Below are 123205 nucleotides of genomic sequence, written 5' to 3'. Positions count from 1 at the left end.
GTATATCTAGAGAGTATAATAAATAATTCCATGTATTGTCCAAAATATAGCTGGCTTAGAAAGCATACTACCGTCATAAGTCAGCGAGTGACTAACGTTCTAAGTTTTAAATTTTGTATGCCTCCGCCATCCGCGCAACTTGCATAATTATGGGTACTCTACCAAGTGTTTGAACCAAATTATTGAGACAAATTTTCTCGGGGCAAGTGAATAAATCAGTATTAAAATGATGCAAGTTATTCTTGGTCTTATGAACGGCAAAAGGAGTGAGGGTCGTCCAGTAGCACGTTGTGTGGACGATATTACTAAATGCGCGGGGCTTGCCTGGATGGCATTGAAACGGGATCTGGGAGCATGGCACTAACAAAAAATACCTATACTTGGCCGTGTGTATTATGTTGCACAAATATTTATTATTATGTGCTACAGACAATAAACAAGCATCGAAAGTGAGGCTTCGGCTCCGCATATAGTTATTAAAATCGACATTAATACGAACTCGAAAAAAGTGCAACTTTTGAGAACGCAGTATACAATTATATTCTGCACAAAATAATGTATATCAGTCTATTGTTTGATCTACATTTATTATACAAAAAGCTAAGATCTTTTTATTACGGAAGCAATAAAAATAATGATTTGCTCATAATGATATCTTTACAAACTATTTTTACAGCCTCCAACAGTTTCAAACATCTGTCACTGATAGCAATGATAAGATAATAGGAAGTTTGTTTCGAACAAACTCAAATACAGATAAATTATATTGTAGTAGTACTAGTTAACGGCGGAATGAACTGAGAAAATTATGATTGGATTTTTATCTCTTGTTAATTTTCCACTTGGGAGTCTTTTTTGATACAATTTATTTTATTACCTTTTAGTTAAGTGGCCATTTTGATAAAAAATTGCAAGTTTTGTTTTTAAATTACACTTTGGGTAAATTACATTGCGAGGTTACGGTTTACAATCATAGATACACTTCACGATAGAAGTCCCACAAAATATTAGTTGGGTTATCGGTGACATGTCTAGCGACAGCGGGCGATTTCGCTAGACATATTTGGCGACATCGGTGACGCGATTCTCTACAGTTAATTCTAACGACTATCGAGAATTTGTCATTTCAAATGTACTGCAAAAATAATTCCTACGCTGCCCGATAGAGACGTTGATTCGATTTTCGTACAAAATTTCTCAATAGCTAGCCAATTGTCGGTAGTCACCAGTAGCTCGATTCTCACAGTTTCTGTGAGAATCGAGCTACTGGTGACTTAATATTGCGATTATGTAGCGAGCATGTTTGTACGAAGCCTGCCACGTTAAATGTTGAACGTCGCACCACTTCATCGGACATCGAGTATAAAAGGAATTGTTAATACGACTGGCATAAATCCAAAATTAGATGAAACTTTTGAAAAAAAAACACCAAAAATTCTCTCTTAATTGTCTTTGAAACTGTTTACAGCCAAGAACATAGAACAAGAACATTACCCCCGTGACTGTTCTCTCCTAAAATCGTCAGAACAACACGCGCACTCCCAACTTGATACGTGACAGCTGCCTAAGTAGACGTAGCGCTAAGTTGCAACTCTCCATGTTTACGGACCATTAAAAAGTTTCCTCACTTACTAACTTCTGAAGTCTTCTACTTAGATGTATAGAAGTTGATAGATATAATTCTTCAAGGCCAATGTTAGACAACCATATATTTTAATAACGTGGAAAAAATATCCAGAATAATAACTACGATTTGTTTTGTGTCCAATCAAACACCATGATACTACTTGGAAGAAGAACTGAGACAGAAGTTCTGTTCACCATCTTTTTCATGTAGCATTTGACCTTGAATTCATGTCGCAGGAACTTGCAATTACACGAATAGTGTGCACAAAATACGATTAGACGGAAAACTACTATTAGTGGACCACAAAAATACCTATCAGTTTTGTGTGCCTGTTGTATGGTAGAACACAGCTGGATAAAATGTCTCATGTATCAACAACTTGTTAAAATACCTGTGTTTCACAAATAAATAATATGATTTGATTTGATTTATTTTTGGTATCTAACCCAGACGGTGAGGTGACGAAAAACTGACCACCCTATTTAAAGTACCACGCCACGCACATCTAAATACAAAAATATATTATCATATTATGATAAAACAGTAGCAAAAACAAACATTGAAACTCACAATCTATACATATACTAGGATGCGTAGTCACGTGCTAAGACGAGAGGAATACTGCGTCAGATAATAATAATATTTGGTTACATGAACAACGCTGGTGGTCCGACTGTTCAAAACGTGATTCCTGGTGATGGGTAAAGCTTCGAAGACAGTTTGAATGAAAATGCATGTCATGTTACGTTTTATTTATAATTTGTAAGGCTACATTGAATCTATGAATGTTTGTTAGTCCAGGCGCCAGTTTCGTTAATCGGTCGTTAAACGATTTGTGGGTTAAGCAACCGTTAGCGCAATCATTCTATGGACGGGTGACCACTTAGTGATTTTTGAGCTTGGCGTCCCTGTGCTTTGGAGGGCACGTAAAAATTCAGTCCCGGCTATTATCTACTAAGATAAAATAATAAAATATAATTTAGATTTAGAAAAAGTTACCTAAAAAGTTTTAACTATGTATATTTTAGCTCACAAGTAGTAAGAAAACTTGTCGTAATTTGCTATATAAATCTGCAACTAAGTCTTAAATTCTGCCAATTTTCAAAACGAAGAATGCAAATGTCTGTAAAACATTTAACTCTAGAATTTACTCCAGACGTGCACTAAAGCAATAATTTCAACCAAAATAAATTTATCCAGTGAACGACCGAGAGCAGTTACTCATACAAAATCAATATTAAAATTTACATTTTAATATTAAAAGCAAACAAATCTTTCTAAGAAATAAATCATTTTGAGCACGTACAAATCCACTAAAAGCTATTACTATTTATCTATCGGTTGGCTGACAGATAAGTTTAACCGATGCAACCAGTGCCAGTCAAGTTTGCAGACACGAAACTAATTAATCATTGCTTGTACAATAGTTGTTTCAACCTTTTGCGCTCGTAATCGGTTTTGTAACCTTTTGGGGAACTTTGGAAATGACTTCGAGGGTGGAGATATGAGACTGGTTTGGTTAAGTTACTTTATAGTTTTAATATTATGTCCGGGAAAAAGTCTTTTTGTATTATAGTGTGTATGAAATTGTAATAAAATCTTTTTTTACACAAAAAAGCTCGATATTTGGGTACCTCACGAGCTCACTGAAAGAGACCTAATAAACCGTGTACTCATTTGTGATTCTTGAAGCCAAAGGGATTTTATTACATACAATTATGCGAAAATACTTTTTCCCCGACCTAATATTAATCTATACAAATATTATAAAGCTGAAGAGTTTGTTTGTTTGAACGCGCTAATCTCAGAAACTACTGGTGCGAATTGAAAAAATATTTTAATGTTTATTGAAGAAGGCTATAGGTTATATAACATTACGCTACGACCATTAGGAGCGGAGCAGCAAGGGAAAATGTTTAAAAAACGGGGAAATTATGACCCATTCTCTCTTATGTGACGCAAGCGAAGTTGCGCGGGTCAGCTAGTTAATAATAAAATCCAAGACGTAAAGACAATATAGTTATACATAATTAAAGAATGTATAGACATAGGCTACGGACGTAGTTTATTAAATAAGTTGCGTGTAACGTACTTCTGCGAAGAGATAAGCAATCATTTTCATTAGCATTGAACTTATATAATATTTACTTCAAGATAATGTTTTGATTGTTGAAAACAGCCGGAAATACGTGTGGCTGTTATTGCTATGAATCAGATCATGATCTGCGTATATTTTTTATGCAAATTGAATTTTCATTCATAGGACATTTAGTGACATCGTCCATAAATTTATTTAGGTATATAAAATTGTACTTTCGGGTTTGTTATCTTCTATTACTATTTACTACAACTGCTTTATACATATTTTGATTATTTAATAATAATTTTCCAAGTGATAGAAGTAAATGAAAACACTTGCAAATTTTTGTTTCCTTTGACAGTCATTAAAATGCATCCACATAACTTTTACTTCATCTACGATGGCATTATCTATACTAATATTATAAAGCTGAAGAGTTTGTTTGTTTGTTTGTTTGTTTGTTTGTTTGTTTGTTTGAACGCGCTAATCTCAGGAACTACGGGTCCGATTCGAAAACTTCTTTCAGTGTTAGATAGCCCATTTATCGAGGAAGGTTATAGGCTATATATCATCACGCTACGACCAATAGGAGCAGAGCAGCAGTAAGAAATGTTACAAAAACGGGGAAAATTTTGACCCATTCTCTCTTATGTTCATTCGCAAGCGAAGTTGCGCGGGTCGGCTAGTACACAATAGAAAAACGAAAACCAAGATTAAACTTGCTACTTAACTAATTTTCTATACTAAAAAAATGGTTTCTGGATGCTGCTACTCAGGCTTGTTACCCATATTCGGTTCCGCAATATTTATCGAACATCAAAACTAACTTGACTCACTTGTTCGGGTTGCGCCGATGGGATTCATCTACTACTGCAACCGACTAGGCCAATTAATGCAAAACTGAATATGTGTGTAGTAAGCCTGACCTATTGCAATAACAACGAACCTTAAAAGCTCTTCATAATAGATCAGCAAATCCATCAACTGGACATCCGAACGTAAGTGGAACGTTAGGAAGTCGACATCGGTACACCGAACAGGAATATACAACAGATACAGGAATAGAGAACACATAGTTTCCGGAGTGATTGTAAACAAGCTTTGGACATAAAGTATGTAGGTGTTTTCTATCGCAGAGCGTAAGTTTTTAAAAAAAGTTTGTGTTTTATCGAATGAGCAAATTTTATTTAATGTAACCTTTTCAAATTGATATATTATCCTAAATCAGCTAGACATTTTGAATGTACAAATAATGTAATGTAATGTACATTGTACAAATCTTTGACGATGTAAGTCACATTTGATAGGGTTTGAGCCATTAACCGAGCATAATACCAAACTAATGAGAAATAGTCTGATATATATTAGAAAAGATCAACAGTACTTTGCCTGACACCGAAATCGAATCCAAGAGCTCATGATCAGCAGTCAGGTACAATATCGACTGAGCCACAGTGACAGTCCATATATAATTGTAAAGAATGCTGGCGCTTGTGCTTCATGACCTCATAAGCTTTTCACTTTCAACCTCAAACATATATTATTGTCGTTTTAAGTTTTAGAAATTGCAAGATAAAAATAGGGCCAATTAGTGAGTACTTGGCCCTTTTAAAAAATCATTGTTTTTACGTACCTTCATACATTTATCTTCCAAATAACTGATAGCGTATCAGTTATATTGAACTTAATAGATAATTGTTTGTGGGAGATAAAAAAGATGTGTATGCAAATAAAAAACTTTACTTTTAGATAATTAATAATCGTTCAAATGAAATACTGTTTAATGTTCGTGTTTTCTTATAAATATTGCATCAGAAGAAGGCATCCTAAGTGGCGATTCTGCAGCCAACAAACATGGTTTACTACTAGCCTTATTGACCTAAAAATAATTTAAAAAACAGTCAGTACAACAAAAAATATTTTACTAAATATTACAATAGATTTTCAAGTAAAGTTAGCTTTATAAATGTATACAGTGTTGAGAAAATTCTAATTTAAAATGACCGCGATAAAGGAATTGAAACATGGTGATGAAAAAGTAAAAGGTAAGTGAAATCTGACTCATTTGATAGTTTTTCTTAGGATTATTGTTATGTACATTAAAATGGTTTATGGCTTTAATACTATTTGATTATTTAACAACCTTGTTAATTTTAAAACTGCTTTGTCACGTACCTACGAATCTGACGAGGCAATTTTTGGGTTCAGTGTTGAATTTTTACAAATAAAAATATTGCTTATGCCACTTTATTTGTTCGTAAAGATTTTCCGGGAAAGGTCTTTATAAATTCTTTTGTGTTAATCTGGATTATAAACTACCTGTGTAATTTAATAGAATTTGTTTGGTCGTGCTTGAAACCATCTAAATGTACATTTGTAATATATTATTATTGTATAATTATTGATTGCATATTATTGTCTTAACGCCATTAATGGTGGTGTGTTGCCTCGAGTTTGAATCTGCAACCACTTACGTGGGAGGTGCCAACTTAAACCACTCGGCTATTACGTTTGATATTTTAGCCTATTTACTCACTACTACCATTATAATGTCACCTAAGAATAGTAGTCCAATCATTATTACTTATCCATTATTTATAAGTAATTTTATTTGCAAAACTACTATAATTCTTTACATTACTCCCGTAGATGCAGGCTGGGGGTACAGACATCAACAATGCGTCATACTTTTCTGGGTATTAACCGTGGCCTACAGCATGAGATCCTGTATGGGAGTGTCTCTAGTAGCTATGACTGATGATAATATTGACCAGGGAAACTCTACTGAGGGATTCAAAGTCAACGGAGTTTTAAATGCTTTGATGTTGGTGCCGCCGGTAAGTATTAATGAAAATTTTATGATAGCAACACTAAAACGGATGTATTGAAACTTAAAAAAATATAACTCAGATAACAACAAGCTTAGGTTAGATTCAATTTTTGTTTAGGTCACTTTGCTAAGATTCTAAAGATAATCTACTAATATTTGGTCCAGATCTATGTGACAAGAAATACATTATGCAGATTTTCAACGACATCATCTAAACGTGTATCTCTCTCGTGGTGATTATCCAAAGAATTGACGCTACAGCGCAACATATTATATTTACCCAAGTAACTTCTAAATATCACCTCACAGAATGCAGGTGACAGTGGTAAGAAGGTTACTCTTCTTAATAAATCAGATTCTACGTTCCAAATTAGGTAGAATTTGGCTTAGATGTAAATTAGACGAAAGGTGATCTTCATTAACTAAACATTTTAAAACAAAGCTTACTCCAATTTGTCAACAATTACTTTTTCAGTATCCAAAATTCAACTGGGACAAGAAGATTCAAGACACAATGATAGCGTCGTTCTTCTGGGGCTACATGTTGCTGCAGATCCCGGCTGGACAGTTGGCTCACAGGTTCGGAGCCAGATACCTCCTCACTGGAGCCATGACCATCAACTGTTTGATGTCAATTCTGTTGCCTATGGCTACTTATTATGTGAGTTTTTGATTGTAAATACACATGCCACGTGTTTATTGTATTGTCTTAACTAGACTAAACTACTATTAACTATAGTGAGTGACAATGAAGGTCTGATGAGTTGTTTAAATGTGAATAAAGTAGAAGTAAGTAGGTGTATTAAAACAAGTGTTTTTATTTTGTCCTAGTCTACTCCCAGGACACAAAATGCGATATTTTCATGAACTATCAAAGAAAAAAAATAACGCGCTTTTTAAGTTAATGACTTTTGTGCGCCTGCGTCTGCTACAACACGAAAAGTACCTATATTTTTCCGAAAAACGCACTTTAAAAACAACTCTTAAATGGTGTCTTCTACGAGATAGATGAACGAAGTTTCTTTTCTAATAATTTCAGGGTGGTTGGTACTGCACTGTGGTATGCAGAGTCGCACAAGGGCTCACTCAAGCGTGTATTGTACCTGGACTACATACTTCACTTGGGAAATGGGCACCACTTCATGAGAGAGGACGGTTAGCTGCTATGGTTTATGGAGGTAAGGTTTTTTATTTATTTTAGTTTAATAACAATAAATCACAACTTTAACAAAATCAAGGAACTTTAACGAAAAGTGTCTGTTGAAAGCAAATAATGTGTTGCATTTTCAACCTTACTCTTATGTAGTAACTTTTAGATATCACATTAGACCTGCCTAAATATCTTGAAACGTTAATTACGTAATTATAGTGTGTTTTATGCATCTTCTTGTTATTAAATACTGCTAAAATAAAGCCTATTTCCAATCGATTCCATCAAAGGTTTTTGTTTTCTATTTAATTTCATTCCACTATTATTCAATTTCAGGTCAAGCGTTAGGAACAGTATTTGGACTACCAATGACAGGCTTCATATCAGCGTCCCCAATGGGCTGGCCTGGTATCTTCAGGTTCTACGGCATCATGTCGGGAATGGCAGCAGTACTGATCTGGTTCCTGGTATATGATACACCAGCTCAACATCCCAAGATTTCTGCAGCAGAAAGGGAATACATTGAAGATGATTTAGGAGCAAGTGAAGGGAAAAAGGTAAGATTTTGATTTTTATTAAATGGTTTAGCCATTGCTGTTACAATGCTGGGAAGCAGGCTACGGTGAGTGTAATTCTTAAAGAATTTGGTTCAGTAGCTCGCTTTAAAATGCTTAAGTTACAATTTATGCTTTCTTTTTCATGATTTGACAAAAAATATCTGCCGCACTATTATTCGATAGCGGCTTCCCGTTGTAGAACCAATTAATAGAGTCAGGGAAAGCTGTTTTACATCTGATTAAAGTTTGTATTTTCATGGGTAAAATTCAGCGCGATGATATTTTTTTACTTAATCTATACTAATATAATAAAGCTGAAGAGTTTGTTTGTTTGTTTGTTTGTTTGTTTGCACGCGCTAATCTCAGGAACTACTGGTCCGATTTGAAAAATTCTTACAGTGTTAGATAGTCCATTTATCGAGGAAGGCTATAGGCTATATAACATCACGCTACAGTCATTAGGAGCGGAGTAGCAACGAAAAATGTTACAAAAACGGGGAAAATTTTAACCCATTCTCTTAGGTGACGCAAACGAAGTTGCGCGGGTCAGCTATACTTAATAGTTAGGCTTCCGCAACTGTGAAAGTTCACAGCACTGCTTTTGTCTTCGTTAAATAAACGCACAGGAATACTGTGTGCGCTAACACCTCATACATACTTCAGAGGCGTTTGAAAGGCTTGAGTTAATGGCTTTCCTCTATTCAGTTAAGTCATCAACGCAGGAGCTAGATTGCATGTGTAAAATTGAGTGCGAAACATTTCACGGCAAATGTATTTTTGCTGTTTCTTTTGACTTAAATATTTTGGGAATATATGCTGATTCAGGCATGTCAGTTTTCTTTTTATTTTAAGAGATCTTGCGTTGATTTTTTACGTTTTTCATGGGTCCAATCCAGTAAAACGGATCCAGCACTTTGTAAGTCTTTAGACTTCTTCGTTGCGGTAGTCTTGCTATAATAGTTTGGAAGTAAATTCCCATTTTTATTGTCAGGATGAAGATGGATCATTTTAAAGTATGGTGTAAACAGTTAGAACAGGAATGGTTTCTTTAAATAAATATATTTATATCCTTTTTCTGCTTGTGTTTCCAGAAAATGCCAGTACCTTGGAAGAAAATCCTTCGTCACAAGGGAGTGTACGCCATCATTGTGGCTCACATCGGTCAAGCGTGGGGTCACACCGCTCTGTATTCCGAAGTACCCGCCTTCATGGACAAGATCATGGGGGTCAATATTAAAGCGGTAAGAGAACATTACTTTAATTTACTAGTAAGTATAAATATCGTGAAGCTTTGAAAAATACGCATTCAATGAATAAAAGACCAAAGTAAGTTTTTTATTGGAAAAGCTAATGAATTGCCTTCTGTGGTATCTTGTGGGATTAACATACACTTTATTAATTGAAATTTGAATTGGAAGTGGTAAATTTTTGAGTGTTTGTGAAACGAAAATTGTACAATTTTGTAGGAATCATTGTGTTTTATTCAGCTAGTTAATTTAAAACTCTTTTTTTTTATTCGTATAGAATGGACTACTTACTGCTTTACCGTTCTTGGTGATGTGGTTCACCAATTTCTTCTTCAGTTGGTTCACCGACTGGTTGATCGTCAAAAACATAATGAGTGTTACTAACACGAGAAAACTGGCTAATTCTTTAGGTATGTATAGCTTTATATAATTTCTTACCACGTGTATTTAGAACATCGAGGTGAATATTATTATCTTCAAACGCACCTTTTACCCTTAACTACTGGATTCATGTCTTTACATGTAATGAATCTTTTTTTTGTTCCATCTCATCATAGAAAAACGTTTTCAACTGTAATTGCATAGCAAACTGAAAGTCGTGTGACAGTTTTTTTATTCATTTCTCAATACTTTTTCCAGGTATGGTGCCTGCTGGAATCGGACTAATAGCGTTAGCATTTGCACCTAGAAATATTTACGTTGTAGAAACTATCCTGATTCTGATATGCGCGTTCAAAATATCAGCTCACAGTGGATTCCAGGTAAAAATATTTCTTGAAATTGAAAACATACAACACATACACAACACAAACTAAAACATACACATTGCATGAAACCATATAACGGTCCTGTATGGCAAGATGTATGGATGTGAATAAAGCAAGGGAAGTTTGTAAGGATCGTAATTACCGATTGGCTTACTAAGATCTCTGCCTACCCCTTTAAAAAAAGTTTTGATATTATGTATTATATGATTGTATGTATGAAAACATGCATAATAACATAACGCCTGTTATACTTGAAGATGCAGACAGAAATGAGATACACTCACATTACGCCATTTGCAAATGTTTCAATGCTACATAATCACAACTCTTTTGGGCCCAATAAAACAAATAATCTCGTAAAATATTATTGTAATTTTTTTTTAATGAGAGGTATCTGAATTTATGATTACAGGTGAATCACATAGACATATCTCCGAACTACGCGGGCACCATGATGAGCATCAGTAACTTCGTGTCCAATATTGTAGCGTCATTCTCACCCATCATCATTGGATTCATATTGACTGATGTTGTAGGTATTTTGTTTACTCTTAAGACCTTTTGGTTTCAATTCAGACAAACACTTTTATGTATGTGTACGCTAGTTCGTAATAATGCCAATATACATATTATTATTATTACCTGTCTCGTAGCCCGGTCTAAATGGCGCTATAAACTAGTGTGAGTCCAAATAGGTTTCCTGGTTCGGTATGAACACTCAATTCTGCACCTATTATGAATCGTCACGATAGAAAACATTTTTATTGAAACTACGGCAATGTACCTATTAGTCCAAAAATATTTCTATCCTCCAATCCAGGTTAAATCTGTATACGCCAAAATCTTCATACTTATACCTCTATAATCAATGCTTGCGATACGGAAATTGTATTGGAAAATAATATCTAAGTTTTCTTATTTTTCTTGCAGAGTGACAAGAGTCTCTGGGGCCAAGCATTCTTCCTCACAGCTGCTTTATACCTAGTCGCAAATCTAGTCTACGTGATATTCGGGACCAGTGAGAAAGCAGACTGGAACGACCCAGAAGAAGAAGAAGATATAGAAGAAAACGTACCCATGATGGACAAACCAGAGAAGAATGATAAAACAAATCAGTAGATAGAGATAGATAATTTAGAACAATTGTGATATTTTTAAGTATATAGGTTTATAAATAAAGTTGTAATTGTTGTGATCTTATAATTTTGTATTTATTTTATTACTACAGAGGCAATTTTCTACTTATATCGTCTGTCAAAAACCGGCTAGCTACAAACAAAAAATTGTATGAAAAACGATTCAATGCCTCTAGTGGGTGCTTTAAGAACTATTTTCTCAAGTAATGTTGAACGTTAAATACTCATTTATCGTAAAAATCGACTGCAGAAAATCGCTCTAGAAGTTAATCTGTTTCGTGCTTGGATAAGATCTTTTTGTACGAAATATACTCTTTATGTGTAATTTTATAAAATGTTACTTAGTTGTAGTGGATTTTAAAGGAATTGGATGTGAAGAACGTTCGGGTAGATCAAATTACGAAAGACTTTATATCCAATATTTTTCAAGTGAGATATTGAATATAGAATTTCCATTTGAAGAAGTAAGATAAATATGAATATAGTGTATTTTATATAAAACGTGTCATAATTAGTAATATTATCCTTCAATGTTATGCATTTCTAAATAAGTATATTAATGGGCATATTAATTATTAAAATGTAATACTACACACTACAACGGCCACTATTTTATAAGAGGAAACAATGAATATTAAATAGCCAAGTGACTATAGTTGCAATATTTGATGAAGATGTATTTTGTATTTATCGATTACCTATATTAAGATCTATCAATAAAGACGGGCCCAGACAAGTGTAACGTCTAATATAATCTATACTAGACTGGAGTATATTATAAAACTATCTATACTAGACTATATTAGAAAATTGTAGAGTTTGTTTGTTTGATTGACCGCGCTAATCTCAGAATTAAAAAACTCTTTTACTGTTGGATAGCCTACTTATTTAGGAAAGAGTATCAGTAAAAAATGTTACAAAAACGGGGAAAATTATGACCCATTCTCTTTTATGTGACGCAAGCAAAGTTGCGCAGGTCAGCTAGTGTGTGGATGGCTTGCGAACGTTTCATGTAACGCTCGCTGTGCTGTCTACACGCCGAACCTTGCGTTACATTACACGATACACTTGTCTAGACCTGGTTTAATGTTTTATCATTTTGAGCTGACCTGTATGTCAAACGATATCATTGTATTTAAAGAACAAGGGTTATTATTACATTATCACTAAGATGATAGATTGTACAAGGATTAACTTTAGTTAAGCGTTTGATCAAGTATCCTGGCGAAGTGAAGTTCTGTGTAGTTTCGAAATATAGTTTTTTGTTCTGAGCTGAAGTTTTTAAGTGTGTGGTTTGAAAGAAATATTATATTGTTATTGAAGTGATATACGAGATATTTTTTCTACTTGTTGTATGAGATAGAAAGATTATAAAAAGCTCGGGTGAGACACTTTACAAATAGATAAAATTAAATGTGATAATGTGTCAACTGTTTGAGAAAAAACGGATTTAAATTACATTTTGTAAGGTGACTGATTAATAATATGCACAGACTACATAATTGAATATTTTTGAAACCCGTAGGAAAAATAGAAACATAGTGCTGTTCTTACACGCGTAGTAAATTGATAAGAAATAATTGAATCAGTACAATTTTCAAGGAATTTACCTCAATACGATGGCAACTTGCAATATTTGACGAAACATGTCATACCAAAAGATACTACAAATCTTTTAAATAATAGCTAGCTTGAAACATAATATTTGCTTCCTGAAGCAATAAATCATCAAAATTGTACATGATAATATGTAAGTTATCAATGTAAAACAAATAGAATATAATACAAGTAGTAGTACAATTGGCTACATTGAACTAAATGTGATGTTTGTAGGAGATAGAAATAATGTACTTGCAAATAATCGTAATACTGTACAGTTAGATAATTTTCCTTTGACTTCAATGAACAACGCTTATTTCATTGTCAGTTCACAAGTTTCTGTAAATATTGCACCACATTACAATGGACTATTAAAATAAAAATCTGAAAAAAGGAAACAGACCCTGTGCAAAAAAATATCAAATAACAAAATAAAAAATATTAAACTAAGTTATTTATTAGCGAAAAATATAATTATAGAATTTTCTTCAAAATATATTACTTGTTATGTAATTTTTTAAAAATAATCAACTAAGTGCTATAAGTGAAATAAATTAAAACCACGATGAAGGATAAAAAAGAAATTACCGACAATGCACACGGACACCAATTCAAAGGTAAGTTTAAAAATAGTTATGACATCACATCTACATTTTGAATTAAATAAATTGTTTGTTGTATTCACAAATAAGTATAATGAGTTTTATATGGGTGAAGACAAACAAATACCACAAATAAGTGGCACAAGGTTATGTTTTGGTATGAGACTTCAGAAAAGAAGACTTAACCACACCCTCGTTTGGTAGGAGATTCTTGTCTAGCAGTGGAATTAAATCAGTGATAAAAAACGAGACTCCAGCTTGCGGTGTCAGTGGTAATACCAAAAGCAACTACGCCACGGCTTAATTAATAAAATATTTAGTCCATAAGCTCCCTTGTTACTGTCTGTGTAGCGCGGGAGCGAATCCGACTGCTGATCATGAGATCTCGGGCTCGATTTTTAGATGAGTTGGGATTGTTAGGTGAGAATTTATATTAGAATATTTCTTAATTGTAGGCCGGAATTTGGTAAAGTGCCCGGTAAATGACATAGGCCTGCCGCCTATTACATTAGACTGATAGTGTTAATGGTAAAATATGGATGCATTACACTTTTGTCCTACACATTCGGGTATAACAAACGTGATATTATGTATGTATATAAGTGTCTTAATCTAAATTTTATCCACAGAGGCTGGATGGGGCTACAGACATCAACAATGCATCATATTATTCTGGGTGCTAACCATCGCGTACAGCATGAGGTCATGCATGGGAGTCTCCCTCGTCGCCATGACGGATTACAATGGCAAAGAAGAAAACACCACTGGCCTTGAGTTGAATAACACTGCTGATTTCAAGCCTGAAGGAGTTTTGAATGCTTTGATGTTGATTCCACCCGTAAGTATCAAACAGAAATCTAATATTTATTAAATACCTGGAGCACTGATATTCAAATTATAGGCATGCCTTACAAAACTTACGGGTTTTGGTTTTTTAAACCGGGTTGATAAAAGTAATGTAAACCACAAGCTCCGGCACAGTTGACTTATATAAAATTGCCACTATGGTTAAATTATTCGTCATGAGGTAAATATTTAAGGCAGGCACGGATAAGTTCTCAAAAAGTGAACTATACTAAATGTTTAGTAATGTTTGTCCTGTAATAATTTCTCCACCTCCGACAAAATATTTTGCAAACATGAACAGCATCATATTTAACCGTCATATTCACTCTGATGATTGTAATTTTATTTTTAGTACCCAACATTCAACTGGAACAAGAAAGTGCAGGATACAGTAATAGCGTCGTTTTTCTGGGGCTACATGTTGCTGCAGATTCCGGCTGGACAGTTGGCTCACAGGTTCGGAGCCAGGTACCTCCTCACTGGAGCCATGACTATCAACTGTGTTGTATCCATTCTACTACCAATGGCTACTTATTACGTAAGTCTATATTTTACAGCTTTATGCCTAACTATTTAACCGTCATGGAGTCTTCTAACTTGAATAGAATTAATGAACATTATTATCTTTGTGGACTGCTTATCTATTCATGGTCGAAATTGTTGTACCGTGAACAATAACGAGTTATAAGTTAAACTTGAAACCATTCAAATAAAGAAAGAGACGACAAAATAGCACATATTCCACGCAATTCGAAAATAAAAAGCATTTGAAAGCCACGAAAGAAAAAAAGGTGACGATTAAAACTACCTTACCTTATTATTGGTTTCAGGGTGGTTGGTACTGTACAGTGGTATGCAGAGTAGCGCAAGGCCTTAGTCAAGCGTGTATTGTACCTGGACTACACACTTCTCTTGGCAAATGGGCACCACTTCATGAAAGAGGACGACTGGCAGCTTTTGTATATGGAGGTTTGTACCATTTTTATTGTGAATGTATTTGTTTGACTTATGAGCAAATTGGTGAACCAGTTATTATCTAATCAAATTACAGTAAATATTCAAGAACTTGGAAGACCTGATTTAAAGTAATATATTGTGTGTAACTTATCGATACAAATACATTTTCTTGAAAGGTGTTCATGGACGTTATTCGTTATTTATAACATTAAAAAGACATTAACACAATTTTTTGCTGCAGGTCAAGCGTTAGGAACAGTATTTGGACTACCCATGACAGGCTTCATATCAGCGTCACCAATGGGTTGGCCTGGTATCTTCAGGTTCTACGGCATCATGTCCGGGATGATGGCTTTCCTCATTTGGTTCTTGGTATCTGATACTCCAGCAAAGCATCCCAAGATATCTGCTGCTGAGAAGGATTATATTGAAGATGATTTGGGAGCTAGTGAGGGGAAGAAGGTAGGATGAAATCCATATTGAAATCTGTCGTATTGTTATACCTGAACGGCTAACAAATTATACTAAGCAAAAATTAATCATTGGCACTTCTGTGCTCAAAAAAAATTAAAACCAGTTTTAGAAAGCTTAGCACCAATTTCAGTAATCTTATTTCAAATTCTTCACATAGTACATCTTTCATGTAATGTGTTATAATAATAGTAATTACTGAATAGCAAAAGTAATAACGATTATAATAACAAATCTATCTTTCTTTATAGAAAATGCCAGTGCCTTGGATGAAAATACTAAAACACAAGGGAGTGTACGCCATCATCGTAGCCCACATTGGACAGACATGGGGTCAACTGACTTTGTACTCAGAAGTGCCTGCTTTCATGGACAAAATCATGGGAGTCAATATTAAAGCCGTAAGTTATCAACAACTACTCATCTTCGTACTGCAATTTACTAAAATAGAAAATGCGACTTTAGTATTTTTAGTTCAATCCTTTTTAAAGTTAACGCATCAGGGACAAAATCATCACACTAAAAATTTCGACTTAAATAAGGCCTTTTTCATTCACATTGAATTCTTCTAGAAATAAATTGAAAAATATATGTGTGACAAACTAATTTCTATATTTTTTTTTATTTAGAATGGCCTACTCACTGCACTACCGTTCTTGGTGATGTGGTTCTCCAACTTCTTCTTCAGCTGGTTCACTGACTGGTTGATCGTCAAAAACATTATGAATGTCACCAATACTAGAAAATTTGCCAATTCTTTGGGTAAGTCTAGATATTGAAACTTAAATTCAAAATCAAATCATTTATCCATTTAGGTCAAATGATGACACTTATAATAGTCCTTGCAATTACTGAATCTACCACTAACTCGGAAAAGGGGTAGAGCCTTATGAGAAGAGCTAGTAAGAAACTCACTTTCTTAACTCACTCAATTAACTCTACAGTTAAACAATGTTAAATGAAATAAATATTAATGTGGCATTGTTTTTGATTGTTGCTCCGTTTTCTAGGTACAATACCAGCAGCAATCGGCTTGATAGCATTAGCATATGCGCCTCAAGATATCTACGTTGTAGAAACAATACTGGTACTGACTTGTGCATTCAAAATCTCTGCACATTGTGGATTTCAGGTAAGAGTTGTTTTGTGACAGAGTTTAATAAACGTAAAGTTTTGATAACGCTATAGTTGGGTATTTTATATAAGTTAAAATCTTTTTTATTTATTTGTTTTTAATTTATATGTATTTAATTGTTGTGCTACTTGTAAATATATGAATACTTTAATACTTCCAAGGCCAAAAATGACCTAAAACATTAATACGATAGAAGAAGATGTCAAATATTTCAGCAATACAATATTTTCTGTATATAGTCAGTCATCACCAGCTCAAAAATTATTTTAAATATCACTTAAATACTTTGTGTTCTAAAAAGCCAATAGATGTATTTAAATACCAAATAATAAATTTAATTACATTTTGAATAATTGCTCTCAAATCGAACCTTTAGCGAACTGCACTTGCTTCTTCATTACTAAAGTCAATAAGCTATTAGTAAATACTGTTAATAAAAAGATCTCTAAACAAACAAGCAAGATTATCCAGTCCTTTCCATCGAAAGAGGGGAGGCGTGATTGATGACTATCTCTAACGAAGTGACGATGGCACGGAAATTACACTCAATTTGTCAAGAGATTAACATTGTCGCCAGATAACAGAACAGATTTATGCAGTAGCGTTTTATTACTACTAAATAAATAACTGCTTGTTTCGTAGTTATAGATAAATTTGAGATAAGGAATGAAAAGCTATGAAGTGAATGAAAAATTCAGTCTTTAGATGCAAAACTGGCTTTGCTTACTGATTTGAAGAAATGTTTGAGTATGTTATACAAAGAACAAATAAATGATAAAAGACTTTGAATTGTTGTAATAGGCATGTACTTAATTGTGCTGGTACTGCAGATATAAAATAATATATACTAGTATTAAATGCGTTGAAAATTTAAGAATACGATGAGTTTTTGATGTCCCTATTTTTTGGCTGACTTACTTACTGACTCGAGGATTATGACAGGCGAGACGTTTCATCATATTATCATGTGTAAAAATAACGATAATTTCTATTATATATTTTTTTTATTGCAGGTAAACCACATAGACATATCACCGAACTACGCGGGAACAATGATGAGTTTAAGTAACTTCATATCAAATATAGGATCGTCAATATCGCCTATTATCATCGGATTTATTTTGACAGATGTTGTAAGTATCCCACATTTTCATCCTTTAATTAGTTGGGATTTTTGATATTCTTTACATTAGAATTAAATTTTCGCCCAAATTGTATCTGGTCCACGTGTAAGCCTGTCTGGAGTTCAATACTCGCGGCGAAATAAAAATAAATTTTTTATTTAGCCTTTCCTCTTCTTAATCACCCTAACACATAATGGTGCGCTATATTCTGACATAAGGCTAGGTGTTTTTTGGGGCCCAATAAATTATGAAATACATATTTTTAGTGCAGCTCCGTTTCTACCGATATAACTGAGATCCAATGCTAGTATTCACGTTTACAGTATCAGAAATTAGAGCTAGTTATGGCCATAAAAAACTTAACAGAAAGATGGTCTCAGTTCCTTATTTTTTATAAATAGTTTTGGGATATTCTACTTAACTTAACTAATTTTCAGGGTGACAAATATCTTTGGAGACAAGTATTCTTCTTAGCTGCCGGGTTCTACCTGGTCACGAACCTCGTGTACGTGATATTCGGTACCAGTGAGAAAGCAGACTGGAACGACCTGCCAGAAGAAGAGAAAGAAGATGTAGAAGAAAATGTACCAATGATGGAGAAGGCTAAGCAGTAGGAAAACTTATAACTCTTGCGTAGCATAAATAATATCTAAAGGTGGTCCTATGCTAGCGGTACCAACCAGGAGCCAAGGAAAGAATAAAAACGCATTATTTCGAGATAATTTGTAAGTCAGTTCACACTATACAGAGGCGCCCATAGCCAGTTGCGCTCACCGGTTGGTAAACGATCTGTGGGTTAAGCCGTTGGCGCGGTCATTCCGTCATAGATGGGTGCCCGCGTAGTGGTATTTGAGCTGGGCGTCTCCGTGCTTCGGAGGGCACGTAAAAAGTCGGTCCCGGCTGTTGTCTACTAAGACAACAGTCGTTAAGCCATACCAAATGCCTCTAGGGCGGCTTGGACAGCTTTGACACTAGGGTGACCATTAACCATACTACAAACAAACAACTATAAAGATTTGTGCTTGCTGCGGCAGATCTGGACAGCTAGGCACTTCTAGTGTAGACCCATCTTAATATTTTATTATATTTAGTAGGTTTGGATTTTGTTTCGAACCCAAAGAAAGACGGACACTTTGAAGGGACTATAAATAATATTTGATGAATTTGGCTGTTCCACCATTCGCTACCAAAATGCGTGATCACACTAATTCTTGTATAAGTACTACAAGATTAATGTAGTCTAATGTAGTTTTTTATGTCTAGTCTTAGTATTATGTAGATAATTTTATTTATTGTGGAATACGTTATTGTAACCTAGCAATGTTTTAGTTAGTAAAATTTAATGAAAATATTTAATAAATTGTATTTTTATTTTGCACCGCACAGTATAATTTTTTATTTGTGTTGTACAATAACAGCCTTCGAACTCCTTGAAAATACGTCCTATAGTACATTTTGTCGCCTGCATTTATTTATACAATCGCATACTCACTCTTACGAAATCTTAAAATTACATAACATTTGGAATGTTTCATTAGCTAAGATAACAGGGGTCATTTTTTTATTCGATCAATAGCTTACAAATAAACTTACTGAATAAATAAATATTTGTCTTAGAATCAGATGCAGTCCGTAAATGCAAGTTAAAATAACGAGACATTTGGAGTGAGTGTGCAAACAGTGAAAAACATAAAGTGTTCAATGTAAATAGGAACGTGAGTGTTTGCGAGACATGATTAACGAGGCTCTCGCCTTCACGAATAAATCACGCTCTGTGATTTTGTACTGGGTTTAAGCGGGAGAACACATTAGAATTGAACGATTCTCGAACATAAACTGGCTAGCCTAAATCCAAAAATCCGATCAGCACCTCTAGCAGACGCCGCAGAAACTATTTTTGAAGTACTTTCTAAGTGTGAAAATATTTACTCGAAAAGAAATGAGAATCGCTACGCTGTAGCTTTATCTCCTTATTTTCACAGCCTTAAATGGCTATCACTTGACAGCCATTTATGCTATAGCTACTAAGGTATCGAAAAGTATTGACATCAGAAAAGAAATTGGTCAGCTTTTAGAGAAGAATTTTATATTGAATTAGTTCTTGACTATGCATGCGACATCTCTATATTAAAATTAGTTTTCATAAATCATTAGTTATCATAAAGCCACACCTTTTATACGATGGTCAGAGACCAAAGTACGCCATTTGGTACGATCCTGACAACTACTAACACAAGACCGCTAATTATGGGTAAAGAATCTAAGACAAAAATATATATTATTTTTCTATTTAATAGTAACATGATCTTTTTCAGGAAGGTCTTTTTTTTTATTACTTACGAGTAAAAAACTCAGGAAGTGAATATCAGTAATATTACTTTTAATGCTCTAATGTGTATTCACCATACTTCAGAATTGCTGCAACACAGTTTCAGCTGCATTCAATTTGTTTTAGCGGCAAAAATGCAGTCAAGTGACGTGTAATCTGTTTTCAGTGCTCATATAAGCACTAGTGATTTGAATTTATGTACCTAGTTAGCCTTCCTTTGGGGGATATTCTCTTTGTACTGAATGAATTAGGGATAAAGTAGTGAGGAAATACATTATGTAGTTTATTCGATCACTTTTATGTAGGTACATTGTACAATCTACATGTATAGAAAGGACAGTATTACTTATTATTTACGCAAGAATATTTACAATTTGTAGAAGGTATTTTAACTCAACCAGACTATATTAATCTGTACAAAATATAAATAAAAGAGAAGGGTAGCGAAGTACTCGTACTCCTACGAATCGTCATCTTCCTGGAACTTTGCCAGAACGCTAGCAGCATTGCCACGTTGTATGGCAATGCTGATTCTTTGTGCATTTTGGTCACGACGTTGAGAAGTGTCAACCAGGCGATAATAAGTATAAAATTCATCCATAAATATTAGTTTAGGCATTAGTTATTATACATGCTCAGTGAGAAAGATCAACACATTAAAAACCATTAGCAGCTCGTATTACTAAACTAATATAAAAAAAGTCTACAAAACTCGATCTAAAAGCCTCGGCAATGACCTTAAGCTATTAACAAACACAATCGAAAAATTTTAAATTAGAAAACTTTTGTCCATCAAAAACATTTCGGTCTTGATATTTTTAATAGGCAAAACAAATGTTTTTACCCGGAAAACGGCGAGGTCAGTGAAAAGTACGAAAGGAACGATTAATTTCCTTCGACGGAAGAATTTCATTACGGGCTCCAAAGGTTCTATGTTTCAAAGGCCCAGTGAAATTTCGAAAAGATTTCCAAAAAAAGTTTCTTTTTAACATTGTTGTCATTCTTTCTTCGTGTCAATTTACATGAACCCTGGAGATTTAGAGGCTTAACCCGAGGGTGAGTCTCGAGTCCTTCCAAACCCTGCCACAGTCATAATTTACGTACTTTAATTGGAGGGAGCCACACAAAGAATTGATTGTTCTTTAAATCGAAAAACTTTTTTGCAGAGTTAAAGTTTTCGCAGATTTATCTTGGCCTCAACATGGCTGAGTCAATGTTTGTTCATTGCCATTTTCTTGATGAAAACGTTCGATCTTTTTCGTTTGTCTTATCGAAGCAAACAGAGTGGGAGCATCTGTGTCCGCCAGCTCTCGTAATACGCGAATATTTGTCTGATTAAGGATCGCATCGAGAAAGTGGGGCGCAGCGGAGCTCCCCGAGTGGATTAGCAATCGGAAACCGATTTCGATTTTAACATCCATTCATATGCTGGATTAATTTGGCTTTAACTGCTTTGGTCTATTTTGTTGCACCAGATTGTGATGTAGCATTTGTTTCTCGTGAGTCGTAAAGTCTAACATTTACGACCAAGTAAAACAATATATATTTAAGCAAATGAGTATCCTCTTTCATTAGAAAAGTCTTATCATTAAAAATACAGAAAGTAAAATGAAACATAGTTTCTCATTATTTTATCTCAAGCTATAAAAACAGTAGTTATCTTTATTGCTTCGCAAATAAAATAAGATGAAATAAAAAGTATCAAGTTTGTTTTAAATCCTATTTGATGAACGTTTTTCTTTCATTCTTTAATTTAATCTGCTGTCAAGTACCCTTCAGGGCTAAGAGAGGCTAATCTTAAGGAAATTAAAATTTATACAATAGAAAACAGACATTCGAGTTTGTTTTTAAATAAAATATTTGTACAGATGACCGGATAGCTGGCTTCAATGATGTAATAAACGAATCTTTTCTTTAAGAATATTTTGTACCTAATTGTAACTGGTATAAGGCATTTCGGATACCTGTTCACGTATCCATTTTATTTTGTTATAATAATACAAGTGTTACTCTGTATACAATTACATCAACATGTCTGTTTTGTTCTTGCTAGATAAGGACGCAGTATGGCAGAAATCTAAGCTTATATGCAATCTTTTTCATAATTTCTTGCTCATTTAATTATTTTTGATTATGAATCACATCATCATGGCTTTATTGACTGGAATTTCAGATATTTTCTAAAACATAAAATACATACATAAAATTACACCGTCCCATAGGGGTAGGCAGAAAATACTAAAATATTTCGTCAATATTTTGATCAAATAAAAATGCAACACAAATGACTCTAAATTCTTCCTAACACCTATTTGTTAAGATAATATTCCTCGTAACGACTTCCCTTTACTTTGATAGTTGAAACCATTCGAAGGGATTTTCATACCACACCCTGCAAGGAAATATCAACCTTATGTACTTTTCATAAGTTTGATAGTCAGCTGTGAGATATAAGGGGAAATAAATCAGTCATTCAAATTGGGTTTTGTACCTGGCAGTTTGAGAGTACATGGGAGTCAATAGCTTGAGGCTTCGACGCCGCTTGCAAATTTCAGCTGTTCTAAGTGCTAGGAATAATGCATTTTGTGGGAAATATTTAATAGTTCAAGCTTCGAAGTCCAGACTGGCTGTAGTTACTGCTGAAGAGCTTGCAATCCTTAGATAAGAAAATGTTTTGTTTTGTCCAGTGCAAAATTTTGAAATAAGGTAATTTGACATAAAATCTCGAAAGATCTCTCCCTACTATATCTTATACTATCCTAAGATAAACGTTACTCACCGTTTATCTTCAAAACATGATATTTATGCGTAAGTATGGCTCTAGTTCTGCATTAACGAATGTTTTTGCTATAAAAAATGTTAAGGCTCTTGAATTTAAATTCAAATTTTATTTCTTTCATGTGCATTATTTCAAATCAATGGATGTAATATCTTAGGTTATTAATTCTGACAAGAAACAAAAAAAAAAGCGAATCGTTCATAAAGTAAACAGCTAGTAATTTGATCACCCATCTACAATTGAATCTCATCAAGTGACACTTCTCCCCAGAAGTATTCAGAACACATAACTTCGAAGCCTCTCAATAACAAAAGTATCAAGAGCATGTTTCCTTCACAATGTAATTTAAACACCGTATTTAATTTCTAAGTTGGAAACTTTTGACACTCGTATTTTCCTTATCCGTTTCCTTGTACTTTATGTCTTTAAGAACTCCCAACTCAGAGTTTACTTTACAAACAAATTGGATTCATTTGAATCCGTGCTCTTAAATTCTAGTGAGTTATATGAACATTTGCATAAGTGTTATTAAATGTGGGAAATTGAAACCTTTGGGGAATGAAAATGAAATTATGATGTAAGTTTAGAATGTAAATTTGCTTGTGTTTATCCGTGCCGGCGGCAGTGGGCCTACTTCTAAGTATATTATAAAATGGAATTTCAGTAACCTTATAATTTTATTTTATATTTCTAATAAAAGAGCCTAGGAGTCAGTATCAAAATTCAGTCAATAGAAAAAGTAGATATATTATTGCAGTGTGTTTTTCAGCACATAGTTACATAGATTTGATTCTTGTCCAATGCTTTATATAACTCTTCAAAACACTCTGAGGGATTTACACGGGAGGGTTACTAGGGCGGCCTCTAGTTTATAATAAAAAAGACATCAAAGACTTGGCAAAACGCAATATGCGCTTCTTTTCTCATAATTTTAGAGTAGGACAGTATGTTCATTCACTCGAAAAGATTCCCAAGGCATTATCACAAAAACTAAGGAAAGAGTTATCATATACAAACAATAAAGCCATTTTTAAAAACCAAAAAACAATTTCCTATAATAAAGCAAGTCACAGATAATGATTATAAAACAAAAAAGTACAAAAAACATCTGCATCTTTTACAATGACTGAGGAAAAACTCTTAGCAAAGAGTAGTCGGTTCAGTGAACAGAAATAGCGTCGGGTTCATTGATCCGTGATAATGTGATGAACAAGAATTCATCTCAATCTGATATGTAATTAGATTGTAATAATTCAATTATGTTTGGTATGTAAACTATGTAGATTTTAGATACCGATGAGATTGGTTTATATAATCCAGTTACTTAGTTTAGTTGCTAGGTCACTGTAGGTTTTGAGGTTACAAAAATAAGTCAGTGCTTCTTCCTGTCATGATTTTTTAGTTTGAGTCTATATTATTGATGATGCATGAACCACTTACTATTACGGTATAATGTTTCAATTAGCAGTAAAAAAAATCATTATTACTGACAGTATCAACCGCCTGCAAAACAGATCTTTTACAAAAAAGATACAAACCTGAACTACGAAGACAATGAAAATAATAAAGTAAGGCCTATCACAATTTTAAAATATGCACCTTTATCAGAATTTTAGCAATCACACAAGTTACAACTCTTTTACAAAATTTACTACAGAAACGCTTGTTGTACGGACACACCTATGCACTTAGTACTCCAGCATATTCACTTACTTCACCTAATAATATCTTATAAGAAGAAAATACAACCCAATTCCTGCCCAAAATAATCAAGTATCTGTAGCGAATCAATAAATCCATTAACATCGCACAGCCACTAACTGGCTGTTAATGTAATTCTGAACTATAAATTTAGTCCCAAATCAGTTTCGCTCCCTTGTTATCTAGTAACAAGGCAGGCGGCGTCCGGTGTCATTTATAATATAAACGTTGCTCAACGGGGTGTAAAGTGTTACGTAGAGTTTAGCGATTAAATTGGTCTGGGTAATTAGTAGTGATTAGAAGAATATTAATGAATTTTGTTTTAAATAATTATTAATTTGTCATAACTTGTATGCTTTTTGAAAGGTGCGTTTTAGATATTGCGAATTAAATTAAAATTAAACAAATGTTTAAACGGATACATGTTTAATCATATGTAAAAACGAGCAAACTTTTTAACAAGACGACATAGAAGCAGCAATGGAAAATCCTGTAACAAAAAGTCAAGGACACAAAATTCAACAGAAAATTTATCGGTTGATTTCACACCATTTCATTACATTACTTATGAGGTTCAAAGTTATGGCACCAAATTCCATATCAGCTAGCGTGGCAACCACCTTCACACACAAAACAGAAGCATAAAACGTTTTCAAACAATTAATTTGTAACGATTATAGACAAATAGTCACTTTTCAGTTTCTAAAACAGCTCAAGTCTATGTGTCTTTAATATGAGATACTAAAAGCCACCCGCGACTTCGTCCGCGTGGAAACACTTCCTGTGTAATTCCCGGTCCCTCGGGAACTGCGGCATAAAAAGCAGCCTATGTGTTATTCTGGGTCTTCAGCTACCTACATATAAAATTTCATCGTAATCGATTGAATAGTATTTGCGTAAAAGAGTAACAAACATACATACATACTCAAAAACTTTCGCATTTATAATATTAGTAGGATGCCCTTTTCAAAAGAGCCTATTCAACTGTATCACCTACATGGCTTCTCAAAACAAAACATCAGGCCATAACTACAAGCAAACACAATAATCTGAAGCGTTCATATGCCAACAGTGGAATGTCCCTGTTATTTGCAAGGCCACCATGCAAGCCCGCACTTTGTCCCGTGGGAATTTGCATAAGTATTCTAATAATATTATAATGGACATTTCAGGATTGTAGTTGTGTGTTTTAGGGAGAAAACGATGTCGGTTACATATTCATTGTTTTTTATATGTATTTGAGGAGAAGTAACATTAAGTTACGTTTATTATTATAGTTTAAGAGTATAACACCCTTAATAGGCTTTTTAATTAATCAAACATAGACGCTTAGAATTAGGTACATACAATTTAGGGCTACCGTCATGCACCTCTGTGAAACTACGCACCAAAAGAAAGGATGTAAGGGGGTTGGATTTCCTGCCAATATCAACCTGAGACAAGCAGTAGCTAAAAAAAGTAAGAAAAACTGAGCTGTGTCCTTAGCATATTTCGCAAGAACTACGCTAAAGAATTTTAAAGGTAATGCTTGCAACTCTATAAAAACGAGAGAACAAAATCTACGAAATCCCAAAAAAAAATTCTAGAAAGAAAAATATCCAATACTCTCAGGAATAATAAAATCAGAGATTCCAGGAACCGAAAAACTTAGAACAAAAAAACGTTAATTAGAATCAAAAAATTAACGTCGTTTTTCAAGACGTTTAACGACATCCCACAAAAAAACTTAGTTCCCGAGTCATTAAAACTCTTTGAAACTTTTTTGAATAATAATTAGCAACTCCGTTAACTAGGTTTAGAACTTATCCTGGCCCTTTTTTATTAGTTGCTTGAAAGCTATGAAATGTATTAAAACGAAATGATGATTAGTTTTGATATTTCTTTTTTGTCTATTTTATTAGAATTTTAATAAACCATTGCATTATTTTGGGGCTATTAGAGAGCTCTACTATTCCACTGCTGGGAAAACGCCACTTATTTTCTTCTCATAAATTCCCGATCTTGTGCAATCCAAATATTCTACCACGCATTGCAATATAGGAATGTATATTTCGATATATTATATTTCACTTCATATCCTTCTGACTATGTGGTAGCAAGCTACTCACATCCTCAATGATTTATACCTAATAGAAATATTGTTAAAATCATTTGGCGATTAAAAAGAGTGGCCAGGAGTTTCTTGCCAGCTCTTCTCATTGGCCCTACTCTTCGAACTGGTAGTTAATTCACTCTCTGTATCATTGACTATCATAAGTGTCAGCACTTGACCTAAATTAATAAATGATTTGATTTTGATTTTTGACTAAAACTTTTGGTGGAAATACGACATTTACGGCAAATAGTTCAGACTATTCCTTTAGCCAACTCGATTAAATTCTGAGGGAAGATATTTATGGAAAATAGTGATCTTCTTTTTCATATTACTTAATTTCAATACAGAATATTCTGTTAGCCAATCACGCTTTAATAAACCCAGTTCAGCCTTCTGTCTGCCTGAATTAATTCTAACTAGTTCAGACAGCCGCTGATATTATTTCGTGCCTTATTTTTCTCCATTCTGTTATTATTTTCTCGCGAAGAATGGATCTATTGAATTATTTATATTGATATCTTATTATCCTTTGTGTCTTGAACGCATGATCAAATAGTGAGGAATATTTTGTGTGCTTTATTATTGTCTAGGAATTGTGAAGATATTTTGAAGTTGATTTTTTATTTGTGGGACATGTGCAATCAGATTATTAAATCGTCTTCGTTAATGGCCCACTTACTATTTTTTTTGTGTGTTAGATAATATTTCCCTCATAAACTACGAAATGAATTTGGATTAAATTTAGTGTACAGATAGTTCATAACCAGGATTTATATACTTTTTACTCCGCCAAATCTTATCAAGCATACGAAATCACGGGCAGAGACAAGTAACAAATAATAATATTTCTAAGATATCATATACATCATTATTATATATCTCCAGATACCATGCGTAACAAACATGCAATTACTCTTGTCTTCGTGTGTGCCCTTGCGCCTTCTGCAATACTTTATGTTTGTGCTGTTCCACTCCTGACTTACTACATGTCTGAAGATAAATTCGGAGTTTTATCAGTGGGGACAACAACTTCAATCTTTGACAATCTAGATATTAAACGTTTGACAGCTGACACTATCAAAAAAGTATTTGTATTTGCCAAAATATTGATAACCGTGGATTTTTACGTAATATGACAATAAAACAAAACAGTAGGTAATAGAACTTTAACAAAATGAGTGTCTCTGATGTTTGTGAGGTTAAAAAACCGAGTAAGTTATAAAAGTATAATAAATTACAGTCCGAGCCTTATTTCCTTCCTTCTACAGGTTAAAAAGGTGCCTAAAAAATGTACCCGGAAAATTATCAAGTAATATCTGAATTCCGTATCAAAACAATCCTAACATAAATGTTTGCATTTTTATGCATCTTCTTTGTTCATGTCTTTATTCTTTGTTTGGTGAAATCGGCACAATATGTTTCCTTTCTCAAATACAAGCTGTCCAGGGATGGGGCTGATGTTTTACTCCCGGCCATCTGGCTGACGTCAACCATCCTTGGGAAAATAATCTTTACGCATAACAATATATTATTTCGTATAAGTTTCGTAACTACAAAGTTTAATTAGTTCGTGGGCCCCAGGGTGCCAGTTTTGGTCCTCAAATGTTTAATTGTAAATTTTTCAACTCCTTTACAATTTCTTATTGTACATTATTTTGTGTCCTGGAGTTATCATTATTTTATTGATCATAATGTGTATAATTACAGATGGATTCGGTATCCGGCACTTGCAGACCCTTATGTGGTTCTTTGCCATGGTGCTTGGCTACGGGATGAGAGTCAACATGAGCATGGCTATAGTCGTCATGACAGATAGTGCTCTTGAAAATGTTAGTAAGACCTTGTGTTAATTACAAACATTTTAGTTTAAAACATTTTGCAAATTTAATCAAATCTGGCTAAGCCCGGCTCAGCCTAAAGCTGGAGCTTGCAGAAATTGAAAACATTTGACTTGTAATAGAACCCAGAATTTTCATTTATGGATTTTACAAATAGTAAACCCCTCAACTTACATCTAAAAGTTAGCAATTAACAAAATTCTAACCTGTTTTAACATAGGGCTAAACAGATTTTGAAGATTATTTAATAGGTCTAAATGTCAAGCAGACTAAATTATCTATGTATCATATGAACAGGAAAATCGTAAAAACCCTCAATGATTTCATGAAAGCTTGTAAAGAATATTATTACTTCCAGTGAACTACATTACTTAAAGGTATCTTTTATATCCTTCCAGTCTTTCAACTGGAGCATGCAGATTCAGAGCGTGATCCTCTCCTCATTCTTCTGGGGCTACATCGTGCTGCAAGTCCCGGCTGGAGAGATGGCAGCCAGATATGGCGGTAGAATCCTCATCTTGATAGCAATTAGTATCAACGCGCTGGTTTCGTTGGCGATACCGTATTGTGCTTATTTTGTAAGTATATGTGTATATTTTTTATAAAACAACTCTCGGGAGATATGAATGTTATGCAAAATAATCAATACATTTAGTAGCTGTAGCATAATTTTCTTCAGTTGATACTAACGAATAGCAAACGACTATTGACATTTCAAATATCTTAATAAAAATAGTTCTTGCTACAGACGTAAAGGGCGCTGATCAGTTTTTTTACACAAAATTTGTCGACAGCAGCTAGCCGCTTGTAGATAGTACCGAAACTGGCGCCTCTCATTTATCAAACCTATAATTAAATTTTGGTTATTGTTTTGGTTGTTGAAGACAGGAATTCTACAGCTATCATTTACCACAGAAAATATTAATTTATGAGAACTAACAGTAGCATATAACTGTGTCATCACTGTCTTTTATTCCCATCTGGTATTACATTTTAGCACGTCCGAGCAGTTTCAAAGGATCGATAAACCTTTCTATACGTAATGCTCTTTCTATTAAGCTCACAGCACACATATCAAGTGAGAGTGTAGACTATCGATAACCGGCCTGCTATGAAATTTTTTTGGAAAAACTGATGAGCACCCTAGCGGACTGTGCAATAACATTTTTTTTTATATTAATTTTAAACGTCAAAAGCTGGTCACAGTATTTACCTGTAGAAACAGCGCATGTGTTTACCAATTAGAGGTGAAGTCGACACGTAGGTGTTTTTATTTTGTTAACATGCCAACGGAAAATTAAGACTAGTTGAAAATAGTACAATTATATAAATAGATATGTATACTACAACTTTAAACTCTAGCGTATAACTTAGGTCGTGTGCACTTTTATATTCCAGGGTGGGTGGCAGTTAGTTTGTGCTTGCCGCGTCGTGCAAGGCTTATCGCAAGGATTTCTAATGCCTTCGATATACAACAACGTTGGAAAATGGGCGCCAGTCGAGGAGAAAAGCAGGATAGGAGCTGTAATAAATTCAGGTGGATTTATTTTTAGATAGAACTGGTTATGTTTTATTATACTTTTGAATGCGCTACTGTTTACAGAATTGATTCCAATATTTTCTGAGATAAATGATAAGATGGGCCCTCAACATACCAAATTATGGTTTGACAAAGTAGGGATTGGGGAATATAAGATTTTTTCAAATTAAGTGTACACATATTAGTTTTTCACCGAAAAAAAATGACCGTTGTAACTATTCATATTCTTCTTTTAAATTTTGATGCTAACGCCATATATGGAATTAACAGTGGATTAGAAAACGATAACCCTGATCCATAAAAGCCTTACAATAATTAATTAAACTAGCCTTCAGATTCTGATAAATCATTTTAATTCCAGGCTCTCAACTAGGAAACGCAATACAGATGTTAGTATCAGGCTTCATAGCAGCTGCTTGGGGCTGGCCAGCCATCTTCTACGTGAACGGAGTAGCTGGCATAGTATGGGTGGTGGTCTACGCCATCGTGGGAGCTGATACTCCTCAGAAGTCCAAGCTCATCAGTGATGAAGAGCGTCTGTATATTCAGAGCTCTTTGGGACAGATTGGAAAGCCTAAGGTAAAATATGGTAATGCGTATGACAAATTACACTTGTAGTCAGGTGAATTTTCGTAAGTAAAAAAGCCACCTTAGTTTGGACATTCAATGTATGGTTTTTATATACAAGCATCTCAATTTTGTGTTTTGAAAGGCATTAAACGTCGGTTCTGGTTGTTAATAAATGTTGTTTGTTGTTGTCAATAAATTAAGATAGCAATTAGAGATGTCAAAGATTTAAAAGGCTGTCTTGAGCAACCATCACACTAGGTAGAAAATAAAATACAAAAAGGAGTAAGGTATTTTCTGGTTGATGAAATAAAAGAATCAAATTACAGTGGATGTAATAATATGGTGATAAGTCTAATCATTATAATAGTCCGGTTAATGTTATGTTTTCTGAAACAGAGGCAAAATAAAGGTTTACTCTAAATGTTGTTCTCACACCCACATTAATGTGAAAATTAGTTCACTATCACCCACACACGATATTCAAATATGTTTATTAACATTTAGGAATTATTTGTATCAAAATTGTTTGTATAAATATGTAGGTATTAGGACTAGCTTTGCACTAGGTATGTAAATAGAATACAATTATTTTGACGCGTTAATTATGTAAACAAAGTTATGGAAAACTAACAATCTCGATTGACTGATATTCGAGTTTTGTCGAAGTAAAGTAGTTTCAATTAAACTAGCTACTGTAGCTTTATAAAACAGGTGAATACGATTTTAAAAGAAAATCTACACAGATTATGAATTATACACACATCAACACTGTCTAGGGATATTTTGTATTTACTCAATTATCTCAAAATTTATTAAAGATAACATGCAACATGTATATATTTTTATAAAGCCCATTTATCTGACTATACTTCAGAATAAAAAAAACTCTAAATATTTTGCGTAAGCAATTTTATACTTAAATAAAGAAAAAACTAAAAATGATGGTTAAACTAACAATGAATGTTTTTCTCCAGAAAATGTGAAAAATAAGGAAAAGTTATTGTTTTTAGCAGTTTTGTGAAAAATCTGTAGTTTATAAACCCATCTATGACATTTAGAGCAGTCCATAGAGTTTTTCATAATTTGGATAGAGTTATCCAAGTCTTACTGCGGTATATTGTCCCAGGTCCGGCTAAGATGCAAAAAAGTGGCTCTTCCGTTGCAATGTTCGCAGGAAAATTCCTCAAAGCCCTTCTTTGGGGCATACTCCACGCGTGCTCTATGGGGTTTAGGTCAGGTGATTAAGCGAGCCAGCTTAAGACCGATTTGTCGTGTTCCTGCAACCATCTCGTCACCGCTCTTGCTGTGTGCGGACGGGCGTTATCGTGAATGAGGGTGAATTCTTGGCCCAATTGAAGTTTATGGGGGTAGATTATCGGCATTAGCACAACATTACGGTATTTTTCAGCCGTAATGGTGTTTCTGATCCAAACGCGGTCTGTTCTTCCACTGAGAATAATTTCCGCCCAAACCATCATTGTCCCGCCGTGCTATGAATGGACTTCCTGAGGATATTGCAGACGGCTATCACGTCAAGAGATTCGCCAAACACGTACTCTACGTGAATCGAAATGAAAACCAAACCGGGACTCATCGGTAAACAGTAATACAGACTACGGGTTATCACCCCAGAGCAAAAGTACAGGGAACCCACTCTAGTCTTCGTCCGCGATTTCCTCAGCAGAGTGCTGGAGTACGAAGCGGTCTGCGAGCGTGAAAGTTATCTTCATGCAGCCTTTTCCTCACAGTTTGGTCACTCACAAGCAACTGGTGCTCTGACTGCAGCCTCCGAACCAACTGCATGGCCGTAACATTTGGTTCTCTTCTCTCGACAACTTGCAAAAATCGGTCTTGTCGATAAGTGGTTATTCGCTTTCCCCCTGGATATCTTTTAACCACTTCACTAGTAGCACGGTAGGGTGACCATAACCTAGATATCACGTTTTGTCTTGTTCCAATCTCGTCAGCAATACTCCGTAGAGCAACCCCAGCGTAGAGCATGCCCACTGCCCTTAGCATTGCTTCTCTCGTTATATAGCGCCGCTGCGTGATGCACACAATAGGTTTAACTCGAAATTAATCGATAACTTGTTATAAAACTTATATCTGGCACAAAAAAATATCCCGATACTACAGTAGTTAAACAAAACTTTCGGACTTGGCAACCATTATGCCGCGTAAAAATTTTATTTTTAATTATTTTTTATAAATTCAAATTTAGAATCATCCAAAAAGGTTTAAAAAATAGTCTTTTATCAAAAGATTTTTAAACTGGCCAGTATTTTTTTAGTTTAAGAACTTTATACAAAATATCCCTAGACGGTGTTGATGTGTGTATTTCCAAAATAACTTACAGCACAATTAGGAAATAATAAAATTACGTTTTATTTCACAGAAACTGAAAACCCCATGGAAAGCAATCTGGTCATCCATCCCGTTCTTATCTCTCATCGTGCTGCACTGCTCTCAGAACTGGGGCTACTGGACTCTCATGACTGAGATGCCTTCGTATATGAAGAAAGTGCTCAACGTTGATATAAAAGCAGTAAGTAAAAAATACTGCAGGAATAACTAAGAAGTGGTAACCAAGGAGTATAAGCATTAAATTTGTGTCCATCGATATTGTCATATTTTAATATAAAAAAATTGTTGTATAAGTCTCCAGGTTTTTGACTATCTCTATAATAAATTCGATGGATATGGAGTTTTACCGTGAATGCGTGACAACCACTTCGACAGGGTACCACATTTACTCGTAATTGATGTTAGAAAAGATTTATTGAAACAAATTTTGCTTAGGCAAGGTTAAACATCTTTTCTTTTAATTTCCAAAAATGAAACGTTATTTAGAGTTTAGAGAAAGTAGCTTATTTTTTAACTATCAAGAATTACTGGTTCATTTGCAAGCGTATAAATGTTTTTGGTTTTCTTTCAGAACGGCGTGATGTCATCTCTACCTTATTTAATGGTTTACATCCTCAGCTTTCCATTCGGCTTTCTTGCTGATTACTTGCCTAATAAAAAATGGCTTACTGTCACCGCTACCAGAAAACTATCTAATTCTATAGGTAAGTAAATAAAGGATTCAGCGAGATGTTTTCCTTCATCGTTAAAGCAAGCGATAATAATTCTAATACACACATAACTTCGAAATGTCATTGGTGTGTTGCCTTGTGTTCGAACCGTCGACGCGCGAGAGGTGCCAACTTATACCACTCGGCTTTCACTGCTATAACTAAATTATAAAAAAAAACTACAAAATAGACTATAAATGAACATCGCAAAGTATATGAATTCTGAGTAAAACCTACGTAACTAGCAGTACAGTGTAGTAGATTGTACGTTTAATACAGTTTCGTACAAAGAATTTAATTAACAGGAAGCTTAAATAAACCTTGAAACTCATTGTATGGGACTTACACGCGTAATTTATGTCCCAAAATTAGGTATTCTGGAGTAATTGGTTCAGTCTGGCTCTCAATTGATAACGAATCCAGTTTACTTTGAACTCTACGTCTAGGTAAAATATATGAATACGAATGTCAGATAATGCTGGTATAATTCTTGAGGATTTTAGTTTATTGTTACAATTCTAAATTATTTGCCGATCGGAGAGAGTACAGATGGATTTCTCAGACGCCGGCTTTTTTTTTCGTTCATTAGTGGTATATAAAACAATTATTGTAATTATTCTCTGGCAACTGCCAAATATAATGAAAAAATAAAAACGTTATTTTATGTATGAAAGTAGATATGTGTTGTTAAAATTTGTTAGTGAATGATATGAGTATATGTATTAAAAGCAACTAACTTTGGCTCGTCAAAAAATCCAATCTTGATTGACATACTTACTTAACTTGGCAATTGAAAAACAAATCTCATATCGAAATAGAACACGTACGTATAATAGGGGGACATTATTTTTACTAAATACTTACTTGGTGAAAATTCGAGTACCCATTTCACCGCAGTCTAAACTTTAAAATAAAACTATGTATAAACTACTGTAAAGTAGTAAGAAAACAGAAATTACAACTAGAATGTAGGATTTATCTACTTCATACATCCAAGTTGAAAAGTGTACATTTCATTGTGAACTAGTGCTGGTCGTAAATAATAGTCGATATTGTCGATATGATGTATTGCAGAAAATGATTGCACAACTGTTGGTGCGCCTTCATAAATCACTGAAGCGATTTCAATGAAAAACTGAAACTGAAAAATTCAGGAACATACATAGTTTCTGCTTATGATCTTTCTTTATTTAACGGTTAAAAATAAACTTAAATTAGTAATCTTTATGTTATTTTATTGCCATTCTATTCAATTTGGCCTCGATTACAACGTATTATCCGTAAATAGTTCAGATAGGAAGAAAATAACGAAAGGAATAATTTAATCCTATTTGTTACATAAGATTATATTATAAACTGTCTGTGTTTAAAATCTGAAGAAATTCAAGTGTGTTTAGTAACAAAAATCCATTAAAACACTCAAACGTGCAAACATGTAAATTAATAAATCTAAATTTATAGAAATAATATACGATTTTCCCAAAATCTGATACTTCATAAATCTAGCGGGGTGACGATTAACAATTGTTCGAAGGTCACAGGATAAAACAGTATTAATAATTACTTTGGTATTCATATCTTTATGGAAAGTACTAATTGCAAGAGACTCGACAAAAACTTATAAGGAAGATTAATCGTGATTCCACTTTGATGTTTCATCTTTATAAAAACCCGAAGATGACCGGTAATTCTGTCTGGGTAACTCCCCGCACGGTGTAAACACAGTACAATATAGTCTTTAAATAACTTGTAAGTAAACACATTTTTTTAACGTACTATGAGGAATGCCTCAAAATTTTTGAGGTATTTCTCACAGTACACATTACTGTAGTATAGGGAAATAAAAGTTTTTATTGCATTTTAGCAACTTATTGTGGAATAATATGCAAAATAGTTACAATTAAATACACATGATTGGTTTTTCGAATTCCAATACTCACATTTAGCCACCAAGAAACGCGCCAAGAAAACACCCAACTCTGATTTAAATACCCAACGGTCATTCTCAAGACCTATTGGTAGCAAAACCTAAAACCTTTCACTTCAAGAAACTGTTGTCTTAAAACCAAAAAGTGTAATAGTCACACATTTTGTTCAGGTTACTACGGTCCAGCCATCGCTCTGATTGGATTGTCGTATGTTCCTGCTGGCAACGTGACCATGGCTGTAGTTCTGCTTACTGTTGTAGTAGGACTTAATGTTGGACATCTTACTGGACTTATGGTGTGTTGTATGATTAGTTAGTTTAATCAGATGTAAAGATTTTTGTAGAAATAGGACTAGAAAAAATATAAAAAGAATCTGCAAAAAAGAAGAGGGTTGAATAAACTGTTTAAACCTTGAATACTATTGATTTGTAGTAGTTTTTTTTATTAGGCCTCTATGTGTCTCACTGCTAAGCAAAGGCTTCAGTTCTTTTCTTCTAAACTTGTCTATCCTGTGCCATACTCTGCCACGATGAACCTGCAAATGCTGTAGTTGTTTGAAAGATTTTTATGGCTGTCATTTTACAACGTTTCAAGTGTAAATAAGTCAAAATAAGGGTATTTCTGATCAGAAACTCAAATCTCTTCATTAGTCAAAGTTATTAACTTGTTTATGTAGGTCTGATGTGATATTAATAAATACTACTTTACTGTGTCTAGATGGTGCATCTGGACATGTCTCCAAACTTCGCTGGTACACTGCTAGGCATCACAAATATGGCTGCTAATATCATCTCAATTATCGCGCCCTTAGTTGCTGGAGTTATACTACAAGATGAGGTACGATTCTTAAATCTTCTACGTTTCATCAATAAAAAAAGAATTTGCCTTTAACCGTCTCGTTCTACGATTGCGCGTTATTTCTTATGATAAATACCATTCCCATTTGTAACATTAAGAGTTCTTTATTATTTAATTACTTACTCAACAATATTAAAATACATAAAATATATTGTAACTAATTTAATCTATATTATTAGATCCCACTGTTGGGCAAAGGTCTCTTCGGTATCGAGGGAAGAGTCAAGCTTTGAGTACATGACAAGATGTAAAAAAGTTGAATGATAAAAACAATTCTTTGTACCTACCTATGATTTCAGACGGACCTCAAAGAATGGCGCAACGTGTTCTACATAGCATCAGCGATCTGGTTCGCCGGCAACACATTCTACTTGTTCCTCGGTACTAGTGAGAAACAACCTTGGAACGAACCACCTGAAGACTGTACTACCACAGGTGTGTTTTACATTTTTATATTACATTCCATTTGTTTTGCAACTGTATAGGTACATATATTGTATAAATATTTCAAGACTTGTTATTGTTAATAAATCATCATCATCCATAGGTATGCTTCGCAGGACATAAGCCTCTTCCCATTTACGTCAGCCATCCCTACTCTGTACTACACTTGTTTATGGCCTATAATTTTCGACCGTCAAATAAAAATTAAATTGACATGATTCTGAACTTATGAGCCTCCATTTTTTAAAACCTTTACTGGCCTATTGCTGGGCCTGGTTTTCTCCCGAACGAGGTGATAAGAGCTAGGTATAGAGTCCATTACGCTGACCAAATTCATTATGTAATGTAAAAAGTCGTTTTTATTATACTTATAAAATTAAGTCTACATATTCACCAGACAAGACAAGCATATTAATAATATAATTTACATATTTATTTATTAAATCAGTTGTATTGTTGTATTGTTTCAGACGAAACACCTGAAAAACACGCCGGCAAAGTTGTTTAATAAAGATGAACGATATAATAAAATATTTATAAATTATTTTGGATCGTTTTATTTTTGAATTAACTTAATTTTTCAGCTTTAATCGATTTCTGTGCTTCATCAAAACTCTATCAGTAGCTTTGGCTGAAAGAGAAAGAATAAGAGTAACGATATTAAGATTCTTCATTTATACGGTAGCATTAGAATAAAATTATCACTTATAATAATTGTAGCAAATAGTCTATCACAGAATAATAGTTATTGCATACATATACTTAATTCCTTTTTAAGTTAAGTGACAATTGTATTAATATTTCTCTAGAATCAATATCCATACGCAAGCAATTAAACGTCAGCATTTAAGCAAAAAAAAATCCAGCATAAAACCCGAAATCTTCTATAACAGAAAAAAAACAAATAGAAAATCTATCAAAATCTAATTTAATCTGACAATAGAAAAAATATTTAGACCAAACGAACTCTACAACAATAAAGTAGCATTGAACTCGTAAACTAACAATACTAGTATTTTAATTAACCAACGAATGCAGAAGTAAATTGCACTATTGAAACAAGCTGCAATGGCCATTATTATTACATAATGCCGTCCCTGGCATTGATAACAGAGGCAAGAGCCTTTGCTTGCGAATAAAAAAAAAACAATTCGTAGTCTATTGACAGGTAGCGCGCGCGCAAGACGCGCGTCTATAGCGCACCGATCGAAATTCGAATATAAAATTTTCGAATTATTTAGACTTTATTTTGTCTTTTAATTTTTTTGTTGTTTATTAGTTTTTGGAATTGTTATTTGTGCCTGTGTTATTAATATTCCAAGATGAATACCGAAGAAGGAGTTAAAGATGCAGCATCACTTAAACCAAGTAAGTTTTTCAAACTGAATAATGAAAAATAAAAACATTTTAAACTATTTTTTACTTTTGCTTTCATTTGATTTTATTTTTCTTATATATTTCAAAGACTAGGTCTTTTAGTATTTTGTTTGGCTTGAAAATTCCCCTCGCCACATTTAGCAAACGAAAGAAGAGTCCAGTCAGTAGTAATATAATTATAATACATTTTGATTCATACGTTAATATAATAAAAAGAAGTTAAAATTATGAACAATACTAAAGGACTCAATCACGCTAAACTTGGCAAATATCTAACCGATTTTACAAAATTTTACTAAACTGATTTTCATCTACTTTTTGCCGATACATTAAACATTTACCTAGAAATATTTTAGTATATATTTTGCTAAGATTAACCTGTTGTAATTCATTCAAACTAATTTAATTCATCGTACACAAACACATGTTATAGAATCTGTTTCAATCTGTTATGAGGCTATAAACCGCGTTATTAGCTATTGTTTCCTTTATAACTGTTGTACCAACATGCGTACAATGCGTAATAGTACAATGGATTAGTGATCTCATCGTTTGTGTACGGAGTTCGATTTTACATGAAAAATTTTCTGTGATGGTACTTTTATAATTAGTCAAATATTTTTATAAAAATACAGCCGAATTGAGAACCTTCTCCTTTTTTTGAAGTCGGTTAAATGTAGTTTTTTTTTTATTTTTGCCTAAAAGGGATTTTTTTTTATTAAGTTTCATAACAATAATAATTTCCCGTGGCTTTCTAGGGAACAAGTGGGTCCTTATCCGGGTAATAGAGGTAATTTCTGCAAAATCATTTAAATGGAATTCATACTTTTGCATTTTTAATATATAAGTAGTCGGCCCCGGCTTAACCCGAGTAAAGTGGTCTATCCATTGGCGCATACCGCATAAAAATACGTCTAGCAGATTTTCAGTTTACCGGGGACAGACAGATATACTTACAAACTAGTGTAGTGTGTGTTATATAAAAGTTATTATTATGCGATTAGCAACGTGTTTAGAACTAAGTTCCTGTATAGAAGGTCGTTAGTTAAGTACTACCGCTTATTATTTTCCGACCAACTGCCTCTTCGATTTCAGCAACATTTTTTTTAAAGAAAACTCCTATGAGACCCTAATAATTGCTCTCGTGTCGCGGGGACTTTTACAAATATACAAACAACGGACACAAATTGCAACCAGACCCGAAACAATTATTTGTGCGATCCACAAATAATTGATCCATAGTCGAATAGATTTAGTAATAATCATTCGTCCCACAAGACTATGAGAGTGAGGGAATGGAGGGTGTACCTGCGTATTGTGCACACACTTGGCCGCTATAAATAAAGCACTGCGGCTGGTTTTAATGAAACTGACCGCCGTGCCGTGGTCGAATATTGGCAAATTTTAGGAATACATTATGTTCCTTATACTTCGGTTTAAACAAACTTGGTATTACGTCAATAAGTTCACCCATAATGAAAGAGGACCGAATTCAAATTAGTTTATTTTTATACATTTATAAATATATAAATGACGTCATATTTTTTTTTGCAAAAAAAAAGTATAAAGCTAAGGTACCTTGAATGTCATCTCAATTAAATTAACTTGACTAAATCAATACCAATGAATAAATAAATGTATGTAAACACAAGACGTTAAACCCAAAACGAAAAAGACATTCACCTCTAAGCCGAAATAAACCGGTTTATGCAAAAACACCGCATGCCATCATAAATCCAAACTAAAAATGATCTAAAGCCGAAGAATCTGTTTGATTGTTTGAGCTCGCTAATCTCAGAAACTGGTATATCGAATTGAAAAATTACCTTTGTGTTAAATAGTCTATTAATTGAGGTAGGTTATAAGCTATATAACATCACGCTATGACTAAAACGAATGCAGTAGCAATAAATATACAGTGACATAAACTAAAGACCAAGATGGAGTCGCCGGCATTCGCGGTTATAATTCATACAACAATTTGTCATTCAATGTCATACAGTTTGGATGATCGCTAATTATCTCATACTTAATGAGGAAACGTCTTGTTCGTTTCTTTCGTTGAAGCAGGTTAACTGGGTAATTTGCCGGAATTTGCATCAGATCGGTCTTTTTGTAGGTGATTCTTTTAATCATCTTTACTATGATTGGATAATAAATGAATACGTATATAAATAACGGTCTCTAAGTGCCTTACTCGATTCCTTCGCTAGACAAATTCTACAATAAAAGCCGCCAGCGACTTCGTCCGAGTGAACTTTTAATTTCTGCTCGACTCCTATGATTAATAGCGTGATATTATATGGATTATTTACATAAACATATTTTTCAATCCGAACTAGTAGTTCCTGAGATTAGTGAGTTGAAATAAACAAACCTATATATTTTACTTCAATATCATTCAGTCTATTAGAAAATCCTTAATGTAAAGTGTTATTTTTGTATCAAATACCAAATTGAAGTGTCTATTTAAGTTAAAGGATACACACAGATGTCTGAAAATCTTTCCTTGTCTGCTACTATGGCATTTGACCTTAAGATTTTTAAAACATCTTTGGTTTTATGTAATGATTCGTGCCAAAACTATGCGTTAGAACATGTCATCAAAAAAAAACTTAATTAGTTTTAAGTTTTACCGTACATTGCTGAACTAAGATTATAATTAAGATTCAGGTTTTTAGCAAAACAAAAACAGCATAGTTGTTGAATGGAATTTAGGAAAAACCGATTACTATGTGTAGTTTATATTGTCTTGCATTCAAACTGACGTAGGTACGTGTAGGTTAACGTTTCAAGCATTTTTATGGAATTTCTAAGAAACCTACCTATTCTATGACTCAAGAATAAAAAGGATCGCCCTCTGAAATATTGTTTAATATAATTTTCTAAATTAATATCAATGCTATTATGTCACTATCATTTATAAACTTTCGCGTTGCATGTTCTTTTCATAGTAGTATAATGAAGATGCGACGGGAAAGTATATGCATATGCATAATAACGTTCAGGTTTAAATATAAGCAACACCAAAATAATGCTAAGCTTAAATCATTTTTGAATTGCATAAATTTGTCGACACATTATTGAAGTTGTTGCATCTTTAAGAGTTAAGCAATAAAACCAAACTTAGCAATACCAAAATAAACCGAGTGACATTATAACGAATCTTATAGCTAAATAAAAATAAGAGTGTCTGCTTAAAATGGAACGAAGAACAAAAATAAGGTTAGTTACCTGCGTTCTTATGACCTCTATTCTTTATTGAATTTTGTCTGAATTATGTTATGGATGCTAAATCGAAACTGCACTATGTGTCCGAAAATGAAATAAAAAATATTAAATACTTGTCAAGTTCAAAGATATCATACAATGAAAGTAAAAATCAATCAATGTATCTGCAATCCGCATTGATCGATTTAGACTTTGAAAATCCAATTCATATTAAAAACATGAAAGTGAAAATATAGCAATATTCATGTTTCTAAAAATTGGTAGAGTAATTACATTTTGGATGAAAATGCGAGGAGGCAAAGGCGCAAACAATACCAGTATCAAATAAATGCATATCAATAGTTCAAAATATTTCAAGTAGGTATATAATATTTCATAAACTGTAGCTATGCAGCAGAAAACGTTGTGTGGGTAGATAAAAGAGAGCAGATTAAGATAAGAAAAAGATAATCTAGTGACTTCTCTTTATCAATTTATTTAGTAGTCAATTTACCAACTTAAAATTATTCAACCACTTAATGATTTAACATAAACAATGTAAATGGAAACTCCGGGACATGCCTCCCTAGAAAAACATTCACAGATCATGCCTTTGATATCTTGCAAGAAGTTCAGGCGCGTGGTACTCGTAAGCGGCGGTCCTGTATGACATGATGCATGGATGTGAAAGATCCAAAACAATTTCATAAAAATCGTACCAAGTGGTGTTCTTTGGTCTCTGCCTACTCCTATAAAAATAAGACGTAATTTTTTGTCAAAATCATTATAAAAACATTTATTCATTTCAGTCAAACGCAAACATTTCAATTATTGTCGAGAACACAGTATAATAAATATACCGGCTGTTCGGCCAATGAGAAAAGCTGGCAAGAAATGTTCGTATTTTCTAATTTGAGATTTATGTGTGACTAATTTGTAAAATTATATTATCCTTTAAATTAAAAACTTCTTTCATTATTTGCAAGGAAAGCCAAATATAAGTTCCGTATGTTAACAACCACCACATCATATCAAACAGTAGTTTGTACTCTACATTGGTCATTAACCTACCGAAAAAAGCGGACGAAAATATAATCAAACACAAACAAAATCACTTCAAACCACAATAAATGAGTGACTATGTAACACAATGTAACATATCAATAAGTACTAATGAAAGCAAACGATCGTGCTTGAGTTCTCACGAGCGGAAAGATAAGCAGCTATAACGTTAGCACTAAGCACATTGTTAATCATTTACTGCTATTTTATCAGCTTTTGCTATAGCAGGGTTCAGTTAGAGCGAAGGTTTTAAAGGGAATTAATTACTTCTGGAAGTAGTTTCATTTGTGGATGTAGCACGTATTTTTAGTTGTCTAACCTTTAAATTTAAGCAAAATTTGTCCACGGTCTAAAGGCCTTACCCCTCTCTCGTTTGGAAGGAGAACCTTGCTCAGCAGTGGGACACTGAAGGGTTAAAAAATAGCCTAGAAGATAAGTCATGAAATCGTTACGAAGCAAAATATATATGACTAGGATGACATGTGTAATTATTGCATATAAAATAGTAATTCTTATTGCAATTTTGAGAAAAAATGTTGAGTTGAAAATTGCACGAGTTACTTGATAAACTAAGGAAGAATAATTGTAAAATTTATGAGTTGGTATGTAACATACCGTGTCGCAAAATCTGTTTAAGGATATATATGTTGATTATTATCACAATGAAACTAACCTTAGTTTTTTAACTACTAAGGTACCGAAAGGAAAAGGCTGTTGTTTGTTCAAATTGCCTTCTGACCAGACTAAGCAAACAGAACAATTTCTAACTAATCAAATAAAAAATCAGGAAGTCTATACATTTGATTTCAATATGAAAGGAATGGCATTTAATAATTTACTTATAATTAAACCTGCGCGTGAGTGGACTAACTAGAAATGATTTAAATAAGAGCAAGGACACCTGAGAACTTGCGACTTTGCTAAAATGAACACTGTATCAATACTATGCGGGCTCTAAGCTTAAATAATTAAATAGGTATCTTTAAACATGCTAATGTAACTAAACTAAAAACAATGTTAGATATATTAATTATTTTATATTACCTAATAATAATGGAAAAGAAAATTAATTAGAGAACTTAATTTATTATTAATCAGTATCTATAGTATATTTATATAAATCAGTAGTAAATTGATAATGAAGAGAAAAATCGTGCTTAAAACTTGTCTGAGATTTCTTTACAATCTGCACATGGCCAGCATGGCCGACTTAAAGTCTAACTTCTGTCTCATTTAGGAAAAAGATCCTTGCTCATTAGTGACAATAGGTAATATTAATTTTATTGCAGATATATAAATCACTTTATTTCTATGAAAATAATATTTTACGTGGCTCGATTTCTTACTACTATCGACTTCTGTACTATCGAAATTCTGTATGAAAATAATTATATTCAGCGCTTCTAGTAGATGCCGTTGGAATTCATTTTTAAGTACATTTTTTTGCCTTTAAAGGTACAAAAATTACGTAATAGTAAGTTACTTAATATACTAATTTAGTACACTTTCAAACATTAAACCCTTGATACTCGATAATACAAAATAATACAAAATTGCGCTACTTGTATTAAACATCGTTAATTTTAATACCTTATTTTTTAAACCTGTTCTTAAACAAAGACTTTATCTATCTGAAGCAATCAGTAAGTCTTTTCTGACAATGTGCTAACCGTAGTAATTAAACGCGAAGTAGTTGATTTACTGCATTTTTATCAGCGATTGTGTTAACGTTAGTGTCAGTAAAATGGTTTCATTGTCACCATTAATTATTGCTATTACTTTCTTAATACACGTGTCTTTGGCGTAGTCTGTTCCAATGTACCCAAACTGCACTTATTTTTTCTGAGGGGATATTTTTAAAAATAATGCAGGAAACACTCAAGTTGAGTTTTATAAATACGATTATATAAAAACGCAACAAACTCTTTGAATATTCGTACATTTCGAATGCCTTTAAGACCATTAACTTTTCTACCTATTGCAAAACATAGGATAAGGTTTCTTGTCCTAATTCATTTAGAGCATGTTCTGCTAAAACAGACTTCACATTGTCTTTTACCAACCGGTGGTCACAAATTATTGCGAGGAAAAATGTATCCAATAAATAGTAAATAAATTAAGGCGCTAAACTAACATTCTTTATGATGGACGGTGCTGTAAAAATTTTGCATTCTAATCCCACAAAAATCTAGTAGCACATTAAACTTAGCTTTTAGGAAAATAATATCTAAAGGAATGGTTTTGATTAAGACTGATCAGAAGCAGATTTTAAAGTATCTATACAATTATTTTATCAAGACGTTTACATTATTTCGCCTTGCTAATATTAGACTAAAACATAAAAACAAAACTTCAATGACAAAAACAGTACGTTTTGACCGTGAGAGTTCATTGCGTTTTATAATTAAAATAAAATGAGCAGAATCTTTGAATTTATTAAATTCCTCTTATTGTATGTAAATTACCGTTATTATAATATTATAACAAGTTTCTTATAAAAATAACATTAATCATCGGGGAAGCTATTATGTACCTCCAATATGCGACTGCGGTGCGAGAGGTATCTGGTTCGAATCCTGGGTCGGGCCAAAAAAGTCTTTTCTGAGATTTTCTGTTAAGAATTTCTTAGAGATTGCCCGGAGTTAGGAAGTTGAGGTCGAAGACCTCCGTGTCTCGGAGAGCTCGTAAAGCCGTCGGTCCTGCGCCTGACCTCTCACTGGTCGTGTCGGTTATCCGTCCCACCAAACTATGAGAGTGATGGAATAGAGAGTGTACCTGTGTATTGTGCACACACTTGGACACTATAAACAAAGTCCTGCACAGATGGCCAGTTTCAATGAAACTGACCGCCGTAGCCGTATATCGGCTAGGAGGACATTATTATGTACCTCAGTTGACAACTATTTGAAAGCCACTATGCGGTACATTGTTTTCTCTCTTATATTGTAGTGATTAACTCGTTACGTCAAAGCACCAATGTACTGAATAGTGACCATCACTTTTATACGTACACTGGTTGTCATCTAAGATACGCATGTTTGTCTCGGGTTCAAAATGCCGGGAAGGTTACCTACTATTACTATTTTGTTTATAAATATTATATAATAATATTAACACAACGGACTATGACTTAGTAACAGGCTTGTCTGCATTACATGGGGCCAATAATAGGAATCGTACAACGATAAAGTATTTTATAATTTTTTGGTTATACCTTTGACAGCATAGAGGGAGTGATATTTAAAGATTCACAAAGATAATGAGCCATTTTCAGTCTTTTTTAGGCTCGCAGATTAGACAGGGAGTTTCTTACCTATGGATATTTTCCGTAACAGTTTGGAACAAGCAATGTGCAAATGCTTGTCTACTTAACATTTATATAGTTAGTTTCCCTTATAAATAATATATCTATTCGTGCATGTATGCAATATCTTAGCATTCACTCTCGAGACTGGTCCAAACAGGTTTCTCGTTTTCCCTCCGTTTAGGAGGAAAATATTTACATTACCGTTTCTTTAGGTGTTGTTCTTGATTTATAAATATAATATTAATTTATAATGAGGGTCATCTTTTATCTTTGTTAAGGACCATCAGGTTCGATTGGAAATTGTAAAAATATCAATGTTATACTGCTACAACATATCATGCCCTTTTCCCAAAGGGCTAGGCAGAGAACAAAGAACACCACTTAGTACAATTCTTACAAACTTCCTTTGCCTCATTCACATTCATACATCTTGTCATACAAGACTTGGGCAAAAAGGCATGATATTATGTATGTATGTTAAAACATTAAAAAAAGAATCAAAACTCATTCTAAATAATATAAAATCGTTTTAATAATGGCAAGTAGACTATTCAAAGAATACAAAATATATTTAAACGCGGATTGAAAAACTGGTCAGAATCTTGTCTGGTTTGAACCGCAACGAAATACTCAATCGGCTATAAGGATAATTTTAACTTATAAATGCAAAGGAATCTTGAAGACATTTCGTATAGCCTTGATATGTGGGTCATTTGCCAACACTCGAGATTGGAGGCACTTGTATTTACTTGTCCAATAAATGATAAAAAAATTATTAAGATTGGCTTTATACCTTATGGATAAGTGTCAGATACCCAATCTTTTGGTTAAAACAATGTAATAATTACATACAAACATAATATCACGCCTTTTATATGCGAAGGTACAGGCAGAGATGATTGAAATACACACGCTATTTACAATGTTAGTCCCATGTAATAGGGAGCGAGCCTATTTCCATATACCGGGCACGTTACCGAACACTTAACTCACTTAAGTTAAGAAAGATGAATACCATTTTATCGGAATTAGAAATAGAAGCCGGGTCTTCGTAGTTAGCAGTCGAAAACAACACCACCTGCGCTACAGAGACAGTCAATACATATGTATGACCTGTCAAAATCATTGATATTTCAATTAAAAATAACACACAGTAGGTATGTACCTAAATTGCTTCATTTTTTTTATACGTCACTAGTTCCCCAGATAATCTTTTACCATACACCACAAGTTTCTACAGTAAGAAGTAAAACCATCATTGTGTACAATTATGTTCACATTATCACGACATCTGCGCTAATGGGACTTGATTGTAACGATTCTATCATTATGCAATTTATGTCGCAACTAGAATGTCAACTATGACGTTTTTCTAAATGTCTAGATAAAACAAGTAAGTCAATGAATTTTCAGGTTCAAAATTATACAATACCATACAAATGTTTATCGTTGCCTAGTTACCTAGCTTCCAATAAAAATAAAACTATATTTTTATTTAATCTTTACGCGGACGAAATCGCGGCAGAAACTAATCACAAATCACTCAAAAAAATTGTGCAAAAAACTTAAGAATGTTTAAACAGCATTTAGCATAAGTACCAGTCATCATTGACATTTTAAAGTAATCAAATGCAGTGAGTGAAGGGAGATATTGCTGCACTTATTACTTACAGGTTTGAAATTATACTATGTTATTACTTAGCCAGTTGCACTCACCGGTCAGGTGCAGGTGCAACGATCTGCAGGCTAAGTATACCTTCGCGCGGTCATTCCGTAGATGGGTGGTCACGCATAGTGGTATTTGAACCGGGCGTCTCCGTGCTTCGGAGGGCATGTAAAAAGTCGGTTGTAACCAGTTCAGATAACAGTCGTTAAGCCATGTCAAAGGCCTTCGGGTGGCTTGAACAACTTTGACACTAGGTTGACCACTACGATAAGAAAAAGACCTATTGGACTTCTCCAAATAAAATGGATAATAATATTAAACGTAAACACAACCTTTTCAAATAAGGTCATAACTTACAAATAACGAAATCAAAACTTGAAACAATAAAATTAACTTATCAAAGTTTTCCAAAGTACAAATTAATTTGGACTCTTTAATTGAGTTTTCATTTAAAAGGGGTTCATTTGACATTAACGGTGACAACTCGGAAGAAACGCGATGTTGCGTGATATTGCTCAGGCGATAACAAAAGGAAAGGTGTGAAGATATTATAAATAAAATTGATGAATTGTTCAATTGGACAATAGTAAGAATGGATAATGAGGAATTGTGTTATTAAGTTGATTATATAATAACACGACTGCAGCTTTCTTCGAAGGTTCCTGATCAGGAGGTCTCGATTCCCGGATCGAGCTAAATACTATCAACCTGTACTAATATTATAAAGCTGAAGAGTTTGCTTGTTTGTTTGTTTGAACGCGCTAATCTCAGGAACTACTGGTACGATTTGAAAATAATCTGAAAATTATTTCAATGTTAGATAGCCCATTTATCGAAGAAGGCTATAGGCTATATATCATCACGCTACGACCAATAGGAGCAAAGTACCAGTAAAAAATGTTACAAAAACGGGGGAAATTATGACACATTCCCTCTTATGTGACGCAAGCGAATGCCTGATCAGCAAGCGTGTACACTAATACGCTCAGTGTGTGATTAATTTTTAAGATTACTCTTATTAGCAACGATAGCAAATAATAATAAAATAAATTTAACCCATATCTCTCCCACTTCTGAGCAAGAGTCTCCTCCCGTAATAAGGGAGGAGTAAGGTCTTTAGTCCTATACCAAACCACATGTTTTTTCTTAAAGACAACTCCTATAGCAAGAACTGTTCTGCTGTCACAGAGAATTTTACAAATATACAAACAAGAGACATAAAGTACAACCAGACCCACAACAACTTTTTAATTTTGTGGGTTGCAATATTAATTCCGTGTCTGAATCCTATCCACGACCTCTCGACGCACTAGTAGTGGCTTGGTGACCAACCACTGCGCCACAAAGGCCGAATGTGTTCAATATAACCAATAAACATTACATAACAAAATAATTGTAATACAAATCAAATACTTATTAATAACTTCAAACGCTATATAATACACTTGACCGATATAACAATAAATGCACCGGCACTCAGTTTCACTCAGTATGCTCAATGCCACTACAGTTTCAGGGCCATCACTATTGGTTCAGTAGTTTTGTAACAATACATCTGTTCTTACAAACGACACTTAAGTTTAAATAACGCTAAGATACAGTACTGTTACTTCGAGTAATTACTTAAATTGTAAAATATGTAACGTATTTTAGTGATACCGTGAAAATATTTTATGTCGATATTATTTACTAACTTGTGCCTGTGACTTCGTCCGTGTTTATAAAATTCCCGCATTGAAAAGTATACTCAGTGTTAATTAAGACTATAAACTATCAGTGTGCTAAATTTAAGCTAACTGTGTCAAGTAGTTTTTGCGTGAAAGACTAACAAACGTACAATCGTTCCTTACCAGTAAAGAACATTAACGATAGTCAGTGTAATACACGAACGCATTATCGTAAAAGTGTTACAAATTAATACACGAACTCGCCATCGTATTATCTACTAAATGTCTGGGTTTAAACTTTCGTTATTTTTAATTCGTGTTGCAGTTGATTAGTAATCGTGTGATGGATACGTCGTATATTTTGATGTTTTTGTTAAGAATAAAGAGTTTAGTGAAACGGGTTGGACGGACTATTGTAAAATGGCATTCGCCGGAGGTTTCTAAAACGTGTAAAAGGAAACGACATGTGGACTATGAGGTGCTAAGTGAGTGTTTTATGTGATTATAGATATTATGATATTTGTGTAATAAATAACTTAACTGCGCGTTTGGCGCAGTGGTTTAAGCGGTCACCTCGCTGCAACAACCGGAGCGCCGTGTGTGGTGGGTTCGAATCCCACCCGGGACAAATCTTTGTGTGATGAGCACGAGTATTTGTTCTGAGCCTGGATGTTAATGTATCAATATAAGTATGTATTTGGAAGTATATAAGTATGTTTATCAGTTATTTGGTTACCATAGTACAAGCTGTGCTTAGTTTGGAATCAAATGACCGTCTGTGAGTTGTCCAATCATATTTATATTTATTTATTTATTTATATAGGTATGTGGACGAAGCTCACAGGGACGGCCCAAACTACATGGTTGGTTGGTTTTAAAAGTGTAGGGCTGTAATGAATGAGAGGTATGGAGTGGCATATCGAGGGAGACAGAGAAATGAGCTGTACCCATAGATAAATATATCGCAAAAATCTTTCGCCTTCTTGACGTTCTGTACTAGTTGAAGTTAAAGTGAACATGTAGGTATTAGTTATATTCGATTTCTTGACTTTTTATTATGTTGCTCTCATGATAACTCTCAGTATGTAACCTAGTTTAATTGCCAAACGCACTTTGTAAAATCATATGACTGGATATGATTTCCCTTGTATAAGATATAGAGCAATAATTATGATTACAATGACAAGTATTAGGTCATAACATAGAAAAGGCCTAATTAAGAGCGCATAATGTGCTTTCTATGCAGCTTACATCGCCTTACTAGCGGTACATTATGAATAGCAGACGGCAACGAAAAGGAAAGTGTTACAAACTGGATATTTTATACATTGAAACCTGTTTAACTGTACGTTTGCGCTATCGTAGAAGTAAACAAGGATCAGCTGCGTTAGATAAGATGAACCTAAAACGCTGTTTGGGGATATTTTCGCTTGTTTACCATTTTTGAATGAGTAGTGGTTCGCTTATTAAGCGGAATAATGACAGATTGTTATCAATTTATCAGTTGGATAAGTCATCCGAGATTTATCCATAACCTGAAAGTAAAGTAAACCCTAGTAATGTGATTGCCCAAAATTTAAACCACATTAAAAAGAAAGTAATTATTTTTTGATTTTATTGATTTATGTCTCACAACTTACATCTACCGTTACAGGTACTACCCCATGCGGTAGATATGCCATAATATAATTAATCCCTAGTAGTTCCACTGCTAGCCAAGAAACTATTAAAAATTAAATGAGTTTAAGATTAGTTGACAGTTTGAAATCGAGTCCATACTACTGGCCAACTTACTGGTTCAGGATTTTGCATTCCTAAGATAAATAATATTACTATGTAAAGATCAGCCTGCGACCACGGCGAGTGCAACCTGCGCCGAAACCTTAGGCATTTTAAGGTAAAATGCGTGTTCGCGTTAATTCCCGTATTCTATTATACATTAAACATGCAACGCGAGAGTTTAAAAGTTAAGATTGTAAAAGTATTTTCATTTAGAATACCAACGTTCAGGTTAAAATTAATAACGCAAAAAATTAGTAACGCAAAATTATTTCATGGTACGGTTTTTACGCTTCAAATAGACGTAAACAATAAGCCTAATGAAGTAAAAATATTTTAAATACCAATTCTTACATAAGAACAGATATTGTTACTAATGTATGTATGTAGGATAACAATATAAAATTGTATTATAATAATGAAAGCCAACTTCCAAAGAAAAAAACTGTTCTCGTATCTTCATTAAAAATTGTAGGTCCCAAAGACTTATTTATCTATGTATATTAAAATTTTATTTTCTCATATAAGTATACAACTGCAGATTGCAGCTACTACACCCACAACTCTATTAACTTCAGCCTTTGAGCGGCTATAGTTAGAAGCAATTCCATGTCATCGGCCGAATACCTAGTTTGAGGACTCCTCGTTATCCTTACAGGCACAATGCCTTCAGGCGCCTTCCCACTATGTCGTGACTGTCGCTCGCAGTTGTCTGTGAATTTATACTTTAAGTCTTAGTCTCCAAGCACTATAATTCACTACTTCTTTTTCAGAGAAACTCCTGGGGATCCGCCACTTCCAAGTGGTGATGCTGTTCTTCGCGATGGTGTTAGCCTTCAGTATGAGAGTCAACATGAGCATGGCCATCGTTGCCATGACAGATAAGGACAGTGAAAACGTAAGTTTTATATAAACTTCATTACTTTTAGATTTATGTTTAATTTTTTTAATAAAATTTTATTGTATTCAAATTAGATCAGCAAACAATTATATCTAAATTCTGGGAACGTTCCCGGTAGATAGTGATGCGTAGGAGTACTACGGCACGTAACGCACTCTCCTTTTCTTTTTAAATTTATATTAGGTGATATATAGTTACGTTCAAATGTAAATATTATAGTTTTAACTCTGTTTTGGTGGGAACAGTGCCGTATAACGCAAAATATCGCTTTTTTGTTGCCATTTATAATTAGCCTCTTTGTTTTAATTTTAGTTACTAAGAAAGTGTTTACAGTTCTATTTCCCACAATATAAATTAAACACACGACAATTCTAGTCGAAACAAAACAGGAAATATTACAAGTTTGTATGTTTTAAGTCCCCTGCGATACCTAAAAGTTATCGCAAAAATCATCTCCACAAAGCACAAAATGTTGTCTCGATTGATATCTTTTATACCTAAATATTTGTACAATGCGTTGTATTTACGTCCACACTTCATAATATTATGCAATTTCACTGATATTGTGAGATATAATGACAGACGCTGTCACTTATGATAGTAATCCTAATCTCTTGTTCTTCATTCCATCACGTTTCAAGGTTTCAAAATATTATTATTATTAAGATATTATTATTAAAACGAAAATGAAAAGTCAATGTACTGATGTTGATATAGTGATGATGAGTCTTAATATACATAAAATCACGCCTTGTTCCCTAAAGGGTAGGCAGGTTTTTAACGTCGTTTCTAAATATACCATAATAGTCTGTCGGTTTGCCTAATACGTTGTCTCGAATAGACTGCTAAACATATTTTGAAGAAAGTTAGCATGGTGATAGGTATAATTCCCTATCGGAAATAAGGAACTGTGAATAATTTTGCAAAATACTTTAAGTTTGCTCGTCTACAAATTTATAGTAATTTTCTTGAATGTAAAATCAATTGCAAAATATTGATCAACTACTATTTAATTATATATAATTAATTGAGATCCATCAAGCTAATTAAATATTGCAAGATCGTGTTAATCTCCGAGTACTACTAAATAAATAGTCACGCAAGGCAAACTGATAAAAACAAACTGACTGACTAAACATAATAAAAAAAGATTATTCCCCAATACAAATAGATCACAAACCCATTGAAATTGAATTCAAGTAAAGATTCCAAGTTACTACAGAATCTCGGGTGCAAAAAATACCAGTATAATCCTTCAATCCTCTAAGCTTCAGAAAGTAATGCATCTTTATATTATGTAGAGGTAAGATAGTGTCATTGTCACGATTAGAAGGAACTTATAACCACACTAAACTGTCAAAAGCTGAAGAAACTGAATATAGTTTGAAGTAGTTGGCTTAAAGGTGAATTATCCTCTCGTAATATATGTACTTGAACTGATCTAAGGATAATAGAACAGTTTTAAAAATACCTGTAGGTACATAATAATATATTTAGTTTCTATCGTTTTTATTGGACTCTAGGCCTAACCTCTCCCTCAATACGGGAGGAGACCCTTGCCCAGCAGTGGGAAATTAATGAGTTAAATTTATTTTATCACCGTTTTAATGTTATGCAAACAAAAAGTATGTAGAATCAATTATGTATGATTTTAGTAAAACGCACCTTTTTTATTTAAAGTTGATTTTATAAATTTTAAAAGAAATAACTCTATTGAGGCGATATTAGATTAATTACTTTACTTTTTGTCGTTTATGTTTTTTGCATATTTTTGTAGCTATCATTTGTTTATTTTAGTATAATTTTAGATTTGATATTGAGCGGGTCACATTTTATTATATCTATAAATGGTATATTTTATTTGGAAATTAGTTGATATTAGTATTTAAGTTCTTAACAGGTACCTGCGTTTTTTTATTAAGTTTATTTTGCAGTCCACTTTTATGAGATAAATAATAATTCGTCGATAATTTTTTTGTATCAATTTCAAAACTATTATTAATTTTATTTTCTACGAACTAACTAAAATAACTTAAAAAACGGCTAACTAATTATGACTAAGCAAATACTACCACTTCATTTAGAATTAAGCTGTGACAGTCATGACGATTGCGCGAAAGAACAACCTGTTTAATTCAAGGTCATTGATCTTATAAACAATAGTACTAAGATGATTATTACAATGAGTTCGCTTTTAGTTAAAAAACTGTAATTAACTAATGTTATTGTTTACTTCTGACTCGTCTTAATGTAGTTTTAACGATAGTTTTAACAATAGAAAATAAATCTTTATTAAAAAACATCGTTATGAGTATAAAGTATTTCAGTCGACAACTAGTGTACGTCAAATTAATGGTCACTATTCAATACATTGCTGCTTTGATGTAACGTGTCAATTGCTACAATGTCAGGGAGAAAACAATGTACAGCATAGTGGTCAAATAGTTGTCAGCTGATAATTAATTCTGTCTCGACATTTTAACGATATTCTTTATTTATACTTAGACAACGTTGTATAAAGATAGACTTAATAGCATGGCTTTTTCTGTACGCCTACCTTAGGATGATGCAAACAATATCATATTGGTTAAAGTGGTCCCTACGTCAGACGAAATCCCTAAGAACCAGAAAATTAAGCATGTTTAAATAATAAAAAATCATTCATTGTAAATAGATAGCAGTTTCTAGTATTACATTCAGTGATCTATCTAATCTTAATCCGGGTGAGTCAATTGATTCAGCCTCCTACACCGTTTTATCTGTCACTTGCCTATAATCCTATTACAAATAAACAATACCTACTTAATATATACAGTTAACAGAAAATACCTTGCATACTTATGTTTTTAATTTAGCACATAATTATATAATTTGCAGCACTCATAAACATAATATTCAGTTTGGTTGGGATCAGTTCCGTCCTATTTTTTTCTGTTTGTCTACTTCCTTTGACTAGAAAGTGTAAACTGTCGTTATTACAAGGAGCCGATACCTATTGATAGCAGACTCTTATAAGCAAATTGTTTCACTCCTACGTAAACGCTCAGAGTGTTCGTAAAATAGCTGGTATTAACGGATTTTAGGTTAACAAAAAAGGAAAACTATTTGAAAACTTATAATTTTTTATTATTATTAATGATTTCATTTGTTTTAAATAGTTTGTATACTGTACTCCACATCAAACTTGTGTGAAGTACTAGATTACAACAGAACATATCAAACGCCACTCGACTTAGTAATCAGATAGTGTACGTAAATGCAACGTCTTCAAACTTTCACGGAATTTAAACAAACCTTCAACACTTTCTTAGTCAATACAGGTTTCTAATTACTTGGGAAATGCAGTTTCCCTACAAAAGACATGTTGTATGTTAGTAAATATAACTTTAAATGACCATTACTTTCTAGGTATTCCAACATTTAACTTTTACACAAGGTTAAAGCTCAGATATATTTATTGCATAACTGTACATAGTATGTTACAATTAGTGTTGAATCAACAGTTTATCCATAGCGGATGTGCAATTTTTGACAACTTAAAGCAAATGTTAAGTCAAGTTTCGATTCCACCAGATTCGAAGTAGCTATAGTACGACAACTTAGTAGAGAGTAGAGCCTTGTGTCGTCCAAGACTCGCAGGTAGCGTAGGTAATGTAGGTATGTACATTTTAGAATTTTGACCATCAGTGACCCATGGGCTTATGTTTTGTTGATGGCCCGTTTGGTATAGCCAATTTCGTTCAGTAATTTACAGAAAAAAATACTGTAAGCTAGATAAATCATGCACGGCAATGCTCTTTCCAAGATGTCGGACTAGAGGCAGTGCGCAAAAAAATCTACAAATAGAATAAACAGCGCTCTGTCCTTGCGCAATTCCATTCCAGCGATTTTTCCTCAGATTGTGACAGTCTAAGTTATTATAAACAAACGGTTAGTAAAACTAAACAAGTGATCAAAACAAACACAACATGTCGTAACTTAGAGTTATTCATTCATGTTAATTGGTGTACGTGACAATTGATTCGTTTGAGACGTATCGAGACACTCGGACAGGCATTTTTAGAACAATAGATTTTTATAGAATTTCTAAAGATTTCTTCAATCTGTTATGTTGAAAGTAATTCAAGCGTAAGAAATCTAAAAGCACAGTAGTTAGCCGTATTAAATGCCTTCAAGGTACAATGTAAAGCCTTGAACAATTTAGGCGCATGGGTGCCTCTGTGAGTAGTAAACATATATTATTACTAGCTGAACCGGCAAACGTTGTTTTGCCATAAGAATTAAATAAAAAAACATTGTTCAGCGGACAAAATTGTGAATCTAAACCATTCTCAGATCCTCTTGAACACTTACAAAAAAATTCATCAAAATCGGTCCAATCGTTTAAGAGAAGTTCAGTGACATACACACTTACAGAAGAATCATATATATAAAGATGATTGCTGATCAAGAGGACTCAGGATTAGATCTCAACCGTACCAAGTGCGTATCAGGTTTTCGTAACCTATGTCCAATGTGTATTATACTACTATGTCGTGTATTGCCGTGGCGTGGCGCAGTGGTTTATGTCACCACGCTAATATAATTGCGTCCGGACGTCGTGGGTTCGATTCCCACACGGAGCAATTATTTGTGCGATCTACAAATAATTATTTCGGGTCTGGTCGTGCTTGGTGTCCGTTGTTTGTATGTTATTAAAAGTCCCCGCAACACGAGAGCAATACTTAACGCGGGAGTAGTATTTTAAAAAAATCTGAAATTGTGAGAATACTTGTATGACGTTTCGGCACAGGTTACACTGGCCGCAGGTTGCCTGTCTTAAGGTAAACATGGAACGGGAAAGTTTCAAACTTGTGTTGAATGCGGGCGAAGCCGATGCCAGAAGCTTGTAAAAAATAATAGAGGCCTTTCCATGCCTATGAAATTTGATAATATCTGAATATTTGCTATGATTGGCTTGTGTCAAAGAAAATGTGTGATAGCCAATTCTTGCTATTCATGATCACAAGTATGGAAAATCTTGAGTGGTCATCTAGAAACCCTTCATCATCACGACACTATCTGATCCAGTGTTTATCTTCGAAGTCCAGTAAACATCGCGTCAATCTTGAAATCTGATCAATATCGAATCAATTGTTATCAATCTGGTTTTCCGTTGGCCACTATGATTGTATACCTAACGGAAGTGATCTGTCGAAATATTTTGATGAAATGATTCTATTGACGTGGATTGATAGAAATCATTGACGTAATGATTATTTGGAACCGATTGTCCATTGTCCTTTATTTCAAAGAAGAAACAATAGCAATTTCTTAGCAAGAGATGCTCCTACCTAAACTGAACCAATAGGCTCAATATTATAATTAATTGTATAATTATCTTAGCCCTTATAGTCATTGCATTCTACTTGATCGAAGACTTTTTCACTTATTTGTAAAGCGTCGGTGATGTATATGAATGTCATGAAGAGATGTTGCGGGTATCAAAGATAGCCGGCCTTGTGCGTTGAGTCCGTAATGTTGTAAAAGAAAAAAATATACGACGACATCTTACTAATATTTTCATTGATGAAACATCTTACAAATTTTTTGAATACGAAAGTTTGTGAGAATGTATGTATGTTTAAATGTTTGTTACTCTTTCACGCAAATACTACCGAACCGATTACAATGAAATTGGGTAAATTGATAACTAAAGACCCAGAATAACACATAGACTAATTTTTATCCCGGAGTTCTTGAAGGATCAGGATTTACACGGAAGGCTTTCCACGTGGACGAAGTCGCGAGCGGCCTCTAGAATGGCATAAATCTGGAGAGCCATGTCAGAACAGACCCAAATTATTCAAACAAAGTAACGAAACCAACTAAAATCTTATTTTCTTCCTCAGACCTTCGACTGGAGCATGCAGACTCAGAGTGTGATCTTGTCCTCATTCTTCTGGGGTTACGTGGTGCTGCAGATCCCGGCTGGAGAGATAGCTGCCAAGTTCGGAGGCAGTCTGCTCATCACTGTGGTAGTCGCTGGCAATGCTGCTATATCGTTGCTAATTCCTTTAGCAGCTTATTATGTAAGTAGAATTTTATGACCCAGATTTTAATGATATTTGAAGTTAGTTTTCGATTATCATTTATTTATGAAATTCTAAGTTCGCTGAGCAAATTGCGACTAAAACTTTCTATAGCAGGATTCACGATTATCCTTAATTCGATTTATAATTATATAATCAGCAGAGCAAATGAAACTGCTGATCCAGTTTTCGAATAATTGCTGATAATTTAATACGGATGCCAAACTTGGTACATAATTTTCAATATCCAGCGTTTGATACACGTTCGTTACCAAAACTCATGATAACTCTACTGGAATCATTCTTAATATCACAAAATGAGTTGAACTAAACAAAGAAAAATATATCCATAAAAACCCAAACCCATATTTTGAATATCAAAGTCCTCCATTCCTAGAATATCGTTCCTTTGCAAATAACAGCCTTTTCACAAACAATAGTCCCTAACATTATTATATTAGGTCATGACCCTCTTTGAACAAAAAGATTAGGACGTTAGGAGATTTTCTAGTGATCCCAAATTGGGCCGTTATTTCAACAATGTGTGCTATGTTTGATAAGATGGGATAACATGTTTAAGTTGTACGATACGATATTTATTAGCACTGTTTCTATTTTATAAGGGTTCGCCTTTTTGTTTGTACTAGATAGAATAGTGGAAAAAACTGCTAGGGTTTCCTTGAACAAAGTAACAAATTGCGTTGAGATATTATTAAATTGAATTTGAAGAAGATATTCCCTGATCACGCAATGTTATTGTTTTTTTCTAATGTACGTCAACATATTTCTTGATAGTAGTTTAGCAGCTCTGCCTACACTAACTGCACTATGTATGAATGTATTTTTTAATATGTCTGCTAGTTATCGCTCACCGGTCGGTAAACGATCTGTGGGTTAAGCAAAACTTGGCGCGGTCACTCCATAGATGGGTGACCGCATAGTGGTATTAGAACTCGAAGTTAAAAGTCGGTCCCGGTTGTTATCTACTTCGATAACAGTTGTTAAGCCAAGTCAAAGGCCTTCGGGCGCCTTGAACAACTTTGACACTAGGTTGAACACTAACCATACGATAAGAAGAAGACCACAGTAAGCTCTTTTGAGAAACCTATCATGAGTGATAATTAAATATCATTTAATATAAAAACGCGATTTTTTTATTGCGTGACCTAAGATTCTTTCTAAAGCTTCTATTTTTTTCCAGGGTGGCTGGCAGAGTCTCTGTGCCTGTCGTGTGTTCCAAGGTTTAACTCAAGGTTTCCTGTTTCCGACTATGCATAACCTCATAGGAAAATGGGTGCCTTTGGAAGAAAAGAGCCGACTCGGAACCCTCATATACGCTGGTACGTTTACATTACGGAAATTAAATGTCCTTTGTTTCTGTACGAGGATTTTGTCGATTTGGAAACGGAATTTCGTTGTGTGATATTTTCCTTAAAGATGCTGTTTTGTTCTTGACTTGGTAAGATTTCTAGTTTTAAATCATGCTTTTAAATATGTTTTGGTTGGAGTTTTCCTGCTATTGTATTGGAAAGTAAGAGTGAACTACTCGTTTTCATTGTCAACAGCGCACACTTCAGTCGGTAAACGACCTGGTTAGGTAGCTTTGGTGAGGATACTACACAGATAGGTGCTTAGCTGGATTTACACTGCTCATGTAGGTCCTACAAAAGCTCAACACAACATTATATAATTATTATATATTGTGAGCTACAAAAAAAATCTGATATAGACATATATGTATGTTTATATTTTGTGCAAGTATAAAATTGTCATAGTACATGGCAACACGATTTGAATCGACTTGTATTTTTCCTTCTTAAAAACCTTTATCGATTGAAACACGCACATCAAGTCCTTGAACGACCTCTCACCACACGTGAGACCTACTTATATCAGCGTTTTTGAAGATAATCTCATACTACGAGAGATTTATGATAAAATCTGGACACAATAAGATATGTTGTCTTAGTAAGAAGTATTTAGTGATATCTGATTTATTTGTTTGTTTAGAATGTGACAGTCTATTGACAGGATATACATATCAATCCGTACCTCGATTCAGAGGCGATGATCAGATTTACATACAAAATTTCTCGATGACAGGTCGATTGTCGGTAGTTGATAGTAGTAGAGAATTGAGATACTGTAAGTGTGTTACAAAGTTCAACTACGGTTTCATTTATAAATCTGAACTAGTGGCCCGGCCTGGCTTCGCCCGGCTTCCACCTAACAAATTATGCACTCTTCGAGTACTTTTCATTGCATTAGTGAAATCTATTTCGTAGGTTTCGAGTTTACATAAACAGAGAGAGTGGCGAGATGACTTTGTTTTGTTTGTTGTTTTAAAAATGTATATATTTTTATTTCATTAAATAGCTAACAACACTATTAACCCTGACTTTGTATTGGAAGCGGGTTTACATTAGTGCCGCAATAAGTCACGTCAAAGGCCTTCGGGCGGCTTGAACAACTTTGACACTAGGTTGACCACTAACCATACGATAAGAAGAAGAAGAAGTGCCGCAAAAGGTCGATCGAATTTTAGCTCGTATCCTATTGTATACTAAAAATATTATCAAAGTAACATAAAGGCTAATAAGGTGGATATCAACTATATGCACCTCAAACCTGTGTTGGAATTTACTGTTAAACCATTTGTCAGTAAGAATTATACCGCCTTAACGTAAAGCAATATTTCTTTTTAATAGTAAAAACAAACTCACGTCATTGTAAAGAACATAAATCAAAAATAAATTAAAAATGTGTGACTTAAACCGTTAGTTTCTGATGTAATGAAGATAACGACACTATTGTGTTCAAATTACCACGTTGTAAATAAAACAACGTGCAATTAGCCACTAAATTAAATAATACTATAGCCGCGAAGGCTAGAATAAATACATACAATATACGCTAGACTTCGCTGGCTAGTTGCGCTCACCGGTCGATAAAATATCAGTGGGTTAAGCAAGCTTAGCGCGGATATTTCAAAGATGGGTGGCCTCATAGTAGTATTGGAACTGAATGTCTGATTTTATGAGATTAATACGTTAACCTTTGCGTAAATAATGGTATCGAGATTATAAGTAGTGAGTAGTGTTAAGTTTAAAATAGCTAAAGGAAGCTATTTCTAACATACCAATATGTTACCAATACCTATTATCAATAACAAATATAATTTTTGTTTGATTTTCAAAGTAAAATAAAAGTGTGAAGAACTACCTACAAAACAAACTATCATAATAAAAAGTTAACAGGCATTTTAGAAAACAAAAAAGTAAGCCGACCCGAAATCGATCTTGAACCCCCATAATCTCGCATTGCAACACAAATGTCAAAGATGAAAGAAATAAGGAAACATTAACCACAATGTATCTCACGTCAAGTCAATCATAGTTTGTCATCAATACAAAACAATAACGCTATCGATAAGCGCTGATTACATCGCGACATGATCTTATCAGCGCGTTACAATCATCGTGATAACACTAAAACGAGGAGATAAAATCTTCTGTGTTGACGCATTATAGATTAACTATAAACTATTTTTCATTTCGTATGCTTGGTCAAATTTATTGAGGGCATGCAAAGTCCCCAACCCGCACTTGGCCAGCGTGGTGGACTCAAGGCCTAACCTCTCCCTCATTATGAGAAGAGACCCTTGCCCAGCAGTGGGACATTAATGGGCTAAATTTATTTGTGCTTGGTCAGCCTAATGTTAAACTTGGTCAAGCCGTAGAATTACTAAAGTCAAAGTCTTTTAGGCTAATTAACCTACGGGCTACAGCTTTGATTAGAGCTTACTTTCATCGTTTTTCAATAAACTTGTTGACTCAAAATATGTGGGCCGTTTGTGGACTGACTGATACATTTTAGAGACATTTGATGAAATAGGACAGACAATAGAAGACAGGATAAATAAACAACATACACTACATATTATTCTCCTCTTAAACTGTTACAATTGTAGAGTACGTACATGCTGATATTGCCATGAATTTTGTTATCCTATCGTGTGTCATAGTCTATCGTATGTTAGATGTCTAGTCTATCGTATGCTTTCGATTTGGAATGGGCCCAAAGTATGTAGAAGTAAGTGTGCGAGTATATTAACTATCGCATTCACTTCTGCATACAATGACGGCCATCTGAAACTAAGAAGCTTAAGGGTTACCTATCTTATATCGTATTTTATTATAGGATCCCAGCTTGGAACAGCTCTCCAGCTCTTAGCATCAGGGTTCATAGCCAGCTACTGGGGTTGGCCGGCCATTTTCTACGTGAACGGAGCACTGGGCGCTATCTGGACTTGTGTGTACGTCGTCTTCGGAGCCGACTCCCCGGAGAAGTCCAGGATGATCAGCGCTGAGGAGAAGCTATATATACAGACCTCGCTTGGACAAGTTGGTGAACAGAAGGTAGGGCTTCGAATCTTGATGTCTGTTTTTTTTTTTGTAGAGTATGTCGTTGTCGAAAACTATTTAAGCGATTTCCAAAATGCAGCTCTCGAATTATTTTTTACGAAAATAAATGCTTGACATTTTTCTTCTTTCAAGTTAAAAAATGGTTTAAAACATTGTTATAATTTATTTTAAGTATTATATTTGAGAACTAGTTTCTTATTTTGTAATATTTTTTTTTAGCAAAAGAGTTCTAACTATTTCATTAAGCTATTCAAAACATCGCAGTTGCAAAAAGCAATGTAATTTACTTTTAGATAGGTAGCATTTATTTATTGACCCAAAACCCGTATTTTACATCTTCTAATCAAAGTACACATGGTTTTAAAATTTCAGCCAACATAACCAGACTTAACAAATATACCTCTACCGTATAACTTTCTCAAAGTCAGCCCGTTTGCAGTCTAAGAACACTTTACACTCTATTGAACTATTATAGGGAACATAAATTAGTCTCGAAGGCTACCTTGTTTCAAAGATAACAAGGGTCTTGGACTTCATCGTTCCAGTAACGGCCTATAATCGGACCACTTAATAGAGAGCCAATGCATCCAAAATGTATCTAGATTCTTCATTAGCCTAACCTTTCTTCAAACTATGTTGGACCCGGCAGTCTCACCGGACGCAGCTAAATACCAGTATTATACATGGAGCGACTGCCTATCGAGCCTCCACAATGTAGTTAGCTGAATGTAGATATTATAATTATTAATTATGTGTATTTCTGATGTTCTAAATTCAGAATTTACTATGCATCCACCTGTCGCGAATCTTGCATGACAGGCTTTATACTAAATTGTCGGCTTACAGTAACGGGCCGTAGAATAATTTTAGAAGGTGTCTGTTCTGTTAATAAACTAGGGTGCAGGAGTGAGCTTAGTACCTTTTACAGTATTGTAGAATTTGAAGCCTTGAAAACATAATTGCGTTTTGCCCTATCCATACTTTTATGCGCCAATGTTATCGATGATTAATTTAATGCGATAGAAACAGAAAAAAGTAAATACACTTTTATTATCACAATAAATACGGATCTAGGCGTTGAAAAGTTAGCCGTAAACCTTTCAATACGGAAATTTCCTTGTTGTTGCAATATTTTATTTATTATTATTTTTTAATAATGAATTTCAAGATCGTCAGTTGTCTAACAAACCGTAAAATTATTAACTACTGATGTAAAACATCATTAATGTTTGTCACGTTGAATGGTATTTCTGCATCGAAGATACTCATTAAAGATTTTTACTATTGAATCAACAATTACTACTAACAAAGATAGCATGATACTAAGCTGTTGCTTTAAGTTGAGGTACATTTAAGTATTTTGTCGTACAGTATCACCAATATGAATCGATTACCTCGCGAAGTTTTTTTTAACACAATCAGCTCTAAGAATTGCTCTTGTGCCACGGGGACTTTTACAAACATACAAACAACAGACACAAAGTACTAACAGACCCGAAACAACCATTTGTGGATCGCAAAAAAAAATTGTTCCGTGGGATCGAACCCACGATCCCGACTTAACGATCGCGGCGTGGCGAGCTAAACCAATGCGCCAAGGCATATTTAACACTAGCTGACCCGTGCGGCTCCGCTCGCGTGAATGATTTTTCTTTACTAATACAAAGCTTAATTATTCCTTAACAACAAAATATGCTTTTTTTCACGAATAATATTCTCAAAATTATTTATATCTTATATACCTAACTCGCGCTAAAGCATATCCGCCATTAAAACTGTTGCCATGACAACGGAATTTTGTTAATTCACTGTCATTATAATATTGATTATTCGCGACTTCGGTGGCGAAACCTGAATTTTCCCGGGAAATGCGTCATTTTCCCGGGGTAAAAAGTAGCCTATGTCCTTTCTCGGGTATCAAACTATCTCCATACCAAATTTCATGCAAATTGGTTCGGTAGTTTGGGCGTGATTGAGTAGCAGACAGACAGACAGACAGACAGACAGACAGACAGACAGACAGAGTTACTTTCGCATTTATAATATTAGTATAACATAATAATGAGGTCATCATTATTATGTTAAATATGCCTCGGCTCATGGCTTAAGGGCATGTTATAATTATAAATAATTTAATTTCAGAAACTGCAAACCCCATGGAAGGCAATCTTCACCTCACTGCCGTTCTTCGCGCTGGTGATAGCTCACTGTGGACAGAACTGGGGCTTCTGGACACTCATGACTGAGATGCCTTCCTACATGAAGCAGATTCTTGGAGTTGATATTAAGGCTGTAAGTTTATAATACATATTATTATATCCGTTACCTTTTTCCAATCTCTGTCACCTTTTTCAGCAAACCTTCATTTTCAAACAAACCGTTTCTTATCAATGTTAAATTTCATCTTATTAACACAAGTACAAGAATTAAATACGGGAGACACTTTTGATTACTTGACTTAAGAAACTTAACCGAACTTAAATTAAGAATTCACTAAACAAACACCCATAAATTAAAAAAAGATGCTCTACTAAACGTTCTCGAAAAAAGTGTGACCAGAAATTTAAATTTTAGAAAATACCTACAGAAGGTAGGTATTTTCTTAGATTTATTATATTTCTTAGATTCTGAATCATGTTTATTTTCTTCCAGAACGGTGCAATGTCAGCTCTGCCTTATTTGTCAATGTACTTGCTCGGGTTCCCGTTCGGATTCATTTCTGACTATGTTCTCAAGAAGAAGTGGCTGAGTACAAGCGCCTGCAGAAAAATATCCAATTCTATTGGTAAGAGAAAATATGTTATGATACTGATGTGATAGGCGCTATCTTAGATTTCGTTTCAAACGTAATCAGTTCGATTATTTTCTTTAAAGTACTTGTTGTGTTACTCGTTAAGCCGAGCTTTCAATTCATTAAACAGGATACATAATAAATATTTAAGAAAATTATTTTTAAAAATTGGTGTCTAAGAAGATACTTACGGAATATTTCAAATCGTTTCTCTCTCTTATACAGAGTACCGATTAGGTCTACTCTACATAAATTGAATCAAATCAATAAGACTAACGCTAAAAAGCTATTTATTTATTTCTGTCTTTCTTCAACACTCAACTCTTCTTTTAATATCTTTTATATCTTGTGTCTAGGTATGTGGGGTCCAGCAGTAGCGCTGGTGGGTCTGTCGTACGTGCCTGCTGGCCAAGTGGGACTGGCTGTCGGCTTGTTGACTATTGTCGTGGGACTCAACGCTGGACATTATACTGGGTTCTTGGTAAGATTTATTTAATTTGAAACATTCATAGTAAAATATTTGCTGGTTAAATAAATAGAGATCAACTGATAGATATGTTTGTTTTCGAACAATTGAATAGTACATTCATTAGATCTAATTATTAAGGTCAATAGTATAGAATAAGAAAAATTAAATTTATGTTGTGAATGAATTCTTTGAACTTAAAATACTGAACAATCAAAGCCAACTGGGTCAGTGACAAGTTTCAAACAAAATAATTAGAAAGAAAATTATGGTGATCAATATTTATGTTAAAATATATTTTCTCAACAGATCGTGCACATCGACATGGCACCGAACTACGCGGGTACAATGATGGGCATCACCAACATGTTTGCAAACATCATCTCTATCATCTCTCCTTTAGTTGCTGGACTTATTCTTCAGGATGAGGTAAATATGTGCTGCATTACAAACTAGCTGACCCGCGCAACTTCGCTTGCGTCACATAAGATAGAATACGTCATAAATCTCCCCGTTTTTGTTACTTTTTTTACTGTTACTATGCTCCTATTGGTCGTAGCGTGATGATACATTTATAGCCTATAGCCTTCCTCGATAAATGGGCTATCTAACACTGAAAGAATTTTTAAAATCGGAACAGTAGTTCCTGAGATTAGCGCGTTCAAACAAACAAACAAACAAACTCTTCAGCTTTAAAATATTAGTATAATATTATTATAGATAAATAAAAAATTACTTTTATACTGCACCAAGAACTGATCACAATAATATGAAATAACAATTCACATCCAAATCAATTTTGCCGTTTATACAGAGAGTTCTGTGTCCGACTGCTGACCGTAAGGTCTGATCTCTGGTCGGATTATATGCTATTGGTATGTGTCAAATTTCTAATAGATTGTTTTCAACAGTGTTTTGAAGTTTGGTAACATACCCGGTATAGTACACAAGACTCGCCTCTAGTACAAGACACTAACATTGTTAATGGCAAAACGCGGGTGTATTTCATACAAATGTGATATTATGTATTTATGAATGATTTATGCTCGGTTTCTGAGTACATTTAGCGGTAGTTTATCTATTCAATAGGGTTTTTTAAATAAGTTTAAACTCTATTGAATAGATAAACTACCGCTAAACGTACCTCAGAAACCGGGGGTTAAAGTATTAAAGTTGGTTATTCACATAAATAAATCATGGGAATAGAACTTACTACCATCGTTTCATCTGACTACTATTTCTAATCATCATTATATTTTCCAGGCCGACCCTAACCAGTGGCGTCACGTGTTCTACCTATCATCAGCCATCTACATCGCGGCCAACTTGTTCTTTGTGATCTTCGGCTCCTGCGAGACACAGACCTGGAACAAACCCAACGAAGTCGAAGATAATAATGGTAATTTATTTTTCATTGAATCTTTTAAGCGTTTTGCGTCGTTGAGGCAACAGTTTGTTGGAAATATGCAAAAAATATCGCTAGATTAAATAATAATCTATAAAGTTTATCTACTAGTTCCATTACAAAGTTCTTGAAGGAATGCATAATTCCCAATTCACACTTGGCGAACGTAGTAGACTCAAGGCCTGACCCCCTTCTTTTGACTGGGTGGAGACCTTTGCCCAGGTTAAAATTATTTATTTATAAGTTTTGTTCTCAAGCAAAATACCTATATTACTGCAGTACAGATAAATGCCTCTTATATAAAAATATTGCTCCAAAAACCTTCTCCATAAAATTAGGAACGAAATGACAGTTAATAAATATGAAAACCAGATATATTTATTTCATGCAAATAAACTACGAAAATTGGACACACATGTTCCAAAATTTGCTGTAATTAGTCGTATAATATTTGCAGTAATATCAGCAAATATTCCTAAAGTCCACAACATCAGTTGCAAAACCTTCTAATGCACTATCCAAAAGCAAACACAGCTTATTCCGGAATAATATCTAAATAGCATTACACTAGCTATTCTGTGCGGTTCCACTTGCGTAATATATTTTATACCATGTTTCAATCTCCTAAAGGTTGATTTTTGATATGATATAGCGTGACCTAAAAGATACAGAACTTAATGACACCTCAGTAATCAATTTGCAACAAAAATTAGATTATTTGAGATTAAGTCTCCCACTATCTCTAAACAAAATGTCATTAAAATTGATCCTACGATTTAGCCGCGAAAGCGTAAAAGACGGACTTTATTAATAATGTTAGTTGCTTATTTTAAAGCAATTATAATACAGGCTTCTCCTCGCGATTGCGTACACGTAGATAAAAATCCTGTTGTAAAAATAAAATGTATTAACCCATAATTTAAACTAAAAATGTCATCAAAGTCTATTTAGTAGTTTTTACACTAGAATAACAAACATACATCAATGTTTCAGTAGAATTAGTACGAATGAGAAATTCGAGTTTAAAGCTGAAATGCAAATAGCGAGTAAAGTTCCGCTCAGTTAAACTGTTGTGGTAACTAGCTGCGACTGTTTAACTTACTCGCTGAATTTATTATGGTCACACTGTTTTTGAAAAGGATTTATTATTTAATGGCTGACAGTGGACTGAGTTTTAGTGGGTATTCGAGATAAACACAAACGGTCAGAAATGTAAACCAATTTTGGTTAGGAATTGTTATTAACAATCCTACTAATGTTATGAACTCGAGACTTTTTGAAGATGTTGCTTACTCTTTCACGCAAAAAGTTTCATACTGTAGTCTATCTGAGACATTTAAACAACTCATATACAACCTTTTTCCCAACTGTTATGAGAGGGTTATATTTTTTCGAAAACAACTTCTTTTTATTTCAACCAATCACGTCTCGTGGCATTTATCTAATAATTAAAATGTCTTATTAGACAGTATGTAGTTACATAATTGGCAGACCTGGCAACTTGCATAATTGGCAGTTGCATTGAAATTAGCCAATTATGCAGGTTCATATTTTCCAAGTGTGTGCATAAAACACAGATACATTCCCTATTCCATCACTGTCTTAGTCCGCTGGGACAGATTCCGGCACAATCGGTGAGAACTGAGAAGCTAAACGCTGGAGCGAAGTATTAACAGGTTCCCTGTCCCATGAATCATATGTGATTCATGGGACATATTTTGTAACAAGGATTGTACGTTCATGAATCACATATGATCAAATTTAGAGCCAACTTAATGGCCCCTTTTTTAAATGGACGTAGCAGGTTAATGCACATTTTTAGTATTGGGACGTATGGAGTACATCCTCTTGATTAGCAAATCAAATAAAACTACAGTGATTTATCAAATTATTTTAACAATTTACTACAGAAAAAGAGTGGGACATATACGATAGAAAAAAGTGGATTGTATGGGGACAGGGAACCTGTTAACGTGCTCTCCGAATAATGTGGTATAACTTAGCGAGTGTTGTGTTACCGGTATTGATGAAAGGTTGCATAACCCACTGATCGTTTACCAACTAGTTAATTTATTATATTTTTTTAAAAGACAACTCCCGCACTAAGAATTTCTCTTGTGTTGCGGGGACTTTTACAAACATACAAACACAAAGCACAACCAGACCCGAAACAATTATTTTTGGATCGCACAAATAATTGCCCCGTGTGGAAATCGAACACACGACCTTCCGACGCAGTGGTATCGGCGTGGCGACCTAAACCACTTCGCCACGGAGGTAGTCAAAGTTCTACTGGTATAGGCATTTTTTACTGAAATACCAATTTGTGGGACAATGATCTTCTCATTTCAGTAACTGCGTCGCATACCAAGAATTTAATATATTTTTAATATTATTTTCTTTTGTTACAGGCACAGAGAAGAAGGCTGAAAAAGTTGTTTAAACTAAAGAAGATACCGAAGGATTATTTGTAAATTTTGTAAATACCAATAAATTATAATAATAAGAGAAACGTGTGTTAATTTTATTTGTATCACTATCCCTGTTATATCCGAAAATGTACAGAGGTCTATGAAATACACCCACGTTTCGCTACTTACAATATAGTCCCGTCCCATACAATACGCTACCAATCTCTGAGCTTTTATTGGAAATAATCCTACTTTCTACAAATATAATAAATGCGAAAGTTTGTGAGAATGTATGCATGGATGTTTGTTACTCACGCAAATATTACTGAACCAATTACGATGAAATTTGGTATATGGGTAGCTAAAGACCCAGTAAAACACATAAGCTACTTTTTATCCCAGAGTTCCCGAGGGATCGGGATTTACACGGGAAGGGTTTCCACGTGGTCAAAGTCGCGGGTGGCCTCTAGTTCTAATATAATTTAGAAATATCACTTTGCATGAACCTAGAATTTGGGACCCTGTAATTAAGCAGATTTTAGAGGCAGTTAGTTTAGTTTATTATTTCCTCAATGCCTTGAAAGAAAATGTTACCAGTAAAAAACTTCTTAACGATCAAAGTTATGAATAACATTACATAGTTACCGTTTTGAAGTTAAGTGAAACTAAGCTCAAGTTGATGGCAATTATAAATTAGTTGTCTTTTAACATTTAAAGTTTATAATTTCTTTACATGCTTCGTTTTAAAGTTGCATGAGAAAACATGTAGACGAGAGTAGTGTTACAGTTTTGTTTTTAGTTTATAGATATTATCTTCATTGTTGTAGTGGGAAGTTTACAAACAAACGAACTACGAATAGATTAAAAAATATGCAAATTTTTCACACGTATATGACGGATGCTACATACCAATGGTTTTTCAAAGTTGTGTGTGTTAAAATAAATTATCACTTGTTCCAACAATAAAGGAAACATCGTATTGAAACCATGCCTAAAAATTCTTAAAAGCATTTCTTTGAGACATGCAAAGTCCCAAATTTTTACTCAGACAGCGTCAAATTCAAAGCCTAATCCTTCACTCAATTTCCTTGCCCACCAATAGTACTGTAATGGGTCAATTAAATAAGGAAAATAAGGACGGGTGTGAAAATGTCACTACCACTTATCATTTAAAATTGAAGCATCGGATTCATGACATTAGTCTATGACTTCCAGTCCCCCTATTTAAATACAAGCGAATTATAACTGAAAATAAAAATTATGTAACTTAAATAAAATTCTAAGAATGCAAGATATAAAGTAAAGATCGTTTTATCTTAATTAAGGATTTTTTTTCAGCATTCGCTACTGCAATGGTTACGCTAATTTTAAATCCCTATGATAACATTTACTTAAGAAATATCTTTTTAATCTTGCTAATTTCACTCGCTGTTTATATTTAACGGCGTTTTACAATCACTTTCATGGGTATTTTTATTAATAAGCAGGTCGTGAATGATGTTAGATCTTCGGCTGGTTTTACAACTGGCAACTGGCAGGGGATCTAGTGCGATTCTCAACAATTTGTATAAAGTATCGAGGGTTTGACATTTAAAATCTACTAAGAATGTAGTTTTTACGGCACGCGCTCGTAGACAGTTGCGCTCACTGGTCTGGTCATTCCATAAATGGGTGACCGCATAGTGGTATTTGAACTGGGCGTCTCCGGGCTTTGGGGGCACGTAAAAAGTCGGTCCCGGTTGTTGTCTATTAAGATAACAGTCGTTAAGCCACGTCAAAGGCCTTTCGGGCGGCTTGAACAACTTTGACACTAGATTGACCACTAACCATACGATTAGTTGTAGTAGTTAGTAGTTAGTAGTACAGCACTCGCTTAGGGCGCTAATCTAGGTGATTGTCGATAGTCTATAGTAGTAGGAAATTGTTACACATGATATGATCCATGTAAACATCGTCTCACATAGACAGGGATGTACCCAAACGCGAATCCGGGTCCTTGTGAAACAATGTTCACGTATCTACATAATATGTCTCCATTCCGGGCTTGTACGAGCGCTGCGTACATGTCTTACAAACACCTGAGAAATTAACCTTACATTGCAGGTTTACATTGCAATTATGTAACACTTTCTAACAAAATTATAATCGCGAGTTTGTGAGCATGATGAGGTATGTATGTACGTTCGTTACTTTCTGAATGGATTTTAGGCAGTGTTAAGGCTTCAGAAATACTATTTTTTACCTGTGAGTTTATCAGTCTCGTTCGAACATAGTGATAGGAAAATTATTGTCAACACTTTGATTTATTTTAACAGGAACATACTCAGTCTTTATATTTTCGTTTCAGCTTTGAATAAACAAATCCAAATGCTCTTTGGCTGTAAGTGAAATGTTGTGATTAAAATTGAATTTAATGAAAGTTTGTATAGGACTTGATTTACCCCGGCTTCTGTGGTACATTTAACGATAGTTTATCTTTTTTTAGTAGCGTGTTTTTATATGAGTTTTGACACTATTGAATAGATAAATTACCGCCAAATGTACTCAGAAACCGGGGTTACGTCTTACACATTTCATTATTTATTATTATATAAATATTTTCCTGTTTATATATGACATGAGATGCTGTTTTTTTACCTCACATGATCATTTAAGCCCGTAATGCATATGATATGAAGATGTTAAGATAACAACTGCCATCTTCTTAAATAATACCAAAATGTACACATAAATAGTTTAGTAGCATGATTGTTTGTGTTATCTATACTAGTTTTAGTATCTGACTTTGACTGCATTACGTATAATAATTAATTATGTTGTAAACCAGTCCAACAAAATATATTTTTCAACACTTTACCGCAGGATTTACTTAAACTAAAGGCTGTGATTTTAAGGACAATCGAAATGATTTTAAAATATGTTTAGTTCTTTGTTGCTAATCTTCAACTTTTGTAAGTTAACAAAGGTAATTTTTATATGTCACAACGATACACCTGTTTCACAATTCCACACTGCCTGTATTAAAATTCATGTGCAATCCAAAAATCCGTATTTTTTTTCAGAACCACTATTTGCTTTTGCAACATGGTTATTCTGAAAGTATCCATTTAATAACACGGGCAGGCCCATATTTTCATATTAGCACTCCATAATAAAAAACGCGCAATAAAGGGATTACTGAACATGCGCTGACAGCTGATGGTTATATTTTTTATATAATTCACATAACACTACACAGTGGAGCCGCTAAGTTGTGATACAATACTGATAACAAAATATAACGAACTCTTTCCTCCAAAAAGTTGTTAATAATAGTAATATAACTATAGCAAATCAAATAAATAGTTGATATAGAATTAGAAATAGATGGAATGGTAGTATGCTGTTAAGGATATTGAAGAAACCAATATGAGTGTTAAAGACTTAAAAATATTGGAAGAAGATGTGGAACCGAAAAAATCAAGTGAGTACAAAATGATCACTGTCGCCACAAATCACTATGGTCTCAAAGTCTAACTTAGAGAAGACCCTTGCCCAGCACTGAGACATTAATGGGTTGAATTTATTTTTTCATTTATCTACATTACACTGTATAATAATATTGTTAAACAAAATCCGATCTGAATTATATCAAATCTACTAAACGAATTTTCATGCTGTTTCTACCAATAGGTAAAGCAATTTTCGAAGAAGTTTTTAACCCTTAATAAAACTTATCAAGGTAGAATCCGGGCAAACCGGAGTGGAATTAGTGGTGTCTTTCTTTTCATAACGATAAGTCTCCACTTGGGTATTTTCATACCAGATTATGTATAGAAAAACGCAAATACACATGCTCTTTTCCCACGAGAAATGCAAAGACCAAAGATTGCATTCGCTGCAATCCACACTAACTGGTTTTGCTTCATTCACATTCATACAATCTTGTCAAATATGACCACAGGTTGCAAGTATGCACCTGATCTTTTCAAAGAGCATCACCAATAGTAATATGATCTATATCTGTCTTTCTGGGACATCCTGTCCTAGCATGTTCTACCTTTTGTATAATGAATTTTGGGACTAAAATTTTGCAGATATGTACATACATAACATCACACCTATTACAACAGAAAGTGTAGGCGAAAGTGTGTGTGTTTTGCTATTAAAAATAATAATCTACGATAAATTATAAAATTTCAAAAACATTTTGCCCGACCCGGGAACCGAGCTTGGGACCTCGTGTTTAGCAGTTGGTTACCATAATGGCCATGCGACCATGGAGAACAGATACGTGGAACACAAATAAACTAAGTGTCTCACTATATCTTGGTGCAGTTGACACAATGCAGACATAAATTGAATCTTTCAGTGAAATATTTGTTTGTTCTGAACTAAGAGAACAAATGGTGACAATAAATTAGCGGTGTTACTTAAATTGTTTGTGTCTTCTGCAAATGGGTTTAAGTTATACAATTTTTCACGTCGAGAAACTAGTTTCATTTCGAGCTGCAAAATTTAAACTAGTTGCAATACATAAGTTATAACTTAAATACCTACAGCATAACAATTTAAGTATTCGGTTCTTGTCTGTAAGATTGCACCGTCTCCCCACCGTGATTAAATTTATCTCTTAAGCCTCGCTTTAATTGCCTTTACCAATATAAATAATTTAATATCATTAAACTAGACTAGAGGACTATTAGAGATTATGACTAGAAAATCATAACAGACTTTTTACTTATCTGTAAATGTCCCATCATTGGGCAAACTTCTACGTCATACATATCAATGGTTTTCTACCAATCATTCAAGATATCGACCCATTCTTCTTGTCCTACTAATATTTTCATTCCAGAAAGAAAATTAGGAGTGCGACACATCCAAGTGTGCATGCTGTTCCTTGGTGCTGTCATAGCTTATTCTATGAGAGTCAACATGAGCATGGCCATCGTTGCCATGACTGATCCTGCTAGCGATGTTGTAAGTGCATATTGTTTCTTTTGCACACGGAAACCCAAACTTAGCGGTAATTAAAAAAGTAGCTAATGTAGTTTGCTGTTAGTAAAATTATGATCACAAGTGCAGAAGTATACGAAAAATAACATCCTAAGTTTATTATTATCATGTATTGTTGACTGATGTAACGTAACAAATTAGTAAAGTTCTTTCTCCCTACTTTCTTTAAAGTCTCTTCTAGAACCTAAAAAAAATCAGAATATGACACGTTGTATCTGTTAATTGTATGTTGGTAAAAATCCCCGCGACACAACAGCAACTCTTAGTGCGGTAGTTGTAAAAAAAAAACAACATTTTAGCTACTTACGTGATCACACTGACTAATATTCGTCTTTGCAGCATTTCGACTGGAGCATACAAACTCAGAGCATCATCTTGTCTTCCTATTTCTGGGGCTACGTGATGCTGCAGATCCCAAGTGGAGAGCTCGCGAACAGATTTGGAGGCATGATCCTAGTTGTCAGCTGTATTGCTGTCAATTCTGTGGTGTCTTTGTTGATACCTATTAGCGCTTATTATGTAAGTAATATAAGTTAACCCAATAATATCCCACTGCTGGGCTAGAATCTCCCGCTACATGGGATAGGCCTTGAGTCCACTGCGCTACCTAAGTGCGAGTTAGAGACTTTGCATGGTTTTGTAAGAGCTGTTCTAAACAACTCTCAGTTGATGATTTCTTTCATCATTCAAACAAGTGATAATTATTTCTAATACACACATAACTTCGATGATTATTATTCGACTTCGTTATTGGTATGTAGTAAAGCTTTCGATTATAACAGGCGTGCCAGAATGTAATGAATTAGATTCCTATCAGATAAACATAACATTCTCAGAAACTACAAAATCATTTTACGTAACTTTTCATTCACTAGAACTATGTAGTTTTATCTGCGTCATAATGGTACTATCTTACATTATTGTCTTTTATCTTTCGTATCAATGCGAACTATGAATGTATGATAATACAATCTAGACATCTTTAAATCATTCTTGTCAATCATCATATATAGTGGGAACCTCCCGTTGCATTGATAAATTAATAGTTGAAATTGTAAAAAAACAATTGTATGCATGAACATTAACCTAGTTGTGGGAAATAAAGCAAATGATATCACTTTTACCAATGCCTTTAAATAAAAAATCGATTTATTTGAATCTATTACGTGTAATTCATTGACAATTACCTGACCGCTACTATTTAATACATGCTTTCTTTGATGAAACAAATATGATTATTTCGTTGCATGAAACCAGCAATGTACCGCGCAGTGGCTTTCAGATTGGCGTTCACTAGTTCAAGGTGTTTGGAGGTCTACAGAGGAGGCCTCTGGAGGTCTCCCCATACGTAACATAAATCTTCTTTAATTATAATATATGCTCGGTTAAGTGAGATTTTCCAACACCAGAATGAAGGGATAGTTTTGTAGCAAAAACGATTTGGTAAAAGTCTTTAAATACCTTAATGCAATCTTAAATTTAATATTCCTTTACCAGGGAGGATGGCAATTAGTCTGTGCATGCCGAGTGCTTCAAGGTTTAACGCAAGGCTTCCTATATCCATCCATTCATCATCTGATTGCAAAATGGGTCCCATTAGAAGAGAAGAGCTCAATGGGCACCATTATTTATGCTGGTGAGTAAATCACTTCCAATTTCATCAAGAAGAATGGCCGTTGACATATTTTGCCATTAATAAAGTTTGAGCTGCATAAATTTTATTTATTGAGCACTTTTCCACACTGTTAGGTTCAGTTCATAATTCAGTTTTAAAAGTCTGATCATAAACAGTTGCTCCAAAAGCGGTATTAACTTTTTTTTTGAAAACTACATAATATGTCTCAAATTAATTAACTACTTAGACGGGCTTAATAAGTACCTTGTGAACTTCTATCTTCTTATTTTACGGGACACATAAAGGAAAAATACCTCTTTATTAAGCATTTTGCACATCATTAATGATGTACCTAAAACCTTATTATCTAACTTGTTTAAACCACTGAAAGTTGTTTATTTTTCTACCGCCTAAAATAACCTAAAGAAAAAAATTTAACCTTTGTTCCTCCACCAGGTGCACAACTAGGAACAGCTCTTCAGCTCATGTCATCAGGATTCATAGCAGACTATCTTGGCTGGCCAGCCATCTTCTACGTGAATGGGATCTTAGGATCTGTATGGAATGTTGCCTATATGTTCCTGGGCGCTGATTCTCCGCAGACTTCGAGGATGATCAGTGAAGAAGAAAGATTGTATATCCAAACGTCTTTGGGACACATTGGTGGACATAAAGTAAGTTTGATTTTCCAGAAACTTTTCTTTTGCAGTAAAAATCAAATCTTTCAGCTTTACTCTACTCTATCTATTCTTCATGTCGTGTGTCTTAGTAACTATTAAAATCTGGAATCCTACTGAAGAATTATGCTGCACATAGATTTTTCTTAAATTCCAGTGGTTTACGTTACTTAAAGTATTTTTAAGTCAAAACAGCAGTATACGTCACAATAGGTACATAACACATTAGGCTCCTGACAGTAAAAGTGACTTACGCATTTTTTGCATGCATATGTTTATATACAAATAAATTAGTGTAGGGAAATGCAACATATGACGATATACAACTGTACCATCTTAGATCTACAACGTCCCAAAAGCTATATTCTACTCGCGTGTGAACATGTGTCACCTTAGTATCTCAGAATACTCGTATATTTTTAGCACCAAGAAATATAAACCGTCTGTAGCAGGTTGTTTACTGACTCTTCAACACTGCATTGCACTTACACGCTGCTATTCTCTACAAAATTATGTGATGGCCATTGTCTTAGCTACAATGTTCAAGCATTGCTCAATGCCATTCTAGATTTTAAAATGGAAAGTTATACTTTGTCTTACTTACTTTATTTATAGTTATTTAAAGTATATATACTTAGTCGTATATAGGCGGACTTATTGCCTTTTTCGATTAATATTTTAACCGACTTGGAAAACAATGTGGCGGTTTTCAATTCGTCTGTATTTTATTAATACCTTAACGGATGGACCGTCTTTGTCTTTTGATTATTTTTCATTTAAAAGGTTGTGTTCTTAATGTAGTCTCTTTGAAATCTAGATTTTAATGAGACGTTTTCGAGATATCCGTAAAAATATATACTAGTTAGTGTAAATTAATGATATATTAATTATGGTAATTTTCGTTTCATGGTAATAAGAATGTCACATTCCTCTTTGAAGTTTTTTCGTCTGAGAAGAATTATATCAATATTTGGAATATTACCGCGCTTTTTTGTGAGTTACATACAATTTATGAGACAGTGTAGTCATAAAACGCATTAACGTAGAGACGATAGCAATGAACGGGAAAATAATGGTGTGATAAGCACCTTGTGGGCTGTATATTGTTTCCCATGGTGCTATTAATAGATTGTTTTGTTCGAGGCCAAATATACACATCATAACATTGGAAAAGTTTTTTGTTATTGATGCAATATCATATCACAATTATACACAACTTGCGGTGCGCCAAATTTCTTATCAAGCAATGATTTTGAAAGGGATTTTTTTATTGATAACTAAAAATAATGTACAAAGAAATACAATACCTGAATATTAAAAAAAAAAAAACTATAAAATACTAAAAGCTAAAATTAATTTTATTATGCGTCTACCGTAGTTCGATTCTTTACAATTATTGGAACCATCGAGTATCAAGAGTTTGACGTTAAAATAATTTCTACGACTCCCGCTCGAGGCTCTGAATCGATTGCTAATCAAAATTTTTCGATAGCTAGCCGGTTATTAGTAGTCAATACAAAAAAAATCCATTACTATATAAAAATATAAATCCAGTATTATCGTTCTATATTAATTAATGAAATGCTTACAGAAACTCCGAACACCGTGGAAATCTCTATGGACGTCTCTACCCTTCATTTCCCTGATCATAGCCAGCTGTGGGTTCAACTGGGGCTTCTGGACGCTCATGACTGAAATACCTACTTATATGAAGCAGGTCATGGGGGTTGATATTAAATCTGTAAGTTTATATTTTCATACTACGTTTACTTATATTGTTACAATATATAACATTTCTTATCATTGTTTCATCAAACTTAAACAAATTAAGATAACTTGATATACCTTAAGCTGACTTAGCTTATTATATTTATAAAACATCTCAAAATCTATTTACGGCAAAAACTCATCAGCAAGTAACCAAACTTTTATGTGTTACGCTCCATAATTTCAAAGATTTATATTATTCTTCAATATTCATTTGTTTACAGAACGGCATCATTTCAGCACTACCATATCTTGCGATGTACTTAATGAGTTTCCCCTTCGGTTTTGCAACGGACTACATATTGAAGAAGAAATGGCTGAGCATCACTGCTTGTAGGAAGTGGTCTAATTCAATTGGTAAGAAAGCAAAACTACTATTGTATACTAAAACTTTGAACTTAATCATTAAAGAAGAAGAAAACAGTGGCCGTGAGTTTCTTGCTAGCTCTTCTCATAAGACTTTTTTTTTTCGAGCTAGTGGTGAGATTTAGTAATTGTAATGACTATCATAGGTAAATGTTAATTTTTCATCTCAATGAATAAATGACTTGATTTTGAGTTAAGTAAAAATACTTATACGATAGTACAACTGCTACGCATTTATTTCTGTTTATCCGAAACCGAAATAAATGCGTAAAAGTAAATAAAAAATCTTTCTATATTTGTATGACAGAAAATTCTCAGTCACAGTATTCTCAGAAAAGTATGGACAGTACACGATACCTTGCCTGTGAAATCATGGTTATTGTCTATAAAATACTATGAGGCTGTAATTTATACTTTATTTCAGGGCATTTCGGACCAGCAATAGCTCTTATAACGCTGGCACTAGTGCCAGTAGACATTATCATGGCAATAGTTCTACTCACGGTAGCAGTCGGTATCAATGCGGGCGCTTACACTGGATTCTTAGTAAGTAATCACATTGTTATTAATTGATTTAAGGTTATTACGTGACAATTCACTAATATTTGACACGGAATTACTGCATTAATAAATATAATGTCTATACGTTTTGGCAAATTGGTGTTGTTCTGGCCCTTTTCTTTACTTCGACCACTTTTGTTGAAACATGTCCCGAGACAAAAAAAATGCTATTTTGGTTTTCCGTTTTTGTTGTTATCCTGATGTAAATTATTGATTACCTTTCAAATAGCGTCTGCACAATTTCATAGCAGTTTATATTGAATATCATTTTTACAGTTAGTGCATTTAGACATGGCTCCGAACTTCGCTGCCACTATGATGGGGATCACAAACTCTCTCAGTAGTCTGGTGTCTATTCTAGCACCGCTCGCTGCCGGTGCTCTTATACAAGATGAAGTAAGTAGTAACATCATACTTTTTTTTTCTTCTTAACTGCGTTTAACGTATTGACAAAAAATAAGATAGCATATTCCATTTCCATGTAGAATTATTTTGGCTAAGTTAAACTTAGTTTACTTCTTCCGCATTTTTTAAGAACATGAGGAAATAAATATTAGCATAATCAATTAATATGTTTTAAGAGACTTTTAGTAGTGATTTCTTAAAATTTGTGTTAGGATATATAAATATTTCATTTTCAATATTATTCCAATGTAACTTCAAGAAAATAATACGGATTTTTTTATTTATTTTATTAAAATTTCAAAGTATAAACTAATTGTTCACCTTGTTTGTTTTAGACAGAGCCATTAGAATGGCGGAAGGTATTCTTCCTATCATCAGGAGTATACATTGCGTGTAATCTCTTCTACGTCATATTTGGGAGCAGTGAAAGACAGAAATGGAACGAACCTGATGACGTAGCTAATAAAACTATTGGTAAGTAAGCCGTCACTCAAAAATTTGTAGCCCATAACTCTCACAACAAGCTGCTTTCACCGATAAACGACCTTTGGGTTAAGTAACCCTAGGTGCGGTCAACACATGGATGGGTAGCCACTTTGCACTATTTAATCTGACCGTCTCCGTGCATCGAAAGGCTCGTAAAACGTCAATTTATATCGGAGTGTCAATTAGGATGACAGCTGAAAAGTAGTGTCAAAGGTCTTTTAGGCGTCTTGAACAAGTTTGACACTAGGTTGCCAACTAACCATACAATAAAATAAATAATTATTTATGTGAATTTAAAAGCACTAAATCTATGCTATCCTAGGGTGGGTTAGTGACTTGCATCTCTTTAAAGTAATGAATTTAGTTTCTGAGTAAATAATATGCTCATTATAAAACCTTTTGTTTAGTTAAATCAACATCTGCAGTTGAAAGGCTTAAAATAATTCAATTCGTTTTGATTACGAATAAATTAGATGTTTATTTCGATTTAAACATAATATTATGTTTATCATAAAGTATTTTTACTCGTTTCATTTTCAAAATTGAATTACACATATTTAATTTCTTTTATATATTTCATTGTATGAAATGGTTTTAATTAAGTGTGTTTAAGTTAATTTGAATAATTAATTTTTCACAGATTCGGCAGACAAAAGGCAGACGGCGTAGTTTAATCAGTTCATTAGTTTTAATAAGATTAGATTTTGTAATAAAATACTATTTATTTTATCTTTTATATTTATGTTAATAAATGAAATATTTTTTCAGTCTGTTTATTTTGTACTAGTTTTTGAAACGTATTTAATTGATTCTTAATCATCATTCGATCGATTTTAATGTTAAATATTGAAATAAAAATTTAAAATAGTCTCTATTTCGTAAAATTCAAACAATAATATATTTGAAATCACTAATTGTATTTTTTGTCCGTTTCGGGAAAGCTGGTTGCTCGTGAGAAAACACTGCAAGAAACTCACGGCTTGCTTTTTTAAGAAAGTAATGTTATCTCGTCATACCGTCAACTCTCGTGCACAAGGTGACCTACACAATTTTTTTGAAGTTCTATATACATATTTCGGTAACACTTGTACACTGTGCGTCATTGCTCTCGAGGAGGTAATCTCAGATTAAACTTATCGGATCAAATGTTACTGCTGTCTTCTATAGAGGCTAATTTACCTAATCTTTATATATAATAGTAATGTTTATTTACATACATTTTATAGACTTTATTTAACATGTACAATTGTACACTATATACGTCATGGGGATATACACAAATAAGGATAAAAAAAACAATGCCGAAACAACTTTGTATGGATCATATTAATATTTGGTTCATTTGGTTCATGCTGAAACCAAAACATATACACTTATCGGTAGCCCTTACAAAAATAAATACATGCATAAAATCACACTTTCTACCCACAGGGACAGATATAGGTACAGAGACCAGTGGGATTTGATGTCTATTGTAATTTAATAAAAATATGCAATTACAGATACTTAACCTTTTCCATCCAGTCTTAAATTCGCACTCGAGATTCCAGCCAACGTTTTTACCATCATTGGACCACATACATATTTTATCGCCTAGTATGTCTTTGCAACTTAACAGCAGAATTAAATTGAATTTAAAATCAGCAGTAAATCTTGAAGTGGGAAATAAAATGTATTTATTCAGTGCTAAACAACTGCTCTAGTGTACAGCTATGAATCTTTTCACAAGAACAGATGGGTGCGTAGAGATTGTAATTTTATATTTGCAGAGTATAAATTATTGTTAGTTGTTTGCAAGATAAAGTAGTTGCGACACTCCTAGTTGGCAACAACAAGAAAATGTGCATTTTGTTTAACAATGAATGCAGCCTTTTTAAGATTGTAGCGATTTTCTACAGTCAGCACTACTGGGTATCGAGAGCTTGACATTTTAAATGTACTGCAAATACAGTTGCTACGGTTGTCGATAGTAATAGAAAATTGCCAGTTTGTTTTGCAAACGTTGTTGTTGAGATAGCACGTTTTTGGTTCTGTAGTTTAGCGTAAGAAACAGATTTTCTTCTTTACTATTTACTCTTAGAAATATCTCAAGTCAATTATGGAAAATGTATTGGCTGATAAATTTAGATTAATACTATAGCTCCACGCAAGGTTCAAATGGGAGGCCTCTGGCGGTAGTCGCTTACGCTACAAATTTGGAATAGCGCTTAGCACGACGCAGGATTTGAAGGTGATATATGTATATGCGTGGCAACTATGATACAAATCTGTAATAACACTTTGCCATACACGGGAATCGAATCCAAGACTTCTGCTCGGCAGTCGCATACACTATCAATGTGCCTAGCAGTCAACTCAGCCATCTGATCGATCATCAGTAATCGATTCTTCAACATAAACATTACACATCATCATTATTACTTGTGTATACAACCTACGTCTTAATTGATAGATCCGCCTAATCATCTAATTAATAAACCAAATAACAAGTATTTCCGCGTCACAATCATTTACAATTCATTAATTCTGTCTGTTCAGCTTACTTAAGAAAGAGAGAGATATACGGAGAGAGGGGGAAGAAAGAGTGAGAAAGGAATAAAGCACACGACACACACCACGCGGTTGCGTTGCGAGACGGATAGTTTATAGCTTTAAACATACGAGAGCGACATAATGTAACACCAGTTGCAACAGTAACTATAAAATACTGAAACCTCGAGATTTGGGCGATTAAACCTGCGTGTGTTTTGTGTGCGTCTTCCATAAACTTATCTGGGATTATTTTCGCATTATGTTTCGCACAAATTAACATAGAGCAACTTACGGTAACCTATTGTTATTTGTACTCCTTATCTCTGTCTCTCGTGTTTAATTTTTTGTCTTCTGTAGCGCAATTGTCTACAATCAGTATTATTGAGTAAGCATTTGATTTTTAAAATGCACTACCAAAATAGTTTTACATACAATATTTTTCGATAGCTAGTCGATTGCCGGTAGTGGATAACAGAAGGGACTGTTCCTCTGATGACAATTCCCTAGATGACCGGTTTCATTGCTACCATGTCTCATAAAATTATACCAACACAAAGTAAAGTAACAATTGTTATAGGTTTACCAGCTCCGAGTCGCGCCCGTCCCGCAATCGCGGTGTGTGTTGTTCTGAAGTTGTGAATGCAATTAATTAATTCATGATGAAAGCATTATCCTAAGGTTGTTTCTCTTCCGTGTTGTTTGATGGTTTAAGATCAGAGGCGCTAATTGATAAAGGATCTTAAGGAATGAGTATGTATGATACTTTAAATGCAAGCAGAGCCGCTCGAACCAGCTAGTCAGTAAACAAATATTTGTTTAGGCATCCAGACTAATAAATATTACAACAATGAAAAGTTGGAACAAAAATCTAGATTCTCCAATAAATCTAAGTAATAACATCTGATAGCAGTTTCCATTACAATTTAAAGGCTCGTTATACCTGAATAATGTTTTTAAGGATTTTTTAACGCAATATATTTTACATAAAGACAACCATTTAGCAGATTTTTTTAGAGATCTGTATTTTAAATAGGTATGACCATTTTTACTACTAATTTGCTTAGATTTTTTATTTTACTTTGATTTACATAATGTACTTTTTAAAGCGTGATTTTCTACAGTCGGTAACTATAGACTACCGAATGTTTGATATTTATAATCATTAAAAGAAAAAAGTTCTTTGAAATTTATTCAGCTACGGGCTGTTCAGTTTTTCAAACAAAAAGTTGTTGCCGATAGTTGCAAAAAAATCGCATTACGGCAGTAGGCCGTTGATTAAAATATATAAGACGCGTTTGCAACTGGTATGCTTTTGTCGTGAACATAAGACGATATGTTACATGCGTCCTACATGGCAACCTGCAACTTCGACAAGTTCTTTCTTTAAAATGATAACGAAAGTTTTATATTTTTGTTTATGTTTGGAAATCAGTACCTCGATTCTCTACCACTATCGACTACCGACAATCGGCTAGCTATCGAATTTTGACATTTAGAATGTACTGCCAAAATGTTTCCTACGACTCCCGTCAGAGGCGCTGATCAGATTTTCATACAAAATTTCTCGATGACAGTTCGGTTGTCGGTAGTCGATAGTAGTAGAGAATCGAGGCACAGGCTACAATACATTATATACCGTACTCGTCGATGAGAAGGAACCCATTATTTGTGTAGATTTAATTCTTATAACGTCGCATTTGCATCAATACTCCAGTCCACACAGAAAGCGTTTAACTCATGTAGTCGTGATTTTATCCAAAAATTACCGAACAATTAAATACAGAACCTTTTAACAAGCATTCCGAATACCGTTGGCAACATCGCAATGGGTATTAAATTAAAAATTCCCGTTCTCGTGAATATACGGACACAAAGATATATGACTGAGGCTTTTTGTCCTGCATGCGTTATTTATTACGATCACGATACAAATGTTTGGACAGCGTTTTAACATCTGATGGCTTTTTTGGGTGGAAATACGATTTTTACCATATCATTATAGGTAAAAGTGTGCGTCATGCGCTTGCGTTTTACTGTCGTTGTGCACCCAAGCAATTTTGTGTCTAGAATTACTACAAATAGATTTGTCTTAATAAAATTAAGTCTGTTTTTTCGACGTTTCTTTTGACATTATGGTAGACAGACATTATGGACACAGACAGACATTATGGTATAGTAGAGTAAATAATATGCACTCTTAAATAAATATATACCAGGAAAACCACTTTTGTCAGTGTGAGTCACGATTATTTCATACAACAAACTATACTAAGTTAGATTCTGGTAATTCATAAAAATATTCATCCTTAAAACGACGCTTACGCGATGCAAGTTACAAGAAGTGCTATTTAAAAAAAAGCAAGCAGACAGCCGGAAGCTTAGAATTGAGAAGTATAGTTGCCAAAACTCTCTACCAAACAACATTTGTAGCCCAATATTCCTAGTCCTATTAACTTACCACATTTAGGATAGCATTTAATTCTCTCTAAGATATGCAGAGCTAGCACAGTTTGCACACTCGAATAAGAGCGACGGAAAGCCGAGGGCTCACTATCAGCGTAGTCATCTAGAGCATATAAATTTGAAGCACAGAGCAGAAATTTCATTGAAAGTTTGACTCCGTTGTTGCAACTTTGATAAATTATGATAGTTGGCTCGATAGTGATAGGAAATGACCCGGTTCATCGGGAGTTCGGCATAAATTGTATTTGTCTTTAATATTTCCAGTATAAAATGTGTTCCCGATAAAATAGTTTAATTTCTGCAGCTAGTAGAGTCTCACATAAATAACAGCTATCTAAATATATGTATATCATTCAAAGTCGACTGACTGACATAGTGATCTATGAAATTTGAAATTTGGCATGCAGGTAGGTGTTATGACGTAAGTATCCGCTAAGAAAGGACTTTGGATAAATTGGAGGATGCAAGTTTATAAGAAAGCTTTGTCCTAAGTTAGATTGCTTCATATGATTGCAATCTAATCATTAGACAATGTTGTGTAACATTCAGCAAACCAAAGACAAATGCATAATATGTAACGAGTATATGTTCTGATTTATAATCATATGGATACATTAACAATCAGGCACAGAACAAATACTCGTGCTCATCACACCAAGATTTGTCCGGGGGGGGGGGGGGGGGATTCAAATCCGCGGCGCTGCGGTTATTGCGGCAAAGTGACCACTTTAACCACTGCGCCAAACATGCAGTAAGTATCGAACATTATGTAACATTCTATAGAATTGTTTGCAATAAGATAACCATTGTGTCCAAATATATTTTAATGAAAAATCTCATGTTACAATATCTTAAATTATGATGACACATCAATTTGAATTACAATGAAAAAATCAGTTAATTCTATACCGAAACGTCAGAACAGTGAGGTATTGTTGTATTTTAAATATTATTCTTTAAGAATAAAGTAGCCTACAGATAAAACTGCAACTCATGAATGTCTTTATAGTAAAAAATAATACTATTTATTTCGTACAGAAAATAATATAAAGGCGGCTACAATTGGCGGACTTGTCGCACAGAGGCGATACCTTTCAAGCAACTATTAGAGAGATATAGATACAAAAAAAATAGACGGCGGTTTAAAGTGTTAGAGAATTAAAATAAATAAAATATATAAGGTAATTTTTTAATTTATCAAACATGATTCTTTGTGCAGACACCGACATCAATGTGGACGACTCTAGTGTGTAAACTCCTTTAAATGAGAGATTTCAGTGTTTGTTCAGTACATTTAGGCTCTTAATAGCGCGATATTATTCATGTTTCGACCTATATTTTAATGAGGGTGGCTCCCACGCAGACGGAAATGTTTCCAGATGTAAATGTACAGGTTTACTTGAAATAGAAGCTATCAGGAACAATTTGTTGAATAATTATTGTCCTTGATTCGCGGTCGTATTTTTTTATACGTTGATAGTTTAGACAGTGATTAGTTGCAATCTTGTTAGATGTTTCGATCGCTTGATTATATGGGTTAATACTATTGATGTAGAAATACATATTTCTGTCTGTCTTGTGAACGCTTTCATTAGCTAAACAACTTCATCAATTTAACGAAATTGCGCATGGAAATAGTCAAAGACCCAGGGTAAAAAATAAAGTATAATTTAACCTAAATTTTCGGACGTGTGCAAAATATAAATAAAATTTTAGAAAATAAGATAAATATACAGTAATACCTTAGTAGGCAGCATAAAATTTATATTTTTTCTTGTATGTAGAAATTACTGAAATCCGTGTGAACTTAAGTTTATAAGAAAGTAAGTATACATTCTCATACTTAAATAAAATTAACAGCATCGCTTTACACAAAGAAAATCAACAACCTTAACATAAATAAAGCCGAGAATGAACGAACTTAACCGAATTTATCTGAGCTAGTTATCTAACGAGCTAAAAAGACAGGCTTTCGTTGACAAATGCATTTACATCGCAGTCGTTAAAACACAGCGTTTATGTTAACATGGCACTCGGGTGCTGAATAATGAATACAAAGTGTACAGTTATTACGTGTATTTGTTTAGTTTTAACTACACTTATCTATACTAATATTATAAAGCTGAAGAGTTTGTTTGTTTGAGCGCGCTTATCTCAAGAGCTACTGGTCCGATTTGAAAAATTATTTCGTGTTAGATAGCCTATAAGGAAGGCTATAGGCTTTACATCATCACGTTTCGACTAATATGAGTAGAGTACCAGTATAAAATGTTACAAAAACGGGGAAAATGTTGACCCATTCTCTCTCATGTGACACAAGCGAAGTTGCGCGAGTCAGCTAGTAGTAGAATAAATGTATTGTGAACTTTTGCTACTCTATTTCATTACTGAGGAAGTAAGTTAGATTTAATACTAAAGAATAATTTCGGAATTTATGATCCTAGAAAGTTCTTACAGAGATTGGTATACACTATTACGAATTATAGTTTTTAAATTAATTCATTAATATCAATATCATGAGAAGAGATTTGTTGAAACACTTTGAACAAATAATGTACTAATATTATAGCTACAATTTTAATCTAAGATTCAACATTTGGACATAGAAACAATGAATTTGGATCACGATTCGGATACTAACATTTTACACAGAAGGCCGTGAAGCACTTTAATAAAATCAAGCTCCACTTGATTCAATCAGATGCAATCATTCTGATTGCTCCCTCATTATTCCTTTACAATAATTCCTTAAGAGTATCAAAGCTTTTATATAACGAATAAATAAAAAATGGCCACAGAAAACCTATAAAGGTATACTTTCATTTTTCGATTCAGTCGTTCGTTCACTCCGTTCAGCTAAACTAAATTTTAGTTTCTTGCATACACTGGGGCCGACTGATTTTTGAACATACCAAATATAAGGTAAGAAACCCAAAGTCCTTTTTGTTATCTCTTTGGGCAAATGGTCATCTGATTCCAATCTAATCTAAACTTGTACAAATCCAAACTGAAAACGAATGAAAGCGCTTATTACACAAACTAGCAGCCGCTCTCGAATCTGTCTGCGACACTAGTTTTTTTTTTTATTTAAAAAGATAACTCCCGCAATAAGAATTGCTCTTGTGTCGCGGGGACTTTTACAAACATACAAACAACGGACACAAAGCACAACCAGACCCGAAACAATTAATTGTGGATCGCACAAATAATTGTTCCGTGTGGGAATCGAACCCACGACCTCCCGTTGCAGTGGTATCGGCGTGGTGACCTAAACCACTGCGCCACGGAGGCAGTCACGATTGCACAATTTCTTTTTATTCGAACTTGTAGTTGCTGAAATTACCACGTTCAAATAAACGAACTCTGCAGTTTTAAAAGTAAAAATAGTTGTGCTGGGATGCGAACTGCGATAATGTCAAGGTAACTTCGTTAAATATTAAGCTATGTGCAATCAAATTTCGTCGAACATTCGTTAGTCGTTGACTTAAAGTAGGCCCCCAGTTATTGTTGAAACTCAGTGTGAATTTGTGACGACGTTTAATAGGCCCTGTGGGAAATTACTGCTTTTTCCTTCGTGCCTTTTAATGTTTAATATCAATGAAATATTGTACGGAAATGTTGTATTATTGTACAATGGTTTGGGTCAAAGCCAGCTAGGTTATAAACTTTATTTGGCTGTACAAGTCCTTTTAATCATTATCGTGATATAATTTAATCGATTGTATTGTTTCAATGTGAACCAATAAAGAAAGCTCAGCCTTTATGAGTGGTTTTAAAACTTATCTTTCTATTTAAAATTCCCTACTCATCTTGCTTGTCTTCGTCCTGTTTTCTGTAACACCTCCTTTGCTTTGTCTCGTGTGGAAATGTAAAAAGATTAGTTAATTATGATTGTATCAAAAAGTAAATCATGGATCAAAACTCGAAACCTAACCTATCATGTCTAAAATATTTTTAAGCAAATACTGCAATTGCAGTAACAGTACATAATGTTTCATTATATCTACCTATAGCATAGCACAACTATACATAACATTGATAAGGTTTGTAATATTTCATTTTTTATTTATTTCTTTGATGCCTATCAGACTAGGTGTGCGTGAACAGTAGTTACGCATTTAAAAAAATGTAAACCAATTAGGTTTGAACGTTTTGATTTGTGTGGAGTAATATTGTATATTTGCTTTTAATTCGGTTTTGATTAGAGATTAAGATCTAGATGAATTATTAGGCAGGAAATGGTAAAGTGTTGCTTTATTATTTTGATTTTAAAATGTTACAATATTCTAGTAATAAATCGGTGCTGTGCCTAGCACAAGGTACATTGAGCTGTAGCCCTTTGTTGCATAATAATATATACTGGCTAGTTATTAAATTCTTTATGTTAAGGTTTTTATGTGTAACAAAAATAAATGGCTTAGAGTGAAATAAGAAAAAAATGGAACGAGATTAGGAGTTTTCTAAAAATATTTTCTTTTACCTAACTTACACATGAGACCTTGAGTCAACAATGTGTTTTCCTAGTGTCATAAAGTCTCTAACACATTTCTTGTTTCAACTTCCAACTCTAGATATATCCCTATATTTTACCAAACAACTGCTATCAAACAAAAAGCTACACTCAAAAGTAGCAAAACCACTGACAGATATGACCCCATCATCCCCCGACCCGCGTAATTAATAACAAAGTCCCCTCGCGATAACTAATGATTTAAATGGCGAGAATTAATTCGCACCGGCTTAGTTGACCTGATGTAATGGCGGCGTTAAATAAGGGTAAAACTATCATTTGTTTGCTGGACATGATGAAATTAGCGTTAAGTAGATGTAATGAGTCATTTAATATCGCATACAGAGAAAAAAAATATGTCTGTAGGTAAATACACATGGCTGCAGTATAGAGTAACGCGATTTTTTTTAGCAATATTAATGACTAGCTGACCCGCGCAACTTCGCTTGCGTCACATAAGAGAGAATGGGTCAGAATTTTCCACGTTTTTGTAACACTTTTTACTTACTCTGCTCCTATTGGTCGTTCACGAAATATATTCTCAAAATTATTTACATATATCTCTTAGTATAACGAAGTCGCGCTAAGGCATATCCGCCATGAAAACAGTTGCCATGGCAACGGAATTTTGTTAATTCAATGTCATTATAATATTGATTTTTCGCGACTTCGTTGAATTTTCTGAATTTTCCCGGGAAATGCGTCATTTTCCCGGGGTAAAAAGTAGCCTATGTCCTTTCTCGGGTATCAAAATATCTCCATACCAAATTTCATGCAAATTGGTTCAGTAGTTTAGGCGTGATTGAGTAGCAGACAGACAGACAGACAGACAGAGTTACTTTCGCATTTATAATATTAGTATGGATATGTATTATTGACGTATTATTTTCCAGTAATAGAAGCCAAATTATTTACCATATTTTCGGGTAAAAAGCTCATGTGATACTTGAACTGACTTGCGAGACTGAGCTCACAAATAGAGGTGCATTTTTGAAAATAATCCTGTATTTGATCTTGGGTCTTCACTATTCGCGTCGGTTATTCGCCCCACAGGCTATGTGAGGGAAACGTAGAGAGTGCACCTGTGTATTGTGCACACACTTGTACACTATAAACAAAAAGTCCCGCTGCGTTGACTGGTGCTAATGAAACTGACCGCTGTAGCCGAATATTGGCTATGAAGACCTTTAGCCTGGAATCTTAAAATACGACAAACGTTAATGGATATAATAATATGTAATGTAAAGATGTGTGAGTTTGTTTGTCTTTCATTCTCGAAAATATGTCTTCAATATTTTGAATAAAATTTGGCAGAGTGGTAGATAATATTCAAATCACCCGCTGAAGCAAGATAGTAAATTTGCACCGCAAAAGTAAAAGTTATAAATGCGAAATACCTTTTCGTGGCTTTTAAAGTTCCGATAAATCAGAAACGTACGTTGCGCAGTAAATAATTGCATTAACTCTTAATAAATGATCTATGCACTTGCTTTATTCCGCGTACAGTCTTATTTATTGCCGAAATCTGACAACGAAATATGAGGTTTTAAAATTAAGTGTACTTGCAATGTTTCTTAGTATACCCGTAATAAATAACAGTGAGTTTACAGTAGTTTTCGCTGGTTTCGTTCTTATACTTTGTTAGTGAACATCATTATCTTTTGACAAAGATTTGCACGTTTGCTCTAGTTTAACAACCTTTCTTACTTATATATAACGTTTAAACGAAGTGACTTTAAAAAGGTACTGAGTGGCCGTCACGTATCTCAGTGGACCACCATTTGAAAGCCACTACGTTGTACATTGAGTTTTTCCTCAGATTATAGTGATTAACACGTTTCGTCAAAGCAGAGGTGTATTGCAAAGTGGCTTTCAATTTAACGGACATAAGTTGTCAACTGAGATACATGATAAGCCCGCAGGAGCTGACTACCGACAGAAAATTGTATGACAATCAAATCAGGCGTTCTAGCGGGCGCCTTAGAAAATATCTTTGCAGTGTATAGTACCAGCTGAAAAATATTAACGCTACTGTAAACCGCATCATCAGCTCAAAATGTGGCTTATGACTTTTTATTTTGTCAAATTTTTCTTAACTAACCCTGTGCTATGGTTTCAGGTTTGTATGGTCAGGCTTACAAAAAAACAATTTCTGAAAAATACCGTTCACGAAACTTAGTTTCGAAGAACAAATGTTCTAAAAGAGTTTTAATATATAATGATTTATGTTTTACCAAAGTTATAAAGCGACTGTCACTAGTATGCATGATTCTTATCATTCACAATTCAACAAGTTGTAAACGGCTCAAACTTCACAGCCCGACAGTATTAACATAATATTATTATGTAACTCAACACAAACAAGCTACTTTGAACTAAATAGGTAATAATTGGTCTTACTAGAAACTTAGTCCTTAAGTTTGGTTCTGTTAACTAACTTAGTAAATTGTTGTGTTAACCTTTTTATAGATATTCTTTTCCATTTTTCACTTTGTTAGTGGCAATAATTATAGTAAAAAGGGTTAATACGGAAGTTACTTTTAAAAAATCTTTGTATCGCCATTTTCCTCTGTTAAAATGGTTAGCTCCATTACATGACTGTATAACTTCATCAAGATTGCTATTCTGAACACGAGAGAGACTTAACAAACTACGGACTCTTGTAACGTATACGAAGTTCTACAAAGTTCTATACTTCATGAATCTTCTTCTGTAAGTCTTTAGGTTTCATTATAAACGCTGACTTTTTGATGGTGTCTGTGGCATAATGATTTTATGTAAGTCACGTCATGGGTGGTTGGGGATTCGATTCCCATGCGAAACAAATATTTTCATGATACACAAAGTTCACGCAACTGAATTATCCTAAAATTTCCATATCATAAATCACTAATATTTCCTAAAAGGCTTCATTCAAAGTCCTTTAGATAATCATCCTTTATTGACAACTCTCGAGAAACTGAACCACAATTCAGTCCAAACTTCGTAACAGACTGCCAATTTCAGTACTTACAAAAGTCATCAAAAACGCATTGTGAGAAACACCAATAAAACGTAACTGTAACGATAAAACCGTTTCAACATCCCATCAACGTCCTTATCCCAATAAAAGTGATCAAATCAAAAAATATTTCCACGAAACGACATGTCATTTATCGAGCCTTCTAACTTTGCCCCAAATCGGGTCGTGGGGCAAAAACTGAAAAACTCACCTTTCCTCCGTGATTCAATATCATATGTCACAAGGGAACTGGGAACTCATAGCAAAGAAAACCATTGCCAAAAAACAAGCGAAAATCACCTTTAACCTATTGACTTTAAGGCTACAGTGATAGCACAAAAAATTTGCTGCATCTTTTTGATAAAATCTGGAGAGGTAAACAAAAATGGACTTTATTACCTGGTCTTAAGGTGTAGGCAAGTGTATCTGTATGTTGGTGGTACCTCCCGGGTCATGCTTTGTTTCTCAGTAATAGAGGAATGGATCTGACAGCCGTCTGTACTTTTGCTGTTTGATATCGGACGCAAAAAGTCTTGTATAGTGGACCGAGTTATTTGGTATGAAATAGATTGTGATATTTTGATTTGAATATTTCTAGATCTGGGATTGAATTGTTCTGGATTCAACTAGTTTTTGTATGTATATATCAGGCCAGTACACGATGTTGCTACTATTATAATAGTGGATGTCGTTTTTATTGCTTTACATAACAAAATACTTTTTTATGTTTTTACAGATAGCGATAGATTGGAAAAAGCTAACAATATTATCGATCTTCAAGGCCATAAATACTTTTTTATTTTTTTCAAAGATAAATAACATATGGAGATAACTTGTAGACTCACATTACGAGTATCATGTCATCTTCAAAAGATTAGAACTTTGACAAAAGTTTGACCGCTTATCATACGATAAGAAGAATATAAACTCTCATGGTTTTTCAGTCACAAGCCTTAGCCACTGATTTGCTGTTTTTAAATAGTATTAGTATTAAAGAACCTAAATAGTCTAAGTAAAATTTACCTACTTTCTCATCTCTCACACCGTTACTAAAATAAACCCGACATAAGATTAAATTGGTTCACTATTCCACAGCTTTGACACCGTACTTCACCATTTCCGATGAGTATTGGAGTAAAAAGAGCTGAATGACGACAGAACACTATACGTAACGAGTTCTTTTAGCGAGTCCATCGAGGATAGCTGTGTAGAACAACCAATGGATGTTGCTAGAACAAAAGATCTCGCTTTGATGCCTCTTGTTTGAAGATATTTGTGTCGATGAGAGAAATTGTAGTCCTGTAGTATCGAGTTGTATGATATTGATATTTGGTTTTGTTGGAGTCACTAGTATGACCCTTTACTTGTGTCTTGTAGAACTTCATTTGTTTCTATCTTTAAAGGATGTTTTGTAACCAAAGATTAACTCAATTTTAGGAGTGTTTGATAATCATTAAGCTTAGAAGACCTGCTCTTATTCAAAATCATATGTTTAGAGATATTGTGTTATTGACTTTAGGTCCCAGACTTCATTTAATTATCTCTTTCATATTGAAAAGAAAATCACGTCCAATAGTGGGATATTCAATTTAAAAAATCCCACGCACAATAAAAATATAACAGCCAAGTCATCACAATAAGGATCATCTATATCATGAATATTTATCATAATATTTACCATTACAAAGGCTTCGGATGTCGTTCTGAAAGCAGGTCAAAATGTAAGTATTTGTACAATAACCGTTCGTTGTTATGAATCTAGACTATTTTGAGACTTAGGCAAAAGAGGTAAAGTTGCTTCACAGTAACGCAGAGAAGCGGAATAGTCATTATATTTATAATTTAACTGTACACTAGTCTTTTCATTCTTGCACATTTATGTATAATGTATAAATTAATGAAGAGATAGAAATAAATAGCATCTGTAGCATACACGAAAATGTATAGGTAATAATGATGTATAAAAATTAATAATGGTTTATGTCAAAGTAAACCGTTGGCGTACGCCAAATTAATGTTGTCAAGACTAACATTTTCGAATTAGTTTTGAAAACGGACAATTAAACACAACATTTTCGATTTTAAGCAGTCACTCAAGGCATTTGACTATAACATTGAGATTAATTGACATAAGAGTATTTTCAGAAGTAAGTATAGATAAAAACGCGCGATATTAGCCCGCCTATTGAACGCTCCTTTTATCAACCACCTAGCGCCCTTATTCACCCGAACTCAAGGCCTAACTTAATCTCACCTAATAGAACTCCAGACTTAGCTGACAGTACGACTATGTTTATTTAACGACTTCTGTTTTCACTACAATATAGCTTAGAAGCTTCTGAGAAATACTAGAGTAAGCCACGATTTTCATTTACTCTCCAATTTTTTTGTCAAAATTCTTTTTAGTGCGGGATTTCATTAAAATATAAGTAAAATCTTATGCCGTTGTCTTTTATCTCTATAATAAACGTTATAGTCAGTCTGCATATCTGTTACACTTTTTAAAATTAAAATATTGGTGGTCATATTGCCACCACCAGTATAAGGGATTGCTGACTGATTTTGATAAAATGTTACTTGAAAATAGTTGAAAGCCGAAGTCTAACGTACTACTGTTTCAACAAACAAGTCCAAGTAACCCCTTAAAGTCTGCAGCTAGTTTCACCGGGTAATTTATAGGTGTTGAAACTTTGTGCAGTAAAGCCGTACAGTAGCGCGATTCTCTTCCACTATCGTTTACCGACAACCGGCTAGCTATAGAAACATTTTGCATGATTTAGGTTTAGGATTTAGGCATCATAGGAACTATTTTGGCAGTACATTTTAAATGTCAAACTTTCGATACTCGACAGTACCGACTGTAGAGAATCGCGCAACAGATTAGCTTGTAAGTATTAAAGTTTAATTTAGAGCTACTATTACCCAATACGGTAAAGGTAAAAATTAATGTTAAAACTATGCATAAACAGTTATTAAGGCATTATACTGCATACATGTACTAATTATCAGTTATTGTAGTAATAAGTAGCGGTAGCAAGTACACAAAATATTAAATTGACTTCTTAAGTCAGCTTGCGACGTTCAGTGTAATTTGCACGGAAATATCAAGTGAACTGAGGAAAATGCAGGTTCTCGATAATTCACGTGTAATTTTAGATAATAAACATGCAAAGTTTAAAATTTACTTCATATTGAAGTTTTACAGGAAGGTATCACGCGAGGGCGAAATCACCGTCAATACATAATTACATTTGTGGTCAATAACCTTTGAAAGATATCGATAAGTACTTAGTTTATTAGCTTCGATATCTAGTATGGTTTTAAAAATTATTTGATGTATTTCTTGAGAACATGCAAACTCTCAAGCCCGCTCTTGACCGTCGTGGTGGACTCAAGGCCTAAAACGGGTTCGGAAGGAGTTATAATTTAAATTTTGAAAAGTGCATCAATTACCGATCAGGAGCGAGTACTTAACAAATAATTTTATATACATACATAGTATCACGCCTGTTATCCCCGAAGGCTTAGGCAGAGATATATGAAATGCACCCATGAATAGCCATTAACGACGCTGGTCCGAACTCCCATGTATTGTAATTAAATATTTTTATAAAAACTTGTACTACAGTACCTACTACAAAAAGGCTCAGTAATAATGCTTGAAGGCACAAAACAATTTAGTTCTCTCTTCTTACAAATTGCTATAAATTTTCCTTTTTTTCCCCTCTACAGCTACCAAGACAGTTTCACTGCAATTAATTTCTGCAAATATATCCTTTTTGCTGAGGGTGAAACTACTTTTTTAACGCTTTATAACGAGCGCTAAAACGTATTAATTTATTTAATTATAAACGAGTTGGTTTATTTAGTTAGTTTATTTGTAAATAGTCGGCTGCTATCAGTTGGCATATTATTGAATAGTATAAAACTTACGGGCTTATAAATTTCCTAATCAATCAAAATTGGGAACGACTTTAAAATATGAAAAAGAGCATAATAAACTCAGCTCCAATACTGCCAACCTGGCACACATCTAAAAAATGTCCACAATCAATAGCAGCTTAACTGATCTGTAGCTCGATTCTCTACTACTATCGACTACCGACAACCGAACTGTCATCGAGAAATTTTGTATGGAAATCTGATCAGCGCCTCTGACGGGTGTCCTAGAAAACATTTTGGCAGTACATTCTGAATGTCAAAATTTCGATAGCTAGCCGGTTGTCGGTAGTCGATATTGGTAGAGAATCGAGGTACTGATTATATTTTGCTTCCATTATTTTTTTATTTGTAAGTCTCGTATATTGTCTCCCTCTTCGCTTCTTACGGAAATTGAATATCCGCAGACCAACATTTTTATTTTTATGTAACTGGATAAATCGAATATACCGCGATCGGTTCAAAAATAACAAAATTATTGACCCTATTTAGATAGGATGAAAAATAACTTGGTTACTAACATTGAGAGTATGAACCCCGATATTTTCGATCTTTCAGTAGCGCGATTCGGTAGTCGGTACTGGCGAGTATCGAAAGTTTGACACTTAAAATATACTGCCAAAATAGTTCATCCGACGCCCGTTAGAGGCGCTGATCAGATTTTCATATAATTTTTTTCGATGCTTTGCCGGATGACGGTATTCAATAGTAATAGAGATTCAATCTTCAAAACCTCTACCACTTTTGAAGATTAGTAAACCGACATCTTAGGGCTTGAAAATAATTTAATTTACATACTGACAAGCTTATTAAGCTTATGAGAAAAAAATATCGGCGTCGGAAAAGTTTATTTCTAAAATACATTAATCATCATCATTGGCCTGTATCCATCTATTTGACACAATTCAGGTGGCGACTGATAAAACAACATTTGGCAAAGACAAAGTACATCTTCTTGCGTGGCTTAAAAAGTCTATGCAGGAGTGAAAATCGCGACAAATGCATTTAATTTAATCTTTAATGAATACTACCGGCATTAATGTGAAAGTCCGTACGGTTTAAACCGTGAAATTTAATTTAAAATGTTAGTTTTAAAATCAGTCCCTAAGAGGTTTAAAAAAGTTTGTAAGCAAGCAGTCGCGGGTCAGTTAGTTTTTAATAAAACTTATACTGTGTGATTTATGTGCACTCGCTTGCCTTCATAAAGCATAGGAGCTAAGTTAATTTTAAGTTTCATAAAACTGCAGTATACTCAAGAATTTTTATTTTTTTTTTATAATAAAATCTTCATAAAACTCTGCATTACGCCGAGATTGTGTTTTTTCCAACGTAAGATTTAAATATTATTGTGCCCCATATTAGTTCTTCATAAGTAAAATTTCGTATATACATAAACTAAGTCAAACGAAAACTGCTTCGTCATGACGTCCATCAAGACAGCGGCTGACTTTTTAGACCTTCGCCCTAGTTGTAGCCTTTATATACAAAGTAAAATTGGGAAGCTTTTTACTCGATTAGAAGAAGCAGCGTTGAAAGGGTTTGGAAACTGATAGCTTATGTAATAAAGTTAAAGATTGTAAAGTGAACGAGTTGAACTATTTCAGAAGTAGTGCAGCCGACTGCTGCTCACGAGGTCTCCTGTTTGATACCGGTGTCTAGTAAAATTTAAATGTGGTTTTCGAATTTATATTTGCTTGATTTAAAAGATTGAGTTCTTTAACTCGGTACTATCGAGTAACAGAGAGCTGGGCGTCGGAAGAAAATGGTGATTTTTGAATGCGTAGATCGACATCAGTCTTAATACTCGAGTTATTTATACTAATATCATAAAGCTGAAGAGGAACCACTGCTCCGATTTATAAAATTCTTTCAGTGTTAAATAGGCCATTTATTCAGAAAGGCTATAGGCTATATATCATCACGCTAGTCGTAGCGTGATGATATATTAGTCGTAATAGGAGCAGAGTACCAGTAAAAAATTTTACAAAAACAAGGAAAATTATGACCTAATCTCTCTTAAGTGACGCAAGCGAAGTTGCGCGGGTCAGCTAGTCATATATTTATATTTCTTCCGTCATCACAATAACACCAGTAAGACTACTGGGTGCAGTGTTCATTTCTGTGCGAGTAAAACAGTTTTAAAACTAAAAAAGCGGCTTACACATAACAGCCGAGTATATTTTTATTACAATTGTAGTCGTATTTTTGTACACTACAGTACGAGTATCGCACCACTGGGAATTGTGCATGCAATCGCGTATGTTATAGTGAATAGTGACAAGTTGTAGTAGAATAAATATCGTTGCGTTGGCGGAGAGAAAGTTATGCTATGTAGAAAATGTATCACGGGTATAAATCCGAGTAGCTACGTGAGAAAATGTTCTAACGGTGAAAGCAAACATTGTGATGAAGCCTTGAATTGAGTGAGTCTAAGACAGTTCTTGAAGAAATGCTAAGCGCATCACACGTTGTTACTATATCTTTTTTGATTTTGATAGGAGACGGAAAGATTTAATAAAATCTGGACAAATAAAAGAAAGTTTGCAAGGATCTACCAAGTGGCGATTTTTGGTCTCTGCCTACCCGTATGGGAACAAATCGTAATTTATTTACTTATGTACGTTTATCTTGTACTAATTCCATCTAAAATCACTAAAAATAATTTCTCTAAACTGCAGACATGTCTTTTAGATTAAAAATAAGAGTACTCATATAATTTCTCGATCTAGGTTCGTTCCCGGAGGGCTGGCGACAGCCGCGAGTCGGCGGAGTAATGACGCAATCTAAAGAAATATAGATATGTCGAGTTTTAAGTATAATATATTCATAAATGTTGTGAGTGAACAATCGTAATATGACCTTTATACAAGTACATTCTGCAGAATATGTTTTGAAACAAATAAAATACATACATATTATATAAAATCACGCCTCTTACACCCGAAAGCGTAAGAAGAGGTGTATGAAATACACCCACGTCCCTTCAGCCGTTTAGGAAACCTAAGTTTGGAAACTGGTTTCCTAAAAGTATTTTTTTATACTTATACGTAACTGGTTTCTTAAAAGGATTTTTTAATACTTATAGGTAACTGGTTTCCTAAAAGGATTTTTTAGTTTTTTTAATACTTATAGGTATTCAGTACGTGATGAAAAAGTCCCCTTCTGGTGAGGATATAAAGAAATTCAATACATATTTTAAAAAAGAATGGTTAAACAATAGTGTCATTAAGAAAACTTGTTGCTGTAGTAAGGAACAGGTCAGGACAACGAACAATTTGGAAGGCTGGCATAGCCGGATTAACAGATACATTGGCAAGAAAAATGTTACAGTTGCCAATTTACTAGAAATTTTGATTAAGGAAACTAAAGGTACTAATATTTTTAAAAATAACTGCAAAAAATGAAAGGTTACCTAGAAATAGATAATGAAATTGATAACGCAATAAATGACCTGAACAATGGAGTAATAACTGCGGGGCACTGTATTGAAATTATTTCACCTTACGCATTTTTGTTTTAATTTAACCCAGGAAATTGTTTTTATTTAATCTTAAGAAGAGTTGTATTTATGTTTTAGGAGTTTATTTATTTGATTAAATAACCACATAAATGGTTCAATTACGGTTTAAATTAATTACAACAAAAGCCAAAATAATCAATGCCGGTAAACATTTCAACTGAAATGTGGTTAGTAGTTTCGTATAGGTGGCTATTAACATAAGCATAGTACTTCTAGGAAACCAGTTACCTATAAGTATTAAAAAATCCTTTTAAGAAACCAGTTACGTATAAGTATAAAAAAATACTTTTAGGAAACCAGTTTCCAAACTTAGGTTTCCTAAACGGCTGAAGGGACCCACGTATCGTCATTAACAATGTCAGTCCCATATTTAAGGGGGCGAACCTATTGCTGTAACACATAACACAGAACAAATAAATGCAATCTACAAACATAGTGGAACCATAGATTTTTGTTATGTAAACTACTGAATTACCCAGTTCTTGCCGGTTACACTTTTTATAGATAAGCACTTACAGGTGAAGTACTGACAGAATTTATCTCACCCACGTCGCTATGTCTAATAAATAATCCATCCATATGATGAAACCGATACGTAGTCTTGTAGTAAAACTTTAAAGCATAAATCTTTCAGAATCTACATGCGGATTTCCTATCTTGGTATTCCGTTATCTTACCATTTTCCTGGATAAAAACTCCGCAACTTGAATAGTACATCCCCCTGGAATATCTATTGAAACGTAAAAAGACTCACAAAAAGGAATCGAGGAAACCTTTTTAATTTCATTCTGTCTGTGAATTCAATCCAGAACTTGTTAGTTTGAACCAGTTGGGAAATATGTTACGTGAGAAATCATCGAGTTTTATATAGTTTTTTTAGTGTGGGATCAAATGCTCTTTTGATTTATGAAGCCTTATTTTTCAGAGTAGTCTTGGATTTCTTGGAAGTTTCTTCTACATCGTAAGGTTACGAGTTTACGGATTTCTAAGTTTTATTTTCTGGGTTTTAACTTGTTTTGTTAAATATATTAAAGAAAACACTTTGAAAATATAATCCCGTTGAAAATTAGAAAAATAATAATACTAATGAAAGTAGTGCTACTTTCATTATTATTATTGTCTTATTTTGTAAACTGTTACAGTTCAGTTCCGGATCTAGTATCCTATAGAAGCAAACTTTACCTAATCTAAAAGTTTTAACCAATTTTGCTTAAAATTTTTGCTATAACACCTTTGAAATCATTTTTGTATTCGTTATGTTTTTATGACTTTCTATGTATGAGTTTGCATGCGTATGTGTACTTGTGTTTTGCACTGACATTTTTAACCGCAAAATTTTCATAAAATGAAACACTTTCTTGATCAAAATTCTTCGAAAAAACAAATTGTCATGTTATATAAGTAGCAACATTCCCAATGTCAAGTTTGTGAGAGTGCTGACGCGAATATATCGACGTACCGATATTACTCCAACTATTATTGGCTTACTGCCTCACGTGTCAATATTGAATCCCCAAAACTGCCGAGTTTCGTCTTCGGAATTTATTTAAGTGAGACTTAGTCAGCTTTTTCTGTTTGAAATAATATTATGAAAAGAAATACAATTTTTATATTTACAACATGGTTAAGGCAGTTCAACCTTTGTAAAGGTATTAATAAATTAAAATTAAATGATACATCGTAATTATAGACAACGATGTAACTGCGAGTATAAAAGTACACTTTAGTAAAAAATTACTAATTCTGAACAATATTTTTTCCTTCATACTTCAATAAGAAATTTTATCTTCAAACACACGGTTTTTTCATTTAAATGCATACATAATATTACACCTGTTAGGGCACTGCGCGTAAATAATATGTGAAGGATCTTTTACACTTATCAACGTAAGCCGAGTTGTATAAAATGCAACCAAGCTTTGCCATTAACAATTCGAGCATATTACTATATACCAGGTATGTTACCTAAACCCGTAGTTACCTGGTTTTATCACAATCAACGAAATATTCACTATTATCTTAAACGTAGTTTGATTGTTATCACAGAGTTGATAACACGTATCAGTTGTTCCAGCATCCGATAACAAGATACGTAAACAGTATCTCCCAGATACCGTTATCTCACAAAACACGTGCGGTCTGAAGATAAACGAGTAACTTAGCTAGCTTGATTACATTTACCTAATATATATCACTAGCTGACCCGCGCAACTTCGCTTGCGTCACATAAGAGAGAATGGGTCAAAATTTTACCCGTTTTCGAAACATATTTTACTGGTACTATGCTCCTATTGCTAGTAGCGTGATGATATAATAATATAGCCTATAACCTTCCTCGGTAAATGGGCTATCTAACACTGAAAGAATTTTTCAAATCGGACCAGTAGTTCCTGAGATTAGCGCGTTCAAACAAACAAACAAACAAACAAACAATCAAACAAACAAACTCTTCAGCTTTATAATATTATTATTATTATGTACGTCTGTTTTATATCTCGGGACTACAGAGTCCCGGACATTTGTTAGGCGTGCGTGGGGCCGAAGCCAACACGTAGAGGCCCTTTTTAGACGGCTTTAATCTTCAATTATGTATGGTTACACAATCCGGTGATTATCCCTGTTTACACTATAAAATGCACCCAAGGACAATCACCGGACTGTGTGGGACTATGGCAAAACTAACTGGAAAAACTACTTGGGCTATGGGGATGGGGTGCTGATGGACTGGAAAACTATGTATCTACGGGGACTATGGCGCCTGCCTATAACAATGTAAAACACGTATAAATGGCAGGCGGAGACTCGCCAACTCACAAACTGGGCCCCCCAAACTAGTCGCTCAGAATGCAACAAGGGGGCAACAGGGACGTGAGTGGCTGAAGGACGGAGAGGCCTCGCTGGACGTTAAACTCAGATCACTTGCTCCCTGAGGGTCCAAGGTTATTATTATTATTATTACAAAGCTTCCCTTCTTTTAAATAAATCTAGAAAATTCCTCATGCAGAAACAAGTACAAGAAATACTATGATGTAATAATACATATATAATTCGAGTGAATTTCACTTGTGAATATTTTATTGTTTGCCGTAGTCAGTAGCGCAAACTAGTCAGTACTATCTACAACTGGCTAACTATCGACAGTTTTATACAGACAACTGAGCTACGCTCGTAGCGTCTGTAGCAAGATTTTTTTTACTGAATCATTTAAAATGTTTAATGTGATGGTTAATCGATAGTACCGACTGTAGAGAATCGTACCATTGCAGTTTCGCTGGGCAACACATTACAACTTACATCTACTCAATTCTTAATTAATAATATTCTACAATCTTTCAAATTTATATATCTCTAAGGCGCTGTCTCCACGGGCGAGAGAATCGCGACGAGTCCGCCCTTGTATCGTCGGACAATCTCCACGAACGAGCGATAATTCCGCCGCGTATCGTCGCAAGTCGTAACGGTATCCCCGCGTTTTCCTTGTTTAAAAAGCTTCTCGAAACAAGAGGCAACAATGAAAATAAATGACGCTGCATTTGACAGCGCGCTCGCTGCGCGCTCGTCGCGATCGCGCGGCGGACCCGCTGCTTGTCGCGGCCGACTAGCGACGATGTATTGATGTTTCGCACGCTCGTTGCCACTCGTCGTATCGCGGCGATATTATCGCCGTGTGGAGACGGTTCCATAGAGAGTGTATAGAAATACGTGGCACGACGATAATATCGCCGCGATTCTCTCGCCCGTGTAGACAGCGCCTAAGTCACAGAAGCTGCTTTGTATCTAAGTAGAAAAATATTTCCAAAAGAAAATTTAATAAGCCATTTTTCCTTCAAAAATATTCATCACAAAATCACGAAGGGCACCTACAATATAATTGAATTTTCAAACTAATCAGCGTCTCTTAATATAATGAGATTCAATCAAAAGTAGCTTATTATGTTTTAATTAAACGTTCGATCAGACGTCGACGTTTGGAGGGAAATGAATCAAAAGAGTCCTTCTGGTTTCTCTGATGTTTGGTAATGGGCTGCGTGAGATCGGTGTGGTTTGTGGAGAAAATATTGTCTGATTGATGGAGCTTTTGGCTGTGTTGTGTTTATACCTACGTTTTCTTTTGGGTAATGTATTAAAGAAGATTGGCTGTGTCATTTGAATAGAATAAATGCAAAATAGGTACACCTTAAATTAGTAGTCGTTCTACGATATATACTTACACCTGTAAATGCATGTACGCGACCAAAATACTAGTAAAGGAGATCGGCAGATTTCGTACAGCTTAAAGTTTGTGTTGTTTCGTAACAAAATTTGTACCACTTATTAAGGGGACTAAGTCACTTATTTTTATTTGGGAGTATTATTTTTAGAAGTCCGGATTAATTAGAAAGTATTTGTTTATTTAAATAATAATTTTTGGTCTATGGCTTCTATTTTTTGACAACTAAAGAAAAAGAAAATCTCATGAGACGTCACTGTTAGTCTGACGTCTACGCATCCGCTAATTTACTGTTGTTTTGGATTGTGGTTTTGACAGCATCTGAGCAATTTAGTGAACTATCGGGGCTTCTTAAAATGGACATAACTTTTACCTCCCAACTTTTAAAAATATAATAATTTTAAAATAAGCTTGTCTATCATATTAGCTACCAATTTAAACAAAAAGTAAACCTAAACATGATATTTTATAAGCTGTACGAATTCTTCATACAAACCTGCCGTTCGCCTTTAACATAATATGTATAACATTGTATATACATACATATATAAAACACGCTCTTTTTCTTATAGGCAGAGACCAGAGACTAGCAAATTTTCTTACCTTACAATGTACCAACTAACTTTTTACTCGCAACTATCACAATACCAACATCACCTATTCTTCATTGGTCTACTACAGTAACGATCTATGTAAGCCAATTCAGATTACTATTATATTCCTCGAGTTTTAGCTAGTTAGTTAGTTAGTTTTAATGTAATTTCATATTTATATTATTATTATTAATTTTCCTTCATTCTGATCACACCTAGAAACTACACAAATTAAATAGTATTATGGCTTTCCATTAATAAACTTAATTGTAGTAACATGACGTATCTTATCTGATCGTCCATTTCTGATCCATTAGTGTTTCATATTGAGTTACATTTTAGTTGAAACGTTTCCGGTGTGACGTCACGATACGTTGTAAGATAAGAATAAATTCCTTTGTAGGACAAAGTAGTTTATAAATAAGACAAAGTGTGTCTGTCTAACTGTTGGTTTGGGAAGACTAGTTTGATCGTTAAGTGTGTTTGGTAGTGTTGGTAGTAGCTCCTTACATCATCAATGATTTTTACCTAATAGAAATATTTTATTAAAACCATTTGGCGATTAAAAAGTGGCCTGGAGTTTCTTCCCAGCTCTTCTCATTGGCCCTACCTTCCAAACTGGCGGTAAATTAATTCATCATTGAGTATTATAAGTGTCAGCATGTACCAAGATAAGGATGAAGGTGGTCCAGAGCCCTAATAACATACTTGCTCAATTTAAATCAAAGTTAGTCAATTTGAATTCAATCTTAAATCTATAAAAATGGGTTCAATAATATAATAGGTTTAAGGTCAAACGAAGTCCAGGTGAGAACAAAAAGACTAGTCATTAAAATAAATTATTTGTCGTGAATGATTCCTGTACTTACAAATTAATGTTAACCACAAATAAATAAATGTTGAATTAGAAACGTACAACCGTTCTTTTTATAGAATTTCTATTACTCTCAGGTAGGTCGTAGTTCTCAGAAATCTCTTTTAGTTACCAAGCGATACAATTTAATCAAGAAATATATAAATCATAATTACGGAATTAACTTTCAGAAATAATTGGATTATAAATCTTAGAAAGTTGTAGGCAGTTTCAATTAAGATCTTATTATATAACTTGTTTCAAGGCCTTCATTGAAATACAGCGCGAATTCAAGGCGTTTTTGTATTAAATTGAAATGTCGATAATGTATTCAAATATAGCTTAAAATACTAAATTCATAATATTACCAAACATATCCTTTATTATCCTATTGATGAATACAAATCTCTGTAGGTCAGAGGCGAAAGAGTCTAGTCTTCCATGCTTAAATGCGTTATAAATTCATAAGCACCCATTTAAAACATTAAAAAAAAACCTTTAAGAACTCTTACTAAAACGCATAGTACGAAGGTTTTTCCTTTATTAATAAAGGAATTTAAAAATTATCTTAAAATACGCCTGAAGAGTCACAATCTAATTTCTTTGCCTTCTTGATGAGTCTAGGAAATTGAATAGTTGGAAATACATTTTATACTGGTATTTTATATTATTAATAGGAAATGGAATGATGAAAATGCATATCATATTATTTATACCAACTATTATCTATGAACCAAACTTCACTAAAACTATTTATACTACGAATTTAATATTTACTAGCCTTTGCTCGGAAAACCACATAAAATTTAGCAGCAGTTGCGTAAACTGATTGTGGTCTTTGTAGATAAAGTTTAACATAGTCCTCGCACATTATTTCACGCTGAAAATCCTCGAGCTGTTGCCAAGCGGTATGAATTGTTCTTTTGACGCGGTTTTTTTATATACAATAAAAATATTATGTTACTTTGCCTTTGTGTAGAGTGGCTGCCGATCACGAAATCTTGAGTTGTATCTATTCACGAGTTGGGAAAAAGGCTGTTGTCTTTTCTAATTTTTAAAAAATATTTCTTAATAGTAGTTATATAACGTGCTTGGTATATGGCAATAGGCTCGCCCTTATTCTTGCCTCCTATTATATTGGGCTAACGTTGTAAATAACGAAAATGTTAGTATTTCATACACTTCTACTTTTTGGGAACAGGCGTGATGATATTTATATAAGTAAGTTTAGCATTAAAAGTCCTGACTAAACTGAATTGATACTATACTTAAACATGAATGAATTACAAATGCATTTTCCACTATGTACTAACTGGTTAGTAGGAACTACTTCAGTTTAAAACTTTTAGCAAACGCATAAATTACTACAAGTTTTCTGCATAAAATATTACATTTGCATGCATTAAAACAAACTAACTTTTACATTATATCCTAGTATAAAAAGAGGCGTTAGCTGCTTTAAAAAGGTAGGTGCCGTAAGATTATAATATATCTATTAATCAAGTATCGAAAACATTATGTGATCAATGTGTTCAAGTCTCTGCATCAAACGAAACTCTAATTTCGGACATAAAAAATAGTATTAGTGTTAAAAAAATCAGCTGCTTTCTAGTTTGCAACCAAGAGTAATTTATGCCAATATGTTAGTAGTTCCCAGGTTTCCAGGTCCCAGGTAAGATGCATGTTTGCAAAAAATCCTATAGTACTATATAGTAAACATGAACGCCAAAGTTTATACCGTAACAGAAGAAACTAATAGCAAATCTCCTTGCAATTTAAAACTTTGCCTTTTAAGAACAAAATACACGTGTAGAATTAAAATTCAAAGTCTACAGCCACGAGGGTAGTTCGAGAATTAAATGAACAGTTATCGTAGGCGTGTCGCTACGGGCTACGAAGGCACGTAGCATTTTAATGCGTGCTACGAAGCTGCTACGGAAATCCTGTTAGACGCTTAATGCAAAGGTCTACTATAATATTCTAAAACTATTAATAGTTTTACTTGTAATTATATTTTTTGAGATAGAATTAATACTTATTATGTCAGAGTATGAAATCTACTAAAGACTTCTTAGACAATTTATAAGCAGGTTTTTCTTCTAATAACATTGATGGTTGGTAACATTTATATCATAGCAATCGAGTTTAAGATTATAGAAATTTCAATTAAACAACTTGTATTTAAAATATATTTTAATAAAATCCTACGCAGAAACCTGGGAAAAATAAGGAAAACTTGGCCTGCAACTAATACACTTTGTGAAAAAGAAACCCAATTTTAAACGGAATTGAATTAAGTCTAAGGCAATTTCAACGCTAGTTACATCTCTGGACGACTGCATTCATTTGGTTTCTGGCAAGCCTGCGCCTATTAAAAATTCACTCGGGTGCTTTTTATGTTACTTATAAAAAGTTAATTACATATGTTTGTAATAGAATGTTGATCTATTCTTATATCCTGAACTGTGGTCTAGGTACATACAGACATACACAAAATGACACCTTTTTCTCATAGGAGTAGGCAGAGACCAGAGGACGCCACTTGGTACGATCCTTACAAACTGTCTTTACCTTATTCATATCTATACTTCTTGTCTTACAGGGTTAGGTATCTAATAATATCAAATCTGTAAGCTATTTTTTTTCTTTTGTAAGAGCTGGTGCACAAAAATATACTCTTGTTAACGCTAATTCATTTCGTCATGAGAATAAATAATTTTTTAACATACCTTTCAATAGTCGTTTGCTACTTGATGAGTGTTTATAATTTAACATTTTCAGCATAAACATTGCTGTTGAAACTGAATTTTAGAATCAAAAACTTGCAACACGCAAGCATAATTTAAATAAACGGTGATAAAATCTGTAGTGTTATTAATTTAATATATTTTATACAAGCGTAAAAAAAAATATTGAATCAAATTAAAATGCAATCACGAGCAAGACATGCCACGAAAAAAAAACTCCACTCCATTTTTAACACCTTAAAAGCACGATACATGCAAAAATGTATACTTAATATGATATGCGAGAAAGTCTGCGTGTTTGTTACGTCTATATGGCTGTGTCATTTATTTGATGAATAAAGCATAAAATACAAAAACAATACTTTTTCTTAATCTATGTTACAATTCAGGTTTTGGTGTTTCCACTTGGGTTTTAAGTAAAAATGCCTGCGTTAGGAGCAACTGCTCTTCTATAGCCACACTAAATTAGTTGTTACACACAAATTATCCGGGATCAAACATAGATAACTTATTGAATTAATCTCTTAGAAGCTACATAACCAAAGACTTTTTACTCAGGCGCATGCATGAGCTTCAGCCAGTATTTTATAATAGTTCAAAACACGTGACTTTCGTTAAAATTCTAGTTTAATCAACAATTATACATTATTCAACACAACAATTTTATGCAGAAATATTTTCAAAAACTGTTTGAAATGTCTACAAATCTCCCCATTCCTTTAGCACATTCACACATTTCAACTGCAAAATTAATTCAGGTTAATGAAGTACTAACAGTGTGACGTCACTAAGCGAGTAAATAAAGTGTTATTGTGACGAAAGTGTGGGTGAGACCGCACTCGTGACGTCACAGCGCCACGACGTTTCATTACGTTAAAATGTGACCCAAGTAATGAGAGAGTGGGTGATATTATGTGGTGTAAGCACTTGTCCACAACCTACCTGCCTTCCTAGGTGACGTGTATTTGGTACTAGCTTAGGTAATATGAAGGGTGCGGAGGGGTAATTTCGTACCACAATAGACTATCGACAGTCGACTAGCTAGCGGGAACTTTGTATGAAAATCTAGTCTGCGCTCCCAGCGCCTTACTTAAGAACTATCAATTCTAATATTTTTAAATGACAAACGCGCGCTCAATAATGTCAAGTGCGGGAAACCCACAACTGCTACGTTTGAAAAAAAAAAATGTATGACCTTTTAGTTACGGAGAGATAATTAAACAAAAAAAACTAAATATACCGTACAAGTATTGTATTGCCGACATCTTAAGCCTCGTACTTAAGTCGCGAGGCAATATTTAGGTCTCTTTTCTTTCAGATCGAAATGAGCGGGACCGAGATATTGCCTCGCGAGGCTGCTCGGTCAGTCAGTACGCGGCTTAAGATGTCGGCAATGTGCCACCTCGAATGTGATACCGTGCTGAAAGATTTCGAGGTTGATCTAACAGTCGCATTATTTAGATAGTAATGAAAAACAAAAATAGCTTAAGGATTATGTTTCAAATCGCATATCTCTTATTACTTGTACCATAGTAAACCTATTCTGGACGCAAGTAAATAGTCACTCGCCATCCGAATCCTTTGAAAGACGCTATGAATACACATATATCATATCACATTTCACACAGTAATTTAATGGAAACGTTTATCATATTAGCTGTATGCATGTTTGTCGCACGTGCAGTTTTGTGTTGAAGTATGCAAGCAAATTCTGGGAATTGGAATTCGTGAAAACATTTGTTTCGGTAATTGCAACTGAATTTACAAAGGTTATACTGGGAAACTGTGAAGCTTGTAATTAACCAAATTGTAAATGGCAATTGTACATTAAATTATTACGTAACCTCACGCCTGTTATACCTATGTATAACCTGTCTATGTCTGTCTGTTGCAATATACGCAAAAACTCCTGGAAAGATTTTCTTACGATTTTCTCCAACAGGCAGAGTGTTTTATGGGATAGGTATATTGTTTCAGTATTTAGCTATACCTTTTGAAAAAATATAAGTGACCTTATTTACATTGAACCCATTTGAAAAAGTAATTAAAATTTCAAGCTAAGTCATGCACAAAAAAAACTGATCTGAGTATCGATAAGAACTATTCGTTAAATTTCGTTATATACTATTCACACGGCGTATTCAATTAAAACTTTTCAATTCGCTACTTAATTTCACGAAATACAACCTCATGATAGTGCAATACAGCCTAGCTGACTAACCCTAGATATTTTACCGACTAGATAAGGTTACTTTCTGCAGGTATTTTTTTCAAACAACGGATAACTTAAGGAAAAAATAAGCTCCAATGTCAATTGTTGTATGGAAAACCTATAAAATAAGTCAGACAGGCCTGATATTATTGTATTAACATATTGTCTATGTATGGGTTTCAAAACTCCCAAAAGGAACAGCCTCATTAACATACGGTTTTTGTATGAATTTCAATGTAACCAAAATATTCTAAGCAAAAAGAAATATGCGTAAGCTTATAAATTTTGTCTAAGTTACTCAAAGCTTTTTGAAAATATTGTTTACTGCAGTATTGGCTAGAAATGCTGATCAGTACCACCATCAGCAAAACAGACAACTACCGACAATTGTTATAATAATATGAAAACCTCATCAGCGCCCTAACGACTGTAATAGTTATTTATTTCTTAAATTTCAAATTTACCTCAACGACTGTATATAATCGCTTTACAGTCTCTACCGTTATAATCAACAGTAAGTATTACTCGTTACATTATTATTTTATGCTTGTACGTGAAATTTCATATCCAATTATTTTATATCTATGTTTCTATCCACACCTGTAATTGGATTTTGTGTTGTATTGATTAATGGCAGTTCACGGTCAAACAAATTGATTTGCTTGAAATTGTTCAACATGCTCTTTATGCTTGGTTGAACATGCATAAATCATTTCGAAAGAAAGACTTTACGATTATAAGCGATGTGATAGAGTGACTACTTTTACATTTATCTGAATGGTTCGCTAGAAATGGCGGCAACCGATCGAGTACTTTGATGGAAGGCTTTGCTGAACAATGAGATAGTATTGTTAAATTGCTGGGTGATAAAAAAAAGTGATATAATTTATTCAGAGTAAGATATTATTCTTGTAATATTGGTAAAAAAGCGACCTGAATGTCCGAAAATTATTTAAAACTGTACCAATGCCACATAAAGATAACATATCTATAAATGCTTTAGAATAGATAAAATTATGCTAATTATAGAAAATTACAAAAGAAAATAGCAAAACAATAAAATTGAATTCAACATAACTTTATAAAACAATTACTTCACAAATGAACTAGGAATTTTACTTCGTTTAAAATTTTCTTTCCATTTTACAATATGAAATGCAAACAGTAAATAGTAGCGCCTCATCTTAATTAAGAATAAAACGAATAAGAACGGTTACGTCCCGTGGAGAACAACTTGGCTCTTTTTTACTTTCAAGAAATTGTCGGTTCTGTGTAAATTTTTATAAAACACTAGCTGACTCGCGCAACTTTGCTTGCGTTACATAAGTGAGAGTGGGTCATAATTTTCCCCCTTTTTGTAGTATTTTTTGATGCTACTCCGCTCCTTATGGTCGTAGCGTAATGTTATATGGTCTTTAGCCTTCCTCAATAAATAGAATATCCAACAGTAAACAACATTTTTCAATTTGCACCAGTAGCTTTTAAGATTAGCGCGTTTAACCAAACAAACAAACAATCTCTAACATACGATTATTGTAACCAACAATATAGCTATATTGGTAATTAGAAATAATTTCCTCCCATTTAGAAAATACTGAGGTCCTACAAGGTTTTTTCAAAATGGTAGCAGATTTAGAAAGCGATTTTCCGAAAACTATTCTCTGCAATCTTCTCAAATAAGAATTTGATCGCTCCATTACTTTTTGGCTAAATTGGCTCTCTATGCCAACCTCACCTTCTTAATGAAATGATATCTAATAATTTACTAAATAACTGTCTTAGCAGCGTGCGAAATCGGAAATCGAACCTGTGGCGATGTTCATTCCGAGCTATAAAACCCACAGTTATTACCACTTACTGCTCCCATACTATAAAAAAACCCTTGAAAACCGAAAGCTTTAGAATAGAAGTCATTTTGTACTAAAACTAAAACATTTTTATCAATTGATTTTCAACCCTATTTCTTAAGTATAGAGTATTAAATATAACGAAGGTTTATTCAGATATGAAGTAAAGTTTTAAGTAACCACCATAAATGTTGGTTTTGTGAGAGATTAGTTTAATATTTTGTGGTTTTCGTTACCTATTTCTACATCTTCAGATAGAAAAGGCATGCATCAGGCATATAAAAAAAATCCACGTACGAAGCTACTGAAAAAAAACTTACCATGGTCATACAACATATTATTATCTATACTATATATACCTACTATTAATTTAATTTTAATTAATATTATAAAGCTGAAGAATTTGTTTGTTTGATTGATTGTTTGTTTGTTTGAACGCGCTAATCTCAGAAACTACGAGTTCGATTTGAAAAAATCTTATAATGTTAGATAGCCCATTTATTGAGGAAGGCTTTAGGCTATATAATTTAACGCTACAGCCAGTAGGAGCTGAGTAGCAACGAAAAATGTTACAAAAAAAGGGAAAAATTCTCTCTAGCTAGTTAAAAATAAGTTCTGAACTAAACGATCAATCAATAACATCTATTCAACACATAAAATCCAATATCCATCTTCTCACAGCAAAAACCAAAGCGATGTGAAATTACCCCATTATTGCTAAGAAAGCATTTTACAAACATTATTAGATCCCATTCGAAAATAAATCATCCAAATAAAAAGCTTATAAAACAGCTATTTATCTCAGTTGTAAAATACAGCATTTTTATCTAGATTTGCCGAGTAAACTTATTTACGTGTAAATGTGAAATAATTGCATAATTTATTCTGTTTTTAATAGACAAATTATACCGATCATTTAAATATGTCTTGAACGCATGAAATATAAAACCTATATAAAGTATTACAGTTCAAACTTGTCGCGACTGAAAAGTATTTTTTATTTTTTGACTATTTGGCCTATTTTCTTAAATAGTTCTCTTACAGCTTATGACCCTGTGATTTGGTTAAAACGTAGGGAAAGAAGACTATTGTAGGCTTTTAGTTTTCATCGAGTGCAAGCCTACCTTATAAGTCATTTAGTCACAATTATTAAAAATAAGTAACTTTCATCTCTTCTAAAATACTGTTTTGTTTTCTAAATACTAAGCAAACCAAAAATATGCTTATACATGTATAAACATACTTATTATGCCCAAAAACAATTGCGCTTTTAAGCTATTAATATTTCATCAAAGCAAAAACTCAATGTACAACATCATACCCAACACCAGCAGTAACCGTCTGATTAATTTATTCAAAGCGGCGTTATTAACAAAATTTCACTAACAACCTAACCTTACTTTACCTTCAAAAACGTTTAAAAATATTCAAACGAAAATTCGCTTCTTCGTAAAGTCTTTGTGAACTCGGTATTTCATTGGGCCCACAAAGGTGGAGCTAAATCCATGTAACTTTTTCCTAATAAAAAATCCTATTATACTCATTAAGAGCGAAAAGGCAACAGTTTGCGGTCGGAGTTTTTTTTAAGCTGAAATAAGGTTGAATGAGTTCTTATTATCATAATACTGCTTCGCTGAAAAGTGTAACAGAGCATGTTTTTTGACGTCAATGGCCAAGTGTGAGTCGGTTTTTATTTGAAAGGTTTGAAAAGGAACGCTGAAAAGTATTTGTGAGCGTCGGATAGTCGGTGTATAGTAAAAGTTTATTCAATAAGAAATGTAGTGAGTGATTTCAGTGAATTGAATTTAAGATTATTGGAGTAGTATTTTTGTATTCTTGAATTGGCTAACTGATTTTCAATTATTGGGTAATGTGATAAACATAATCCTATTTTTAGTTAGGTGTATTATCTGTTTCAACTGAAGTGAGACGCAAATAACTGACACGGAAACTCTGATTGAAACTAGAAAAATATACATTCACACCTTTTCATAATCACCTTTAAATTCATATTCCGAGTTTATGGATACAGGTTAGATAACTTATCATATAATTAACTTAATACTCTCGTTAATAAGCTTATCAATATCAATCAGAAGAAACAAGCCATTACTTTATCAACAGCTTTCAAAGACTTTAGAGGAACCCTAAACCAGTTTCATGAAAAAAATTGTTGCACTTTGTAACTCTTTTATGTAAAACGCTTTTAAAATACCTCTGAAGAGTTTTCATGTAAATTGTTAAAGTTGCAATTGTTTTTAATTACCTGCTATTTTACCGGAGAAATTCTTTGTTCATATTATTATGTCAGTTTTGAAGTAAAAAGGTAATTTATTTGTATGATATAACTATTGTTATCTTACTTGCTAGACCGCGGGTCCACGCAAGGTACCCTATATATTTGAATAAGTATAAAAGTATAAGCTAAGTATATGATTAATTATTCTGCCAAAATTATATCTAAATCAATTCAGCCGTTTTTACTACGTAGGAAGACAACTAAACAGATATACTTCTATATTCCATTTCTAACCGTAATATGGATGGTTATGATATAGTTAGCTGCATGTTTTTGCTCTCAAAAGGTTTTTTATTTACATAAGTTCTAATCCCTTGAAGCATAACTTGACGTTCTAATTAAATGGCCTTGTTTTACATAAAAATCTCCCATTATTTAAATTATAATCCTCTTTCATTTCACTCTCTGGACGACGGAAATGTATAATTTCCTATGTTATTTATATTTTATACATGTGTAACATAAATAGCCTCCATCTGACCACAAAACGTAAACAACCTATAACATCCGAAACCAACTTCCTATCAACCCTGCTTACCCACCTTTCAAATCCGAGATAATGCGGCGTTACAAGAAAAATATGTATGGACCACAGATATTAATTAACTAGATATAACCAGGTCAGCAAGAGCTGACAAACACATAATTATACATATGTATTTTTTGATACAGATGAGTGTGTTCTTACCACTATCGAGTATAATATTATTGGTTACCAAGGAGTAGCGCGATTATAGAGTATCGAGAGTTTGACATTTAAAATATACTGCAAAAATAATTTCAACGGCGCACGCTAGGGGCGCTGATCAAATTTTCATACTCCATAACTACAAGTTGCCGATAATAGTAGAGAATCGCGCTACTGATGGTGCTACTATTGCGATAACTTAGTTAATGTCATTTCAGTGCTGTACTCGTTGAATGACTTTATCATTTTGATAGTGCAGTAATAAAGAGAAAAAAAACATAATATTTATAACTTTGCATCTATCAAATAACTTTTGTACTCATACATTATACCTTTCAACAAATCATCATAAAAAGTAATATTTATATTATGTAATAATGAATAATAATTATAGCTATGCCGAAGGTGCAGCCGATTTTTGTACTATTTGCTATATTTTTTTACTATTTGGAGTGCGGTATCTAGCGTACACGAAATCTGTGTCACAGACCCTGCCCTTATCGGGCTTTGACAAAATTGTTTGGCGTCAACAAAGTATTTTACGAGAATCTTTTGATGATGCAAAATGAAAAATTATGACACTCGGTCGATTCTATTGTAACGGTATTTCGGACGTGTTTTTATAATGGAAAATATATGATGTCAGGTCTGTTTTGCCTTGAAAAAATCTTGCTTTTATTGTATTATCAGAGTCGATTATATATTTACTTGTAATTTCTGTCAAAACAGGTTTTGAAACTAATCAATTATAAAAAAGTTAGGTGCGAATAGTTTATACTTTTATTTTGACTAATGATATTTTGTGTATTTTGTATGTAACGAATGATTTTTTTTCAGTTTAATGTTTTGAGCGTAAATTACTTTAATTTACCATTTCGTTTTTATATGTTTACCTACAGCAATCAAATCTTAGCAAGTACTTTTCTGTAAACCGCATCACTATTTCCCCATTGCCTCGATGGCTCTGCTGCTATCAAAAAATATCTGCCTACAGACTGTCTACAGATAATAATCAAATTTACAATTACAGCAGCATCGGCTAGCTGTCATCTACAGACAGATTACAAACTAGACTGTTGGTGAAGAGAAGCCGATTGACAATCAGAGAATAACCGATTCGCTTTTCGCCAGTAGTGGCAGTCGACGGTCCAATCTCTTGGCGGTGAGAGATCTGGATGACTGGTAACATGATATTGACAGTACAAACAGGGGAGTTATAGCCAGCTTAATAATTTGTCAGTTAAGGAGCTTTTGACGCTGACCTTCTATAGATGGCAAGCTGTTTAACGGTTTTAAAGATGGGCATTACTTTGTTTTGGACAGCTCGTTGGAAATCTGGCCCTGTGGTCAGTAACTACTATTTGTGGATCGAAGATGAAATCAAACCTATGACCTCTGTCGAGAGGTGCGTCGGCACGGGTAGTGGCGTAGCAACCACCTATTGTTGAATTATGTCAAAGGCATTTGGAAGTTACAGTGGCTATGACGCTGGTTGAACTCAAAGCATACGCCAAATAATGCATCTTAGACATTATTATCAAAAACAACAAATAAACCTATTTAAATTGCTCAGAACTTTTTCATAAATAACAGAAATAAACAAGAATAGTCGAACGTTTTTACTAGTTCCCCGAAACCTTATTGGCGAAATTAAATGAAAGCTCTCGAACCTAAATTACCTATTTCCAATATGAAGGTCCACATCGACCCACTTATCCTGAAACGATTTATTACATTTACATAATGTAAGAAATAGCCTATTTATATTTTACTGAGTGTTTTTCAGACACTTGTTTCATGGTAATCAATATTGAATCTGATTACTGGTACATAAAATTTGAGGAATAGTACGGCTTCGATTTTTTGTTTTGTGACAAGATAACCATTAATTTTGTATAAATAATATAATCTTAACACTTATCAGAACCGACTACTGGAGTACTAAAAACAAACATATAAATCCAAGTATGCGGCGACCAATCCATGGACTGACCTCGCTTTAAGTTGCTTAACTCGCAAACAGTTTATCGACCTATAAGCACAAGTCATGAAAGTACAAAAAACTAAAAAATAACAAATAATTTGAAACATCTTATTTGTTATAATCATAATATGCGGTCACCGATCCATGGAGTGACCTCGCTCGAGGTTGCTTAACTCGTAAAGAGTTTACAGACCGGTGAGTGCAACTGGTAATGAACGTAACTAAAGTAGACACAAAAAAAAAATTTGAAACATTTTATATTTTGGTTGATTGAATTTTCAAATAAAATACATATGTATTCGTAGTATTTCTGATGAAATGCAAACATAACAAAATATGCTATTGGAATCAAATATTTACAGAGTATTTGTTTTACTGAGATAGTAGTGTGTTACGTATAGTATATTGACCAGTGTAAAATAATTTTATAATAATATTTTTTAAATAATCTATACAGGGTGTCCCAAAACTCAACGATAATCCGAGACAGGATGAAAGGCCAAGTCATACTGGTTCTAGGAAAAATAAAAAAAAATTCCATATCACTTAGTTCAGCAATAATAGACATTTTTCAAAAAAGTTGAAATTCCACACCCTTGGTCGCATTTTCAAGTCCTGTGATCACCAATGTCACAATTTCGCTGTGTTTTTTTGTATTTCGTGATCTTCATTAAATAGGCTATTAATCGTAAAACAAATTAATGCTCAAAACATTGTTAATTTCATAAAAAAAGTTAAGTTTTAGTGAGTCATGGTTCTCAAAAATATCGTTAGTTAACTTTGACGCTTCGTATTGAAAAAAAAATGTACTACACTACCCTTGGCAAGTTATTTCAAAAGTTGGCGCATTTAATCAAGATTTTAAAATGGTGCAACACTTGCCACTTTTCCCGCCACTAAAAATGATATTTTTATTTGAACGAAGAGTATCCTCGCAAATGGATCGGACGCAGTGGTACAATTTTATCGCCTCCTCGTTCCCCCGATCTAAATCCAGTAGATATTTTTTACTGGGAATACATAAAAGAAAACGTCTATTCAAAATCAATACAAAATCTATCAGAACTTCGCCAGAAAATTGACACGGCGTCAGAAGAAAAAAATGCAAGGAATTTTGCTCGACTGGTGAAAAGATCTTTTGTACGCCGTTGCAGAGCCTGTATTTGTGCCAGAGGAAAGCAATTATTTTTAGTAAAGAGGTAATTGAGTCGGTCTATACCAATATTTAATGTAATAAACATTATAGGTAATGGTAATAAAAAAAAAATTAATGAACGAACCATCGTTCTTATTTAATTATTCTCCTAAAACCAAAGTAATTCCGAATTGTTTTTGAATTGAAAATGAAGATCACGAAATACAAAAAAACACAGCGAAATTGTGACATTGGTGATCACAGGACTTGAAAATGCGACCAAGGGTGTGGAATTTCAACTTTTTTGAAAAATGTCTATTATTGCTGAACCAAGTGATATGGAATTTTTTTTTTATTTTTCCTAGAACCAGTATGACTTGGCCTTTCATCCTGTCTCGGATTATCGTTGAGTTTTGGGACACCCTGTATATTGGGGGCATGCTAAGTCCTCAACTTACACTTGGCCAGCGAGTCTTGGCCAGAGACTCAATCTGAGAGGAGACCCTTGCCCAGCAGTACAGAAATGCGTCAGTTAAAAAAAAAATAGATTATGTAACATTGTTGGCAATATTAAAGATATTAATTAAAAAAATGGTTTGGTAAAATGTAGCGGGTTTATTTGCACATACTTCAAAAGTTCTTCTTCAGGTTTTCAAAAGCAAAAATTCGCGGTGAAATCTAAATCTTCTTTAAAATTATCGAATTGTAAAGTAAAAAATGATAAGCGCGAATTTCTATTTGAAGTCCGTGACAACGGAGAGGCATGGAGCGTTGCCAACATTCTAATAGAATTGCATAAAGAGTAGAGAAATGTATTGGGCTTCAGTAGACAGTCAGCTTAAATCTGCATGTAACCTTAGCGATAAACAGATATGTGTATAATTGTATATATACGTATCTATCTATATACGGATACAGCCGTTGAATCAATCAGGCCTTTGAAACGCTTTACTTCTTTACATGGTTTAAACAAAACATACGTTAAAAAATGCATATTATACATTTTCAACAGAAATCACAAAAAAGGTACTACAACATTTTCGGAAATAACAGAAATAAACAACAAACATATGTATATACCTACGTATCTATGTATATACGTTTCCAAATGCATTGTCTGATTTTTAGAATGAAGCTTTAAAGCGTTTGGAATCAGATATCTAAATGTGAGTTTCTCAGAGAAAACTTGACGCACAGGAGACGAATGCCAATTACTAATCGTCTTTCTTTATTACCCATAAAGTTTTTTTAACTAAATATCCGTCTGTCATAGCTCTAATTTTATTTTTCTTTTCTTTTTTATGATAAAGACACTATGAAATCTTAATAACCATTTTTTTTAGCAAAAATTGCCTTCAAACAAAAAATATTACAAAACAACAAAAAGAACAATATTTGTAACTCCACTATTAATGTACCTCCTCCTTTATTAAAGTTAAAAATACTCTTTAAAATATCAGAAAATGTTCCAAAACCACAAGCATAATGATATTGTACCCATAAAAGCACGTTTAAAACTAAATCTTTGTGAGGCTTTAAAATGACCTCGTGCAAGTATTCCAGGAACGTCCAGTTTCCGGCATCTGTACGAAACCGAGAATTTGCGGCAAATTCTGCGTTCTTTACCAGGCATACTTTAGGTCGGTCAAGCTTTTTTATTGGGTTTTCGAGCGACTGCAATTTTTAAGTCGGAATTCTTGGTACAAAATGTTTTCACATGAAAATTGCATTGAAATTCCTATGTTTGTTATAGCCCTGTACACATAGTGACCTTAGAAAATAGCAGCTTTTTTATAGTAATTGCTACTACTCAATCTAGAACTACCAGTCTTAACTGACTGCTGATAAACTAGCATGAACTATTAGTATATTTTTTCATCCAAAATATTATTTAATCAAATCTCAATTTGCGACCTTTATCATCCTATTACTTTCTTTCTACACTCTTCCGTAATATGCATACTACAATTTATGTATATAAAAATAACCTGTATAGTACAGTCAAACAAGTAACATCGTCTTGCAATAGTTTGTTCTCGTTGTTTATCTTCGATGTCCATTATGTTAAGAGTATCGTTACTTAGGGGTGCTACGATTCTGTACATCTAAGATCTGTAATAACTAGTATCGACCTCGATCACCGTTATAGGGACCCGTTTGTAGTAATTTTTGAAAGCACTAAAGAAAGGGTACGTTTTTAAGAACTACTATGTGACTTAATATTATAATGTAATGGGTTTTAAACGCGATTGAAAATTACCAACTTTTTGATCAGATTACATCGACCGTGGTCACGGGCTGACTGTGATTTAGCTTTAAATAATAAGTTTTAGCAGACCATATTTCACGCACATTGTAGTGGCCAAGGTATTGTAATATAGAGTATCAATTTAAATTCTTTAAATAAAGTCCTCAATTTAACTGTACCACCAAGTATATTCAAAGCCTTCACAAAAGCACAACATCTTAAAACATCGAAAAATTACGACCCGAAAATCGTTTCGTCCAAAATATAATTTGAGAAGATTCCATATTCAGTAGTACAACCCTTCGTATCGGGATGTTCGACCCCCCACCCTCTCGTGGAAGGCATATAACACAAATTGTATAGACAATCCTTGTCGATAACAATTACACAGTTTCTGTGTACGAAAACGAAGGATTTTGGGAAAATATGTGACCATTTCTGATAAGTTTCCTGTTTTGTTATTAATGTGTTTATTAGTCGTTGTTTTGTATTATACGTTAGGCTGCTTCAGATTAGTCATGTATGTGCCAATTATAAGAATATAACTAATTATTTATGTTATAAAGAGCCCGTATAACTAAAAAGTACAAATTTATTCGAGTGTTTTGTCTACTAAATGTATTATGCAAACACAGAAGTAGTCATCAGTTTGATACCTAGACTGGAACCCAAACTCTAACTCAGTAATTTCACTCACTACTCCACTTTACTGAGAAGTCTAAAAACATGCAACATCCCTGTGACAAGGTTTAATATCATGATCTCAACATACAGATACGTTTTCGCTATGAGTTATCGTAGTTCTACGCTACCCTAGAACGAGAGGTCCGAGATAAAACGAAACAGAACACTTGTATGGCGTCGAGCAGTCTGAGACGACTGGCATGTTTCAAGTTACGTAGAAATATGCGTCTGGTATCATTCGAGCGCCGCTCGCCGACAAGAGCGGACGTATGTTACTTGCTTCATATCAAAAGGAGAGAGGTTGACTGGTATGGTTGGTTTTTAAAAATCATCTTTGATTGTTCAGTGACGAGGATTTCTTCAGTCGTACGGATTGTCGAATATCGAGAGTTTGTTCAAGAGTGCTTTGCAAACATATTTTCATACAATATTTATCGATAGTCATAGCCCGTTCTCGATAATTGATAGTGGCACGAGGCAGTCTGTCAGCTTATTTAGAAAACACGAAAATATACTCAGTTTTTCTAGGTATCGCATGTTTGTTTTAAAAGTAATCAATTATTTGATATTGATCTGCAACAAAAGAACTAGTCGCGTCAATCAAACCGAGGATAAAAGTTTGATTTAGTTTTTTCCAGTACAATTTTATATTAAATAGTCATGCAATTCTAAACGTATAGTAATGAAACAAGGTGCTCTATAAAATTAAAAAATTACTGACTCATTTTTGCATTACCCTCTTTTGACTCACGCAATCGGGTAAAAGTAACTGACGACACTCGGACACGAACTGAGGTCACTTAACCCTCGAATGCCCATGGTTGCAGTTGTGGTCACTTAATTGCTAGTTAAAATTAAATCCACTGAAAGGTCCGACCATTTTAACTTTGTCGGTACCGCAATTCCATTGCATCGGGTACCTTGATTTACATAACCACAAAGTATTTGTGTGACCCGCGAATATTAACTAAAGAAAGCAAAAAGGAAACAAAATTTTGGTTATAGGCAACGTTTATTTATATTGAAGTTGTACTAATAGGTCTA

General features: G+C 33.8%; 5 protein-coding genes across 6 annotated transcripts; all 5 read left to right on the top strand.

The window, feature by feature from the left end:
- The first annotated feature begins 5621 nt into the window (after positions 1-5621).
- LOC142977482 (putative inorganic phosphate cotransporter) lies at positions 5622-11450 on the top strand. Its single transcript, XM_076121379.1, has 10 exons — positions 5622-5752; positions 6357-6544; positions 7013-7198; positions 7577-7715; positions 8024-8244; positions 9336-9485; positions 9769-9901; positions 10131-10252; positions 10671-10790; positions 11189-11450. The coding sequence occupies exons 1-10, from the start codon at positions 5707-5709 to the stop codon at positions 11375-11377; spliced, it is 1494 nt and encodes a 497-aa protein (XP_075977494.1). The 5' UTR covers positions 5622-5706; the 3' UTR covers positions 11378-11450.
- A 1782-nt stretch (positions 11451-13232) lies between these two features.
- Positions 13233-19500, top strand: LOC142977479 (putative inorganic phosphate cotransporter). The gene is made up of 10 exons (XM_076121377.1): positions 13233-13610; positions 14225-14433; positions 14794-14979; positions 15272-15410; positions 15640-15860; positions 16121-16270; positions 16499-16631; positions 16880-17001; positions 18018-18137; positions 18566-19500. Exons 1-10 carry the CDS (start codon positions 13559-13561, stop codon positions 18740-18742), a joined length of 1509 nt encoding a protein of 502 aa, XP_075977492.1. The 5' UTR covers positions 13233-13558; the 3' UTR covers positions 18743-19500.
- Positions 19501-28206: 8706 nt separating this feature from the next.
- Positions 28207-37826, top strand: LOC142977772 (putative inorganic phosphate cotransporter). Its single transcript, XM_076121859.1, has 11 exons — positions 28207-28243; positions 28740-28861; positions 29269-29448; positions 30269-30407; positions 30772-30989; positions 33376-33525; positions 33916-34048; positions 36153-36277; positions 36700-36819; positions 37140-37275; positions 37755-37826. Exons 1-11 carry the CDS (start codon positions 28207-28209, stop codon positions 37790-37792), a joined length of 1398 nt encoding a protein of 465 aa, XP_075977974.1. The 3' UTR covers positions 37793-37826.
- A 617-nt stretch (positions 37827-38443) lies between these two features.
- Positions 38444-69922, top strand: LOC142977936 (putative inorganic phosphate cotransporter). 2 transcript variants are annotated; one of them, XM_076122070.1, is made up of 11 exons: positions 38444-38652; positions 52126-52250; positions 58145-58324; positions 59526-59664; positions 62525-62742; positions 64891-65040; positions 65401-65533; positions 65896-66020; positions 66315-66434; positions 67269-67404; positions 69822-69922. In XM_076122070.1, the coding sequence occupies exons 1-11, from the start codon at positions 38607-38609 to the stop codon at positions 69851-69853; spliced, it is 1404 nt and encodes a 467-aa protein (XP_075978185.1). In that variant the 5' UTR covers positions 38444-38606; the 3' UTR covers positions 69854-69922. The 2 variants fall into 2 exon arrangements, with proteins under 2 accessions (XP_075978185.1, XP_075978184.1); XM_076122069.1 differs by lacking the exon at positions 38444-38652 and adding an exon at positions 49899-50058.
- Positions 69923-73229: 3307 nt separating this feature from the next.
- Positions 73230-86945, top strand: LOC142977771 (putative inorganic phosphate cotransporter). The gene is made up of 11 exons (XM_076121858.1): positions 73230-73284; positions 74659-74783; positions 75159-75338; positions 76317-76455; positions 76891-77108; positions 78703-78852; positions 79103-79235; positions 79669-79790; positions 80082-80201; positions 80546-80684; positions 86911-86945. Exons 1-11 carry the CDS (start codon positions 73230-73232, stop codon positions 86943-86945), a joined length of 1416 nt encoding a protein of 471 aa, XP_075977973.1.
- The last annotated feature ends 36260 nt before the right edge of the window (positions 86946-123205 follow it).

Source organism: Anticarsia gemmatalis, chromosome 13, assembly GCF_050436995.1.
Source record: "Anticarsia gemmatalis isolate Benzon Research Colony breed Stoneville strain chromosome 13, ilAntGemm2 primary, whole genome shotgun sequence".
Lineage (NCBI taxonomy): Eukaryota > Metazoa > Arthropoda > Insecta > Lepidoptera > Erebidae > Anticarsia > Anticarsia gemmatalis.
This window is presented reverse-complemented; position numbering and strand designations above follow the sequence as displayed.

Coding starts and splice junctions, on each gene's coding strand:
- LOC142977772 (XM_076121859.1), top strand. CDS start 28,207: ATGAGTGTCTCTGATGTTTGTGAGGTTAAAAAACCGA. Junction 30,408..30,771: donor AGGAGCTGTAATAAATTCAG/GTGGATTTATTT, acceptor TTTTAATTCCAG/GCTCTCAACTAGGAAACGCA. Junction 37,276..37,754: donor TGAAGACTGTACTACCACAG/GTGTGTTTTACA, acceptor GTATTGTTTCAG/ACGAAACACCTGAAAAACAC.
- LOC142977482 (XM_076121379.1), top strand. CDS start 5,707: ATGACCGCGATAAAGGAATTGAAACATGGTGATGAAAAAGTAAAAG. Junction 9,902..10,130: donor AAAACTGGCTAATTCTTTAG/GTATGTATAGCT, acceptor TACTTTTTCCAG/GTATGGTGCCTGCTGGAATC. Junction 10,253..10,670: donor CAGCTCACAGTGGATTCCAG/GTAAAAATATTT, acceptor TTATGATTACAG/GTGAATCACATAGACATATC.
- LOC142977771 (XM_076121858.1), top strand. CDS start 73,230: ATGAGTGTTAAAGACTTAAAAATATTGGAAGAAGATGTGGAACCGAAA. Junction 76,456..76,890: donor GGGCACCATTATTTATGCTG/GTGAGTAAATCA, acceptor TTCCTCCACCAG/GTGCACAACTAGGAACAGCT. Junction 78,853..79,102: donor TGGGGGTTGATATTAAATCT/GTAAGTTTATAT, acceptor ATTTGTTTACAG/AACGGCATCATTTCAGCACT.
- LOC142977479 (XM_076121377.1), top strand. CDS start 13,559: ATGAAGGATAAAAAAGAAATTACCGACAATGCACACGGACACCAATTC. Junction 16,632..16,879: donor AAAATTTGCCAATTCTTTGG/GTAAGTCTAGAT, acceptor TCCGTTTTCTAG/GTACAATACCAGCAGCAATC. Junction 18,138..18,565: donor GATTTATTTTGACAGATGTT/GTAAGTATCCCA, acceptor ACTAATTTTCAG/GGTGACAAATATCTTTGGAG.
- LOC142977936 (XM_076122069.1), top strand. CDS start 49,917: ATGGATACGTCGTATATTTTGATGTTTTTGTTAAGAATAAAGAGTTTA. Junction 59,665..62,524: donor CGGAACCCTCATATACGCTG/GTACGTTTACAT, acceptor ATTTTATTATAG/GATCCCAGCTTGGAACAGCT. Junction 66,435..67,268: donor GACTTATTCTTCAGGATGAG/GTAAATATGTGC, acceptor TATATTTTCCAG/GCCGACCCTAACCAGTGGCG.